The 144179-nt window shown below is 42.5% G+C and overlaps 1 long non-coding RNA gene across 1 annotated transcript; it reads left to right on the top strand.

The window, feature by feature from the left end:
* The first annotated feature begins 39619 nt into the window (after positions 1-39619).
* Positions 39620-137328, top strand: LOC115894361. Its single transcript, XR_004054484.1, has 3 exons — positions 39620-39712; positions 136261-136371; positions 137208-137328. It is a non-coding gene; the product is annotated as an uncharacterized LOC115894361 (long non-coding RNA).
* The last annotated feature ends 6851 nt before the right edge of the window (positions 137329-144179 follow it).

The following is a 144179-nucleotide window of genomic DNA, read 5'->3' as shown; positions in this document are numbered from 1 at the left end:
TTTTTTTTTCTTTTAAAGCGAACTAGAATCCTAGCAAATACAGATATTGGTGTTACTGGAAAGGAGTCCGGATCCAGACCCCGAGAGGGTTTCTGGATCTTGCTGAAGAAAGAATTTGGGGCGAGTCCACACAGTAAAGTGAAACAAGCTTATTAAGAAAGTAATGGAATAAAAGAATGGCTGCTCCATAGGCAGACCAGCACCAAGGGCTTCTGGTTGCCCATTTTTATGATTATTTCTTGATTATATAATAAACAAGGGGTGGATTGTTCATGAATTTTCTGCAAAAGGAGTAAGCAATTCCTGGCACTGAGGGTTCCTCCCATTTTTAGACCATCTAGGGTAACTTCCTGACATTGCATTGCATCTGTAAACTATCATGGCACTCATGGTAGTGTAGCAGTGAGGTCGACCAGAGGTTACTCTCATCGCCATCTTGGTTTTGGTGGGCTTTGGCCGGCTTCTTTACTGCGATCGGTTTTACCAGCAAGGTCTTTATGACCTGTAACTTGTGCCGACCTCCTATCTCATGTGTGACTTTGAATGTCTAACCTCCTGGGAATGCAGCCCAGCAGGTTTCAGCCTTATTTTACCCAGCCCCTATTCAAGATGGAGTTGCTCTGGTTCAAACACCTCTGACACTGGCACCAGAGAATAAGCTGCTGACTATGGACTTTCAGAGAGAAAAGGAGTGGCAATACTTGGAACTAGTAATTGGCCCAAGGTGAGAAAAATGATGGGAAGGTCTTAATTGTTCTCCAAGATGTGAAGCAGGCCCATGTTGGGGGTCAAGGCAACACAGCTAGTTAAATGTGCACCTGTGGCCCCAGGGGACTGGATGGCCACAGAGGGTAGAACCCAGGGGAGCCAGGGCTTCTGATTGCAGATGGATAGGGCTCAGGCCATCTGGGCAGCACTTGCTCTAACATCGTGGAGAGACTCAAATTCCAAATGTCTTTAAAGGAACAGGACAAAACTCAGAGCCCTTTTGTAGCCACTGGCTAGGGAGTGGAGTAGGATTAAAAACTAAGTAAAGGGATTGATTCTGAATATTAAAAGCTGTTGAGTTCACAGTTGTGTGCAGTCCCTTATGTAAACGTTGGTGATGACTAGGAAAGAGTTGAACTGTGAACTCCTACACCTCAGAGGAGGCTACACAGGTTCTCTTGCCTGAGGAGCATGTCTCCTGGACCAGAGGAACTGTAGCTGTTTATCCTGTCCATCTCCTCCTTACTGCATAGTTAAGACAAGGATCTGAGCTCAGCTTGCCCTGGGGAAGCAAGGAACAGGGGAGGGTGGAAGGATGAACAGATAAAATGCTAAAATAGTACACAGAAAAGAAGAGTTAAAGCTGGAAAGGAAATGGAGACCTTTTATTTGTCTGAAATCTGATTGAGTTAGCCCAGGTAAGTCCTGTCCTTGCTTGAATGGGAGAGTTCCAGGGCAAACAGCTTACCTGAGCCACAGTGGGAGGGAGAAGGGATGTTCCCCCAAGGAAGGGCTTCTCCTCAGAGAACCAGCACTAGGAAGTTTGCCACAGGCGGACATTGGGCACCTGACCCTGATATGGCCAATTCTCAGGCTTCTTGGGATCCACCATTAAGACTAAGGAATTATACCTAATCTTCATTGAGCACTTATTATGTGGCAAGCTTCCTGCTGGGAGCCCTACCTAAATTTTCACATTGGAACTTCATAAAAACTCGGGTGTAGGTACAGTTACAAATCCCAGTCTGCAGAGCAGGAACCACTGTGGGTGGAGTGAGGCCTGGGCAGTGGGACTCCACAGTGCCCCGACCTCACAAGAGCTACGTTAGCTAAGATGACCAGACTCATGCTCTCCAGCCTTCACTCGAGCAGATAGGAGAGACATGCAGTCATCGGTTAGAAGGGAGCAAATGGATATGCAGAGAGAAGCAAGGAGAGGCGGGGAGAGAGAGGGAGAGAGAAGTTATTGGTCTGTAGAACAACTTAAGGTCCTGAGGAAGAACTGAGTTCTAGTCCACTTATAGCCTTAAAATAAATTAGCCCTCTGAAAGAAAAACATCCGACGTCAACGACAACAACATCGACAGCAAATTACTTCTAACTGAAGGTGACTCCACAGAACTTTGTTCATTGTAACAGAAAAAGCAAACAAATGCGGTAATAACTCATTAGGCTATTGTCAACGTTCACAACCTCAGAAAGACTTGATCTGATTTCCGAACTGGTGAATTTGACAGAAGCGGGACGGCAAGGCCAGGGGAACTCCAGGTTCCCAGGGGCCAGCGCTAGCACTTTTGATGACAGGAAACAGCAGCTCAGAAGGCCACTCGGAGGTGCCGCTATCCTCCGGGTTGATGGTCGCAGGGGTCTAGTTTTTCAACACTATAAAAGCTCCCTGGGGATGTAGGAGCTACAGTTCAAAACACTGGAAGAGAATATATACTTTTAAAATTAAGAAACATTTTTGAGACCTAATGTTTGTTTGTTTGAGACAGAGTCTTGCTCTTTTGCCCAGACTGGAGTGCACTTGTGAGATCTTGGCTCACTGCAACCTCCACCTTCTGGGTTCAAGCGATTCTCTTGCCTCAGCCTCCTGAGTAGCTGGGATTACAGGCATGTGCCACCTCGCCTGGCTAATTTTCATATTTTTAGTAGAGATGCAGTTTCACCATGTTGGCCAGGCTGGTCTTGAATTCCTGACCCCAAGAGATCCACCTGTCTTGGCCTCCCAAAGTGCTGGGATTACAGGCGTGAGCCACCACGCCCGGCCAAGACCTAATGTTTTGCATATAATGTCCCAATGGTACCTTTTGGAAAAATCCATGGCGTCTTCCCTCTCTTCCCCTCCATGTGTGTTACTCATAGTCTCAGATGTTTCTCTAAGGACAGTCGTTTGGGGGCGTGTGTCAGACACTGCAACAAGAGCACGCTGAAGACCTAAATTTCCAGGCTGCGGACACTCATTTCCAGGCCGATGCTGCAGAGACCAAGGTTGTTTGCTGAGGTCCAGGGCTGCCATCATCTGAGAGAAAACATCAGTATTAAAAATATAGAATTAAGGCTGAATAGAAATAGTCTAGTATGCAAAGAAAGTCCTTGTGTAGGAAATTGAAGGTGTTTGCCCATGTGATGGATGAGGCTCCTACCAGCTTTTGCATACTTTAAAATTAAAACAGTAGGCAAGTTTATAAAATAGAGGAAAATCACCCATAATTCCATCACCGTAATACAATTTTAAAAATTCTTCTGCATTCCTTTGTTCCCATGCTTGGGTATACATTTTATGCAGTTGCATAAAGCCCTTCTACTTTTCTCTACTCAACAAGGGAGCTGGACATCTTTCCATGTTATTATTTGCTAGTTGTCATTATGTGAATCCCAGCTCTCACATTCTAAAGCTTGTAAGAGACTTTATTCACCAGATTCCAGGTAATGGTTTATGTATTAGTCCATTCTTGCACTGCTATAAATACCTGAGGCTGGGCAATTTATTTAAAAAAAAAAAAAAAAAAGAGCGTTAATTGGCTCACAGTCCTGCAGGCTGCACAGGAAGCATAGAGGCTTCCGCTCCATTCCTGGAGAGGCCTGAGGAAGTTTTCAGTAACAGTGGAAGGCATGCAGGGGAAGCAGGCCTGTCTTACATGGCCAGAGTAGCAAGAGAGAGAAGAGGCAGGTGCCACACACTTTTTTTTTTGAGACGGAGTTTCACTCTTGTTGCCCAGGCTGGAGTGCACACCACAACCTTGGCTCGCCACAACCTCTGCCGGGAGGTTGAGACAGAGTCTTGCTCTTTTGCTCGGGCTGGAGTACAGTGGCGTGATCTCGGCTCACTGCAACCTCCTCCTCCTGGATTCTACCAATTCTCCTGCCTCAGCTTCCCCAGTAGCTGAGATTACAGGCATGTGCCACCATGCCTGGTTAATTTTGTTAATTTCACTAGAGACAGAGTTTCTCCATGTTGGTCAGGCTGGTCTCGAACTCCCAACCTCAGGTGATCCACCCACCTCGGCCTCCCAAAGTGCTGGGATTACGGGCATGAGCCATCAATGCACCTGGCCACCACAAGCTTTTAAACAACCAGATCTCCTGAGAACTCAACCATGAGAACAGCACCAAAGGGGGAAATCCACCCCATAATTCAATCACCTCCCACCAGGCCCTGCCTTCAACAATGGGGATTACAATTTGACATGACATTTGGGCAGGGATACAGATAGAAAGCATTTCAGCTTAGATATAGTTTGATGGGAGGTTTTCTTAAAACCGGACTTTAGATTCTTACTGTGACATGACTTTGCTGTATCGAGTATATTCAACTTTGCTGTAGAGAACAAGGAACAGATGAAAAAGGTGAAACTGACAAGGATATTAAGCACAGAGAGTAGGTGAACCTCTGGCTCATGAGGTGCAGGTGCATCTCAAAGGGTGTGTTAGGGTAAGGCAGTGAGTGAGAAGCGGCTTGGGAAGTAAGGGCAGGTTCATCAATATGTTTAATGGCGAGTGAGTTACGGGTGTGATGCGTTGAAGACAGAAGGCTTACATGGAATATATGATGGTACAAATAGTGTTATTGATCATGCCCTCGCTGGACTGACAGCTCTGTTGCCCCTGCCTCAGCCCAGAGCATGCCAATCAAACTGGCTAGACAGCAGGCTAATTGGCGACCTGCAGCTATAACCAGTGCCATACGTCTCTGAGAAGAACAAGTTGCTGTGTTTCTCCAATAGGACACATCTGTGCTGTTGGCTTTAGGTGCCCTTTGTCTGTAGGCCTGACCCAACTCCAAATCTGGTCGTCGTCACCCCATCAGCAGGGAAAACCAATGTGGGAGAGGAAGACAGGGCATGTGAAAATGGTGCTAACCAGGCCTCATGCTCTGGGCTTCCCCCTAAATGCTGCCCTGCTGTTAACCTGCCCCCATCTCTCACCCCTCACTTCCGTATGTGTGTTTTAAACACGTTTAATAATCCATGGCCTCATCCCAACGTCATCAGATGATGTCATACCCTGGAGACAACTTTCATTTCCCTAAACTTGCACTTCTCTGGTTGTCCTAGTGAGGCTCTGCATTTTCAGAGTTTACGTTTCCTTGTAGGACCACAAGCTTGAACTTCCACTGAGGAGGCAGAAAATTATGGTTCAGTGCCACTGAGATGCAACATTTGAAAAACAGCTTATCTTACTTAATTTTAAGTACAGTATGCACAGAAATCCCCAAATGAGATTAATAGATGTGTGTGGCACACTTATACAGATTTCTCATTTGAAGCCCCATGTGCTAAAATCTCTCTTTACTTGGTTTAGAGCTTGGTTCTGGAGGTGCCCTTCAGCTCCTTAAATACCAGACTTTAGCTCCTTGTGGAATGCCCGAGGAAGCAACAAGTAATGAAAAGAAGAGCATGGCTGTTCTCACTGAAGTGGCGGTGGATTTCTAAGAGCCCTTGCAGAGGATTTCTGTTGTTGCCACCTCTAATTAGCACTGCTGGGATTAAACTTAATAAGTTCAGAAGATAAAGTTAGCACGGAGGTAAAACCAGCACATTGACGAAGCACATTCAGAATCAGCAGTGGGACAGCCATCATGCCTGCCTGTTGCTAAGCTAGCTTCAGGCACCTCGCTTTGGAAATGAGCAGGGTAATGAACGTAAAATAAATGAGAAGTCTCTGTGAAGCTCCTTTTCTGATGTGCACTGAGAGCTGGTGGATGCATGGCCCCAGAGGAGTCTCAGATGCTCAGTGATTGCAGAGGCCTGCAGACCTTCAGTGCTCAAAGTGTTCGCACGCATCTGGGTGTGCCCAGCCAGAGCTGCTGGTCTAGGGAAGCGTAAGTCATCACCTTGACCACCAAAGACCTTGCAAGCTTCCTCATGGTGGCACAAAATCATCCAGTACGACACAATCCCCAAATAACACTTGCCAGTGACTTGAAAAACGGGAAAATATGGTATAGGCAGGATGGTCAGCTCGGGCTGAGGAAGGTTCAGGCTGTGAAGTGGAATTTTGAGACGGAGCCTTCAGCCTATGTAAGCTACGTATACATGAAGAATATTCATCTTGTTGCTTTTTGCTTGAAACCGTACACAAATGGCTTGCTTTTCTCTTTACTTGTTCTTGACATGGATCAGAAGTAGCTTTCTTGGCTTGTTTCATAAGATCTTAGGACCTGAGCATCTACTATTAGCAGCGATTAAAATTCCCCCATGTTGTAATAAGGGTGATTGAGAATCTGTGTGGTGCTTGAGATCTCATAAAGTGCGTTTACCTTGGAAAATTCACCTTTGCACTATCTAGAACTGAGCAGTGTCCTGAGTAGGAATTCTGGTCTGTAACACCCTTCCCCACTTCCTACCCCCCAGATGTTCACTTGCATGTCACTATCTCTAGTAATAACTGGCTTCCGTGTGTCCAGGCACTCCTGGGTCTTGGCCACATATTTTCAAAGGTCTGGCTCTTGGCATCTGTGCTGAGCTTGGACCCCTGCCTCTTCATTTCATGCACTCCACCCACCCACCATTCCACACCGCCTCAAGGCTTCCCCTGGGGGCCTTCCTTGACCTTCCTCATCAGGCCAGGCGCTGCCATCTGAAACAACCTCATACGCAGTGTACCCCCTCCCAGAGCTTGTGCACTGTGTGACTCTATCTGTGTGACTGCATGTGTGCAATCAGTAGCTCATGAACTGGTGACACATGAGGATTTCAGAGCCGGGTTCTTGCAGCAGGTGTGTGCCGGCAGAACTTCCGGCTCTACCCAGTCACACCGCAAGTGAGCACGTGTTCACTTCTGCACCTTGGCCTCACTCATTTCAGGGCCAGGGCAGTGCCTGCCCCATGGAGTTGCTGTGTTGATGAGTGAGGCACATGAAGCACTTAGCAAGAGCGCCTCGTGATCCCACAGTACTTGGGGCCCGTGCACGGGTCTCACCTGTGTGCTGGGACCTCCTGTGTCTCTTCACCACTGTGTCTCCAGCAGGTATCACAATATCTGGCACAGGGCAAGCTCCTTATGAATTTGTGAAATAAATGGATGAATAAGTGAGTTCAAGGGGAAAACAATATATCAGTCCCAAAAGGCAAACATATTTATATTTCTAACATGTAGAGAACTACTTTATGGAACTGAAGAAAAGATGTTCCTTGTTTCCATGCCAGCACGTGGAAAGCTGATGGACTTTGGACACAATACCGTGTGTGCAGTGCGCTCATTTTTTACTCTGAAGACAAACAAGGGGTCTTAGTGTAGAATTAGGGGGCCACACGGAGCTGCAGCTTCCGGGCATCATTGCTCTTTGCTGCTTAATTCCAGCTTACAAGATGTTTCCCACAAACACCAAAAACATTTTTAAGATGGACCATATCATATTTATCATTGCATCTCCAGTGTTTGGCTCAATGCTTCAAACTTCAAAATACGTGTTTGCTTGAATTCCAATTTCTTGATGGATACACGGCTTGGAAACCAAGCCTCCTTTGGCTGATAAAATAAGAACAGAATCTGACACTTAAAAAATTATTTAAACTTTGCCAAGTGGAAAAAAAAAGTATTCTCCTACTGCTGAGCATTTTGGCTAACTTAATCACTGTTCCCGTCACTGAATCTCCCTTTTTTCTCATGGGACTTCCTAATTGTTAAATCTATTTCAAAGTAAGCATAAGTGATTTTTGGTTTATTGTTTTTCTTGTTTACAGTGAGAATTAATTTTGAGTGGAAATTATATACTTCATGTTATGTAGATGAAGTTAGGGTGGATGTTATATTCCAATAATTTTACGGTTTGAAAGAAATTCAATTTTGTTATGTGGAATGCATTCCTAAGAATGCAAGAGGAAAATGACAGCTTCAATGATCAAAGAAACAATCGTGTAGAGAATCGTTCATGTAGACTTCTAAAATTAAAAAAAAAAAATGCAAGTATTACTGTTTCTTAATTATGTAGTCTCAAGACGAGTGTTGGAATAATTATAATTCTGTTATTAGGAAACTCAGCCTTTGTGAGAAATTCATATTTTCATTATTTTATTTAAAAAGCTTTCAACATTGAAAAATGTTAATTAGCCCTAGGAGACCAGCCCACCAATGGTGCATTAATGTAAATCTCAAAACAGATACAAATAGGACCAACAGTGAAGTCAACTGGCAGTACCACTCACTCATTTAGCAAGTCTGCTTGTTGTTCTGGGTGAGCCAAGCAGGCAAGCCCCCTGCTTTCAGGACTTTCACAGTCTTGAGGGGGGGAAAAAATAAATCAAGCAAATAATCATCCAAATACTCTTTTTTTTTTTTTTTTTTTTTGAGATGGAGTCTTGTTCTGTTGCCCAGGCTAGAGTGCCGTGACACGATCTCGGCTCACTGCAACCTCTGCCTCCTGGGTTCAAGCGATTCTCCTGCCTCAGCTTCCTGAGTAGCTGGGATTACAGGTGCCTACCACCACGCCAGGCTAATTTGTCTATTTTTTTAGTAGAGATGGGGTTTCACCATCTTGGCCAGGCTGGTATTGAACTACTGACCTCGTGAACTACCTGCCTTGGCCTCCCAAAGTGCTGGGATTACAGGCGTGAGCCACCGTGCCCAGCCCCAAATACTCTTATAACTACCTTTTGCAGTAAGTATTCAAAGTGACAACTAGAGGGTGTCTTGAAGGCATATCAGGGGAGCTTCATTCGGTCGGGGGCGCGAAGGCAGCTTTTTGGGGGAAAATGACATTTAAGAGACTCAGTGGTCCACAGGAGCCCAGCAGGAGGAGAGGGAAGGAAGAGTGCTGCAGGGAGCTGGATGTGCAAGGGCCCTGTGGTGGGCAGGCTTGGTGGACTGGGGCAGAGGAAGGCAGGCAGGTGTGGCTTGAGGGTAGGCCACAGTGGCATGCTGGCTGTGTGACAAGGTCTGCAGCATGCCCGTTTGTATCTGTTTATCACCAGGACCTGCCAGTGACTCTAGATCCCTCTCTGTCATTCATGCTCAAAATCAGTCAGTTTCTTCTCTCTCGTGGGTGGTTACTTTCCCATGGAAGTAGGGTCACTCACTCCTGAATGTGAGGTCAATCGTCCTCTTTCCCCAAAACCAGATTATTTTCTTTTGGTTAGGGCAGTGGTGTTCAACCGAGGGGCAGTTTTGCACCCCAGGGCACATTAGACAATGTCGGGGCACATTATTGCCTGTCAGAACGTGGGACGGCAATGCTAGTGGCATCTAGTGGGTATGTTGCTAAACATTGTACAATGAACAGGACAGCTCCCACAACCAGCAATCACCTGGCCCAAAATGTCAAAGGTATGAGGTTGAGAAACCATTTTAGAATACATTTTTCAAACTGTAAGATGCGATCTGTTGGTGGATTATGAAATCTCTCTCTATTAATAAAATAGAGACCAGACAAGGTTGGAGTGCATTACATATTGTATGTATGTTTGCACTGTATGACTGTCCACCACAAATGCAAGTATATTTCTGTATATTGAGTGGCATTGTAAAAGGTATTCTTTATTGCAGGTTGCAATTTAAAAAGTTGGGAAGTCACTGGAATGGAGAACCTACCAACATATTTCATCCCTTCTATCCTTCCAATTCCACCACGAATCTGCCCTATCTTGGCAGAGCTGTGTCCAGAACCCAGGCACGGCTTCAACTACAGCCTCTGCCAGACATCCCATTGCAGTGGTGGGAGTGCAAGCTAGAGGTCAAGACTGTTCCCTCTCTGGTCTCACCACCCTGCCTCATGGCTCAGCCTTCACTCTACCTCCAGCCAACTTTTCCTCTTCCAACTCTCCATAAACTTTGTCTTGACTGTTCCCTGTCTGATATGCCACTCGCCACTTTAACTGGTCAATTCTTACTTAACCTTTGAAGACAAACCTTCAGCCTCCCCTCCTCTGTAGAGCCTCATGGACTTTGGCCCTCGTAGAGTTCATGGCCTCTGTCTCTGTTGTCTGCGCGGCATTTTGTGCATCCCTCTGATATAACAGTCATTATCTGGGGTTCACGGCTGGTCAGCTGTGAGCTCTCTGTGGGCAGTAACTAGATCTGACTTCTCTTGCCATCTTTGGAAACTGAAAGAGTGCCTTATACACATATGAGGTGCTCAAAAGGTATTTACATAATACAGTCATGAATAGAGATTGTTACTTAAAGTCCTTATATTACTAATTATTTTGTAAACTGAAATATATTTTTGTGAGGAAATACTCTCAAAATATATGCTGGATTTTCATTAATGTGCATTTTCTTCCACTTCCAAGTTAATTCTTTTTTTTCCTAATTATTTAACAAATACATGCCTATTAAAGACAACTTTGGGTAGACCAGAAGGATATAAAGAAATCCTTCCCCGTGAATAATATATATTATATATAGAATGTATAAAATAGGTTATATAATTAAATATATAGGTATATATTATATATGAAATATATAAATATAAAAGTACATACATTTTACATATGTATATGTACGTATGTGTGTATATGTGTATACACATGCGCACATCATCCAGCCCCGGCTTATCATACCTGAGCTGAGCAGCGCACCTAAAATTTCGGTACCTTGCTCAGGGTCAGGCTAGACTCTGCTGCCCCCGTGTGTTCCAGTGCAGAACTGCATAAAGAAAGAGGAGCGCCAGGTCGGGGAGGTCCGCTTTAATGTCCTTTGTTTTTGAGCCCAAGGAACAAGGATTTAGTCATGATTGCCACTCGCTATAGGCTCTGTTAACAGTGTAAAGAAAGTTGGAAGTTCTCTCCTGAGAAGAAGTAACTTCAATTGGGAAGGACCCGATCTTCTCATGTTTCTCTTTGTACCCTGACCGCCGGGAATTGCCTTACCTGCAGCTACAAAGAGTAAGTCCTGCAAGTGAGGCTTAGGGATTTTCAAATAAAATACGAGGCTGGCAGCGTGGCTCACGCTTGTAATCCCAGTACTTTGGGAGACTGAGGCCTCCTGGGAAGATCGTTTGAACCGAGGAGTTCGAGACCAGCCTGGGCAATATGATAAGGACCCCTCTTTACAAAAAAAATAAAAATAAAAATAAAAATAGCCGGACATGGTGGCACACACCTGTGGTCCCAGCTACTTGGGAGGCTGAGGCTTGGAGGATTGCTTGAACCGGGAACTTGAGGCTGCAGTGAGCCACGACTGCACCACTGCTCTCCAGCCTGGGTAACAGGGCGAGACTCTGTCTCAAAATAAATTAATTAATTAAACAAAATAAAGAATAAGAAGGTAAAAAGAAACAGAATATCCAAAGCCTGTCAATCCATGTTGTAAATATCAGGATCGTCTGAATTCCAATAGCCCTGAACCATGGAGAACCCAGTGAAATTACTCCTATTGACTGGAGCGAGGGCTGTCTTAGTTGGACAGCTTGTATTTCAAGCTTTCTATGAGTTTCACAGTTACCATGAACTTGGATGGATTTCTTTGGATTTGTTGTGCTTATACACTGAAAGTTTTGCGATGTACATTGCCCATCTTTTCCATCTCATTCGATTGTTCTTCTCTACTCAAGAAAGTCCTATTTTTCTTCAAGACCCAGATGTTGTGAAGTGTTCTCCCATTTCCCCATGAATGCCTAGGGCGGGGCTGGGACTGCTTGATCTGCTGTAGTCAGGATCATGTGGGTGGCCTGTGTACAGCCTTATCATCAATAATTGCATGACTTGGTGGAGTATGGTTGAACAGGTGCTCAGACTGCATCTGTGTCGGGCGATGCCATCCTGAAACTGCATGGGAGTTGTAAAAAAGTTACCAATAAGTTTTTAGTTATTCGAATAGGCTTTTGAGTAGATTTGGAATGTGAGAAGCAGTTGCAGAAATAAACGTCTTAATGATTAAATGTAGCTTGCTGTTTTTAGCCCAGTTTCACAGATCACAACTCTGACCATACTAGTGGGTAGTTTATGTGTCTTCTCATTACGGGAGAGCCGTTCAACTCACTCCTGAGGCTTAGGCCCAGGTTGGAAGGTGATGGACTCCCAGCTGGGCTGTTGGGGTCTGGCCTTCTCTCAGCTTCCTCTGGAGGACAGGTGCAGCCCTTCCAGGCTGCCTTTCCAGACACTGAGTCCAGTCGAATCCACTTTCTTACCCATGACCCCAAGCAAGCCACTTCAGCTTCTGACATCTCCACCACCTCATCTGTGAAATAAGGGACTAGGCTGGATGGTCTTCGAGGCCTCCTCCAATTCAGAGATTCTGGATCCTGCGTTGGAGAAGAGGGATCCTGGTGTGAACTGGGAGAAGGGGGAGGGTGGGAGTGGGCTGTTTCTGTCGGCTCTCTGAATGGCAGTAAATATCGGGGAGGGGACTTTCAGGAGTCATCTCACCTCCTGGAGGTTTTTTGGGTGTTGACCTGTTGAAGGCATTCTCCAGAGTGGACCTCCGTAGGTCTGGAGGCTTGACCTTTGGGGGATGCTTGTAGAAAGTTGGTCCCTCAGTAAACTTACAGTGCTTCCAAATACAGGTGCTGAGCCAGTGACCCCCGACACTCAGAGGAGGAACATGCCCGAGTGTCTGCAGGTGAGACGTCAAGAGCGCCTCACACCTGATGCCATCTTCACTCTGCATGACTGGTGTCGCCCCCTGTGGGAAACATAGGGGATGTGGGAAGCCATGCTGTCGTCAGAGGGTTCGCACAGTGAGCAATGATTGGACCACTGTACTCCAGCCTGGGTGACAGAGCAAGACCCTGTCTCAAAAAAAAAAAAAAAAAGAAAGAAAGAGAGAGAGAGAATTCTATATTATTGTCTATTTTTTCCTTAAAACACACTCTGCTTCTGCAACAATGTAGTTTTCTCCTGCTGTTCTGTCTCCTTGGATGAGTCCTCTTTCAGCAATCATCACATACATGGTCAACAAGCAATAGCTGTAGTAATAATTACTGTTATTTATGCCCTACTGCCACTACTCTAACTGAGGCCACTAACATGCTTTACCGTAATTATGGGCACAGCCTCCTAACAGATTTCCGGTCCTCCAGTCGGTCAGTCACCCATGCCAGTCCTGTCTTCACATGGCATTCCAAGCGATCATTTATAAAGGCAACTTCTGAACATGTCTCTTGTCTGCTTAAACGACTTTAATGCCTCCTGTTTCCCATCCTAATAATAAAGCCTAAACCCTTTTGGATGGCTCACACTGATTTTCACGGACTTTTTGAAAAGCTAAATAAGGGAGCTGAAAACGATGAATTACTTTATCTTTACAGTAAGAAAGACCCATGAATGGAATTCCAGGGGCAGCTGTTGGAGTGGGTGGCAGAGTCGAAAGAGTTGTGGCCATTTTTTGAATATCAGCTATGTTTCCGGTGCTTTCATATAGGGTATGTAATTTATTTTCTTCAAAAAATCCTGAGGCCTATCACATGCTATATTATTATCTTAATCTTACAGATGGGGAAACGTAAGCCCAGAAAGGATGAAGTGAACCCAGCAAAGTCACACAGGCAGTAGGTGGCACAGCTGGGATGTAAACCCAGACCGAGTGCCCACCCGGCGCCTGCCGCCTTCACCGTCAGCCTTAGGACTGTCAGTGGGCAGTGAGTAAGTTGGAATTTTAATAACTTTGGAGACAAATTTAGCTTCCTAAACAGAAGTGTTTTCTCAGATAAGGAAGGAAATGATGTTTTCTTACCACATTTAGTATAATTCATCTTAAACAGAGAAGTTATGACAACAGTGACAAAGCCAGAATGTGTATCTTTATTTTGCAGGTGATGTAAGATAAGCAGAAAGATTGCTGGCTTCCAGTTTCTAGATCGCAAAATGAGGACTGGAGCCCATCAACCCCAATAGCATTTTCAGCCTTGAAATTCTGAGACTCTCGGACTGTTAGCTACAAAACAAGTATCTTAAGTTTCTAAGGCAAACGCTTATAAAATTAGGAGAACTCACTTATAGTTTTCACTTACATGTTTTAAAATTTAAATACATATGTGTGTGGCTACATAAATATACCCACCTATTGTGGGAGAAGTTATTCAGAATACCAAACATTTTATTTTCTTTAAATATAACAATGCTATGTTTTGCTGTGGCTGGTGTTTTGGTCATCTGTTGCTGCATAAAAATCATTCCCAAACATAGTAACTTTTAACAGCAGTAATATATATTTTACTCATGAATCTGCAGTTTCAGGAGGGCTCATCAGGGAAGCGTCGTCTCGGCTCTACTTAGCTTCCCAGGCAGTCTGATGGCTCGAGCTGGAGACACGGAAAGCTCACTCACTTACGTCATGGATGCGGGCTGTCCGTTGGGACCTTTGCTGGGGCTGCTTGCTCTGACCTGTGGCCTCTTCATGTGGCCTGAGGTTCTCATGATATGGGGGATCGTCCCAGGACAATCGATCGTCCAGAGACAGAGAGAGAGAGGGAGGGAGACAGAGCACGCACCAGGTTGAAACCCTACCACTTTCTGTGACCCAATCTCTAAACTTCTGTGGTGTCACTTCTGCACCTCTTCGTTCAGGCAGCCAAAGACGGCCACCCAGGACACGGGAAGGGAAGTTGACTCCATCTTGTGATAATGAGTGGCAATCCTCTGGGACATCATTGAGATCAGAAATAATACTGGGACCACTTTTGAAAAATGCGATTTGCTACAGCATGACTCACGTCTTCCAGCACCATGGTCGACTAGCTCCCTGGAATGTCATTCCTTTGAGGAAAAAGATCTTGTCTGCCTTTTCTTTGATGCGCACAGTGCCTGGTGTGTAGTAGGTTCTACTATCTGTATTTGCGGAATGAATGAAGACTCTGAACATTCAAAGATAAGAAAACAACAAGCCAACAGAAAATAGGGAGATTTCAGCAGGCCCTTAACCAAAGAAGAAAAAGAGATGAGAGACAAGCACATGAAAAGATTCAAAACATCATTAGTCATTGGGAAAATGCAATTTTATTTTAGCTTTTATTTTAGGTTTGGGGGTACATGTGAAGGTTTGCCACGTAGTTAAACATGTGCCATGGGGGTTTGTTGTACATACTATTTCATCACCCAGGTATTAAGCCCAGCACCCAGTAGTTACCTTTTTTGCTCCTCTCCCTCGTCCCACCCTCCCCCTCAAGTAGACCCTAGTATCTGTTGTTTCCTTACTTGTGCTCTTAAGTTCTTATAATTTAGCTCCCACTTACAAGTGAGAGCATGTGGTGTTTGGTTTTCTGTTCCTGCATTAGTTTGCTAAGGATAATGACCTTCAGCTCCATCCATGTTCCTGCAAAAGACATGATCTCATTCTTTTTCAATGACTGGGTAGTATTCAACGGGGTATATGCACCACATTTTCTTTATCTAATCTGTTATTGATGGGCATTTAGGTTGACTCCACGTTTTTGCTATTGTGAATAGTGCTGCAGTGAACATTTGCATGCATATGTCTTTGTGATGGAATGATTTATATTCCTCTGGGTGTGTCCTCAGTAATGGAACTGCTGGGTTTAATGGCAGTTCTGCTTTCAGCTCTTTGAGAAGTTAATACCACCCCGTACCTATTAGAATGACTAAAGTTCAACAATGGTCACACCAAATGTTGCAAGGTTGGGGAGCAACTGGCATTCCCTCATTTGCTGGTGGGAATGTAACTGGTAAAGCCACTTTGGAAAAGTTTGGTTGTTTCTTAAAATTTTAAACATACACTTACATGATTCCACCTGAGGAATTTAACCAGAGACAAAAACATATGTCCATGACAAAACTTGTACATGAATGTTCATAGAAACTCTCCTCGTAATAGTCAGAATCAGGTAACACCCCAGATGTCCATCAGCACGTTCATGGCTAAATATTATGGTATATTCACACCATGGACTATTACCGAGCAATAAAAGAAATGGGCTCGGCTGGGCATGGTGGCTCACGCCTGTAATCCCAGCACTTTGGGAGGCCGAGGCAGGCGGATCACAAAGTCAGGAGATTGAGACCACCCTGGCTAACATGGTGAAACTCTGTCTCTACTAAAAATACAAAATATTAGCCAGGCATGGTGGCAGGTGCCTGTAGCCCCAGCTACTCGGGAGGCTGAGGCAGGAGAATGGTGTGAACCCAGGAGGTGGAGACTGCAGTGAGCCGAGATCGCGCCACTGCACTCCAGCCTGGGGGACAGAGCGAGATTCCATCTCAAAAAAAAAAAAAAAAAAAAAGGGTTCACATAGCAATAGGGATACATTTTATTTTGTTATTTTACTGTATTTAATTAATTTATCTACTTATTTATTTATTTTGAGATGGAGTCTTGCTCTGTTGCCCAGGCTGGAGTGTGCAATGGCGCCATCTCGGCTCACTGCAAGCTCCACCTCCTGGATTCACGCCATTCTCCTGCCTCAGCCTCCCGAGTACCTGGGGCTACAGGCACGCACCACCATGCCAGGCTAATTTTTGTATTTTTAGTAGAGACAGGGTTTCACCATGTTGGCCAGTCTGGCCTTGAACTCCTAACCTCAAGTGATCCGCCCACCTAGGGCTCCCCAAGTGCTGGGATTATAAGCATGAGCCACTGTGCCTGGCCAAGATACATTTTAAAATAATGATACCTAATGAAAGAAGCAAAGCAAAAAAGAGTATATACTATAGATTTCTAGTTATATAAAATTCAAGGAAATGCAAACAAATCTTTAGTGACAGAAAACAGGACAAGGAGAGGTGGGAGGGAGTGGGTAGGAAGGACCAGGAAAGTTTTTTGATTATAGTTTTAGTTTCCTATTACTACAGTAACCCATCATTGCAAACTCAGTAGCTTAAAACAGCACACATTTACTCCCTACCGTTCTGGAGTTCCAAAGTGAGTCTTATGGAGCTAAACTCAAGGTGCCGGCAGAGTTGGTTCCTTTGGAGGATCCAGGGAGATCCTGTTCCTGCCTCTTTCAGCTTCTAGAGGCTCCTGTTGTCACATCGCCTTCTCCCTCGTCTGAGAACCCTGTAAGACCCCGATAATCCAGGATAACCTCCCCCTCCCAAGGCCCTTAACTTCCTCGCATCTGCAAGTCCCTTCTACCATCTAAGGAACACATTCGGAGGTTCTGGGGATTCGGATGTGAACATCTTTGGGGACTGTTGTGTTAGCTTCCCACGGTGGCAGTCTTTCCACAGGTGTATACATGTGACAAAACTTACACTCTTTATGTGCAGGGCGATTTATTTTCTACCAAATATAAATCATATATAAATATAATTTAAAAAATTATATAATTAAATTATATAATACAAATATAATTACATCAAAATGAGGGAGAGAAAAATAGATTTCCTTTTGTTCTTTTTTTTTTTTTTTTTTTTTTTTTTTGAGGCAGAGTCTCGCTCTGTCCCCCCGGGCTGGAGTGCAGTGGCCGGATCTCAGCTCACTGCAAGCTCCGCCTCCCGGGTTTATGCCATTCTCTTGCCTCAGCCTCCCCAGTAGCTGGGACTACAGGCACCCGCCACCTCGCCCGGCTAGTTTTTGTATTTTTAGTAGAGACGAGGTTTCACCGTGTTAGCCAGGATGGTCTCGATCTCCTGACCTCGTGATCCGCCCGTCTCGGCCTCCCAAAGTGCTGGGATTACAGGCTTGAGCCACCGCGCCCGGCCCCTTTTGTTCTTTTTTGAGACGGAGTCTCGCTCTGTCACCCAGGCTGGAGTGCAGTGGTGCGATCTCAGCTCACTGCAACCTCTGCCTCCCAGATTCAAGTGATTCTCCTGTCTCAGCCTCCCGAGTAGCTGGGATTGCAGGCGCCTACCACCACACCTAGCTAATTTTTATATTTTCAGTAGAGTTGAGGTTTTACCATATTGATCAGGCTAGTCTCAAACTCCTGACCTCAGGTGATCCACCAGCCTCAGCCTCCCAAAGTGCTGGGATTACAGGCGTGAGCCACTGTGCCCAGCCTGAGAAAAATGTATTTTCTAACTGCCTGTCTCTGAGCTCTGAAAAAATGCACTAAATATAACATCTGAATTATCTCTCTGAGTAATTACATGAATTTGGATTTAAATCATGTTGATTTAGTTGAATGTGTCCCTATCATCAGTGACCCAGAGAAAGTCTTCATCCACCAGTCTGGTGGCTGGCCTCACTTTTGTTCCTGGAGTACACCATGAGATTTATGTGTGTCTATATATATACAATACATATATATAAAATCACAGCTGGGCGTGGTGGCTCACACCTGTAATTACAGCACTTTGGGAGGCCGAGACGAGTGGATCACAAGGTCAGGAGATCGAAACCATCCTGGCTAACACAGTGAAACCCCATCTCTACTAAAAATACAAAAAATTAGCGGGGCATGGTGGCGGGTGCCTGCAGTCCCAGCTACTCCAGAGGCTGAGGCCGGAGAATGAGTGAACCCAGGAGGCGGAGCTTGCAGTGAGCCGAGATCACACCACTGCACTCCAGCCTGGGCAACAGAGCAAGACTCTGTCTCACAAAAAAAAAAAAAAAAAAATCACAACTGCTGGCTGCTGTATCTTCTGGCAGCTTTCAAGCTTTCATCATTCACTCATATCTACATGTACTCTGTACATCAGAGATGAAAATAAAGTTTTTAGTTTTGTAGCTGCATTACTGCTTCTGCAATTTTTTATTTTATGGCGCTTTCACTTCACTCAGTTTCTAAGAGGAATGTAGCTTTTGCTCTTACAAAATTTAACTTTACAAACCCATTTGCTGAGTGGGATTTAAGGCATTTGTCCAGTGGTCTTGATGGATTTTCTGTGACACATGGTCCAACGCTTATTCAAAAAAATCTGATGTAAATGCATGCGTAAAACTCCACTTGGGGTTATGAAGGCAATTCAAATGTTTTGACAAAGTTTTCTTAGTCCTTGGGGTGATTTTAAAGTGGACTATTCATTCTGGCTGGTAGCTGCTCTCAGAGGCAACTGGTTAGATGCAGTTGATGATGACATTCTAACTCCCAGACCCACAGTACTACGGGGAGGGCGCGCCCTCATTGGGTTTCCGGGTCAGGCTAGAGGCATATGCTGAGCATGAGTGATGAAAGCGTGCAGCACCCATGCTACTCCCTTCTCCTATGTGTGGGGCCTGTGTGAGCAGGAAGGGGCTGCTGGCCCTCAAGGAGGCGTCTTTTTGAAATACTCAGCATTCCTGTAGGAACATGCCCTGGAGCCTAGTCCTTAAGAGTTGGGGCGGGGCGGGGCGGGGCGGGGAGGGGGGGTGGGTGGGCGGGAAGCCGGGCGCAGTGGCTCAAGCCTGTAATCCCAGCACTTTGGGAGGCCGAGACGGGCGGATCACGAAGTCAGGAGATGGAGACCATCCTGGCGAACACGGTGAAACCCCGTCTCTACTAAAAAAATACAAAAAACCAGCCGGGTGAGATGGCGGGCGCCTGTAGTCCCAGTTACTCGGGAGGCTGAGGCAGGAGAATGGCATAAACCCGGGAGGCGGAGCTTGCAGTGAGCTGAGATCCGGTCCCTGCACTCCAGCCTGGGCGACAAAGCGAGACTCCGTCTCAAAAAAAAAAAAAAAAAAAAGAGTCGGGGGGAAAGGAGACTTGGAAAGCCAGCCCTCAGGACACCCATAGGTACACAGGCTCAAGCAGCCACAGGTAAAGAAAAACATCTCTAACCCTTTGTTTCTTTGCTTAGGTTAAACTTTGACCTAGACCCCCCCATAGTTGAGGCTTCTCACATCCTCCCTGGTTTCACATTTCTCACTGCTCCTGTGACATCCAGTGCTCACTGTGTCCCTTCCCACCCCCACCAGCTTCTGTATCCTGCCCAGTGTCCTCAGAACTCGTCAATTTTCTGACCTGGTAGATTATACAAATTTACATTAATCCTAGGCCAAAAGAGGCTAGGACTGCTTGAGAAGTGATAGCCTTGGTGTCTGCGGGTAACTCCATCACCAAGAGGCCCTCGGGAAATGCCTCCATGTAAAGGAATGAAATTCCTTGCCTGGTAGGAGAGATTGTCCATTGGGTTGGTCATGTCCTGGGTCTGTAGTTAAAAGTCACTGGGGTGCCAAATGGGAGATCAGCCCCAAGGCAGCTTTGGCTGTTGTCTCCTGGGACATCAGTACAGGGCTCTGAGGGCTCTGAATTTTTTTTTTTTTTTTTTTTTTTTTTACAGTCTTGCTCTGTCACTCAGGCTGGAGTGCACTGGCAAGATTTCAGCTCACTGCAACCTCCACTTCCCAGATTCAAGTGATTCTCCTGCCTCAGCCTCCCAAGAAGTTGGGATTACAGGTGCCTGCCATCACACCCGGCTAATTTTTTTTTTTGTATTTTTAGTAGAGACAGGGTTTCATCATGTTGACCAGGCTGGTCTGGAACTCCTGACCTCAGGTGATCTATGCACTTCGGCCTTCCAAAGTGCTGGGATTACAGGCATGAGCCATCGTGCCTGGCCAGTTATTCTGAGTCTGCACTTTTTCACATACCCCACAATTGGGGTGCAGTGAACTCTGAACTCAGCTGTGTTACTTTCTCCAGCTCCAGCTCTATGCCCTTCAAATCCGATGGTGCACACATCTGAATGTTTTTACCTGGAGTTGCTTGTGATGATTATTTCTATCATTAATGATAACTACCCTCAAACATTTATAAATTAAGCTCATTAAGATATCGAATGGCCTTGCCCAAAGCTTCCTGGTAGCTTATGTTTTATGTAGAATTCAGCTTGTTGATGTAGGTATATGTTACAAATGCATACTCACCCTCTTCCCTTATCTGCATGTCTGTGACTGGCACTGTAATCTTTTGTGAATCTTGCTTTTCTTCATGTTTCCCTCTCTCCTCCAGAAACTTCTCCTGGAAAGACCCTTTCTGAGCCCTCACCTCGTCTTTCTTGATGGGCCTGTTTCACATCCTCTTCCCAGCTGTTGTCATGTCTTTTCCTCCTAGCATTTCATGCTCACGTTGCTCCTGTGACCTGGTGACTCCCTTTAACCCCAGGGTTAACAAAGAGCATCCTAAATTCATGGAATGTCTTTTATCTACAACTTGGGAAGCTGAACTGTCTTGAAGCATGACATCCTAACAGAATCTCAGGGTAGCATGAATGGCTGTGCTTCTTTATTTTTTCTTCTAAGGGGTTAAACATTTTCTAAGTCGGCTGCCATCAGCATGGGTGGATTTATGCTGTGACTATTTTCTAGGAAGATTAATGCCAGAGCCATTTATCTGTGACGATACCTCTGAAGAGAAACAAATGAAAAAGTGGAATTTCAGTCCAATCTAGTCTAATGAATTCAATCTGATGCAGAAATAACATAGGGAAGTGAGGAAATGAACACGTGCTGGGCAGACGCATCAATCATCTGAAATCGTGCCACTGAGCCAGACTATAACCATAGCAAGAACGAATCTAACTATAGTCTTATTAGGTAGAAGACTGGATTCTATTTATCTTTTTATGTACAGCCAACTCAAAAGCTTGCAATACTCAGCGCCTTTTCTGTTCTCAGTTGGGCTTTGGAAAACTGTTGCCATTATCAATTCAGTATACCCTTAAGGCAAATTTGTCCAACTCATGGCCGTGTGGCCCAGGATGGCTTTGAATGTGGCCCAACACAAATTCATAATTTTTCTGAAAGCATTACGAGAGTTTTTTGTGATATTTTCTAGCTCATCAGCTATCATTAGTGTTAGTGTATTTTATGTGTGGCCCAAGTCAACTCTTCTTCTTCCAATGTGGCCAAGGGAAGTCAAAAGATTGGATACCCCTGCTTCAAGGTAAGAATTTGGGTTTCCAATTGGTTCCATAATGGTTTCTGGAACATAGAAGATGCACAATGTATTAGCTCCATTCTTCCTTCCCCTGCTTTCTTGCCCTCTGGGACCAGGAATCCCAAGAGGTAGTGGCAGTCACACCTGGACCAGAGCTCTGAAGAGATGGGTTCTCACCTGGGCTCTGGCTCTCACTGGAGGCATGATCTTATGCAAGGCTTCTTTCCCCCATTCTTTTGTGCAGTTGGGATCTGCATAAGTCAGTGGTTCTCAAAGGGGGCAATTTTGTCCTTCTAGGGAAAATGCCCGGAGACATTTTCAGTGTTCACAACTGTGTGCAGGGAGGGTGTCCTACTGACATTTAGTGGGTAGAGACCAGGGAAGTTGCCGAACAGCCTACAGGGCACAGGACAGCCCTACAACGGAGGGCTTTCCAGCCCCCAGTGTCAATAGTGCTGAGGAACCCTGGTGTAACAGTAAACAATCACCCCTGGAATGACTTACAGTCATGCACTGACTAATGACGTGGATACGTTCTCAGAAATGTGATTTCATCATTCTGTGGATGTCACAGAGTGAACTTACACAGTCCTAGATGGTACAGTCTACTATACACCTCGGCTGTACAGGCTGTACTCTGTCCTAGTGCTCCCAGGCTACAAATCTGTCTGGCATGTGACTGTACTGAGTACTACAGGCGATTATAATACAATGGTAAGAATTTGTGTATTTAAACCTATCTAAACCTAGAGAAGGTACAGTAAAAATATGGCATTATAATCTTATGTGACCATGGTCCTATATGGAGCTCAGTTATGTGGCACATTACTGTAGTACAAAGGGAAGGTGTGGACTCCTATTATGTAGCAGGTGCTGTGCTAGATATTTAAATCCTACTTGATTTGATTTTCACAAAACTCTGCAAGTGTGGATATTAGTGTTCCCATTTTACAGATGAGGCACCTGAAGCTCAGAGAGACTAAGCAGTTGTCATATCACTAGCACGAGTTGCCGTCGAACTTGGAGCTGTTTTCATTAATTTGATGATAAAGACTTTGAAGCACACATGTGTTTGGTGATGCTATAGAATCGTAGACCTCCAGAACTAGAAGGTATCTTGAAAGTAGTTGGTTAGTCAGATGTCCTTGTTTTACAGATGGAGAAACTGAGGCAAAGAGGTTTACTCCATCACAGAGCAAGAGCCAGAGTCTGGCCTGGAGCCCATGGCTGAGCTAGGAGAGGGCCCAGGCCTTCTGACCAGTGCTTTCTAGAGTGTGTCTGGCCTGCAAGAAGACATGGAGTGGGAACACTTGGTTTTCCTAGCAGGCCTGAATTGCCTCTTTATTGCCAGCCAGGCAAATTCCCACCGTAACAGGCCATGGCTGGGTTTCTGGAGGTGGTGGACAGGTTTTCCCTTCGGAGCCCTCTGAACAGGTAGTCTTAGCTTTGCAGGTGTTCTTGGACAAGGCTCACACGTGCTACGGGAGAGTGCCTCTGCTGCTTCAGATGCTGTCTCTTAGGACACATCCTTTGTTCTTCCCTACCTCTATCCTTTCGCCTGCTTTCTCACTCCCCACCTTGCATCCCTCTCTATGCCTTCCGACTCCGACTTGCAAAATAGACCGAGGAGACAGGTTAGGAAGAACTTCTGGGAGCAACATAGAAAAAAGTACGTTTCTAGAATCTGGGTCACTATCGTAATCTGCTGCAGATAAAGAATAGTGAATGTGTGTTTGAAGAGATGGCACTTCTTCCCCTTAGGTCTGAAGGAACTCATTTGGAGGACAGGCATGCAGATGCCCTGAGATCTGGGTGCCACACGATGGACACACAGATGGAGATGTGGCTTCCTCACCCTGTGTTCCCACACCTCTCATATTTCAGACTCAGTGCTTTGCCCTTCATTCATTAACTTGCATTTTTTTTTCTCTTCTATCTCCTTCCATTTGGGACGATCAAAATTTTATTTCTGGATGAGTTCCTTTTTGCCCTCTCTGAGAGTTAAATACCTTTTCTGACACTGAATTTGGAAACACAGACTTAGGGAAATTTTTCAGAAAGATTGCTTTAAGAGTAATTTATTTTTCCAATGGACAATGCAGAAGTAGAATTTTATTTACTTGCCTTTGCTATTATTAGCCATTTATATCATATCATAATTTACGAATAAGCCATTAAGATGAGCATTGTAAATGAATGCTACCAATTGCATGAGAGAGAGAATTTATTCATTTTTGCTAGCTTGTATTGTTTTCTGTGTTTCTACCCTACAATTAGATGTACAATTGAAATACAATTCTGTTGCATTAAAAAGAGTAATACTTGTTTATATGTTACTATGTGATAGGCATATAATTGAAGCTCAAAAATATTTGTTGAATTAAATTGAATGTAATAAGGAATATTTGAAAAATACAGAAAAATAAGATTATTAAAAATATGAAGTTTTCCATCCCTATTAAATAACCAATATAAACGTTTTGGTGTAGATCCTTTAACTCTTGTGCCTATGTGTGTGTATCTCTATCCATATCTCTAACTCTGTAGCTCTATCTTCTCTACACACACACTTACAAGATTAACAAATGTGGGATCATAGTTTATAAAATGTGTAGTATTATAACATTTATAAATGTTGTAATATAATTTAGGAGTTCTACATGAGATAATGCATGGTTTATTTTGTATGATTCATGTTGCAACCTGAGAATCTCATCCTTAGCTCCAACGATGGGATTAGAAGTTAGACAAATCTGGATATAATATTGAATATGTTTTTGACTTCTTTGTATCTGTTTCCTTATTCCTATACAAATGGGAATAATAATATTCACCACAGTGAAGATTAAACGAGATAATGCATGAAAAGCCTTTACCACAGTGTGTGGAACTTAGAAGTTTTTCCATATTATTAAAAGCTCACTGTTGCACTTCCACATATATATATCTTCATCCTCATCTATTTATGTTTTATAAGCATTGATTCCTGGAAGTAGAATTATTGAATCAAAGGAGATAATATTTTCCCCAGAGAACTCATTCCCAATGTTGTAAAAGTAACATTTATTGAATTCTGTCTATGGGACAGACACTGTTCTAAGTATTTTACGTGTTTTAACTCATTAAACCCAACGGTAACTCCGTGAAGTTAGCGATACCATTTTCCACATTTTGCTGATGAGGGAATTGATGTCCCTGGAGCCTGAGGATTTCCCCGAGGTCCCACCATTAGGAAGTGTGGAGTCCAGATCTAGGTCCAGCAGCCTGACTCCAAGCCCCATGCTCTTACCCAGGGTACACCTCTAACTGAATTTCTGGTTGTTAAATCAATAGGAAGAGGGAGAAGAGGGAGCGTACTGGAAAAGTCCTAAACGCCAGGGAGGAGGGGGTGAGGTTGGCAGGATAGATGAGAAGCTGAGTTAAGTCCGAGGCCTTTAAAAAGATATTCAAAGAGATGGATTTTGGAATGGGGTGGGATGAAGGTGAAATCTATGATTTTTGATAAGATCTCTTAATTTTCTCTCTCTCTTTTTTTTTTTTTTTTTTTTTTTTTTTTTGTGATAGAGTCTTGCTCTGTGGCCTGGGCTGGAGTGGAGTGCAGTGGCACAATCTCGGCTCACTGCAAGCTCTGCCTCCCAGGTTCACACCATTCTCCTGCCTCAGCCTCCCGAGTACCTGGGACTACAGGCGCCTGCCACCATGCCCAGCTAATGTTTTTGTATTTTTAGTAGAGACGGGGTTTCACCATGTTAGCCAGGATGGTCTTGATCTCCTGACCTTGTGATCCGTCCCCCTTGGTTTCCCAGAGTACTGGGATTACAGGCGTGAGCCACTGCATCTGGCCAATTTTCTTTTTTCTAAAGTTAAATAAAGAAGTTGGTTTATTTTATGAGTCATGTTGCATCCTGAGAGTCCCATCCTTAGCTCAAACCATGTGCTTTTCACTTCCCAATGATGAACGCAATGAGAGACCATTGAGTATTCTCCCCTTTTCCAGGACCTTGTATGTAAAAACTTGGTGTTCTGAAAAGGTTAATTTGCCATTGAGAAGGGGTCCACCGACTATTCTTTAATTCAGCTTTTAAGAAGAGAGTGTCATTTACATGAAAACGAAAGCATCCCTGTTGCAGATGGAAGTCTTCCATCTTACGTTTATGCTGATGGCTGTCCCCACCCTCCTCACCTAGTTATTTCACCCTCAGATAAACTATTCAGGCCTTTGGGATGGGCTGCAAGGCAGGGCCCGCACCTTTTTATTTATTGCCATGGCTGGTCAGTTGGGAGCAGAGTGGATGCTTCACATTAAGAGCACTTGGTTCTACAGCAGGGGTCCCCAGCCCCTGGGCCACAGACTGGTGGTCTGTGCCCTGTTAGGAACCAGGCCACACAGCAGTAGTTGAATGTCAGGTGAGCAAGGAAAACGTCATCTGTATTTACAGCTGCTCCCATGGCTCACATTAGTACCTGAGCTCTGCCTCCTGTCAGATCAGCGGTGGCATCAGATTCTCATAGGGGTGTGAACCCTATTGTGAACTGCACACAGGAGGGATCTAGGTTGCATGCTCCTTATGAGAATCTAATGCGTGCTGATCTGTCAGCGTCTCCCATCACCCCCACATAATATCATCAGTTGCAGGAAAACAAGCTCAGGGCTCCCACTGATTCTACATTGTGAGGACTTGTATAATTATTTCGTTATATATCACAATGTACTAATAATAGAAATAAAGTACACAATAAAAGTAATGCACTTGAATCATCCTGAAACCATTCCCCAGCCCTGGTCCATGGAAAAATTGTCTTCCACAGAGAACTCCTTCCACCTCCATGCCCCCATTTGACAGGTGAGAAAGCAACGTGCAGTGTGATTTCCTGAAGGTGAGTCTATTCCTGGCAGAGTTGGAATGGTGACTCAGGTGACCTTCACAAAAACCACCTGGGTTTATCCCAGCTCCACACTTTTTTCCCTAAGTCCTTTGGGAAAAGGTACTTGGTCACCCTGTGCTTAGATTTTCTTTCTGTAACAACTTGCATAACTGTGGTATTATGGGATTTTGTGGGAAGGTCTAGATTAGTGCCTGGCACCTAGGGTGCACTCAGTGTTAATTAGGTTTATTATTACACCAGTGGTTTTCAATTTTTTGATTTATTGATTTAATTATTTATTTTTCATTTTTTATTTATTTCCATTGTTGCCCCAACTGTGGAACCAACCTACTTATCAACATTATTTTTGGAACAAAGGCCCAATGGGCTACACAGAGTAAAGCTGGATGTGACCTAAATCTCTGCTGCCAGAGCCTCTTCCTCCTCCTCCTCCTCCTCCTTCTCTTGCAGCTCTGATGAGGCCTGGCCATGTTGGAGACTGTGACTTGGGCCTGCTGGTTTGATTTTAAACTGCCGTTTGTGTGTAATGCTTACCTCTGGGACTTCATCTCTATCCAAGTCATCCCGTTTGTTAAAGATAGCATGGGGTGGAAAGTAACTGGCCCAAAGTTGTGTTTTGCAAATGTGGCTGCCCATTGGGATCTCCTGGGTGGTGTAGAATATGTCCAGGTCCCACCTCTGGAGGTTCTGATGTGACTGGTCTTAGGTGCACCCTGGGCACTTGGATTTTTGAAAGCTCCCAGGTGTTTGTAAAGCACAGCCAGTGTTCAGAGTTACTGGCTTTAATCAATAATTTTCTGCCTCAACTGTACATTGAGATTACTTGGGATCTTAAAAAATAAGTGCATAACTACCTGAATCCTGCCTTGGGAGATTCAGATTCAAAAGGCATAGAGTTGTTCAGGGGACCCAGGGCCTCCGTCCTCCCTTCCTCCCTTTGTTCATCTGTTCCTTCCTTCCTTTTGTTTTTTTCTTCCTTCCTTTCTTCCTTCCTTCCTTCCTTCCTTCCTTCCTTCCTTCCTTCCTTCCTCCCTCCCTCCCTCCCTTCCCTCCCTCCCACCTTTCTTCCCTCCCTCCCTCCCTCCCTCCCTCCCTCCCTTCCTTCCTTCCTTCCTTCCTTCCTTCCTTCCTTCCTTCCTTCCTTCCTTCCTTCTTTCCTTCCTTCCTTCCTTCTGAAGTAAAGTAGAGGTTCCTCTTCAAAGACTTTCCTCCCCATCTAATTAGGAATAAATAGTAACTTCTCTTAGAAGCAAAATTTATTCAAAGACCTGTGCTAACATTATTAAATATCCACTAACCATAATAAATAAATCAATGTACTTTATGTCCTTGGCTCCCACAACTTAGGCTAAATATTTACCCTGACATGCTTACACTGGTCCAAGCAAACATGAGGTCATAGCCTGTTCCTCTTCCTTATTTGAAGGTGTTTTTACCTTTCTCAGCATTCCACAAGTTACTTTCTCGTTCCTTTGTTTTCCTCTGCCTTTGGCTCTTTTAAAAAATTCTAAGTTGCTAGCCAATCGGGACAAATACAGAATGTGAGGTCCCGTTCCAGCCAGTGGAAACTGGATACAGCAGTAGGGCGGATGCATCAGGTTATAAATGACCCTGTCTCCTTTGTTCAGTGTACTCTCATGGCCAAACTGCTGATGTGTGTACCCTTTCTGCAGGAAGTAAAAATGGCCTTGCTGAGGAAATTAAACTTACGTTCAAGGGCTACTTCTTTATGGCACCAGGGAACAAGCATTTCTAACACTTCCCTCCCTCCCTCTCTCACTTCCTCCTTTTTTTCCCAGTTGATTATACTCTGGGGCATGCATTGGTGGGCTTGTCAAAACACAGATGCTGGGACCCCCTGTCAAGAGTCCTTGATTCAGTGCTGAACCCAGGAGGTGGAGGTTGCAGTGAGTGAGATCACACCACTGCACTCCAGCCTGGGGACAGAATGAGACTCCATCTCAAAAAAAAAAAAAAAAAAAAAAAAAAAAAAATTAAAATGAGAAAAAAGTCCTTGATTCAGGACTAGGCTTAAGAATTTTAATCTCTGTCAAGTTCCCAGGTGAGGCTGCAGGTGCTGACTGGGGCCCCCACTTTGAGAACCCTGGGATGGAAGATAAATGTGATTTGTGAGGGAGTGAGGGGGTGCAGCATAACCTTCCTTCGGACTTGCTCCAGGTTTCAAGGGTGCCAAGGAGGGATGCCATCCTCCTGTTCCTCCACCACATGCCTCCTTGGGTCACAGCACTCTTTAACCTGTATGGCTTGGGACCAGGTGTCATTTCCAGTGATCTCACAAACTCTGATGGAAAACCTAGTACAGATCCTTCAGCCTGATTCTCCTCCAGGAAAATGTTAGAATACAATTTGAGTTTATCCTTGGCATAGAACTAGCTCCAGCCAAAAATGCTTTCCCAACAATGGCAGCGTTTCCAGGTGTCAGCAGGGATATGTTTGCCTAGGGAAGTTTAGAGAAAGGTCGGAGTGGTCGGTGGTCAGAAAAGTAAGCCCAGATACTACAGGCTCACATGGGCAGGCAGGCTACCAGAGCAGGACCCAGCAGCAGACGGAAAGGAGGAACCACAGGTGGACAGTGCGAGAGGTCTAGATGTTCAGAGCAGACACCCAACCCGTGCCAGGGAGGACTTGGGTTACTTCGGGATCGTGAGCAGCTTAGCTTGGGGATAAGACAGGGACAAAGGAGCAAGGACATGAGGCAGGGGCTCTGTTATTGAAAATCTGGCCCACAGAGGGTGGGAGCAGGATCAGCATCCACATCTCAGAGCCTGGGACGGGGTGGAGGGCACAGAGAAGTTCAGGGTTTGGCCGGGCATCCTCTAAGCACCTGCCACTTATCGTGCACATTCATGAGCACCTTGTGTGCACTACGTGAGCACATGTGGTGTGTGCGTTCTGACAGCCTGCTGGCTGTGGTTCTGTGGAAACAGTCTGCCCTGCACTTCTGCAGTGAGCAGCTGTTGGCACACTCTGGCAGTCCGTCAATCCAGGCAGCCTGAGCAATGACACTGGTCCCTCCCATTCTTACCACCCCAGCTGCCAGCGCTGGCGAGATTTACGAGTGTCCAATGTTGGTACCATTTGCAGGTCCCACTGGCTTTTAAGAGGCCTTGTTAGTAACCGCCCCTCCCAAAGTGCCATTATAGATGCGCCCACTGGGCTAAGGTTGTCTTCAGAAGGGTCTTGTTATGATACCAGTTTCCCATGGTGTTTGTTCTGTGGCCGTGGGGAAGTCGGCACAGATAGAAATTTCGCATCATGGAAAAGGAAATCGTTGAAATGGTTCTTGCAGGATGAGAGGATTTCTGCTGACAATGAACATGCGCTATATTAGCACTGTTTGGTTCGTCAGTGTTTTGGCACCTTGAGCTTACCATTTGGACCAGATTGCATTTGTCTGTGTTTCTAAATCAGTGGATCGCAGCAGGGGACAATTTTCTCTCAGGGCTATTTGGCAATGTCTGGAGACACTTTATTATTGTCATAACTTGGCAGCGGAAGGGTACTACTGGCATCCAGTGGGTAGAGGCAAGGGATGCAGCTAAACATCTTGCCAGTGCTCAGGACAGCTCTTGTAGCGAAGAATGATCCAACCCAAATGTTAATAGAGGCTGAGAAGCTCTGCTATAAACAGAGAGAATCTTACATATGTGAGGTTAGTAACAGAGAATCCGACATTTGATTTCTGATGGGTTCTCAGTGCAGAGTTGTGTTGTGTTTTTAAACTGTTATCTGGTTTGAGTTTATAATGCGCCTTACCAAGTACAACTGTGTCCTACTCAGTAAGCTGAAGGAGTTGGCAAACTATGGCTGGTGGGCCAAATCCGGCCTGCCACCTGCTTTTGTAAACAAAGTTTTCTTGGAGCAGAAGCATACACATTGTTCTATGTCTTATTGATGGCTGTTTTTATGCTGCAATCCCAGAGTTAAATAGTTGCAACAGAAACCATATGGCTAGCAAAGTCCAAAGTATTTACTATCTAAACCTTTTTAGAAAAAATGTGCCGACGACCCCTGGGTAAAGGGATACGTTAAATCGCTTTGTTTTGGTCAAAATACAGCCATGAAGGAATAATCTTTGATTATAGCTCTAAGCACAAGTCTGCAATCTTTTGTAAGATTATTTTTTATGTTCTTCAAAATCACTTTCTAGTCTCTCTGACCTTCTTTTGACTTATTTGGAAAAGAAGGCTTGGATGTTCTTTCTTCCTTAGGTTGGGGGATTAATGTAACCCAAGACATCTCTCTTACTAGCTTTCCCCAGCTCAGCACTGCACCCAGCCGAACGGGAAGGAACAGGCACAGGAGAGCATTAATCACTGGGATGAACTGGGGAACTGGCTTCTCGGAACTTGTTAGCTGAAAATTGCTGTATTCGTCAGTCCCAAAAGGTGGCTGTGCACGTTAGAGTATGAGTTTCAGCCACACAGACCTCAGCTATGCCCGCTGGGCTTCCAGGCCTCCTAGGGCCTGTAATGAATTGGGTGCTATGTAGGATGTGGATCTGTTTTTGGGGTAAGCATCAATTTGGGAAACAGATGGGTCTATCTTTGTAGGGACAGCTTCAATTATACAATTTCATTGGGAGCAACATCTGGACCCAATTTTTCAAGGTCTTTTCAAGTTGAGCCAATCTAAGGAGCTCATTCATTCACTCATGAATTAATTTTAAAAGTACTTAGTGCGGAGACAAAGTAAAAAGGAGCTCACAGGCCAGTGTGGGAGGAGACAGGTAATATTCGCAGAGTGGTCATTCAGTTGGTGACCACAGTGGGGCATGGTGGGCAAAGGAAAGAGGTGTTGAGGCACTGAAGGGGTCTGGGAGGATGGGGAAGGCTGTACCAGATGCCAGGAAGGGCTGTAGAAGTCTGAAAGGAGACTTTAATGAGAAGGAGAGGGGTGCCCAGAAGCCTGTCTTCTTCTGCAGTCGCCTACCATATTGGATTTACACTGGTCCTTGGTCCAGCAGCCTCAGAAACTTGATCCCTTGACTCCCGGAGTTGACCAGTCCTAGGTGTGGCCTGAGCTCACGCTGACGAAGCTCACAGGAAACAGTTTTCCGAGGGCGCCATTCCTGCCCCTTCCACCACCTACCGCACCTACTACCAATGAATTGCCTTCAATTAGACGCAACAGATAGTGGAGGGATTAACCCTTGAAGCTGTTATAATTTCTGTTGTACAATTTAGTTTACTCAAATGATGTCCAAAAAGGCAGCATACTGACAACAGGAGGGCAAGGGCAGGAAGAGGGCACAGACAGCCCCGGAGAAGAGGAAGGAGAGGAAAGGTGGCACTGCAGGGGAGATGGATCCAAAAGTGAAGTCCCAGAAGGAGGCTTTGTCTGCTCATGTGTTCGTTTTATTCTGGGTTCAAGAATGTGGAACAGTACCGTGGCCTTGCCACTGAACAAACAGTCCTCTCTCTGTGTAAATTTCAGAGGATTTTTCTTTATGAGGTTGAATAAATCAAAGGGAAAGAAAATAAAATCATGTTTGGAAATTGTAATAATAAAAAATTCAAGCCAAGTTAAAGGCCTGGAATATCGGACATGGATATTCAGCTGGGAACATCCCACATTTTCCCTTTCTTAAGAATAACAAATGAAAAATCTAAAAAGACAAGTAACAGCATATAAATAGAGTTTACTTTGATTCTTCCATCTACTGAACTTCTCTCTGAAGTTCACAGAGGACTGTAATTAACACAGAAGAAGGAAGTACCTTTAAGGAGCTTTTAAGAGATAAATCTTTGAAATTCTTAGTGAAGAAAATCTAGAGTTCTGCTATTTCCAGTTAGCCTTGAAAAAAAAAAAAGCCCACTTATTAGTGTAATAAATAGTTTGTAAAAGGCCAACCATTCCCAGGGCAAAAGCATTCAATCAAAGCAACAGTATTCAACCAGCAGCAAGCGGGAAATTCTATAGAAAAGGGGAAAAGTCAGATAACAATTCAGACACAGGAGTGCAGGAAAATTCCAATGTGGGGATAAGCTTAGTGCCAACTCGCTCACTGCAAGTATAGAGAAAGTAACTCAGAGAGATGTCTGATAATTATGTTGAACAAAATTGTTGTTCGTGGACAACTGGGCCAAATTTTTTGTTTATTTACTTTAATCATGAAATATTACATAATGAAATAAATGTAAAGTTCTACAATGTTCCATCAACTGCATTCAGATATTTACCAATGAGCTACTCACATTGTTTAAGACTGGACTATTTGTGAAATGAGTTAATGCATGATATAATTCATTTTAATTTTGTTTTTTTTTTTGTTTTGTTTTTTTTGAGACACAGTCTCCTTCTGTGGCCCAGGCTGGAGTGCAGTGGCACCATCTCAGGTCACTGCAACCTCCGCCTCCTGGGTTCAAGCGATTCTCTTGCCTCAACCTCCCAAGTAGCTGGGATTACAGGCGCCTACCACCATGCCCTGCTAATTTTTCTCTTTTTTGTAGAGATAGGGTTTCACTATGTTGGCCAGGCTGGTCTGTAACTCCTGACCTCAGGTGATCCACCCGTCTCAGTCTCCCAAAGTGCTGAGATTACAGGTGTGAGCCACTGTGCCTGGCCTCATTTTGAATTAAAATGTTCTAAGATATCTCTTATCCATTAACATTAGAACAAAAGGCTTATAATTACCTCATTTCCAGAAACACTTAGATTATCCTATGAGCTCATTCCATCTTAATGTTAAGTAAGACTTTTCATTAATTAGTCAAACAACTGATTTATTCATGCATTAATCCAACCAGTATTTATTAAATGCCTCTGATAGGCGCAACTCCCTGTCAGGCGCCTGGGTGCTGCAGGGCACAGGATGCGTGGGAGTGAGCCTGTGGTCAGGAACATCACTTTGAAATGTGGGGAGCATCTTACACTTTCAGGATCAACAAAGCTAAAATCATATGTCGAAAGGTTCCATTTTTAAGTCAGAGTGTTGTGTCCACAAGGAAGCTATGTCAGAGCTGCCCGGCACTCAAGCCAGTAAGCTGCGCTGGTACCTAGAGAATGGCAGACCCGGAGTGGGTTTATATTTATCCAGGGGGGAGAAAAGAAAAGGACATTTGTTTAACAGCCAAATCTTGCTGAAGTTTGCCTTCCTGGTGATACTTCTGGTTATGTGCTTTCTTTTTTCTTTGAACAATGCAATGGAATCCGAGGGTTTTGATGTCCCTGTGGAAACTGACTTTGAAAGCCAGCCGACTCAGCCTCTTTCAAAGCAAGCATTCCACCTCCGTATCTCAGGTGAATAACCATACTCTTTACCTTATGAAACAGAATGTTTCTTCTCTTTTTCTGTTTCTGTTTTAAAAAACAGTTTCAGGCCGGGCGCGGTGGCTCAAGCCTGTAATCCCAGCACTTTGGGAGGCCGAGACGGGTGGATCGCGAGGTCAGGAGATCGAGACCATCCTGGCTAACACCGTGAAACCCCGTCTCTACTAAAAAATACAAAAACTAGCCGGGCGAGGTGGCGGGCGCCTGTAGTCCCAGCTACTCGGGAGGCTGAGGCAGGAGAATGGCGTAAACCCGGGAGGCGGAGCTTGCAGTGAGCTGAGATCCGGCCACTGCACTCCAGCCTGGGCGATAGGGGGAGACTCCCTCTCAAAAAAAAAAAAAAAAGTTCCAATTAAAAAAAAAAAAAACGGGTTTCCCTAGGCCGGGCGCGGTGGCTCATGCCTGTTATCCCAGCACTTTGGGAGGCCGAGGCGGGTGGATCACGAGGTGAGGAGATCGAGACCATCCTGGCTAACACGGTGAAACCCCATCTCTACTAAAAATACAAAAAATTAGCTGGGCGTGGTGACAGGTGCCTGTAGTCCCAGCTACTCGGGAGGCTGAGGCAGGAGAATGGCGTGAACCTGGGAGGCAGAGCTTGCAGTGAGCCGAGATCACGCCACTACACTCCAGCCTGGGCGACAGAGCGAGGACTCCGTCTCAAAAAAAAAAAAAAAAAAAAAAAAGAACTTCCCTAGATTAAATACAAATGTCTGCAACTTGGACTGAGTAACACTGCCTAGGAATGAATATCTCAAATCAAATAACCCTGCCATGTGAAAACCTTTCAGATGTATTGTATGGGACATGTTTTATTCATTTTTTTCCCAGGCCAGCATCTTATACTTTGGAGACTCTTGCCCTCTCCTTGGTAACACCACTGTGTTTATGCTTTGGGGGCTCTCCCTCTCCCAGCCGCTGTAGGCACAGGGATGAGGCAGCAAATGAGACAATGTCGTCACCCTGGCCACATGACTGGTCTAATAAAGAGAACATAACTCATGGGAGCATCTCAGTGTTACCATAAGTAGCTTTGCTGGAGCTATCTGGAAACATGTGTCCCATAATGAGGGGGAGGGCTGTGAGCTTGGAGCTGTGGTGGTCTTGTTTTCTGCCACATAGAACATGTCTGCCTGAAATGGAAGCAGAGTGAAAGCAGAGTGGAAGGTGAAGAGGGAAGAAGAGAAAGGGAAGGAAGTAGAGAGGGAGGAAAGGTGAATTTGAGAGAGCACTTAAGGGCTTGGATCTTTCTATTTCATGTTAATCCAGAGTTTGTGGGTCCTTGAGCTGGTAGATTTTTCCTTCTCTCATGTTAGATTCAGGACACTTGAATCTAAGAGTTATGCCTAACACTCAACGACTGCATCTCCTACGCTCTGCTACACCTTCTCTTTCCTTTTTTCCTTCCTTCCTTCCTTGCTTCCTTCCTTCCTTCCCTCTTTCCTTCCTCCCTCCTTTCCTTCCCTCCCTTCTCTTCCTTCCTCCCTCCCTCCTTCCCTCCCTCCCTTCCTTCCTTCCTCTTTTCCTTCCTTCCTCCCTTCTCCTTCCTTCCCTCCCTCCCTCCGTCCCTCCCTCCCTCCTTCCTTCCTTCCTTCCTTCCTTCCTTCCCTCCCTTCTCTCTCTCTCTTTGTCTTTCTCTCTTTCCCATCTCTCTCTCTCTTTCTTTTTCCCTCCCTCCGTCCCTCCTTCTTCCCTTCCCTTCCCTTCCTTTCTTTTTTCTTTTCTTTTCTTTTTTTTCTTTCTTTTGAGGCAGGGTCTGGTTCTGTTGTCCAGACTGGAGTGCAATGGCACGATCTTGGCTCATTGCAACCTCTGCCTCCTGGGGTCAAGCCATCCTCCCACCTCAGCCTCCCAAGTAGCTGGGACCACAGGCACACACTACCACACCTGGCTAATTTTTGTATTTTTGTAGAGATGGGGTTTCACCATGTTGGCCAGGCTGCTGTCAAACTCATGAGCTCAAGTAATCCACCCACCTTAGTCTCCCAAAGTGCTAGGACTACAGGCTTGAGCTGCTGCACCCGACCTTCAACCTGTGCTCATAGAAGAGGATTCTGACCTTTTACTTTCCTGATAGTTTCCCCTTGGATAGAGCTAACTTGTTAAATTTCTTCTAAAAATGTGCCCAGCATCAAGCACAGTAATCCAATCACGTTTCACCTCCTTTCTTGTTCCATGATTTTCCCACTTAGAGAGAAGTTGGAAGCAAAATAGCAGCTGAGCAGTTGTGCCTTCTTTTTTTTTCTTAGCCCCCATTGGTGGTCCTTTCTCCCATTGGTTTTCTTTGCTCATATTTGATTGAGGGCTTTTGAAGGCCCATTGCCTTTTCAACAAGTTTCCATTATTTTGAGGTCCCAGTTTTCCTGAAACAATTCATTTCAGTGCTCTTCATTTGCATTTGTGGTTGGTCAAATATTCTATGTTCATTTTTTAAATACATGTCTCTTTTATTCCTAAGTGTTTCAGAGGTCTTCTTGATTCAATGACATTTTCTGCTTTGGGTATCTTCACTCCTAATTTCCTCATTGGGATAATATTTATTTGTAGAATCAGAGTTTTTGGGGTTTTCTTTAAGACCCCTTAATGACTCGAGATGTTTTCTCTCTTGGACTTTCTAGGCATGGGCTTGTACTTTAATGTGTTTCAGAGCGTCTTGAAACCTGCTATAGTAGTTAGGTTAGCTTGGGCCGTGCCCCAACCTAACATACAAGCCCCAGGTCATACAACGGTACACAGAAGAGTATGTTTTCCCTTCACTGTGGGTTTGGTCTGCTCCTCAAGGTCATGTCCTCCATACAGAGACTCAGGGACCCAGCTCCTTCCGTCTTTTTTGCTCTGGCCAGAGACACCGCAGAGTAAGGCATGGCTTCTTCACCGCCTCCACCTGAAAATGACCCATGTCATTTCTGCCCACCCTTCCTTGGACAGACCTAGTCACATGGCCTCCCAAGGGGGCTGCCAGTACTGTCTTCTGAGTCCCAGAATAATGGGAGAGCTGGTGGTGGTGAGTACTCATCATGCCTACTCCGGCTCCTGTTTGACTACACCCAGAGTTCCCTCCTTTTACTATTATCCAACCTAAGATGACAGGCCCCCTTCTCTCTAAATGTTCATGTTGGCGCATTTGCTTAAACCTGGGTTCTCAGTAGCAAGACTTTTTGTTGCTTCCCAAACACTCCTGAGAGTAGACTCCTGGCATACCTTTCTGTTTAGTAAATTAGGGCCTCCAGAGATACGTGGTTTGTTGCACTGCTCCAGTACTGCCTCCCTTGTCCCTTTGCAGGATGTGTTATTTTTAGGGGACTCTGAGGTAGACTGCTCAACTCCTTCCAAAGGACTGTGGCCCTTACCTATCCCCAACCAGTAGCAGGGGCCCTGCCACCCAGGCAGACTGCCCAGTGCTGCAGCTCACCTGCCTTACCTGTCGAGCTCCAACAGCCCAGGATTCCTGTCAATGTGCCCCAAATTCTTCTCTCGCCTTCACTGTGTACCATTTTCCTGGCCCATGAACAGACCTCACTGAACTGATCTGACTATGAGTTTTACCTGCTTGCCTGTACCACTTCTGTCAATACTGGCTTTTGCATCATTTTCCCTAGATGCCGACCCTTCTTGGGGCGCTGGCTGTGTTCTCAGTTCTCCTGCATCATGCAAGTCCCGAGTGTTCCTGAAGCAGGACTCTCTGAAGCATTATCCCTTGAGAAAAAGACAGCATCTCCTTGGGATAGACTGAACGCTGCCTTCTCTATACCTGATGTGTATAATGTCACCTGGAAGAACAAAGCCATCAGCCTGCATTTCAACTAGATACTGGGGATAGGATCGGGGGCACCTTGTCAAATAATTTAATTGGATTCTTACAAAAAGGAATCAGAATTTCCCACGGAGTCTTTCTGTGGTTATGGACTGGCCCTTTAGAAGTTTCTGCTTGGCTACTCAAGTTCTTTTCTTATTTCTAGTACCCAGTGAGCAAATTGGAAAATATACCAAACACAAAAGAAAAGGAACCACTCCTGCTCTGCAAAATCCTGTGAAGTCTTGTGAAGTACTAACTGCACTGTGGGCAAGGTGGCCTCAAAGAGACAGGAGTGGTTAGGAAACTGTTCTTTCCTTAAGGGAACGAGAGAAATGGCTACTTGCCATTGGAAAGAGGGGGTGTGTGTGTGTGTGTGTGTGTGTGTGTGTGAGAGAGAGAGAGAGAGGGAGAGAGTACCTGTCTGTGTGCCTATGTGCTTGTATGTGTGCATGAGTGTGCGTGTGTGCATGTGTGTGCACATACGTGTGATGACATCAGTTACCCTCTGGACAGCTGGAAGAAAAAGGTAGCAAAGTCATGAGCTATAACTCATGTGCAGTTGGGGCCTCAGAGGGGACTGACTTGGCATGCCTGTGCCCACCCTGAAGGACTCCAGCTGTCAAGAGCCATCTTGCTCTATTTGCAGTTCAAGTGTACCGTGCCTGACAGGATAAATCAGACCTGGGGACACATACGCTGGATTTGAGAGTGGAGGGTTAAAGAAAGGAGGCCCTCTTGGAGAGCAACCAAGGCCCGAGAACAGGGTGAGAGCTGAGCGCGTGCATCACATTCCCAATACCAGCTGTTGGAAGCCGTGAGTTGCCAGGAGCCTTAGAACCATCTGACCTTCAGGATTGATCACTAACCTGCAGAAGGGAGGGTGATGTTGAATGTTTGAATTTTCCACCTTATTGAAATTAGACTTTTCTGCAACATTGCTGAACTAAGAATTTATTAATTCACATGAAACACCTCTCATGATGATGAACATAGGTGGTAGCCACTGCAGTTGAAGATTATCTGGGAGTTTACATATAAGAAGGATCCAAGCAAAAATTGTTCTAAAATATTTTTCAATGTGGTCATCCTTTTCCATAGCTCCTGCTTGTTGACTGTGTGGCCTACAGGCTGCCCGTGACCATCTGGGGGTCAGGGGGACCCCAATCTAATCAACCCGGACAGGATGGCCTGGGTCAAACTGGCTCTGTCTGAGGCAACTGAAGACTGCTGGACTTGCACGTTACATGGAGCGAAGTCCAAGTGCACACGAGGGCATACAGGGTGCTATGGACTGAATGTTTGGGTCCCCCCAAAATTCATATGCTGAAACACTGCCCGCCAATGGGATGGTATTGGGAGGCGGGCCTTTGGAGCTGATTGGGGTGAGATGAGGTCATGAAGAAGACACCCCATGGTGGGATGAGTGTCCTTATAAAAAGAGAAGGGACCTGGAGCTCTGTCTCAGCCCTGTGAGGGTGCAGCTAGAAAGCGGCCACCCACAGCCCAGGAAATGAGTTCTCCCCAGGCGCAGAATCTGCTGGCACCTTAATTCTGGACATTCACCTCTGGAACCGAAGAATACATGCCTGTTGTTTACGCCTCTAGTCTATGGTAATTTGTTATAGAGGCTGGAGCCTATTAAGACGTGGGAGGAGAGCCCTGAAGGAGTAGGACCTTAAGAAAGGGACGTGGTCAGCGTGGCTAGAGAGAGAGAGGCAGAAAGCAGGTGAGAGAGGCCAGGGAGGCCGGGGAAGGCTATGTGATTCTGCAAGACTGGCTCACCGGAAGATCTTCCACTTTAGCCCTAGAGAGAGATGAGCTCTGGGTGGTTTGAGCAGGGGAACATGAGTGACTGCATTTTTAGGAGCTCATGGTTGTTGCCTTCTTGAGGACAGCCTCCGGGGGAAGGTTGGGACAGGAAGAAGCAGGCGCAAGGCAGTTATGATAAACCAGGGCAAGGCCCTGAGGGAAAAGGCAGAGCTGGGGAGGTGGGGGGAAGGTGCTCCTTTGAGACAGAGCTGGGAGAATTTGCTGAGGATTGATGTGGAGAGGACCCCAGGCCCAAGGGTATTGCTGTCATCCACCAGGATGGAGAAGATGACAAGACACAGGTTTAAGTCCACGTAGAACTGGAAGGAACCTTCCTTCCTTTTTTCCTTCTTCGTTTCCTCTCTCCTTCTCTCCTTCCCTCCCTCTTTCCTTTCCTTCTCTATTTCCTTCCCTCCCTTCCTTCCTATCTTTCTTTTTTCCAGGATGAGAAAAGCGCGTGCTTGTTTGTGTCCTGATGGGGTGATCCAGGAGAGGGGAAATCCCATGATGCCCGAGAGGAAGAGGAGAGAATTGCTGGAGGCCTGTCTGCGAGATGGCAGGAAGGGATGGGTTTAGTGCCCCTGAGGATTTGGCCTTGGTTGGTTCATGAACAGTTGGCACAAACACTTCCTCTGCAGTAACAGGAGGGAAGGCCAGGTGTGGGTCTAGACATGGGGAGGCGGGTAGATGCAGTAACAGGAGGGAAGGCCAGGTGTGGGACTAGACACGGGGAGGTGAGTAGATGCAGTAACAGGAGGGAAGGCCAGGTGTGGGTCTAGATACGGGGAGGTGAGTAGATGCAGTAACAGGAGGGAAGGCCAGGTGTGGGTCTAGACACGGGGAGGTGGGTAGATGCAGTAACAGGAGGGAAGGCCAGGTGTGGGTCTAGACACGGGGAGGTGGGTAGATGCAGTAACAGGAGGGAAGGCCAGGTGTGGGTCTAGACATGGGGAGGTGGGTAGATGCAGACATCCTTTGTTGACTGGTTTTCTCAGTGAGAAAGAAAGTTAGGTCATCAGATGAGACTGAGGCTGGGAGAAAGGTTGACAGTTTGGGGAGAGGGGAGTAAGAGTGACGTAGTCCCCTATGATAAGGGGATACTAAAGTGACCAGGTGAACACAAGATTTCCAGGCAGCTCGGAGGGTCCTCCTGAGGTCAGCGGTCCTAAATTCAAGTGCGGGCAGTAGACCAGGTGGGAGTTTTTCTCCTGTATAATCAGGTGCAAGGGTGCAGTGAGGGGCTGGCAGAGTTGGGTTTAATTGGGTTTGGGGGGTTTTCCAGGCTAATATGACTGTGGGAGAATGGGCAAAAGTGCTGAATGCATATGGAGGGGAAGGATTAAAATGGTGGGCTCTGGAATCCAAGCTGGTGTGGAGGGAATCGAGGATGAAGAGGAAGGGAGGGACCATTGCAAATCTACCATCAGGGAGGTGTAAGTCCCAAGGGGATCAAATTATTGCTGGGGTGGAGGTGCATGGCCAGAAAATAAAAGGTGGGGTCAGGGAGTGGGATGCTTGACAGAGATTACGAAGGGTCACAGTTATGATCATGACACTGTTTACGATGTGATGAAAAGTGGCTCCTGGTATCCTGTGGGCAGCAGGAGCCTGGAGGAGACAAGGAAGCCACTGAAGGGCCAGATATTGGAGGTACCATCCATATGGATATGCACACCTATGAATTATAGCAGAAGCAACGCTGGGAGACAGACAGGGGCCAGGTGCTAAGATCTTCAGGGAATCAGGCTGGTGGCCTCAGAGGAGACCTCTAAGGGTTGGGGTTGGTGCCATAGCCTACAGCATGGGCCACACAGCTTTTTCTTTAGGAAGGGATTATGGGGGACATGAGGAGGGCAGGAGAAAAAGTATAAAGATTTAAAAATGATGGCAAGGAACAAACAGGGCTATCTCCTACTTCTAAGCCCAGGGATAGGATGGGTGTGAGCAAAAGACACTGACCCCTCAGCAGGCAGAAGCGCAAGTGGCCTCTCAGGGCAGCACCAGCTCCGTTCAGGCAAGGGACTGAAGGCATTGCTCACAGCACGTATTTGTGAACTGCACAAAATGACAAATACATAGTTTATTAATATTTTCAACTGGATTTCTATGACATTGATTTTAAATAACATGTTTCCTAAGACATATGAACTTTTAAGACTCATTTATTTGTTACCTGCCCATCATTGTTCTTTCAGAATTCAGGCATTTCAACTCTGGAACTGTTATTATCTGGCAAACTGCAATGCATTATAATTGTTATGCTCTTATGCAGACCAGGCAGCTTTGCTCAAACAATAGCTGGATACTGACATTCCATGTTTCTATTTAGTTTCTGTTTCAGCAGTTGTAAAACACAGGCAGCACTGCTACCCCCAGGTGGTGTGCAGGAAAACTGCATCTTCATCTTCTAAGAAATACCTTCCTGAGCACCTTGTCGGTATAGGCTGTCCGGCCTTAGCTTTTGAACTTGGTACAACTCACTGGAATTACTGTAAAGGCTACTAAATGTAGTGTTTTACTGTAGCTGATACAAACAGGTAATTATTTATTAATTGACAACTCTAAGAAAATGAATACTCCTCTTCATACCCAGTGCTCCAATACGCAACCATTGATGTGGGTATGAAGATAAACATGCATACCTTTCCAGTTCCTATGGTGCTTGAAGTAGAGGTTGATTAATGTGAATATTTAAGAATTTTCCATCTTCAAAACTTAAAATGAGCATGCAAATAACCATTAAGCATGTGAAATTAAATAAAAACTGAAAAAAATTCAAACTTAAAGCTGTTGGAACTTTAAATTATCCTGAGTCTCGAGAGGAATGTGACTATGCAGCCTGCGTCAAACGTCCTGCAGCTGCAACTTCTGCCTTTCATTTCACCATACATAATTAAGACCAAATGGTGCCAGAGATAAGCCCCCCTCAGATCACTACCACTTTTCATAGAGTAATAATTTTTTTTGAGACAGAGTCTCGCTCTGTCACCAGGCTGGAGTGCAGTGGTGTGATCTCAGCTCACTGCAAGCTCTGCCTCCTGGGTTCAAGTGATTCTCCTTCCTCAGCCTCCTGAGTAGCTGGGACTATAGGTGTGCGCCATCATGCCCAGCTAATTTTTGTATTTTTAGTAGAGACGGGGTTTCACCATTTTGGCCAGGATGGTCTATTATACTCTTACTTTCCCTTCAGATCACTTCGTGATCTGCCTGTCTCGACCTCTCAAAGTGCTGGCATTACAGGCGTGAGTCACCATGCCTGGCCGAGTAATATATTTTTTTAAGAATGTAACAATCTGTAATCAATCAAATCGCTGTAGTGTATGGAAAAGGTTGCAATCCTGCTAAAATTTCCATATAAGTGAACCCTTAACCTCTCCACTTTGGAACGCTGACTCCATTGGTTCAGTGTTTCGGTGTGGCCATCCTTGAGCTTTGTACTCGAATAAAGTCTATACTTAATCATATTTTCCGAATCTCATTACTTAAGGTTGACAAGCATTATTAACCAATACAGCAGACCTGTGGTTTTCAAAGTGTGTCCCTTGACTGACAGCATCAGCATCACCTAGGAGCTTGTCATAAATGCAAATTTCCAAGCCCCATCCTGACCTATTGGATCAGCTACTCTAGGGAGGGGCCAGAAATCTAAGCATTAATGAGAGACAGTCTGTTGTTCCTGGAAGACTGAATCTGAATCCATATGTGGTCTCTCAAGAGCTATTTAACTCTTGGCATTATTGTAGCTCATCTCACTTGCCACCAACTTCACGCAAATGCTGTGAGCCTCACATAAGGTGATCTTTGTGAAGCCAGTTTGGAGACTGCACAGTAGCAATGAAACAAAAGGAACTATAATAACTGCTATCATTTTTGCACTGATTTTTTTTTTTTTTTTTTTTTTTTGAGAGGGAGTCTTGTTCTGTCACCCAGGCTGAAGTGCAGTAGTGCGATCATGGCTCTCTGCAACCTCTGCCTCCTGGGTTCAAGTGATTCTCCTATCTCAGCCTCCTGAGTAGCTGGGATTACAGGTGTGCACCACTACTCCTGGCTAATTTTTGTATTTTTAGTAGAGATGAGGTTTTGCCATGTTAGCCAGGCTGGTCTCGAATTCCTGACCTCAGGTGATCCACCCACCTCGGCCTCCCAAAGTGCTGAGATTACAGGTGTGAGCCACCACGCTCGGTGGCACTGACTTTTTAATGGGTAATTTTGAAAACGTTTGCACCAATTCATTTTCTAAAACAGGGAGCCACCATCAGTAAAGGTTATCAGTTAGGGTCTCTTAAATTTTAATTCCTTGATTACTTGACCTCAGGTCTCTTTGGTCTATTATACTCTTACTTTCCCTTCAGGAAAAGAAAATCTGTTTGGAACTACAAATACACATGAACTTGACCCATCTTTTATTTCCTAGCAGTTGTTTAGTCCTAGCAGAAAAAAAAAAATAGGTACATACACAGTTTCCAGCAAGAAGTATTACTTTAATTCAATGCACCCAATTTGATCGTGTCTTTCCTACATGATGGGTGCCACAATAGGGTCTGGAGATAGAAAGCTGAATAAAATATGATAGCTTCCCTCAAAAAGTTTAACAACTGTTGGTGGTGGGGGGGCATAGGTATTTAAGTACAATGGTATCTTAGGTGGAAAGAAAGTTAGAAGAAAAACTTTAGACACATTAAATGTGAAAGAGTTTAGTTGAGTAAAGAATGATTTTCCAGTGGGACAGGCCCCTGAACCAGAATAGGTTCAGAGCGCCTCCAGGGCTGCCACATGGTGAGATAACAGTCATGCTTAGAAAAGAGAAGGTGAGGCACAGAAACAGCTGGATTGGTTATAGCTGGTGCTTGCATTATTTGAATATGGCTTGAACAGTTGGACATCTGTGCATGGCTGAGCCTCACCTGCTGAGAAGAGTCAGTGACAGTCTGTTTACAGATCCAGTTAGGGTATGGTTCACTGTGTATGGAGAACCTTTAGGCCAAGCTTAAAATATGTAAAGAGGCAGCTTTAGGCTGGGCTTAATTGGAAAAATGTTAGCCTTTTATGGCACTTGTCTTTTTTTTTTTTTTTTTTTTGAGATGGAGTCTGGCTCTGATACCCAGGCACCTGCCACCATGCCTGGCTAATTTTTGTACTTTTAGTAGAGTTGTGGTTTCACCATGTTGACCAGGCAGGTCTCGAACTCCTGACCTCAGTGACCTGCCCATCTTGGCCTCCCAAAATGCTGGGATAACAGGTGTGAGCCACCACGCCCGGCCAGCACTTAATTAATTCTCTTAGTGTCTCACACTGCTCTTTCCTCTCTCCTGTGCTCTCAACTAGAGAGGATTCTGGAAGGATGGCAGGGGCAGCCTGGTAGGGTTTGAATTTCCAGGATCTGCCCATAAAAACAAACAAGGCACTTAGGATAGCAGAACCAAAGACACTCAGACAACATCTCTCAGAGAGCCAAGTGGGCAGTAAGGAACCCCACATGCCCCAAATACAAGCACGCAGGATGGGACCACCTGCAGCCCCAGGACCAATGTGGCATGAGCGCTTGTGTGGAGGAAGCAGACGGGAAGGGAAGGGAAGGGAAGGAGGAGGTGGGGAAGGGAAGGGAGGGAAGCCAGCTGCCCTAGGACATGGCTCCCCATCCTCCAGCTGCCACTGTCGGAAGTGGGTCGGGCCAAGCAGGCACTGTGGAGGCATCTGCAACATACCTGTTCGAGAGGCCCTGATGTGATCAGCCTGAAGGTGTGGGAGAAACCTGGCCTATACACTCTCCTGACCAAGGAATCCAACTCCCTTCTAAAACAGATCCACAGGGAGGCAAACGCTGGAAGGAGAATCCAATTACAGCCAGACAGGAACGATAAGAACAGAGAGGAGAAGGTCCAGATAAAAGCAGAAGATCACAGCTGATAATAATGTGTATTTCAAAATTCTTAAAAGAATAGATTTTTAACGTCCTCATCACAACAAAATATGTTGATGAGGTGATAGGTATATTAATTGGCTTGACTGAATCTTTCTACAATGTAGACATTGTACCCCATCGCATGTACAAAACATCGCATTGTACGCCATCAACACACACAATTATTGTCAATTTAAGACGAAAGGAGAGGAGGCAGATTGGAGAGAGAACAGGCCATTTTTAACCACTTTGCAAAAACAACAGACGATAGATAAGCTATGCTGACTCCCAGCTCCTGCCAACATGTTCAGGGAAACTCTTGTTACTAAAATACTTATAATCATAAAAATAAACAGAAAAGAGTCATGGAAAGTTATCATAAGAAAACAGACCATAGGCGTGAAAGAAGTCCCTTGAGATGATGAAAATGTAACAGAGGCCCACAAAACGGAGGGAAGCTAAGGTTGTGTGTTTTTTGTTTTTTCACCCGGGCTGGAGTGCAGTGGCGCTATCTCGGCTCACTGCAACCTCTGCCTCCTGGGTTCAAATGATACTCCTGCCTCCACTTCCTGAATAGCTGGGATTACAGGTGCCCGCCACCATGCCCAGATAATTTTTTGTATTTTTAGTAGAGATAGGGTTTCACCATGTTGACCAAGCTGGTCTGGAACTCCTGACCTTGTGATTCATCTGCCTCAGCCTCCCAAAGTGCTGGGATTATAGGCATTAGCCACCGCGCCCGGCCTAAGGTTGTGGGTTTTTTTTTTTTTTTTTTTTTGAGACGGAGTCTTGCTCTGTCGCCCCGCAGTGACGCAATCTCGGCTCACTGCAAGCTCCGCCTCACGGGTTTACGCCATTCTCCTGCCTCAGCCTCCCGAGTAGCTGGGACTACAGGCGCCCGCCACTACGCCCGGCTAGTTTTTTGTATTTTTAGTAGAGACGGGGATTCACCGTGTTAGCCGGGATGGTCTCCATCTCCTGACCTCGTGATCCGCCCGCCTTGGTCTCCCAAAGTGCTGGGATTACAGGCCTGAGCCATCGCACCCGGCCTAAGGTTGTGTTTTTTAAAAGAGAGTCCTGTCTTCTGGAGCTGCACACGCCCGTTTAGAGATGAAAGTGTGTCCGGAGTTGGTTCCTGCCGGTGGGTTTGCGGTCTCGCTGACTTCAAGAATGAAGCTGCGGACCTTGGCGGTGAGTGTTATAGCTCTTAAAGATGGCACAGACCCAAAGAGTGAGTGGCACTAAGGTTTATTGTGAAGAGCGAAAAGACAGCTTCCACAGCACGGAAGGTGACCCTAGCAGGTTGCGACTGCTAGCTGGGGGTGGCCAGCTTTTATTCCCCTATTGTCCCCTCCCATGTTCCATTTCTGTTCTATCAGAGTGCCCTTTTTCCAATCCTCCCCACGATTGGCTGCTTTTAGAATCCTGCTGATTGGTGCATTTTACAGAGCACTGATTGGTGTGTTTTACAGAGTGTTGATTGGTGCATTTTACAGAGTACTGATTGGTGTGTTTTACAGTGTTGATTGGTGCATTTTACAGAGCACTGATTGGTGCGTTTTAGAATACTCTTCAGTAAAGTTTCCAAAGTCACCACTCGACCCAGGAAGTCCAGCTGGCCTCACCTCTCAAAAGCACTCATGTCTGGGAGTTATTTCCAATCTGGGGAAGAAAACGTGGGTTGAGGTGTAAGAGAAAAAGATTGGTTCATTCACGGATGATGGGTGAAACCTGATGACGGGCGTGTAGTGTTTGCAGCATGATTGGCGAGGTTTTAGTCCATGACCTCCTCCTCTTCCTAGGGAGGCCCTCACTCAGTTTCCTTTGTGGGCACCTGTGAATGATGGGCTCTGTCTTCAGCCCTCTCTCCTCTCCTCTTTCTACAGAGGGAGGTTCTACATTTTCCACGTAGACATTTCTCCTGAGCCTCAGCGTGTCATGGACTCGAAAGCCCACAGGGGGCGTGTGTAGCTTAAGGTGGCAAGGGCTGAGCACACTGACTTCTCCTTAACCGGCTCCTTCTCCTCTCTCCATTTCCATGAAGCACCTCACCACGCACCTCTTACCCAAGCCAGAAACCTGAGCCTTATCCTGGATTTGGCCCTTTCTGAATCTACAAATCCGATTGTCCCTCCAGCCTGCCTGATGTGCCTCATAGGTCCCATGTCTCTCTCTCACCTCCTTGCTACTTATCCTCTGGACATACAGTGGGCATACACCAAGCATCTTACTTCACTCCACACCGTAGTTACAGTGACTTTCTCAGGTCAGAAGCTGGCCACTCTCGCACATATTCTGTGGTCGCTCAGCACCAGGAGCATATCAACCAGGCTCATCCCAGGGCACACGGAATTGACTTTCCCAATCTCCTGCTCACCTGCTTGGCCTCATCTTTACTACTCCTGCCCTCCTCTTTACGCCTCAGCAGAATGGAAATCTGATTTGAAGATCGCGATTTCATTCCTGTGTTACTTTGTACATGCATTCCCCTTTCTGAAACAACTTCCCTGTTTGACAGCAAAAGCCAAGACTTTTTCTCTGTTTTCTCAGCATCGAGCAAAGTGTTTAATGCATATATGATACTTTGCTAACTATTTTGAAAAGATAAATAGGAACGCTTCAGAAAACATCATGTTTATTTAGACATATGTCTTTGTTGCCTTGTCTCGCCAATCAGTTAGCAACTACAGATGGTTACAGTGGTTCAATTTAGGATTTTTTGACTTATGATGGTGCAAAAGCAATATGCATTTAGTAAAACAGTACTTCCAATTTTTAATTTCCATCTTTTCTGGGGCTAGTGACATGTAGAACAATACTCAGAATGCTGGGCAGGGCAGTGAGCCGGAGCTCCCAGTCAGCCATCTGATCATGAGGGCAAACAACTGATACTGTACAGGGTGCTATGATTCCAGATGATGTTACCCCACTGTAGGCTACTGTACTTGTTCTGAGCATGTTTAAGGTGGGCTAGGCTAAGCTGTGATGTTCTGTAGGTTAGGAGTGTTAAATGCATTTTTGACCTGGACAGTTTCAACTTAACCATGGGTTTATTGGGACGTAACCCCATTGTGTAAGGCGGGGTGCATCTGTAGTTTGAAAGTAACATTCTTCATCACGCACATAAAAACTCACTCCACTTCCAGTCCCTTTACTTCCTTAGATGACTGTGTCATTTGGAAATGAGGACAAAGTAGTAGTCACCTATGAGACACACTGTTGGAAGCTTTCTAATTTTCTTATGAGAGTATCTGTCAGTTGAAAAACTGAAATAGTATAGCATTTTTTATGGGCAATGTGTGAGAAACTGCTATAATTGGCTCTAGATTTATATATAGCAAGTAAGACAATAAATATAGCAAACTGGATTGGTTTTTAAGGCAGCAACCATTGTGAAACAAAAAAATAAGATTGATATTTTTAATCTCAAAATGACTATGTTGTAAACTCTGTTTAGAGATTATCTATTATCAGACTGTAAAAACTCAGTCAGAGGAATTTCTCTTAGATTTTCAAAGGTGATTGGGAGATGGACTCAGTTGGCACCATGTGGCAAGAATTCATAAGATTACACACGCTTTTTGTAAATTGACCTTTAAATATTAGGTTTGACAGAGAGACAAGTGTATGGGCAGACTTGAATTCAGATAAAGAAAGAATGTGAACGTATCAGTGTAAACCGTAAACTAAGTTATCAATACAGCGTAGGTTTTTTATTCTGCACATAAACATGGTGTACACGATTTCAAGCTAGGTTGAATTTATGAAAACTCCCAGACAGCATGAGAAATAAGAAGAAAGCAAGACAGCAACACTGCCCCTTGCTGGCTGCCCTGTGGGTCATCTCTCGCTGACATCCAAGGTCAAAGCCCTCGGCCAAGGGGCACTGCTGGTAGCCTCTGGGCTGGCTGGCGGAAAAATACACTACCACTTTTCATCTTGGTGAGTGGTAAACTGGCGACCTAGGGTCAGAACTGCAGCTAAAGAGATCTGCTGACAAAAAGGCAGAGTGGAAATTATCTAGATGAATCCAACCAGCTGTTAGAAAAACAGAGCAACCCTGCTCTGAAGGTGACAGCAGAGGCCAGGCAGGCATCTGTCTTTTTTCCTGGGACTGGGGCCAGCTTTAAATGCAGCCAAACCAATCCATTGTACCACGGTGAACCAGCCAGTCTATGGTGTCTCTGGTTATCTCTAGGATCATCTGGTACGTTGGTAGCTGGGGAGATTGTGGCACCCCATAAAACCCAGGCAGCCTGCTCTCTTACACGGGTGCATAGAGGATGCTGCTGCTCAGAGGCTTTCGGGAGTGACCCTTCCAGAACCCTCTGAAGGTCTATACTCCAGGCACCTGAGGTTCCCCACCAAGGGCTTTGTTTGCTCTGTTTCATGCTTGTAACATGCCAGAAGTGCAGGGCAGTTGACACCACCAGGAGCAGCCACTAAAGCAGCTACCAAGAGCCAGCATGCCCAGCATCCTTGCCTTCAGGAGAGGCAGCCCTGGGGCATATCCACACTGTCCAGGAGGCCCAGCAGGTTGGGGCCCCAGCTGCCTACAGAGGAAACCACTCATTAGCATGCCTTATATTCTCTCCTCACCTCCCTTCCCCTCCTCTCCTCCCCTCCCCTCCCTTCTCCTCCCCTCCCCTCCTCCCCTCCCCTCCTCCCCTCCCCTCCCTTCTCCTCTCCTTCCCTCCCCTCCCCTCCGTTGTCCTCCCCTCCCTTCTCCTCTCCTTCCCTCCCCTTCCCTCCCCTCTCCTCCCCTCCCCCTTCCCTCCCCTGTCCTCCCCTCCCCCTTCCCTCCCCTCTCCTCCCCTCCCCCTTCCCTCCCCTCTCCTCCCCTCCCCCCTTCCCTCCCCTCTCCTCCCCTCCCCCTTCCCTCCCCTCTCCTCCTCTTCTCTTCTCCTTGTTTAAAGACTTTCACTCGGCCGGGCGCGGTGGCTCAAGCCTGTAATCCCAGCACTTTGGGAGGCCGAGATGGGCGGATCACGAGGTCAGGAGATCGAGACCACCCTGGCTAATACGGTGAAACCCCGTCTCTACTAAAGAATACAAAAAGACTTTCACTCATAAATCCACAAATCACAAAAATTCTTCGTTGGGCCATATGTCCATCTTTTTTCTTTAAAATACTGTATCTGCAATATTAAGCTTAATTACTCCTATCCAGGTTATACTTAAAGCTAAATTCTGGTAATCTTAGCGCCCAACGCCCGCCCCCCCCACCACCCCCCTCAGGCAACTGCAGTTTTGCTAGAAGGTCTTTCGCTCAGCTCCTCTGAGGGCTCTGCCGTCTGTCCTGCAGCTCCCACGTCCTGTGGTTCCCTGGATGGCACTGGCTTCCTCAGCCCCTGCGACGTTACCTTTTATGCTTGTGGATTCTAATGTCTACGGAGCAATCCTCACTTAGACTCAAGGAAGAAAACTGGGTGAAAACCCCAATCTCGCTGCAAGGCCCACAGCTCACAGTTGATGACGGGGGCCGGAAGGAAGCCACCCTGAGTGGAGGATGCTGCTGTGAGCCTGCCCACCGCGTCCTGGTTTGGTCGCTAGACTTACATTTCCATAATCCTGTCAGAAGTTCTCTCCAGGGAGGAGATGTTTTGGATGTTCACCTCATTTTGACGGTGAGCGGCTTGAAGCAGTTTGGAAGTTGCTGTCAGTACCGAAGCTCTTCAGATCTTCACACTGATTTATGTAGAAAGAACTGCTAGGGAAATTCCTAATCTGTTTCTCATCTTTATTGCAGCTTAAACTCAAATCCTTGAGCCTGTGAAACGTGTCCTTTTCCTCTGTAGACGCTTCATTTTCACAAGCCTGCATAAAAACTGCTTAGAAGCATTCCTTTCCGCCTGTCACCTTCCTTCACTTGTGGAGTTGCTTCATTCCTAGTAGGGTTTCTTCAATTACCTTCTGCAGAACAGCACCGGGTCCAGTCCCTGGGGATCGGCAACATATAAACCCACAGCCAGCACTGCAGTGGAGCCTTCTGTTCCTTCCCATCCCTGATGAGATGAGAAACTGGAGTAGCAGATTTGCTGGCAATCAATTGCAGGGTTGCTTTTTAGCCACCCCATCTATCAATCTGCCTTTTCCCTCAGCATGTGTGCAGTAATTTATCCAGCTCTCCTTCACTACAGTTTGTTTGGAGTGTGTGCGTGTGTGGGAGAGAGACAGAGAGGCAGAAAGATAGAGACAGAGAGAGCTACAGAGAGACACTGAGATACAGAGACAGGTCAGAGACAGAGATAGAGAGACAGGGAGATACAGAGACATAGAGAGATACAGAGACAGAGATCAGAGAGACAGAGACAGAGATACAGAGACAAATCAGAGACAGAGACTGAGAGAGACAGAGAGATAGACACCTCCCCACCTCCCCACACATACTTCTTTAGTTTCATTTGCATGCCATAAGTTTTATGCTTAGGGGAAATCTCATTTCTTCTGGATAACCCTGGGCTTTTCAAGTCTCTAGTCTAAATTGTGAGGATTCATTTATCTCTTTTTCCGTAACCAGAATTTTGACCTTCTTGTCCGTTTTCTCCTCCCAGTGCTCTTTTCCTCCTAACCTGGGAATGAAGTTTTAAAGCTGAGGGTCTAGGTGGACCTTAGGGGAGTCGGGCACGGCACCGCCTCCACCCCACGCGTGGCAGGGAGACCCCGCTCTCTCCGCGGGCCCTAGAGGTGCTGTGCTGCTCGTGGCGGGCAGGAGGAAGTGGGCTTCCCTGCTGTTGCCTGGGAGGTGTCCCGAGGTGCCTCCCTTTGGACATCTGTGGGTGTTTTTGCTGATGCGTGTTTCTGAAGCTCAGGTCAAGACAGTGCCTATCCGTGATTGAGCTTGGGAAGCACTCAGGGCATATCTGGCATTTTTCTGGCTCATAACCTCATAACCAAACAAATCACAGCTCCCCTCCACCAAAAAAAAAAAAAAAAAAAAAGAAAAAAAAAATGCTGTTACCTTGGCTTATAAATATGTAGTAAATGGACCAAAGTGGGGTCCGATATCTGCCTCTGTGAGTTCATTCAAGTGGGGAGAACCCTCCTAACCGCTCGTGGGGTTTGAACAGATGCCTGCGCCCGGCAGATTCTCCTACATGGAAAACGTTCAATTTCACTGGGATTCAGGCTGCTTCCGGCGCTAGTTTCCCAGCTGGGGGAAGTGAGCGGATGCTGCCATCTAGAGTCAGGATGAGGTAAAGCCACCAAACCCCTTGGGTTAGCGTTGAGTTTTCTGTTTCCTCTCGCTTTAGAATTCTCTCTCATTATTTGTTTTATACTCCTACATCACATTGACAATACCTGGAGGAAGGAATTCCAGGGAATGATTCTGTCCTTAGCTGTCTGATGGGATGCTACTTATTCACATATCTGTAGACGCCCCATGTGTGCCTTGCACAGTGCCAAAAACCTCTGAATTCACGTAGACAATACATATTCTTGTCAAATAATCTGTGCCCTAAGGTCACTTATTAGATCAGTTATTTAAAGGAATGAGTTTATCCGTGAAACAAATTTTAAAAAGGATAATAGCTGGATCATTGGTTGCTTGCATTTAAAATGCTTACGTATTTGACAAATTCCAAATTCCAAAGAGGTGGCGCCTGTTTACCTCCAGCAGTGTATAAGGGCACCTTTCCGTCCAGCACTGCAAACATTGTGTATGATCAAGCTGGTAAAACAATTTGTACTTGGATAGGAGAAAAGGATCTCTTCTAATAAATAGTTGGTGAATTTTAAAATGTGAGGTTGAAATTGGTAAGAACTTATTTAAAGTCACTTATTTATGTATTTATTTATTTAGGATTGTGTCCTATCATGTCATTTGCTTATTTTATTTCTATTAGGTTTTTGTTTTACTTTTTGCTATGGATCTGATAATTTTTTAATGTCATAAGGAAATCGGGTTTTCATTAGATTCCTTGTCAATACAGTTTCTCCAGTTTTCACTTGACTTTTACATTTGTTTATTTTTAGAAAATAATTTTGTCTTGAAGATATTTTGAAATTCTTTGGTTATGTCCACACATCTTCTCCCTTATGGCTTTTGGCCTTAGGAGTACTGTTGATCTAGATAAAGAGGTAAACAGAGTCCTGGTGCCTAGCTAGTGATAAATAATTTGCTGAATGATGAGTCCTTGCATGAAGCCTTTTTGTGATAGTGCTGATTTTGCATCCTTCACATGATCAGTGTGGATGCTTTCCCTGCCTGCATTGGAAGACCATTGGCCATGCCCATGGCAAGGAGTGGAGTGGAGGGAAGCCCTGGGAGCATCAGGCTCCGGCTCCACCTCTCTGCAATGCTCCTGGCAGGTCCTGCATGCCTCCTGTGAGTGCTGTACCTCAGGTTCCCTCCTTTCCTGGTGTCAAGACGGTGGCCTCAGGTATGCACTCCCATCAAACATGGCACAATCCACAGAGAAGAAAAGGCCATATATTTCTATCAGTGCATTTCAAGAACTAGGAGGCCTCTCTAAAACAGTACCTCGCCTGTCATGACCCATAGTGCATCAGGTGCCTGTGCCATGGACACACAGCAACTGCAGGAGGCCTTGAGGGGCTTAGGATGGAGCAAACCTCGGCTCTTCAAAGGCAGCGATGCCTTAGGCATTTAGGGCAGATCTGTTACCGAATAGTCAGTCCTCAAGTTAGCTGTCAGACACCTTTTAAGTAAGAAGGGCCCACTGATGTGGTGGCACCAGGTCCAGATTGGCAGGAAAGGACCCTGGGCTTACTCGACCCAGAGAGACAGGGAAACTGGGAGGGCGGCCTTAAGGAAGAGTGTGACCCAGAGGCTGGGCTAGGGGGTGGAACCATGAAAGACAAGAGTCACTCCTGGTTCCTTCCACCTCTGTTCAACACCACTCTGCTTGCTGTGATTTCAACAACATTTCCTATACCTGAAAACATTTTGAGAGAAGACTTGTGAGAATCGTTTCACAAACTTAGAGGCAAGAAGAGTTCAGAAAAGTGGTCCCAACATAGAAAGAAAGTATGTAAAAGTCTGTTGTTTTTCTGTATGCTGCAAAAATAATGTTGAATATGTAATGGAAAATATTTTGTTAACAACAAATATAAAAGAATAAGCCAACAGAAGCCATAAAATTCTAGATGAAAAAACTAGAATTTACCTGAGAGTCACGAAAGATTTCAGTAAAAGGAAAGACAGTCAGTAATTCTGCAGAGAAAAGCAGAGTATTGCAAGTATGTCAATGCTTTTGACAATGATTTTATATTTATGTTACTTGGAATGAGAGGTTGGTTGTGAGCAGGCATGTGCTTGGGGAAGGTAAGTTAGTAAGTGTGGAGTTAATGAGTGGAATGGGCATGGTGTAGATAGTGCATGGGTTTACACGGGGTGTAGGTGGGTAGTGGGGTTGGAGTAGATAGTTGAGTGAGTCAGGGCTGAGGGTAGCGAGTTGTATGGGCTAGGGGTGGATACTGAGTAGGAGGTGGCAGCATGTGGCTTAGAATTGTTGTTTGAAAAATATTCTACTTCGTTCAGAAGACTGTTCTGAATCTAGTTGTGTTGTAGTATAGCAGTAGTAGAAATTTGGTTTAATTGCCTTAAATATATTTTATTTCTGTATGTATTTAGGATCTTACTCTGTGGCTTAAGCTCAGTGCAGTGGTGCCATCAAGGCTCACTGCAGACTCAAAATCCTGGGTTCAAGCAATTTTCCCCCCTCAGCCTCCCGAGTAGCCAGGACTACAGCATCGTCACGCTCAGCTAATTTTGTATTTTTGTAGTGACAGGGTATTGTTGCTTGTAAATGTCGCCAGGCTGGTTTGGAACTCCTGACCTCAAGCAATTCTCCTGCCTCGGCCTCCCGTAATAACTGCTTGGGTTTAGATAGTGTGTGTTGTTGGTTTTTCTAGGTGACATTTGAGAGTTTAATTATTTTGCCTCATTTTTCTTTGGCCATACAGATCTAGCCAAGCCTAGAATACTCGGTTTGGCCAAGGACAATTGGTCCCCTCCCCCTCCCTCCCTCCCTCCCTCCCTCCTTCCTCCCTCCCTCCCTCCCTCTTTCTCTCTCTCTTTTTCTTTCTCTTTCTCTTTCTCTCTCTCTCTCTCTTTCTTTCTCCTTCCTTCCTTCCTTCCTTCCTTCCTTCCTTCCTTCCTTCCTTCCTTCCTTCCTTCCTTCCTTCCTTCCTTCCTCTTTCTTTTTCTTTCTCTTTCTTTCTTTCTTAGATTTTAAAAAAATGTATAGTTGACACATTATCATTGTACATGTTCATGGGGTACAGTGTGTTGTTTCAATGCACACATACACTGTATGATGATCAAATTGGAATAATTACCACATCCGTTACTTTAGACATTTATTATTTCTTTGTGGTGACAACATTCAGTATCTTCTAATTATCTTGAAATATACACTACATTATTTGCTGTGGTCACCCTACTGTATAATAGAAACCGTTCCTCCTATGTAACTGTGACTTTGCCTGCTTGACCAACCTCTCCGGTTCCCTGCCTCCTCCCTGCTCTCCCCCTTGTCTGGTCACTATTTTACTCTATATCGCCACGAAATCAACTTTTTAAGATTCCAGATATGAGTGAGATCCTGCAGTGTTTGTCCTTCTGTGTCTGTCTTATTTCTCTTGACCAGAGTCCTCTGGGTTCACACACGGCCCCTCTTAGGGGTGAGCTTGCAGTGCTGTGGGTCAGCCGCGGGGGATCAACCGCCCGGCCCTGTGGCTCAGCCTCCGGACGTTGTGATCCAGTTATTCTTGCGCTCCGCGGCCCCCTGCTGCCGAGCCAGGGTATGCGCAGCTAGTGAGGAAATCCTGTGCAGCCCGTGAACCTTCCTGTTATGTCTTGTTCCTTGGCCAAAAAATGAGACTTACGTTTTCATTGCTTCTGCTCACTTCAGAAGAATGGACAGAAAGCACTCACTACCCTTTAACCTAAATCAAAGATAAGCCAACATTTCTAACAAGAGCACGGATTCTTACTTTGGAGTCCACGGACTCTTAAAAGGTATGCAGGTGGTGGCTGGGCACAGTGGCTCACGCCTGTAATCCCAGCACTTTTGGGAGTTCCAGGCGGGTGAATCACGAAGTCAGGAGATCGAGACCATTCTAGCCAAAAACCTGTCTCTACTAAAAATCCAAAAAAATTAACTGGGCCTGGTGGCAGGCTCCTTGTAGTCCCAGCTACTCGAGAGGCTGAGGCAGGAGAATCTCTTGAACCCGGGAGGCAGAGGTTGCAGTGAGCCGAGATCGCGCCACTGCACTCCAGCCTAGGTGACAGAGTGAGACTTCGTCTCAAATAAATAAATAAATAAATAAATAAATAAATAAATAAAAGTGTGCAGGTGGGCCTCCTGGAGGTGACTAAGCCGTCGTGACAGTTAGTGTGAACGCGTATTTATCTAAGGTTACACCTTTGGCTTTCACCAGATTCTGTATAGGGTTCATATTCACAGAAGTTTAATATACATTACCCTGGAGCAGTGCTATTGAAACTTTTTGGACTGTGCATCCCTAATACATGTTTATTTATTTACTCATAACTTGTATATGAGTACTAAATGATGAGCTGAAGGTGAAATAAGGATGTTGAAAGACATGAAAGACATTGAAAGACATGTAATAAGGGTGTTGAAAAGGATGTTGAAAGACATCTTTATTTCATGTCTTTCAATGTCTTTTAATGTCTTTCTAATGCTGATGGGTTTATAATAGCATTAACCGATATCGCAGGCAGAGGTTTGCCACCAATGGTGGAAATATGACCATATTCCTTCTTGACAGTTTCTGTTTAACTTCTTTTCTTCCCTGATAAATATTCTCATTGCTTCTATCTTGAAATGTGGTTGATGAAGAACTAGTATTAGAGGTAGTATTAGGACCCTTCTACTCCTAATACTAGTTATTTTTTTGAGGTTCACCTGGGCTGGCATTATCAGGACCATATTGAATCTATATTGAATACACAAGAATCTTTTTAAAGTCACTTTTCCATCTCGTGAAGTTATTTTGTTTAAAATGAATCAGCACAATCAGCAATCCAATCAACAATTGGCTCTGATACAAGCCCTTTCTCTGTTGTGGTTGAATAATATTTTAAAAATATTGTTTGAAAGTCTGATTTCTTTTTCTACCTCCCTATTAGTCTTGAATATTACTACCATTTACAAAACAGCTAGGTCTGTCTGGGACTCGTTGCTTCTAGGAAGGAATGTTTTGATATTATTGTGTGAATATATTCCAAAAAACCTGAGAATTAACTCAGCATTATGACTAATAATAAAGTTCACTAAGCTGGCTGAATACCAACATGTATGTACATGTACAGGTATATATGTATACAGTAACGTTCCTCTGTATCGGCAAAACCAGCTAGAGAATAGAGTTCACTCAACATGTATGTATTGAGTGTGGATTTTCCTCTAGGTCCCTTTATCCTTGGGAATATGGCTGTGAACAAAGCAGATAAACCCCTGTTTTCACTGGCATTTATATTCTGGTAAAGACCGACAGAGAATTAACAAATAAGTAAAATATGCCACGTGTGAGATGTGTTATGGCCCCTGGGAGATGAAGATGTGAGGAAGGAGGAAGATTGTGGGTGTGGGGCTGTGACTTTAAATAAGGGGTCATGGAAGGCCTCATAGAGAAGGTGTAAATTGGTAAAAACCTGGAGGTGGTGCAGGAGACAGCCATACAGGTTTCTGGGCAGACAGCATGCCAGGCAGAAGGAAAAGCAAGTGCAAAGGCCTTGAGATGGAAAACTTGCCATTCTGGAAGCAGCAGGTCAGTGGGGCTGGTCAGAGTGAGTGCGTGGGAGATGTGTTGTAGGAAATGGGCTAGAGAAATAGGTGGAAGCCAGGATACACAGGATTTCAGAGACTGTTGGTGAGAGACACGGAAGCTTCAAGGAAGAGTGGCATCATCTGGCATTTTTTTTTTTTTTTTTCATGATCATAGCACACTGCAGCCTCTAACTCCTGGGCTCAAGCCATCCTCCTGAGCCTCCTGAGTAGGTGAGACTACAGTGTACCACCGATGCCCAGCTGATCTGGCTAAATTTTTAACAGGACATATCTGCCTGCAGAGCAGAGACGAGGCAAAAGGTGGGAAGAGCCGAAGTGACTTTGGAAGAGTTGGGATATTTTTTAATAATAAGATAATGTCATTCTTGGGCACCATGTCCCTCAGAATCCTGAGGCTTATGGGCAGTCAGGGGAACTAGCATATCCTCACCTCTGTGCCTCACTTGTCAAATCTTTGCTTGCTCCTGTGATCTCACAAAATCTGGCCTCCTCTGAGCCTTGTTAGTGCCCATTCCTCTGTTGTCTTTATGTCTTCTTCCCTAGGACTTGTCCTTAAAGCAACTTGCCTATGTATCTACCTCCAACTTGGAGATCCTTTTGCCCTGATGCTTGTGGAACCACGTTCCATTTGAGAAGAGGGCTTTTCTTTGTATTTGCCTAACCATGAAGTCTATTTGGCTGTGTATGGACACAGCTGTCTTTCTCCTCAATGTGAGTTTAGGTTCAGAGGACTAAGACCTCTCACCAGACCTTTCTGATGTCTCGTCAAAAACTGGGTTATGTGGTGGTATACATAGTTAGAGATCAGAAGGTATCTTTGAATACAGGATTTTATGCCCCTAAATTTCTTTACCCTAAAACGAGGCAGGGCCCTTGTGAATGGATTAATGCCATTATTCCTGGAGTGGGTTCCTGATAAAGGGATGAGGTTTGGTCCTCTTCTTTCCCTCTCTCACCCTCACACCTCTGCCATGGGATGATGCAGCACTAAGGTTCTTGTCAGATGCCAGCACATGCTCTTGGACTTCCCAGACTCCAGAAACATGAGTTTCTGTTCATTCTAAATTACCCAGTCTGTAGTTTTATTCTATAGTAGTGTAAAACAAACTAGGACACTACTACATATAGAAATGCTTTTTATGTCAGGACTGATGTCATTTGAATAAACACACAGGCTATACACTGCACAGCTCTGGAGGCCACCATTTATACAGGCTGGAATGCGGGTTGATATCCCTGGGATTAAACCCCAGGTGGCCTAGAAAATCTAAAATTTGAAGCAAAATCTTCATAAATAATAGTTACCTTTACTCTCTATGGTGCATTGACATTATCCTATGTTATCCTGCCCCATCCTGTCCTATCTTAACTCTGTCAGTCCATTTTACATTGCTATAAAGGAATATATGAGACTGGTTAATTTATAAAGAAAAGAGGTTTATTTGGTTTACAGTTCTGCAGACTGTACAAGAAGCATGGTGCCAGCATCTACTTGGCTTTTGGGGAGGCCTCAGGAAGCTTTTCCTCATGGCAGAAGGTTAAACAGGAACAGTCATGTCATATGGTGAGAGAGGAAGCAAGAGAAAGAGGAGGAGGTACCAGGCTCCTACAAAAACCAGCTCCCATGTGAACTAATAGAGTGAGAACTCACTCATTACCATGGGGAGGGCACCAAGCCATTCATGAGGGAGACATCCCCATGACACAAACACCTTCCACCAGGCTTCACTTCCAACATCAGGGATCAGATCACATTTCAACATGAGATTTGGAGGGGACAAATATCCAAACCATATCACTAATGTATGCCATCCTATCCCATCTTCTTCCATTTAAAAATGATGGTCAATCTGGGCGCAGTGGCTCACACCTGTAATCCCAGAACTTTGGGAGACTGAGACGGGCAGATCACTTGAGGTCAGGAGTTTGAGATCAGCCTGGTCAACATGGCGAAAACCCATCCTACTGAAAATACAAAAACTAGCCTGGTATGGGGGTGTGTGCCTGCAGTCCCAGCTACTCAGGAGGCTGAGGCACGAGAATTGCTTGAACCTGGGAGACGGAGGTTGTAGTGAGCTGAGATTGTACCACTGCACTCCAGCCTGGGTGACAGAGAGTGAGACTTTGTCTAAAAAAAAAAGAGGGAAAGAAAAAAATGATGGTCAAGACCCACTGCATGGGGTCCAATCAGGGAAGCAGAGCCACCATGAGTATTATAGAATATGAGATTGCTTGTAGGGCTTGTTACTTTTACACGGTTGCACAATTCCTATTGTGGTGCCAGGGAAGCTTTGCTTAACTGGAGAAGTAGAGATCTGAAAGAGGACAGTGATTCGGAACTACACAGGGGAGAGTGGACAAGTCTGAGGAAAACTGTTGCCTCTGCAGCTATTGAGGTCCTGAAGTGGTTGTTGTGGGCCTGCAGAGCAGGCAGCTGGGAACACACACTGGACATAAGGTGGAGAAGGACAGAGACAGACTGGAACTCATGGAAATAAGCAAGAGGACACCCTGGAGCCTGGTCTGTCTCTCATGAAATCTAACTTTGAAGATGTGTTTGAACAGCAGAAGAAGCTGGTTCCTCATCTTGGAACTATATACATGTTCCACCTGGGGGCACTGAAAGAGATGATCTGGCAGGTGCTGGAGCTGCAGGCCAGGCTGCTACCCCATGCAATCCCACGCCAACAGGCTGAGCCAACACATCAGTGACAATGCGCACGATCCACTGCTGGGTTGGGGCCGTATGTTGAGCTTCTGAGAGTCATGGCAGTGGCTTCATGTCAATTTCCACATCCTGCCCAGATTTCTCGTACAGCCAGCCCCAATCTGGTGCCATACATGGAAGGGAAATTTGAAAAAGAGGGTTCTAGTTTAGATAAGATTAAGTACAAAATCAGCCCCTCCAATAATGGGGTGGTTTCAGTGACGTGCTAGAGTCAGCTTGAACCAGCTCCTGGGCGCCAGTTGTTAAATTTTCAGGAATTTTGCAAGCCGGTAGTTAAACAACCATTATTAAGGTTCAATCATCTGAACTTACAATTAAAATAAATTATGCTAAAAACAAAGATAATACAATACTCCAAACTCACTAATATTTTCAGTTTTGTCTATTGTATTTTCATGATGGCCAGTAAAGCCTTGGCTCAGTTCTTCCAGGTTCCAGCTGCTACCCTTTCTGTTGGCTTACTGGGGTCTCACCCATACATTTGAAGTTTAGTAGTCGCCAGAGATTTGGAGGATAATTACATGTAGATTCTGGGGTATGCTTTCTCCCAGGATTTTCCTTATACTTTTCTAGCTGTTCTGCCAGACTCTAACTCTGTCTTCTAGTACCTCTTGCCAGAACAGCTACAATTTTCTGACCCTCAAAGCTGTGCCCATGTATCGGGTGGTACCCATAGGCAAAAAGCCACAGATTCATACATGTTCCCTTCTAGGTTCCATCTTTCAAGGCTGGACATCCCTCCAGTTTCTGCTTGCATTAGCCTGGGCTCCAGGTGCCTTCCATAGCCATTTTGTTTGGTTTTAACTGTATTTTATTTCTGAAGGAGACTTAGTCTGATCAAGCTACTCTGCTATGACCAGAAGCTGGATTATTTCTAGTTATTCTGGGAATTCTAGTTATTTTTAAACTGAGATCAGGCATTATGCCTGAAAACACCTGGCCACTAGAATTGCTGAGAGGAAGTCTCCTATTAATTAACTGTTTTTAAATGGTAGGGCAGGTGTCTTTTTCTTCTGGTAGGCTTTTAGATTTTCCTCTCATCACAAATGTTTTGCAGTTTCACCACTGTGTGTCCAAATAATGATTTAATTTTAATTTTATTTCTAAGAATTAATATATGGAATTGACTTAATTTTTCTAAATTAATTATGGACGTGCAGTTTTAAGAAATAACACGTAGCCGGGCGCGGTGGCTCAAGCCTGTAATCCCAGCACTTTGGGAGGCTGAGACGGGCGGATCACGAGGTCAGGAGATTGAGACCATCCTGGCTAACACGGTGAAACCCCGTCTCTACTAAAAATACAAAAAACTAGCCGGGCGAGGTGGCGGGCGCCTGTAGTCCCAGCTACTCCGGAGGCTGAGGCAGGAGAATGGCGTAAACCCGGGAGGCGGAGCTTGCAGTGAGCTGAGATCCGGCCACTGCACTCCAGCCTGGGCGACAGAGCAAGACTCCGTCTCAAAAAAAAAAAAAAAAAAAAAAAAAAAAAAAAAAAAAAAAAAGAAATAACACGTAGACGTCCTACATACCCCTCACCCAGTTTCACCCCCATGGTAACATCTTGTGTAACTATAGTATGATTTCACAACCAGGAGGCTGACATTGATAGGATCCATTGACCTTATTCAGATTTCACCAGTTTTACATGCACTCATTTATGTCTGTGTGTATTTTTTGTTCTATGCAATTTTGTCACCTGTAGATTCCTGTGATGCCACCACAGTCAGGATGCAGAACAGTTTCATCCTAAGAATTTCTTTTGCTACTTTTTTATAGCACCAGTTTCTAGTGACTGACTACCACTAATCGGTTGCCTTTTTTTTTTGTACAATTTTAAAAATTGATGCATAATAGATGTACATAGTTTTGGGGGTACATGTGATAATTTAATGCTTTCATATAATTTGTAAAGATCAAATCAGTGCACTTGGGATATTCATCACCTTACACATTGGTCATTTCTTTATGCTAGAAACATTGAATTATTCTCTTCTAGTTACTTTGAAATGTACAATAGATTATTATAAACTATAGTCACCCCACTGATCTATAGAACACTGTGTGTGTTTTTTCTTTTCTATCTTTACACATTTATTTCAAAAACATTAAAGAACATTAAAAAGTTATGCACTATGTAGCCTTTGCAAAATATTTAACATAAAATATTTAAAAATAAAAATAAAAAATTTAAAATGTTTAAATAAGTCTCAGTGGTTGATCTGAAGCAACCTGATTTGCCATGTCTGGGACTTGTCTTCAGATTTTGATTTAGTTTTCTGTGATCTAATATTAGAAAGATGGCTTTTAATAATCTTCCTTTGCATTTCTCTCCTCTCAGCGTCTAAAAGAGACAACAAGCTTGAGCCCACTCAAACATTTTTTGTGTTTGAATTGATTTAAAAAATGTGAGCCTTTTTTAGTAGTGTTTTCTTCTGGAGGGAAGCATCCTTGGAGAAAAAAAGTATAAAACATTCAAATAATCTTCTTCTTGTAGATACTACATATCATCTTCAATTACCATGCTGGGCTCTCAATGAACCTAGCAAATTTCTGATGGTATCAGAGGATTGGCTGTTGCTCACTCAGGCTGTTGATTCTTGATTTAAAAATTCCTCTGCTCATTGAGAATCTAAAGTGTATTCCTTTTTCAGTTTGGTTGTCTGAACTTGCAAACCTTCTATATATTTTATCATGATGCTGCTTTCGCTTTACTCGTTGTTCTCTAAAGTAAGTAGCTATATCTGCAGAGTGGGGCTTTCACAACAGCTTCTGAGGTTGGGCCTCTGGCTTACTATAGACTTCCTCTTGCCTGATGTTTTCTCACCATTTTTTCATATACATGTTAGAGGGATGAAGCTGTCTCTGGGAGCAAGTGGCTAACCTGCTGGGATTGCTTGCCTTTGGCATCCTGTGAGGTCAACCATGAAGTCAGGACTTTCCAAGATTATAATGGAGCAATTGCTCATTTCGTCCATGTTCCCTCATCCTTTGTTACCAGGAAGCCCACAGACTGCCCAGGGAGCAGGCTCATGGCTGGAAGTGGCAGCTTAAGGTTGGTCAGACCACACCCTCACTATGATCTCCATAAATACTGCTTCTGGGATGTCTGTTACACAGATATTCGAGCCTCTCACTCTGCCCTCCATAAATCCTCCCTGCTCTTCCGTACATTCTTTTCTCTTTGTCTGTATATGACGCATTCTGGGTGAATCCCTTGGTACCTCTATTAGTCCATTTCACACTGTTGATAAAGACATAGCCAAGACTGGGTAATTTACAAAAGAAAGAGGTTTAATGGACTCACAGTTCCACATGGCTGGGGAGGCCTCACAATCATGGCGGAAAGTGAAAGGCCTGTCTCGTATGACAGCAGACAAGAGAAGAAAGCTTGTGTAGGGAAACTCTCCTTTTTAAAACCATCAGATCTTGTGAGACTTATTCACTATCACAAGAATAGCATGGGAAAGATCTGCTCCCATGATTCAATTGTCTCACACACATGGGGTCCCTCCCACAACACGTGGGAATTCTGAGAATTACAATTCAAGATGAGATTTGGGTGGGGACACAGCCAAACCATATCAGTGCCATATTCCAATTAAATAACTTTTCCCTACTGTGTCCAGTTTACAGTTTATCCCATTAACTGCGTTTACTTATTTCATTGATAATATTTTTGGTTTCCAAATTTATAATTGTTTTTTCACACTTATCTATCTTATGTTTTATGAATTTATTTTATACTTTCTTTTGTTAATGGAAGCTGTGCTTTTATCATCTTTGATATCATAATTATACTTATTGAACACAATGCTCAATCATTAATTTCCACTGGTGTGAACTCACAGCCCTATTTTTAAAATTTTATTGACTTTTTCTTAGAGAATAGCTCCTTTGAGTTGAAGATTTTCTTGCTTTTGTTCAGTTCTATTATTTATTTGCTTTTCCCTCAGTCTCTTTTCTTATCTGGTAATTTTCTGGTTTTGCTGTTGCTCTCAGTCAGCCCCTCAAGCCTCCTGGCTTTAAGTAAAAATCATGATGGATTTCAAGGACTTCTGTTCCATTACGATATTGGGAATATTATTTAAAATAACTAGAGGTAGCTCGGTTTAGTTTCTCATCATCTCGAGTTCACATTTTTGCCAACCCCAGAGAGAAGGTGGCCCAGAAGTGGTCAGCTTAATTCTTAGTCACCATCCATGAGCTGGCTTCAAGATACCTTCTTGCTAAAGAACTTCTAGTGCTTGTTGCCCTGCAGTAGCCAGGTTACTATTCACCTATCTCTTGTGACCCTGAAGGCCAGGAGGCCTTCCTCTTATGACCTGGCAGTTATCTTTTGATTTGGTTCACATAACTGTTTTCTTGGTTTTCAGTCCAGCTATAGTCTTTGGGTTGACTCTTTCTGTATTTTACCATATTGCTGTGGGTTTGGCACAGAGAGTATGGCCTTAGCAAGGATACCTAATCTCTCTAGATAATCTGAAAAATTGGGATGATAGTAATGTTCTTTACTTTGTAGGGTTGTGTTAAGAATCAAATCAGTTAGTGCATATAAAACGCTTAGCACATAGCTATTTTTACCATAATATAAATAATACCTAGCACAAAGTACATGCTTGATAAATATTTGTAGGGTAGAGTAGTTTAGTTTAATACAAACAAATGCATGAGGCGCTCCTGGTTATATCTGATAATGATTGTATTAGCCAAGGTAAGCTGGGTTATGCTGCAGCCACTAACAACTTCTGACTCTTAGTAGTTTACAACAATACAGGTCTGTTTCCCGCTCTCACTGCCTGTCCATCACAGGAAATTTGGGCTTTGCTCTGCTCTGTTTTTATCCATATTCTGGGTCCCAGGTCATTGGAGGAGTTGCTTGCTTAGACACCATGGTAGTAGGGAAAGAGAATGGCCCTTAGCACTTCCTCCTCAAAGTGGCAAATGCTGATACTGCTCACATTCTTACCAAAACAAGTAATGTGACCATTTGTTCGATGGGGCCAGAGATGCAATTCTACCATGTGCCCACAAGGAGAGAACTGAATATTTGTAAACATCCTGATGATTTCTGCAATGATCACCATGAATAAACATTCACTGGATGCTTGCTTGAAGTAAGGTTTGTACTAGTTAGCCTGCAAGGAGGTAGAAGTAACTTTTAACAACAGGACTCTTTTGATAATAGCAGCTTTATCTTTACTCAAGAATAAAATTATTTTTAGTAGTTGGAGACAAGTATAAATTCCTGGCTATTACAAAAGAGACCTGATTGTGGTCTTGGCAAAAATATCATTCCAGTGCAATAATGCATTTGTTATAAAGTCTTGGAACTAAATGATCTGTTGAAATATTTATGGTTGAATTTGTTAACGCTTTGAAATAAAAACACATCTCATATAGTGACAGATACAACGTATGGCCATAAACTAAAGAATCTTAAATAAAATAATGCCTCTTATGGTAAATGATTACATGCATTTAGTAATTGCCGTAAGCATACATACTCCAAATTTTCCCATGTACTACCTGCAAACCTTGCTACAAGATAAAATCATTACCAGCTCAGTAAAACAATGATTAATATTTTTTTGAAGTGGGTTTCTCATATCCTTGGCTTTTCTGCTATGTTGCTATAGCCTCACTTTGAGCTGAGAAAAGATAACTGTTGGTGTATTGGGCTAAATGCTTCTATTTTAAAATCTAATTTTCCTTTCAAAGATACCTCCTAGACACATCATGTGCACGCTTTAAGGCTGCAGGTACCCATGAAGTTGCCTCATTTTTATAACTAAAGGTTTTTAAGTCTAGTAAATTACACTTCAAGAACTAAAATGAGAACTCAGTTAATAAGCTGACAGTCTGCCCATTGAAATTGCTGGAGGCTTTTTAGGTTCTAATGTACTAATTTCATTTCCTTACTTGTGTTTGCAATTTGGCTGGGCTTAGAAGCAGATTTGATTTAAATTGAAGGTGAGAAAGGAAAGAGATGATGTTCTAACATAAAATAAGAGCATTTACTTGCCATTTCGCCCTTACAGATTTATTGTTTTGGATTTTTAATTTACCTTTTGGTCTTTGAATTCCAAGTAAATATCCTGGAGAATATGATTTAATAATAATATATGATCCACTGCCTTTAAGGGAGTTATTGGCAGTCAAGAGAGGAGGACACTGTGGGAATAAGACAAAAACCAGGCTTCTGGATGTATATATAGTGTGCGTATGTATGTATGCATATAACACGAATGTGTATGCATGCACTTATGTGTATAATTAAGTTTGCATGTATGCAATGGATGTGCAAGTATGCATGTAAGTTTGTATGTATGTAATGCATGTGTGTATGTATGAACATATGCGTGTGTGTAATGTGTGTATGCAATGTAAATGTGTTCATGTATACAATGTAAGTGCATACATATAATGTATATATACATGTGATGTGTATATGTATGTATGCATATAGTTTTGTATGTATATATACACAGAAATATATCTATCATTGGATTCTATTGAAGCTCTGCTTCTGCAGGGTGTGACATTTTAGTTTTCAGGATCAGATGTCTCTAATTTAATTTTCATTTTAAGGTTGCTTTTGATGCTCTAATTCTTTTGTATTTCTACATACATTTTATAAGCAATTTGTCCATTTCTATGTAATAGCTTGTTGGGATGGAGTGGAGTTGCACTACAGCTATAGGTTTAACGAAGCCATTCAACGAACCAAAAGTTGACTTTGTTGGAAAGTTTTTAACCATAAATTCAGTTTCTTTTTTTTTTTTTTAATTATTATTATTTTTTGAGACAGAGTCTCGCACTGTCTCCCAGGATGCAGTGGCGCAATCTTGGCTCACTGCAAGCTCCACCACCTGGGTTCACGCCATTCTCCTGCCTCAGCCTCCTGAGTAGCTGGGACTACAGGGGCCCACCACCATGCCTGGCTAATATTTTGTATTTTTAGTTGAGACAGGGTTTCACCATGTTAGCCATGGTGGTCTCGATCTCCTGACTTCGTGATTCACCTGCCTCGGCTTCCCAAAGTGCTGGGATTACAGGTGTGAGCCACCACGCCAGCCAGTTTCTTTAAAAGATACAGAAGTATTCAAGTTATTTCTGAGCTAAATTTGATAGTTTTTATCTTTCAAGGAATTTGTCAAATTTATTGACACAGGATTTCATAATATTCTTTTTATTCTTTTTTAACAGCTTGAGATAGAATTCGTATACCATACAATTCAAGTAAAGCATACAGTTCAATGGTTTTTAGTATATTCACGGACACATACAACCATCACCTCAGTCAATTTTAGAACATTTTCATCACCTCAAAGGGAAACCCCATGACTTTTAGGTATCACCACCCTATACTCCCCATCTCAGCCCTGAGCAATACCAACTCCTTTTTGTCTCTGTAGATCTCCTTACGGGGGACTTCTACGTGAATGGAATCATATAGTATGTCATGTTTTACAACCAGCTTCTCTCACTTAGCATACCATTTTCAAGGTTCATCCATATTGTAGCCTAAATCAGTAGTTACTTCTTTTTTTTTGACCAAATCATATTTCATTGTATGGATATAGCACATTTTGTTTATCTGTTCGTCTGTTGTTGGGCACAGCTTGTTTTCAGCTTTTGGCTGTTTCAGTAATATTGTTATAAACATTCATGTACAAACTTTTGTGTGGACATATGCTATCAATTCTTTCTTTGGATATATGACTGGGAGTGAAATTGCTGGGTCGTATGGTGACTTTTTACTTAATCTTTTGATAAACTACCAGATTGTTTTCCAAAGCAACTTTGCGATTTTACATTCTCACTAGCAGTGCTGAGAGCTCCAATTTTCCCATAATCTTACTAACATTTGTAATTATCTGACTTTTTTATTGTAGCCATCCCAGTGCTAGTGAAGTGATATCTTACTGTGGTTTTGATTTGCGTTTCCGTGATGACTAATGATGCTGAACATCTTTTTATATGCTTATTGGCTATTTGTGTATCTTCCTTGAAGAAATGTATATTCAGGTCCTTTGCCCATTTTAAATCTGTTTTTATTTTCTTTTTATTATAGATTTTAAAAAATATTTATATGACTGTATCTTACATTATTTAATAATATTTTTATTGTTGAGTTGTTCTTTTGGATTCTATATATACTCCGGATACAATTCCCTGATCAGATATATGGTTTGCAAATATTTTCTCTCATTTTGTGAATTGTCTTTTTATTTTTTTTATGGTATCCTTTCAGGTAATAAGTTTTCCATTGATGAAATCCAACTTATCTATTTTATATTTTGTTGCCTGTGCTTGTAGCATCATGTCCAAAAAATTATTGCCAAATTCAGTGTCATGAAGATTTTCCCGTATTTTTTTTAAGAGTTTTATAGGTTTGGCTCTTACATTTAGGTCTTTGAGCCATTTTATGTTAAGTTTTGCATGTTGTGTAAAGTAAATCTCCAAATTTGTTCTGCAGGTGGCTATACAAATGACTCAGTGCATTTGTTGAAAAGACTATTTCTTCCCAATTGAATGGCCTTGACAACCTCAAAAATCAGTTAACCATAGGTGTGTGGGTTTATTCTAGACTCTCAATTCTATTTCACTGATCTACATGTCTATTATCATGCCAGTACTACACAGTCTTGATTACTGTTGCTTTATTCTAAGTTTTGGAATTGGGAAGTATACATTGTTCTATTTTGTTCTTCTTTTGCAAGAGTGTTTTTTTCATTCTGGGACTCATGAAATTCCACATGAATTTTAACACTGGCTTGTTAATTTCTATCAAGAAGCTCCCTAGGACTCTAATAGATATTGCCTTGAGTCTAGAGATCACATTGAGAAGTATTGCCACCTGTTAGTCTGTTTTTACATTACTATAAAGGAACACCTGAGACTAGGTAATTTATAAAGACAGAAGTTTTAATTTGCTCACGGTTCTGCAGGATGTACAAGCATGGCAGCATCTTGGCTTCTGGTGAGGACCTAAGGAAGCTTACCATAATGGTGAAAGGTGAAGCGGGGCCAGGTAGGTCACATAGTGAAAGTGGGAACGAGAGAGAAACAGAAAAAGAGAGAGGGAGAGAGAGGTGAGGTACCACACTCTTTTAAACAACCAGTGCTCCCATGAACTCAGAGCAATAATTCCTCGTGATCACAAGGACAACACCAAACATTCATGAGGGATCCACTTCTGTGACCCAAGCATCTCCCACCAGGCCCCACCTCCAACACTGGAGATTACGTTTCAATATTACATTTGGAGGGGACAAACATCCAAAGTATATCATTCCACCCCTGCCCCTGCCAAATCTCATGTCCTTCTCACGTTGCAATATACAATCATCCCTTATCAATCATTCCCCAAAGTCTTAATTCATTTCAGTTTTAATTCAAAAGTCCCAATTCCCAAGTCTCATCTGGAGATGAGTTTTTTTCCCCGCTATGAGCCTATAAAACCAAAATAAGTTATTTTCTTCCAAGATACAATGTAGGTACCAGGATTGGGTAAAGATTCCTGTTCCAAAAGGGAAAAATTCACCTAAAGAAAGGGGCTACAAGTCCCATGCAAGTTTGAAACCCAGCAGGGCAGTCATCAAATCTTAAAGCTACAAAATAATCTCCTTTGACTTCACATCCCACATCCAGAGCACAGTAGTGTTACAAGTGGGCTCCTAAGGCCTTGGGCAGCCCTGTCCCTGAGGCTTTGCAGGGCTCAGCCCCTGTGGTTGCTCTCACAGGCTGGTGTTGAGTGCCTTAGCTTTTCCAGGTGCAAGCTGTTGGTGGATCTACTATTCTGGGGTTTGGAAGACAGTGGCCCTCTTCTCACAGCTACATTAGGCAGTGCCCCAGTAGGGACTCTGTGTGAGGGCTCCAACCCCACATTTCCCCTCATCACTGCCTTACTAGAGGCTCTCTGTGGGGGTTTCACTTCTGGCTGGCTTTCGCCTGGGCACCCAAGATTTCTCATACATCCTCCAAAATCTAGGGGGAAGCTACCAAGCTTCCTTCATGCTTGTATTCTGTGGACTTGTAGGCTTAACACCATGTGGAAGCCGCCAAGGCTTATGACTTGTGCCCTCCAGAGCAGAGCCTCAAACTGTACTTGAGGCCCTTTGAACCTCAGCTGTAGTTGGAGCAGCTGGGATTCAGGGAACAGTGTCCTGAGACTGAGCAGGCCAACAGGGTCCCCAACCTGGCCCCTGAAACCATTCTTTCTGCCTAGGCCTCTGGGTCTGTGATTTAAGGTGCTGTCTCTAAGATCTTTGAAATGCTTCCACAGCCTTTCCCCATTGTTTTGGATATTAGCACTTAGTTCTCTTTTAGTCAAGCAAATCTCTTTAGCAAATGGTTGCTGCACAGCCTGCTTACATTCCTCTTCTGAAAATGCTTTTTCTTTCTGTGCCACATGGCTAGGCTGAACTTTTATGCTCTGCTTCCAACTGTAAGTCATTTCTTTGCTTCTGTGTTTGATCATAGGTTGTTAGAAGCAGTCCAGCCAGATCTTGAATGCTCTGCTGTTTAGAAATTTCTTCCATTAAATACCCTAGGCCATCACGTTTAAGTTCAAACTTCCACAGATCTCTGGAACGTGGACATAATGCAGCCAGGCTCTTTGCTAGGATGTAACGGGGTGACCTTTACTCTAATTTCTAATAACTTCTGCATTTCCATCTGAGAATTCATCAGCATAGCCTTCGCTGTTCATATCTCTGTCAGCATTTTGGTTACAACCATTTAACCAATCTCTAAGAAGTTCCAAATATTCCCTCATCTTCCCACCTTCTTCTGACTCCTCTAAACTCTTCCAACCTCTGCCTGTTACCCAGTTCCAAAGCTGCTTTCACATTTTCAGGTATCTTGAGAGCAACGCCCCACTCCTCAGTAGTAATTTTCTGTGTTAGTTCATTTTTTCATGACTGTCAAGGAATACCCGAGACTGGGTAATTTATAAAGAAAAGAGATTTAACTGGATCACAGTTGTGCATGCTATACAAGCATGGCACCAGCATCTGATTGGCTTCTGATGAGGGCCTTAGGAAGCTTACAATCATGGTAGGGCAGGTACATCACATGGTGAGAGTGGGAGCAAGGGAGAGAGAGGGGTGAGGCGCCACACATTTAATCCACCAGATCTTGCAAGAACTCAGAGCAAAAACTCATTATCACAAGGGCAGCACCAAGCCATTCATGAGAGATCCACTCCATGACCCAAACACCTTCCACCGGGCTCCACCTCCAACACTGGAGATTACATTTCAGCATGAGATTTGGAGGGGACAAACATCCAAACTGTATCACCATACTCATGCCAAATCTCCTGATTCATTGATGTGTGGTATTTCCCATTTATTTTGATTTTCTGTAATTTTTTAAACAATGTTTTGTAGGTTTTTAGAGCATAACTTTGGATTTCTTGGCCACACTCACCAGAATTTAGTCTCTGCAGGTTGAGTTGGAGGATGTGAGAAATGGTGGCAGTCTGCCCATCCTGGGAAGACACCATAGCAGTTGTCTGGGAAATCAGGACTAAAGGGCCCTCTTCTTTGTCACACTCACGTGGAACGGAGCTCCTGTCAAGCTGTGCAGCAGGAGAAAGAGAGAGCAATTAGTGGCTCAAGAGCTACAGACTTTCACTATTTTGCTTGAGTTTAGTAGATCTGAAGAAATTATTCTTGGATAATAATTCTTTAGCTAAATTATTCCTTAGGACAATTTCTAAAGGTTTTAGATGCTTTTTTAAAAATAGTTTCTTCTAGTTATGCTTTTATTACTGGGCATGAGATCATGGAGCTCTGCATGCTGCCAGCCTCCAAGTGGAACCTTCTTAATCATCACTTTTAAAAGCTCCAGAGGATGCACACATAAGAGCCTAAGACTCCCTGGGGATTGCAGGCCTGAGAATCTACCTGACACCAGTAATTCGGTCCTGAACAATTGTAAGGTTGGCATTACTACTCACCAAATGGGAAAGTCTGCAGCACAAGCTGGTTTGGGTGCCATATGAGGAGTTTGATTTTGGAAATGCTAAATTCGAGATGCCTATGAGACATCCACATGAAATATAAGTGGAAAGATAGGTGTACAATCCTAAAACTTAGACACGAGGCCTTTGGCAGGGGTTTAAGTTTGGGAAAGAGCCATTTAGAAATAAGACTACTTAAAGTGACTCATAAAAATCATGTGCCCAGGTAAGATCTGACTTACTTCTGTTTTCCTGGTGTAACTATTAATGGCACCCTCTTTCTCACTCATAAATGTCCTTATTTAGAGAACAACTTATATGGTTATCCTCTTCATGAAGTGAATAACATATTCAATCAAAGATGCCCATAATTATTTATGACATCACACATTTTGGTTAAATAATTCAATAATGTCTATTTTGTATAATGATGTATTTGAATTTAAATTATTTTGAGAAAGTTTTTGAGAGAAAATTATAGATACATACCTCTTGCATATTCCTTGATGATAAAACAATGAAACTGAACTTTTGTAAAGGAGACTTTTTAATTGTTATATCACAAATCTGTAAAACATGAAATATTGTAACTAAATCCAAATAAGAACAGACAATAAATTCAGAAGTCTTAAAGAAAGTGGGCTCACTGGTGAAAAAATAATTTAACAGGCCTAAAGTTAATGCAGTTTGGTGAATGAGAATCTTTCAAGAGTCATGGTATATCAGCATTTGATGTTGATGCTTTAAAAATACTGAGTAGCATTTCACTCAAGTATTTCTCCCATGTGTGCTTCAGTTTTAGTGGCTTAAATAGTGTCTAGCACATTGTATTAGTTCATTCTCACACTGCTATGAATAATTACCTGAGACAAGGTCGTTTATAAAGAAAGGAGGTTTAATTGACTCACAGTTCTGCAGGCTGTACAGGAGGTATGGCTGCGGAGGGCTCAGGAAACTTACAGTCATGGTAGAAAGCAAAGGGGAAGCAAGCACATCTTCACATGGCAGCAGGAGAGAGAGAGAAAAGGGAGAAGTGCTACACACTTTCAAACAATCAGATCTCATGAGAACTCCATCACTATCACAAGAACAGCAAGGGAGAAGTCTGCCCCCATGATCCAATGACCTCCCATCAGTTTCCTCCCCCAACACCTGGGGATTACAATTTGACATGAGATTTGGGTGGGGACACAGAGCCAAACCATATCACACATAGTCCATACTCAATGCGTACATGTTGAATGAATGAAGAGATAATTTGATGTGATACGACACTGCATGAGCTGTAAAATATGGAATGTGTATGCTTTAATGAGATCAATTTTTCGAAAGACTACTGTATTAAAGAAATGATAAGTAAGAGTTAGTTAAGGTGAATAGATCTTCATAAACTCAAGTTTATGAAGTTTAGCCTCAACTGGGGCCCTAGAGTCATGACCAACTGGCACTAAGTTCCCTTTAGGGGAGTCCAATTCAGGTCCATTGTATTATTGCTTGCTTCCAGTCGTAGAGGATAGTCTTCAAACAGGATGCCTGGAATAAGGTAAGTAATCACACTTGCAAAATGTATTAGAATGGGCAATTATTTTGATTGTACATGACTCTACTCAGATAAATCAAGCATTAGGAATTTTTTAAAAAGTCAGGGTAATGAGGAGTTTCATCTTACTACTCTTTCTAATTTTGCTTTCTGTTTGAAAATTTTTATAATAAAAAATTTAAATGTAGACTACCACCAATTTGAACCAGCTGAGTTTATTAAATTCCTTGCACCCATGCTAATAGTAAAATAGAAATTAATATAAAGTATGTTGTACAGTACAGGGTTGTATGCACATATGAGTGTTTCATAAAGTTTAGAAAATGGCATTGATATATCTAAATTAGTAATATTCTCCACTCATGGCATGGCTATTACTCAGGTTATCACTTGTTAATTTGAAGATATTTGGCTCAAGGGTCTCAAGGAATAAGCAGGTACTTTTAAGGAGGTGAGGTCTCAATTTTTGTTTATGACTATTTTCAACTACTGTGAGAGAAAGAAAAGAAAATATTACCACTCTATGTATGGAAGACTATTGTGTCCGTTATTGTTTCTAATATTACCACCAGTTTTTCAGAGTTCATTCACAAACATTTCATTTACAAAACAATTAATTGCTTTACATAAGATTATCTTATTTTAATTTGCATTATACAATGGCATACACTCAGAAACTAATTAAAATGGTTTCCTAGGACCTGCTTTTCATTAGGTCATATTGCAAGGAATGGCGAAGATCTAAACAAATGGGTTCATTAAAAAAACTCAAATATTGATGGCTTCACTTCTGTGGCTATGATGATACAAAAATTCCTCTATTGTTTATTGGCCTCTATCTCCCCCAAAAGTCAGTACAATATTGTACCACAGGGAGCAACAGGGTTATGTGGAGGTATCAGAGAGAAAGTGGAGGGAAATCAGAAGAAACTAAAGTGAGGAATAGTTACATAAAATGAGATCCATTGTAATATACAGTCATCCCTCGGTATTCATGGGGGATTGGTTCCAGGACCTCCATCAAATACCAAAATTCAAAGATGCTCAAGTCCCTGGTATAAAATGGCACAGCATTTGAGCATCACCTATGCACACCCTCCCATACACTTTAAGCTGTCTCTAGATTACCTGTAATACTTAATGCAGTATAAATGCCGTGTAAATAATTCTTACACTGTATTTTTTATTTGTATCTTGTTTTACTGTTGTTTATTTATTGTGTTGTTTTTCTTCTGAACATTGCTGAATCCCACAATGCAGATAGGAGGATCTGCTGTAATTGTCGGTGAGGACACGTATGGGAGAGCGTAGAACCTAAGAAGCAAACTATTTATGGATGAGCAGCAGTTGCTAACCATTTTATGGTTTGAATTTAATGTAGCCTGACATCCATCAGGAAAGTGTTCTGTGCTTAAATGCATTCCTTGCTGATCTCAGTCATTCTGAAACAGCAAGGGGAATACACATTTTTCTCAAACTGTCCCTTAGAAGCATCTATATCTAAGTAAGTGTACTGGACAAAAAGCTGAATTACGTATATCTTTTTTCAATTCGGAAGAAAAATTATAAATGGAATAAAATGGCTTTGTCCAGATTACATAATTATGTATATATTAATAACTTTTTGGCACAAAAAAGAAAAAAGAAATCCTTTTAAATAATATATGATATATAAGAGGATTCAAATTTCATAAAACCCAAAAATGTAATGATGATTAACAGTGGCATGCCAAGGGTGGGACAGTAGGAATGCCCATCCTAGATTTAGTTAGTAATGGGGAGGGGTGGTGAGGGTGGGGTTTGGGAGGTGGGTGTATATTGTCCATGGAGAATAATATTAATAAAAAAAAAATCTAACCTGAACCTGTCTGCTTCTGTTATTACTATGTTTTGCCTTTTGTTGGTTTAAGTTCTAGATCAGGGCTGCAAACTTTTTCTATAAATGGCCAGCTGGAAAAGATTGTAGGCTTTGCAAGCCCTACATCTCTGTTGCTGCAACTCTCCCTTGTATCTGGAAAGCAGCCATTGACAATAAGCAAACGACGGGTGTGGCTTTATTGGCTTCTGCTTTCCCCATAAAAAGATTAGGTGTCCCGCCCAGAACTGTGTGCCTTCCTGAGTGCCTGCTGTGGAGAGTGGCTTCCCTTCCATTGGCACTGGCCTTAGCCATGAGTCTTGTGAGATAGCAGGACCCACAATACATCCATGTGGGCGCTTTAGGAGTACCGTTGGGCTGCCTTTGACCTCACCCCTATGCAGTGAGATGAAGTACAGATGGACCAGCTCCTTCTACGTGCAGGCTGGGATGAAGAAGACACTGGGGAGAGGAGCAGAGCTGCCTCTCTTTTGCAGCCGACTGTGAAGCTTTATTGTATGACCCTGCAGGTTTGGGACTGCGTGCTTCCACAGTAAAACTTAGTGAAAGACGATGGATATATTTTCATCTTAACCAATATCAGTCTTAGACTGTAGGAAGAGGGGAAGCCTGAAGGCAATTTCAGAAACTGTTTTTTGCTCATGAGAAACATGATTTCACACTATTTCCAACTTTTAAATGAGCTACTAGGGAGCAGAATTTTAAATAAATGAAACTTCTGTGAGACATTCAGTTCTTCCTTCCACGTATTAATCCTCATCTACTGAAATAGCAAACCCAATAAAGATTTGAAATCATCCACTTATAACTTAGGTTAGACTAAAGCCTTACATGTCTTCTTCCAATAATCTCTATATAAATCTATTTGGTGCTGTGATAGAGACCATTTTGCACCTACTGAACAGACTCATGCAGACTTCTGAGTAGTATTTATTAAACTTAATTCTTTTGTTGACTTCTGTAGGGGACACAGATGGTTGGAATTATTTTAATATTATAAGCCTTACACAAGTAGGCTATAGTTCCAATATATTTTATTAGGAGGGAGAATTTACCCAATAGTAATTATTGATAGAAAGATGCTTGGAAAATAATGTAATTTCAAGCCACTTGAAATCTAATTATATAGTTTCCATTTTGTTCCAATCAATGCAATATAAAGACAGGGATTTTGTTTCCATTGTAAATGGCTCAGAGTAGATCATTGTCTTAGTCAGTTCGGAATGCTATAACAAAGTACCACAGACTGGGTGGCTTATAGACAACAGAAATTCATTTCTCACAGTTCTGGAGGCTGGAAGTCTGAGATCCGGGTGCCAGCATGGCCAGGTTCTGGTGAGGGCCCTCTCCAGGGTTGTAGACTGCCAATTCCTCATCGTACCCTCATGGTGGGAAGAAGTCAAGAGAGCTCTCTGAGGCCTGCCTTGTTTTTAAAACATTGTACTTATTTATTTAGAGACAATGTCTTGCTCTGACACTTAGGCTGGAGTGCAGTGGTGACATCATAGCGATCACTCAAGTGATCTCATGCCTCAGCCTCCCCGCCCCCAATGAGTAGGTGGGACTGCAGGTGTGCACCACCATGCCTGGCTAAGTTTTTATTTTTATTTTTTGTATAGAGGGGGTCTTACTTTGTTTTGCAGGCTGGTGTGAAACTCCTAGCCTAAAACAACCCTTGCACCTCAGCCTCCCAAAGTACTGGGATTATAGGCATGAGCCATTGTGCCTAGCCCAAGGTCCTGTGCTTTTCATAAGGCACTAATCCCATTCATGAGACTCTACTCTCATGACCTGATCACCTCTCAAAGCCCCCACCTCATAATACCATCACCTTGGGCATTAGAATCTCAACATATCAATTTTGAGGGTACACAAGAATTCAGTCCATTGCCATTCTCAATAAATTGAATCCATCTAACAAATTATTGTTGAGCAGTGTGCTAGACATGATGAGCAGAACAGGCAAAAATTTTGCCATCATTGAACTCTGGAATACACACACACACACACATACACACACACACACACATACACACACACACACACATACACACACACACCAGAGAGAGACATGAATCAATCACACAAATACAACTAACACTGCAATTCTCTTTAAGGGTATGAGGAAGAAAAACATAATGTATGGAGAATGCATTGTAGGGGAATTTGCCTAGCTTGAGGATCAAGGAAAGTTACCCTGAAGACTAGACATTTGATCTACTCTGGGAAGAGTAACAGTCACAAGGTAAAGAGATACAAAGAAGCATCCCAGGCAGAAGGGACGGTGTATACAGAGATCCGGTGGTAGAGAAAGCGTGCTGGATACTTAGGCCTGAGACAAGGCCAGTGTGTACCACCTGGTGATAAACATAGTGTAAGATAAGACTAGAAGAGGGGCCCAGACACCACAGGCCTTGTAGGCCAAATGAAGGAATTTTATGTTAATTAGAGTGAGTTAATATTCCCCATGAGGGAGAGAGGCTGGATGCAACCAAATTGTGTTTGGAAAACATCACTCTGGTAAGAATGAAAGGTAACATAGACGACTCCATCTTGCTTCCAACCTCACTAGCAAACTGCTTTTACTCGTTCCTGAAAGGAGGCCAAGCTAACGGTGAGAGGCATTTAGTTTATAGTTTAACTATAAGGATGATTACAGTCCCTTCCCAGTACCACTCCTGAAAAGGTAAGGAGGGTGTGTACAAAAGGAACCATGTTTAAAGACTTAGAGAAGCACTGTGACCTGACCAAGTGCAAAGACATTTTGCAAACTCCTCAAACCTCTGCCGACGCCCAGATGTCTGTGGTCACCTGTTGCCTCCTGACTTCAGTGCTCTCCTTATTCCACTTCCCCTAATATAAAAAGAAGCTTGAGATTCATGCCTTTTAAGATGGTTCTATAGGACATTAGTCCACCATCTTCTTGGTTTGCTAGCTTTCTGAAATAAAGTCACCTTGCCCCAATACCTGTCTCTTGACTTGTTGGCTATCAGGTGGTGAATGGCACAAGCTTTGGACTCAGCTACACTCTGGCTGCAGGAGGTGAACAAATGGGATGCAGAGCAAGAGTGGGTGTAGGTGTACCATGGAGTAAGTTGCTGCAAGTGTACAGTGAGAAGGTCATTGGGGTGATCCAAATGAAAGTCTACTGGGTCATAGGCTAGGGATGGTGGCTATGGAAAAGAGAGGAGACATTAAGTTTGAGGTTAGCTTTTGAGACACACAAGAAGAGATGTGAAATAAAGAGTCGAATATAGAGATCTGGAGCTCAGAGAGGTCTGAACTGAGACACAAACAGGCAAGTCATTAATATCTTACACACATATTTCAGGTTACTTAGAGTACACAGTGAGAAGCAGAGAGAATTTAGGCTTGAACCCTGAGGGAGGCTAACTTTTAATATATTTTGCAGGTTTTCAGCCATGATTTTTCTGAATATGTGTCATGCTCCTTTCTCTCTCTCCTGTCATTCTGTGACATCCATTATGCATATGTTGCTGTGCTTTACAGCGTCTCAAACTTCTTTGGGCACTAGTTTTGGCAGGGTTCTTTTTGCCTGTTGCTTGTCCTGACCACACCCAGCTGGTGTACTCTATTAATTGCTGGCTGATTGCCCTGTTGTTTTTGGCAATGCCCTGAGGCATCAATTGTTCCACAGATCAAACCAATCATATTATACTTCTTTAAATGAATAATTTCTGTGATCAGTGTATGATATTTGTTCTGATACCAGGCGAGCTCCTCCTGGCTATCTCTTTTCTGGGTTCTCTTGGGCAAATTAGCTGATCTTCAGTTTCTTGTGTAATTTCAATTAATCTGATCTTTCAGTCAATCTATCTCCTCTTAGTTGGCTTTCATGATGACTTCCACTATTTTTGAGAGTGCCCTTAGGCTTGAACTTCTCTGTTGCAAATGGAATCAATTTCTTTGGGAAGGGATTAGTAGCTACAGGTTTATGGTCTATTTCTTTCCTTAGGCAAAACTTCTGAGCCAGGGATCTGTAGCTGAGGATGAGGACAACAGTGCAGTTCTTTCTGAGTGACATTTTCACTACAGGAGCTGAGTGCTTGGTGGAGGTAGCAGGCAGTAGATTCATGTCTTCTTGGCTTGCCTCTCCTGGCAAGGAACCAGTGCCTTATGAGCTAGCACAAAGGCAATCCAGGCCCTGGTATTCTCAAGGTAGAGCCTGTGTCTTATGGGTGAGGGCTGGGCAGAAGAAGGAGGGGAGTCTGTACCTTTTGGCCATACTCACCTGGAACTTGGAGCCTCAGTAACAGTTAGCTGGAGGCAGAATGAGAAATGCTGACATCCTGCCCCTCCTGGGAAGAAAGCCCTCTTACTAGCTGCTGGGAGGAGAGGAGCTGTGTTTTCTGGGCTGCACCAGTCTGGAGTAGAATTTCTATCACACTGATTTGGGACGGGGGAAGAAGGGAGTGAGTTTCAATTTAAATACCACAGACTCACTATTCTTACCAAATTTTTAAAGATTTTCTTCAATTATTTCCTCATTTGCCGTATGCTCTTGGGACCATTTCCAGAGACTTGAAATGGTTGTTTAAAAAAAATGTTTACCATTTTTGCTGGTGGTGGGAGTTGGGGGGCTGGAGTCTCCATGGCTCCTCATAGTGTGATGCTAGAAGTTTCTCTCTGAAAACTAACTTTGAGCAGCAAGGATAGAAGAGGATCCCTGCTCTCCTTTAGCAAGCTGCTGAAGGAAAGAAGGATAGACCAGTGAGGCAGAGAAAAATGAGAAGCTGTGTCATCAAAGCCAGGAGACCATTTCTGGTAGGTCAAGCAAGACTGAAAATGTGTTTTTGGATGTACACAGGAAGTCAGAGGCATTGTTAGTTTTGGTGGAATGATGCTTCTGGAAGCCAGTTAGAAGGGCAGTGGCATGGGACCTAGGCAAAAAAGTGGATATAAAAACTATTGATAACTTCTGTATTTTTAAAATATAAAATATATAATTAGAAAATAATGTCTAATCACCTATGCACCTGCCACCTGGCTTTATCAATTCTTAATGTTTCATCATATTTGCTAAAAAATATACAGAGCGATTTGACTTTCCCTGTATATTCCTTCTCAATCCCACCTCCTACCTTCCAGAGAAAACTATTATTGTTAGTTTGGTGTCTTTCACTTCTGTGTATTATATTTAATCCTAGCAATACATTTGTATGTTTGTATAAATAACATACTATTGCTTTGCAGTCTGCAACCTGAATAGAAATGTTATTATATATCGTATTTCTTCCTGCAATTTGCTTTTTTAAGCTCAGTATTATATTTTAGAAATTTATTGACATATCCACTGGAGATACAGCTCAGGTTTAATTATAGTATAAATATGCCTTAATTTAGCAACTTCCATTGATGGATGTTTAAACTGTATCCAAGTTTTAAAAATTACAAACAGAGTTGCATTGAACATTCCTGTATGTGCCCCCTTGCATGCCTGAGTCCAGCTATTCCTGGGAATGAGAATGCTGTGATGGGAGGCCACACACCTGGAGTTTTCCCAGAGAGTGCTGGTGGCTCTCACAGTACCACCCACAGCATATGACTTTCTGTTACCTTCACATTCTCATCCTCTCCACTTGGTGTTGTCAGACTTTCTAACTTGACCTTTCAGGGGGATGGGAAAAGGTATTTCACTGTGACTTTAATTTGTTTTTCCTTACTTTTTTTTTCTTTTGAGATGAGTTTTCACTGTGTGACCCAGTCTGGAGTGCAGTGGGGCAATCTCGGCTCACTGCAACCTCTGCCTCCCAGGCTGAAGCGATCTTTCTGCCTCAGCCTCCTGAATAGCTGGGACCACAGGTGTGTACCACCACAACCAGCTTTTTTTTTTTTTTTTTTTTTTTTTTTTGCATTTTTGGTAGAGACAGGGTTTTGCCATGTTGCCCAGACTGGTCTCAAATCCTGAGCTCAGGTGATCTACCTGCTTCAGCCTCCTAAAGTGTTAAGATTACAGGTGTGAGCCACCGCACCTGGCCTGTGGCTTTAATTTCTTTTCCCCATTACTCACGAAGTTGAGCATCTTTATGCTACTTTCTGGCAGCTTGCTTTCCTCTCCTGAATTGCTTTATTATCTTTTTGCCTGTTCTTCTCTGGAGATTTTTGTTATTTTCCTTATTGACCTGTGGGAATTCTTTATGTATGCTGGACTCTAATCTTTTGTCAGGAATGTGCATTACAAGTATATTTTTCCAATCTGTGCCTTATTCCTCAGTTTGTTTTGTTGTCTTTCTTTGAATAGATGTGTTAAATTTTAATGTGTTCAGGCATATAAATGTCTATTTTTATGGTTTGTTCTTATTGTTTTCGTTATTGAAATAGGCTATTTTGTTTTGGTTTTCTCTTTTTATATTTTATTTATCACTGATGTTAGAAGAGGGGGTGGATCAAAACATGAATTTATTACTCCATCTGGATATTCTAAATAACTCTTAAAGACATTTATGAAAGGCCAAAGGGAGATACGATACTGTGTAAGGTACAGTGAGGGTCACATTAGAGTGCCCTTAAAAAAAGTGTCAGGAACTTATAAAAAAACATTGGGAAGGGTCCTATCAAAGTAGGAAATGGCTAATTCAGGCCAGCAGAAGGAATGCATCTACTTGGGATGAAGAGGTTGAATGTACAGAGATAAGATTAGATTACTATGCATAATCACACATAATCATCATAAAGTGTACTGGGATCCTGAAAAACTAGGAAGCCATGGAACGAATGGCCAGGGGAGTTCTGGCCCCAGGTAGGAGGAAGGGCAGCATTCCTACTATTAACAAAAGCGGGGAAACCGGGGTGTGTGAGATGCAGCTCAGTTAGGAAGGCGAGGCTGTCTCACCTGATAACTTCTTTTTCTCTGCAAATAGAAATAATTCATCAACTGCTGAGAAAGAGGCTGGGATGGAAGAAGATTGATGACTTTCATCTTTTGAAAAAAGCAGAGCAACTATGAAACACTGTGAAGTGTTGGGAGAATAAATTGAGTAGAGGAATCTAGTAGGTTTTCCCGTGTCATGAAAGGCCAACATGAAGTATTTAAAAATTCACAATAAAATCAGTTACCATTGTGGTGTGATCTTCTTCAGCAGCAGTTGGTTCTCAGGGGCAAGCACAGAAGCAGAAAGTCACGAGGAATTAAGGCAACTGTGCCACTGGACAATGATTGTGGAATACAGGCTGGATAAAGTAGGTAAAGGAAGAAAATGATCATGGATAGAGGAGGGAAAGTGGAGAGGAGATAAAACTTCACTACTCAGGGAGGAGTTGCCAAGCAGGCTGGGAAGACAGGGATTGTAGGCGAGCAGTGTCTGAGTTAATGATTTTTGGAGTTGGCACCGTTACAAGAAATGCCAAGGTCCAGAGTGCAGTTATGTGATGGACACCTGATAGCAGTGGAGGAAAATGGGTTTTGAGATTAGCACTTTGTGAAAATCAAAATGTCAATTCAACTATTGGCAGAGCTTGGGAGTAGGAAAAACTGCAAGCCAGGTGCCAGAGTGGTCAGTCAGTGGGGAGGGTGAACCAGAGTTCAGCAAGGAGGAGCAGCATGTGTAGTTTTAAAAGAGCAAAGTTTATTTTTATTTTTATGTATTCTTTTGATTGTTTTACAAGTGAATGGAAGGGCGAGGGAAGTAAGAAGCATCTGAACTCTACTCTCTGACCCAGAGGTATCTGAGGTGGTAGGAATGCCTGATCTCTATGTGCAATAGGATACCTACAGGGAGGGTCACTGGCAAAGGCTTGGGAGTGCTGTTCTGTGGTCCTATGAAGCTGGGTCCCATAGGTCACAGCCGAAGGTTTGGGGAGGTAGGAGGGCTGGGGCAGGGCAAGGACGCATGCAACACTGAGGGCATGAAGGTGCACTCAGGGATTGCAGAGTGCGGCAGGAGTGGCAGCTCACTTCATTCACTGGCTGAAGAAAACTGGTATAAATACATCAGTGGATTCAGACTGAGGAGAAGGGACACTGGGTCTCACCAACAGAGGACCCATCGCATGTGTTTGGGTGAGGGCAGCCTGGGAAGAGATGGATCCCATATCTTGCCTGGGCAGCTAACAGACCAATACTTTGCAATGGCTGACTTCTGAGTCCCTGTCTGACGAGGGACCAGAATTGAACAATTCCACACAGCTCCTGGGGCTAATGGTGGAGAGAAGGAGTTGCTTGGAGATGCAGCTCACTTAGGACTCATATGGAAGAGTGACAGGAATGGATTTGGGGAGAAATTGGGCCTCCCTAAGGCGATAGCTGCCTGGTGATCATGTGGAACCATGACACCATCTTCTCAGGCCACTGGAACAAATACATTATTATTTATGTATGATTAGCAATTCGATTGCTATTCAGATTTGAGTTGATTACCTTATCATTTGTTTAAATATCAGTAAACTATGTTTTTGTACAATTTTACATTTATAGGAAGTTGAGCAGAAAGTACAGAGATTTTCCATATACTCCCTCTCCAACCCTACAGTTTTCTCCATTACTAACATGTTGCATTAGCGTGGTACATTTTTTACAACTGATAAACCAACATTAAAGTATTATTGTTAATTAAAGTCCATAGATTACATTAGGGTTCATTGTTTGTGGTATATATTCTATAGGTTTTGGGAAATGTATAATGTCATGTATCCACCAATACAGTATGATACGGAATAGCTTCACTGTCCTAAAAATCCTCTGTGGTCCACCTGTTCATTCCATCCCACCTCTCACCCACTTTTCAACCCATGACAAACACGAATCTTTCTCTGTTTCTGTAGTTTCTCCTTTTTCAGAATCCCCTGCAACTGAAATCATAAGTATGTAGCCTTTTCATATTGTCTTCTTTCACTTCGCAAAATGTGTTTAAGGCTTCTCTATGTCTTTTTGTGGCTTATTAGCCCATTTCAAGTTTATTGCTGAATAATATGCCATTGTATGGATCTACCATACATTGTTTATCCATTCACGTATTAAAGGACATCTTGGTTTTTTTCAAGTGTTGGTAATGATGAATACAGCTACTCTAAACATACATATAAAGGTTTTGGTGTAGACGTAAGTTTTCATTTCATTTGGGAAAGTACTAAGGAGTGCCATTGCTGGATCATACAGTTAAGATTATGTTTAGTTTTGTAGAAACTGTCAAACTGTCTTCCAAGGAGTTGTACCATTTTGCATTCCTACCAGCAGGGAATTTCTGTTGCTCCATGTCTTTGGCAGCACTTGGTGTTGCCAGTGGTTTGAATTTTGGCCATTCTAAAAGGTGGGCAGTGGTATCTAATTATTGTTTTAATTTATAATTTCCTAAGATGCTGTTGAGCATCTTTTTGTATGCTGATTGTTAACTGTATATCTTCTTTCATCGCTTCAGATATTTTTGTTCGCGTGTTTAATTGGGTTGTTTTCTTCTTGTTGAATTTTAAGAGTTCTTTTTATATTTTGGATAACAGTCTTTTATCAGATACATGTTTTGCATGTATTTTATCCCAGACTGTGGGTTGTCTTTTCATTCTCTTAACAGTGTCTTCCACAGAGAAGTTTTAGTTATGTCCACTTTATCAATATTTTATTTCATGGATTGTACTTTTGATGTTGTATCTAAAAGTCATGCCAAACACAATGTTACCTAAGTTATCTCCCAAATATAACCTTCTAGAGATTTTATAGTTTTGTATTTTACATTTAGGTATATGATTAATTTTGAGTGAATTTTTGTGAGAAGTGTAAATCAGTGTCTAGATGTATTTATTTATTTTTTGCATGAGGATGTACAGTTGTTCCAACACCATCTTTTGAAAAGACTATATTGTCTCCATTTTATTACCTTTGCTCCTTTGCCAAAGATCAGCCGGCTACATTTATGTGAGTCTGTTTATGTGCTCTCTATTCTGGTTTATTGATTAATTTGTCTATTCTTTTATAATACCTCAGTGTCTTGAAGTGACATAATGCCAGTCCTCTGACTGGCACTTCTTTTCTCAATATTGTTTTGGCTATTCTGGGACTTTTCCCTCTCCATGTAAACTTTGGGATCAGTTTGTTCATATCCACAAGTAACTTGTTGGGATTTTGACTGGGTTTGTATTGAATCTATATATTAAATTGGGAAGAACTAATATCTTGATGATATTGAGTCTTCCTATCCATGGACATGTAATATTTCTCAATTTTTTAGAACCGATTTTTTTCATCAGAGTTTTGTAGTTTTCCTTATATAGATCTTTGTTTTAAAATGTAGGTTTTTTTTTTTTTTTTTTTTAATATGACCCAATAATTCTATTTCTGGGCATATGTCCAAGTGAGGTAAAACTCGTATGTCAAAGACACATCTTCACTTCCTTGTTTATTGAGGCATTATTCACAGTAGACAAGATATGGAATCAAATGAAGTGTCCATTGATGGATGAATGGATGAAGAAAATGTGACACACACCACACACACACAAACACACACAATGGAATACTATTCACCCTTAAAAGATAAGGAAATTCTATTATTTGTGACAACATGGATGAAACTAGGGGACGTCATGCTGAGTGAAATAAGCCAGGGACATAAGGAGAAATACTGCATGATCTCCCTTTTGTGTAGAAGCTAAAATAGTTGAGAAGTAGAAGCAGGCAGTAGAATGGTGGTCACCAGAGCCTGATGGTAGGGGTGAGGTGAATAAACATGGAGAGGTTGGCCAAAGAGTACAAAGTTTCAGTTAAATATGATAAACAAGTTTTGGTGATCTATTTACAGCATGATTATAGTTAACAATAATGTATTAAATATTTGAATATTGCTAAGACAGTAGTTCTTAAATGTTCAATGCTCTCACCACAGGAAAGATAAGTATGTGAGGTGATGGCTATGTTAATCGCTTGATTTAGTCATTTCCCAGTGTGTGTGTGTATGTGTGTGTAACATTGTACACTGAAAATATGCAGTATATAAATTTTATCAATTACATTTTAATAAAGCTGAGGGAAAAGAAATAGAAATGGAGGTTTTACTATTATTCGCATATGGTGAGAATAGCACATGAGGAGATGACTGCCATTGTCATTCATCATTCCCAAGAGGAGAAGGCACACCACATCATGAAGGCACCACACAGGGAAGTGCTAAGATTGGTCAGGAAGCAGAAAGAGGAAGGAAAATATAACAAGAGGCTTTATTGTGGTTTCTGTGGGAAAACGGCTAAGGCAGGCTACGCAGGTTTAGGATTGGCTCATTTGAATAATCCAGCAGGCTGTCAGGTGTAGGGTACCCAGACCTGGGATAATTAGGGCATGGAAATAATCGCCCTGAGTGTGAGAGTTCCATAGAGAAAACTGGGGGTCGGGGGCAGGGGATATGGACTTTGGATTGCTTAGTTTGCATATGAAATGCATGCTTTTGGGCGAGTTGTTTACTATCTCTAGAAATTAGCTAACACTGAGAGGGGCAGATCTTCCCTGGTCAGGGAGGCGTTAGATAACAGAGCATCCAAAATACAGAAAATAATACTATATAATTAATAGAATCTTGTGCATACTTTGTTAGATTTTTATCTAAGTATTCCAATTTTTGGTATTAACGTAAATGGTGTGATCTTAAGTTTCAAATTCCAGTTGTTCATTTTGGGTATATAGCAAAGCAATTGACTTTTGTATATTAACCTTGTATCCTGCTATTAGGTCCCGTAGATTTTCGGTGATTCTTGGAAATCTTTTACATAGGCAATCATGCCATCTGTGAATGAAGTTTTATTTCTTCCCACTCAATCTGTATACCTTTTTTTTGGTTTTCTTATTTATTGCATTAGCTTGGATTTCCAGTACAATGTTGAACAGTTGTAGTGAAAGAGGACATTTTTGCCGTGTTCCTGATCATAGTGGGAAAGCATCTAGTTTCTCATCATTGAAATGTTAGCTGTAGGTTTTCTGTAGATGTTCTTTACCAAATTGGAGAGTTTTCTCCTATTCCTAGTTTGGCGAGAATTTTTAATCATGAATAAATGGGTGTTACATTTTGGCAAATGCTTTTCATGCCTCTGTGATACGATCATATGATTTTTCTTGTCTATCCTGTTGACATGGTGAATTAGATTAATCGATTTTTAAATGTTTAACCATCCTTACTTACCTGGAATAACTCTCACTTTCTGTGGTGTATACTCCTTTTTACACATTATTATATTCAATGTGCTAATATTTTGTTGAGGATTTAGTGTATATATTCATGAGAAATATTGGTCTATTGTTTTGCTTTCTTACAATGTCTTTGTTTTGGTAATAGTGTAATGCCAGCCTCATAGAATGAATTGGAAAGTGGTCCCTCTGTTTCTACTTTCTGAAAAGATGGTAGAGAATTGGTTTAATTTCTTCCTTAAATGTTTGGTAGAATTTACCAGTGAACACATCTAGGCCTGATGCTTTCTGTTTTGGAAAGCTACTAATTATTGCTTCAATTTTTAAAATAGATATATTTTAAAATGCTAAATTAAAATGTTAGCTGTAGGTTCTCTGTAGATGTTCTTTATCAGACTAGAGCGTTTCCTCCTATTCCTAGTTTGCTGAGAATTTTTCATCATAATGAATGGATGTTAAATTTTGTCAAATGCTTTTTATGCATCTATTGATATGATCATATGATTTTTCTTGTCTAGCCTGTTGATATGGTGGATTAGATTAATCGAGTTTTAAATGTTTAACCATCTTTGCTTACCTGGAATAAATCTCACTTTTAAAATAGGTATATTTAAAAAATTGAACCTGTTTAGGCTATCCATTTTTCCTATGTGAGTTAGGTAGCTTGTATCTTTTAAGAAATAGGTCCATTTCATGTAAGTGATAAAATCTGTGGGTAAAGAGTTGTTAGTAATAGCTTTTATTAACCTTTTAATGTCTGTGAGATCAGTAGTGATGGCCTCTCCATTTTTAATATTAATGACTTATGTCTTCTACTTTCTTGGTTACCCTGTTAGAAGTCTACCAATGTTATTGGTCTTTTCAAAGAACCAGCTTTTGTTTTTATTTATTTTCTCTATTGTTTTTCTGTTTTTAATAATATTTGATTTTTATTATTTCTTTTTTCCCCACTTACTTTGCATTTACTTTTTAAAAAATTTTATGGTTTCCTAAGGTGAAAGCTTAGATTACTAATTTTAGAGTTTTCTTCTTTTTAAATACGTGCATTCAATGTTATAAATTTCCCTTTGAGCACTGCTTTTACTACATTCCACACGTTTTGATAGGTTGTATTTTTAGTTTCATTTGTTCAAAATGTTTTTAAGTTCCTGTTGAGACTTCTCTGACCATGTGTTATTTAGAAGTATGTTGTTTAATCTCCAAACATTTTGGGCTTTTCTAGTTATCTTTCTGTTATTAACTCTAGTACAGCTTCATTGTAGTCTGAAAACATACTTTGCCTGATGCCTATTCTTTTAACTTTGTAAGTTGTGTTTTATGGCCCAGAATGTAGTCTGTCTCAGTAAATGTCCCACGTGAGCTTGAGAAGAATGTATATTCTGCTCTTGTTGCATGGTGTATTCAATAAATCTCAGTTAGAGCAAATTGATTGATGGTGTTGTTCAATTCAACTCTCCCCTCAATGATTTTCTGCCTGCAGGATGGGTCAATTACTGATAGAGAAGTAGTGAAGTCTCCAACTTATGGTAGTAAATTTGCCTATTTCTCCTCACAGTTTGATCAGTTTTTGCCTCATGTATTTTGATGCTCTGTTGTTAGGCACGCACATTAAGGACTGCTATCTCATGGTGGAGAGCCAGGCCCTTTATCATAACGTAATACACCTTTTTATCCCTGATAAGTTTTTTTTTTTTTGCTCTGCATTTGCTCTGTCTGAAATTGAGTCATCTACTCCCCTTTCTTTTGATTAGTATTATGGCATGTTTGTCTTCATCTCTTTACTTTTATTCTATCTGTCTTTATATTTAAGTGGGCTTCTTATAGACAACGTATATTTAGATATTGTGGGGAAAGGTTATCCACTCTTATAGTCTCCATCTTTTGATTGGTGTATGTAGAACATTCACATCTAAGATGAATATTGATATTGTTGGATTAATATCTACTACTTTTATAACGTCTTTCTTTCTTTCTTTCTTTCTTTCTTTCTTTCTTTCTTTCTTTCTTTCTTTCTTTCTTTCTTTCTTTCTTTTTCTTTCATCTTGCAAACATTTTCTGCTTTCTTTGATTTTAAATGATCGTTTTATATAATTCTGTTTTCTGTCCTCTCATATCAATTATAATTCTTTCAAAAATATTTGGTGGTTTCCCTAGAGTGTAAATAAATTTCAGCCAGGCGCGGTGGCTCATACCTGTAATTCCAGCACATTGGGAGGCTAAGGTGGGTGGATCACGAGGTCAAGAGATCGAGACCTTCCTGGCCAATATGGTGAAACCCTGTCTTTACTAAAAATACAAAAATTAGCTGAGTGTGGTGGCACGTGCCTGTAGTCCCAGCTACTTGAGAGGCTGAGGCAGTAGAATCGCTTGAACCTGGGAGGCAGAGGTTGCAGTGAACCGAGATCATGCCACTGCACTCCAGCCTAGTGACAGAGCGAGACTCCGTCTCAAAAAAAAAAAAATAATAATAATAAATAAATAAATAAATAAATAAATTCCATGAAATAACGACAGCATTATGTGTTTTAGGAAATGAGTGCTTTGTAAAATATAAATTTAATTTACTAATATTGGGATTTAAAGACATTTAATAAGGAATATATACAAAATGATATTTCAGTAGATCAGTCAGTGGAAAAGTAGAGAACAAAACACTGTTTGCCCAAATTTTCTTCTTTAAACAATTTGTGTAAATTTAGGGGGTATAAGAGAAAATTTGTTAAATGTATATAATGTGTAGTGATCAAATCAGAGTATTCAGGGTTTTTCATCACCTGAGTACAATATACTTTTTAAAGTATAATTATCCTACTCTGCTGTTCAAACTTGGAATTGAGTGTTTTTAAATTGTTGATTAAAATTATTCATGGCTTTGCATCTATCTTGAGATTTATTCTATATATCTTCAAAGTAAGAGCAATATCACATTTTGTTGCTTCCATTTCTATGCTATTATAATTGTTTTTTCCATATTAGTGCAAAACTTTTTATAAACACAATTTGAATGGAGGTATAGCATCCATTTAAGATGCCAACATTTATTCACTGATTTCCCTATGACTGAACAATTATTTCTAATATTCCACCATTATAGTAAACACTGTGATAAGCCCCAATATGGGAATCTTTCCCCATGTTTAGGATTATGTATCTAGAATATTTCCTGAATAGAAGTTACGTGGCTTCAGTGTACACACAGTTTTAAGGGTCCTAAGATATACTGCCAAACTGTCGTCCTGAAAAGGTACACCAATTTACAGTTCTGCTAGCAAGATGTGAGCCTGCTGATTTCATTTGACTCCTTATCACTGAGTTATATAAACAACATTTACCAATTTCATGAGCAGTTTTCTGTATTTTCTGATTTCAAGTTTTAACATTTCATAGCATCCTATTCCAACTGTAAAGGAGTATGAACTTGCTAATCACACTAGGGAGAAGGGATATGTTATATTCTACCTTCGTTTAGTAATTATTAAAATAAAAATTTCAAACACACCTTGTGTTCCTTTCCCTGTGATGTATATACTTATTTGTGTACACATTTTCAAATAGAAATCATTAGCTGATTATCTCAAGAATAAACTAGCAATCAGGCACCATTAGTATTCATACTGGAAGCAACCAACATCTTCATTGTGAATGTCCAAAATTGCCCAGCCTGCAGAGAAGAGATGAAGCAGAGACAATTGCTATAGAAACTAAGAGCACAATGCCTTTCAGATTGCAGGAAGAGCATGCATTTCTGCTTCCTGCACACCTGTTTTCATTTGTGCTTTCAAATAGAAAGTTTACGGTGTGTCCCAGCAACAGCTTGAACTGTATGTGAAAGACAATCATCGCGTTAGCCATTGGCTTCATTATAAGAAGTGTAGTTGAGAAATATCATTTTACAATCTGCAATAAGAAGGAATAAAGAGTGACTTTTCTCTCTTATGTGTGTTGGAGCACCTCCCCTGCACCTGCATTGGCACTGACATCTACACAAGCACATATTGAATATATAATTTGGGAAAGCAGGCTCTAGTAAGAAGCATCATATGCTAATGATTTACCTAAAATATCTTTGTTGTTGTTGTTGTTAATTCTCTCCTTTAATCCCGATCACAACTCTCTGGGGAAAGGAGGAGCCTTGCAGGAGACAGGTTTGAGCTCAGGACAGTCTCCTGGTATGAGATTATTGATTTGCTTTCTAGGAAACTGATTTGCTTTCTAGGAAACTGATTTGCTTTCTAGGAAACCGATTTGCTTTCTAGGCTCACCAGGGCGAGTATTAAAGGACCAGCGAGTAGGCAGGGCTAGGAGCAAACTGCAAGTTTATTTTTTGGTCAGCCAGCTTTGTGGGGGAGGGGTGAGGTCCATCGGTCTCCCGCAGGGGAGGCCGGGGGAGTCACCCGGTGGAGCTCTCTCGGGCGGAGTTCCTGCAGTCCCGACAGGAGTGGGGGCTGAGGAAGTGCCCGCAGTGCGCCCGCCGGGAGCGTCTTTTATGTCCTGGGCCTGGGAGTGGGAGGGCAGTGGGCGGGACATAGGCGGGTTGGGGGCCGGGCAGTAGGCGTGGCTAGGCGGGTTCCGGTTTTTCTCCGTTGGAGGTCGGGTTGTGCCTGCGCAGTCAACCCGTGTCTTTCCCGGGCGCGGGAAAGTTGACGGTGAAGAACCCGGAACTGCACCATCTTGCCTCCGTTCGTCCAAACAGTCCAACCTTTTATTGATAGTAGTGATAAGGGGCGCCGTGGTCTGTCTGGCTACTTCCTGCTGTTAAGGGACGTCGTTAAGGTTGGTGTCTATGGTTGGTATTTGGATGTACGGATGAAGAAGCATCTGGTTGAAGGTGACGCGCGTGATCTCTTGAACTTTGGCTTGGAGAAATTTGATTAAAACAGGAGCGAGACATAAGACAAAACAGAAGATTAGTATGGGAATTAGGAATGGGAGCATCTGCTGTATTACGGGCAGCAGCCATATCGGTGGTCCGGGGGTGAAGGGGGTATTGTAGGTTTTTAATTCTGCTTTAATCCTGTATAGGGTTTGAATGTTAGTGTCTACTAGGCCTGACTCATTTATGTAATAGCAGCATTCTTCTCCTAAGAAGAGACATGTTCCTCCTTTTTCAGCAGTAAGTAAATCTAATACTCGCCTATTTTGTGCTGCTACTTGGGCCACTGAGGTAATTTGATGCTGTAGAGAGGCCAGGCTTTCAGCTGAAGCCTCTATGGCCTCTCGAATTTGAGCTGTTAGAGATCGGGTAGACTGTACCAAATAGGCAAGTGCCCCAGTTCCAAGCCCTGACACCACTAGGGAGGAGGCCAGGGAGACTCTGATGACTAGGGGAAGGAAGACAGCACGTTTTTGGAGGTCATTAGGAGGAGGGTTAAATTGTATGACAAGTTCAGCTATTTCTGCTTTGCTATATAAGGTTAAACTAGGTACTAGGGACACTGGGACACAGAGGGATTGACCAATGGATGTGTGATTAAGGACCTTGAAGAGGACTTTGTTGCACCAGAAATAACCTCCGATGGGAGCCGTCTGGGTCTTAGCAGGTGGCTGGGTATAATTACACCAGGAGGTGTTTGGAGTAGAGTAGCAGAAAGGAAGGATTGGACTTTCTGGGTTTTGGTATAGTGGGACTTGGAGTAAGAACGGTTTTGGGGAGGCGCTTGTAGAGTTAGTTGTAGCCTTGAAAGCAGTAGGTAAAGGGACTGCCACTAAGGGGGCTCTTTCAAGGGCCGCACAGAGAAAACAGTGGGAGAGATTTGTTATGTTGGCTGCCTGTGTTAGGTTTAACCCTTGACGGACTAGTTTTAACCATGAGAAGGGGTCTTTATTGGAGGAGTGTAATCGATCTTGTAAGGCCTGTTCTTGTGATTGTATGGCTAAGGTTAAATTCTGTAGGACTTGTATGTTTTGAGGAAGGGATCTTTGCTGGACAAGTGTTCTTTTTATCAGGAGAGTAGCCATGGGAAATGAACTAAGAATTATGTAGCCTGTGTAGAGTCCACCTTTGACTCCGTCTGCCCATTGGGGGTCCCATGGGTCTTTGATATTTAATTGGTATTGAAGGGGGGTTCGTTGATTTGCAGCGGTGAAGAGAGCAGTGGGTTTCTCCTCTCTCAAGGTTGCATAATGGATCTTACAATAAATATAAGGGCATCCTAGGTTCTTTTGTTTCCAGTAAGTCTCACAATTGCAATGTGTCTGATCGTGCAGGAAGCAGAGAGCCTTAGCTCCGGCCGCACTGCAACACGATAGGGTGAAATTTATAGTAAGATGGGGTTGGCAGCCTGAAGAGGGGCAGTCAGCGGTGCCTTGTAGCTGTGAATGCTATTTATTTTTGTGTGACCAGGTCTCAACTATAGAGAATCTCCATATGAAAGTTGGGTTAGTAATAGAGATTGAAATGCAAGAAAAAGATAGTAATATAAGTATGAAATAGGACTTCATCTTCAGTGTAATCACCGAGTACACCTTGCCACTGAAGATGTTCTATAAAGGTAAGCTGGAAAACCACTGTGATGGGCTATTATCTGGAGGCAAGTAGGGATCTGGAGTAATATATTGGAATTCTGTTATGTTTATATAGAGTATGGCAAGAAATCGGGATAAGCGTAAGAGGTCAGGGAACATGTGGTGGTTGGGAGAGTTTGGTGAATTTGAGACAGGTAGGGGTAAGTCTAGTAGATGTCCACTGATTGTCTTCTGTGGGGGCCTTTTTTAATTGTGATATATGGACCCAGTGCGTATGTCCTAGAAGTTTGGCTGCTGTGTATGTGGATAGGAGGACAGTATAGGGACCTTTCCACCTGGGTTGAAGATCTTTGGCTTGGATATCTTTTAAGTATACTTGGTCTCCTGGGCTGAGAGAGAGATGTGGGCTATAGGTGTCTGTTGGAGGGGGGTGTGCTAGTTCTGCATGTTGTCTCAGGAGTTGTCTCAAGAGGGTGAGGTATGGAAGATAAGTTGCCAGTGGGGAAGAAAGGGTGGGTAACTGCTGGAGGGTGAGGGGCCGGCCGTAAACTAATTCAAACGGACTGAGGCCTGTTGGACTCCGTGGGGCTGCTCGCAGCCGGGTTAGGGCTAAAGGAAGGAGAGTTACCCACGATTGTCGAGTCTCGAGGGAGAGTTTGGTGAGCTGTTGTTTGATGAGTCCATTATAAGTCCTCAGAAGACTGAGGTCTATAAGGGATGTGGTCTTCTAATAGTCCTCAGAAGACTGAGGTCTATAAGGGATGTGGAGTTTCCAGGTGATGTGTAGGAGGGCTGCCACCTGTTGGACTACCTTGGAGATGAATGCTGGACCGTTGTCGGACTGAAGGGTGACCGGGAGGCCAAACCTAGGGAAAATATGTTCAGTGAGTATTGAAGCAACAATGTTAGCGGTTTCTCCTGTGGTGGGATAGGCCTCTATCCACCCTGAAAAGGTGTCCACAAGGGTTAAGGGGTATTTGAATTTTTTATGTTTTGGCATATGTATGAAATCAGTTTGCCAGTCTTTGCCTGGCTGGTGTCCTCTGAGTTGGTGGCTGGGATGGGGATTACGCAATGTGCCTTGAGGATTTGTCTTTAGGCAGATAGAGCACTGCTGGTTGATTATAAGTAAGTGTTTTTGTAGTGTTGGACAGTGGAGGAGGGGATTTAGAAAATTGTATAAGGCTTTGGGTCCTATATGTAAAGAATTATGTATGTCTGTTAGAATGGTATGGAGTTGTGTTTCAGGAATGACTAATTTGTTATCAATATATATCCAGTCGTCTGTAGTTAGTTTGGCTGTTGGATTCTGTAATAGTTTGGCCTTTTCCTCTTGGGTGTAAATAGGGGTATATTGAGGAGAGAGAAAAACAAATAGAGGGAAGCGTGGGGGTGGAGAATCCGGCAGCCGATTTGGCAGTGGTGTCGGCAAAACTATTGCCAGCTGTTACCGGGTTAGATGGAGTTTGGTGGCCTTTACAATGTATAATGGCTACCTTGGAAGGTGCCGACAGTGCATCCAGTAGTTTGAGTATTTGGTTTTTGTTGATAATAGGGGTACCGCAGGTGGTTAAAAACCCTCTGTCTTTCCAGATGACTGGCTTTAAACCTTGTAGATGTGTTGGAGAGAGAGAGAATTGGGGGCGGTTTGGGAAACGAGTGGGGTCTTTGAGCTTGACAAGAACTGGTGGGTGGTGGGCCGCTATGACTGGGATGGAAGTGTCCCACACTTGAGGGTGTACAAAAATTGGGAAGATGGGGGGTGGGGGTGGCATAGGAGGAACGTGTGTGCATGCACAAAGCATGAACAACAGGTCGTGAGGGGATTGAAGGGGAGTAGATGAGTTGGTGGGAATGGATATGGAAGCCTTTAAGGTGCTCAAGATGTCTCGGCCTAATAAGGGGGTAGGGCATGAGGGTATAATGAGGAACGAGTGCGCAAAGTAGTTGTTGGCCAGGCAGCAATTAAGGGGAGGAGTTTTTCGCGGAGTGGACGGCCTTCTGTTTACTCCTACTACGGAGATATTGGATGGAAGTCTAGGTCCAGAGAAGGATGGCAAAACAGAATAGGTAGCCCCACTGTCAATCAAAAAATTAATTGTCTTACCCACTACCAGGAGAGTTACCTGAGGCTCGGCGAGGGTGATGGGGGTCCCCGAGTCTCGGCACCTTCGGTTATCGTCGTCCAGATGTAGGAGCTGGAAGGAGCTCCCAGGATCCTGAGAGGATCGTTGAGACGTGGCACCTGTTCTCAGGGTGGGGCAGACTTCCAGTGTCCTTCCTGTTGGCAAGCAGGGCAAGGGGTTGCTGGTGGACGAGGGTTAGGACATTCGCTGGCCCAGTGTCCTGACGCCTTGCACTTATAGCAAGGCTGCGTTGGGGCTCGGGGGCCTTGTGGACACCTGTTGGCATAGTGTCCTGCCTCGCCGCATTTATAGCAGGCTCCTTTTGTAGCCTTGGAGTCTGCGGGGTGTGTGCTCTCTGGTTTGGGGTTATGACTGGGCTGTAAAGCCGCCGCTAGGAGCTGTACCTTCTGTTTGAGGCGAGCCTGTCGCTGTGCCTCAGCTGTTTCCTCTCTGGAGTTATAGACCTTAAAGGCTAGTTTAACTAGGTCTTGTATTGGTGTCTCGGGACCATTTTCCACCTTTTGGAGTTTTTTGCGAATATCAGGAGCTGATTGGGAAATGAACTGAGATGCCAAAATGGTGGCCCCTGTGGGGGAGGCCGGATCTAGCTGGGTATATTGGGTTAGAGTCTCAGTTAGCCTATTTAGGAATGTGGCTGGATTTTCTTCCGGATTTTGAGAAATTTCTTTTAATTTGTTAAAATTTACGGCTTTGTTTGAAGCCATTTGCATACCAGCCAACAGGCACTGGACCATGATGTCTCTCCTACGGCGCCCAGGCTGGCCTACTTGGTAGTCCCAGTCTGGGTCTCCCGAGGGGACTGCTTGCTCCCCTAGTGGAATGGTGGCGTCAGTTAAATGTTGTTGGTTGGCGTGCTGCCTGGCGGCCGCTAGGATGCGCTCTTGCTCCTCAGGGTTTAGGGTAGAGGTTAGGCTAACCTGGAGGTCATGCCAAGTTAAATCATAGGTCTGACAAAGGTATCTAAATTCCTCCCCTAAACGCTTCTCAATTTTGGAAAGGCCAGCCAGTGAAAAAGGGACATGTACTCTGACTAACCCCTCCGCCCCAGCTACCTCTCGCAAAGGCGCTAACACTGTAGGAGGGTGTGGGGCAGGAGTGGGGGTGTCAGCAGGGCACTTAGAGTGGGTGTGGGCAGAGATAGGGGACCCAAGGCAGCCAGTTGGGGGCCCCGAAGGAGACACGGGACCGAGTGGATTACTAGTAGATAAGGAGGAGGAAGGAGGAGTCTGGACAGGAGGAGGAGGAGTCTGGGCAGGAAGGGAGGGGTTGGAGAGAGCGGGGAGAGAAGGAGGAGTATAGGGTAGGTCGGGACGAGAGCGTAAGGCCCAAAAGCCTTGTATGTAATTAATTTCAGACCACTTGCCTAGCGGCTGGCAGAAATTGCTGAGGTTGATCAAAACATTGCGGTCTAGGGTGCCCTCTGGTGGCCACTGAGACTGATTGTCTAGTTTGTATTGGGGCCACGTCACAGTGGAGAGGAAAATTAACTGCTTTCTTTTGAGGTCTTGTTCGAGTTGTAAGGTTTTTAGATTGGCTAGGAGGCACCCTAAGGGGGTGCTCTTTGGAAATTTGGACTGGGGGTTTCCCATTTGTTTCCTCTTTACTTACACAATGGACACAATGGAAATGGAAGTGGATCTCTGCCTGGCTTCAAAGCGTCCTTTGAAACCATCAGAGACAGACTGGAGGCTCTTGGAGCCAAGGTGGAGATTACCTTCAGGCGGATGTCTCCGTCCTGAATGGGTCTCCCGAGCCACTTGGTGGCTCAAAAGTGGGCCTCGGGCCTGCGCAGGATTTTTGGCCAAGGGAGGTAAAGAGGAAACAAGGGCACTTACCCCAGAGAGGCCGTGAGAGTGAGGGAAGTGGGTCTCAGGTCTTGGTTAATCCGCGGCGTGGAAGCAGGAGGAGGTTCCTCAATCCTTAGAGGCCTGAGGAGGGGTCTCCTCCCGGGTTTCGGCACCAACTGATTTGCTTTCTAGGAAATCGATTTGCTTTCTAGGCTCACCAGGGCGAGTATTAAAGGACCAGCGAGTAGGCAGGGCTAGGAGCAAAACTGCAAGTTTATTTTTTGGTCAGCCAGCTTTGTGGGGGAGGGGTGAGGTCCATCAGTCTCCGGCAGGGGAGGCCGGGGGAGTCACCTGGTGGAGCTCTCGGGCGGAGTTCCTGCAGTCCCGACAGGAGTGGGGGCTGAGGAAGTGCGCGCAGCGTGCCCGCCGCGAGCGGCTTTTATGTCCTGGGCCTGGGAGGGCAGTGGGCGGGACATAGGCGGGTCGGGGCCGGGCAGTAGGCGTGGCTAGGCGGGTTCCGGTTTTTCTCCCTCGGAGGTCAGGTTGCGCCTGCACAGTCGACCCGTGTCTTTCCTGGGCGCGGGAAAGTTGACGGTGAAGAACCTGGAACTGCGCCATCTTGCCTCCGTTCGTCCGAACAATTATGAGTTTAACTCTTAAAATCCAGAGCTCTTGTTCTTCTGATGCCAGAATGTCTGCCCCTCATCTCTCAAACAAGATCCACAGACAGAATTCTACTTTTCATTTTCTTTTCCTGATAGCTGGAGGTACTGATGTGACTTGGAAGGGTCATGCTAAATTTCATGGGCTTTATGGCTTCCATCCAAGTGATCCCTTTAGCTCACCTAAAGGGAAAGTCCAAGTGGGTGGAGGGATGATGTGGGCACAGGGCTTTTCATTTCTTCGGAACCCCCTACATTTGACTGATAAGGCTGATGTGGTTTGGCAATTCACCTTTGTGAGAGTAACATTAGTCATCATCAACTGGAAAGTCCTTCCTCATCTCCACTGCCAAGGTTCCACGCTGATTTCCTTTAACTCTGCTCCTGGCTGTGTAGCATCTACAAGCATGGCCAGGCATTCACCTTGCCCTGACACAATGTAGCTATTGGGCACAGATGGAGGGCAGGACAGTTGGAGACGGCTTCTACTGCAAAGGAAGTGGTATCTTGGGCACCTACATCATGTCATATGACAGATGGATATGGCTTCTTTGGGAAAGAAAACAACAGGAGTTTGTATTAGAAGAATTCAAGACTGTATCAAAATAGATGCTGGTCCTGGCTCTATACTAAGTTGCTTTTTGTTCTGAAACACTCGAAGTTTTCTCAAGGTCTTGTTCTTTTTGCCTGCACAATAGAGATAAGATCTTTTATACACTGCAACGTTTGGCTGCATCAAATTCGATAATCGAGAAAATACTTTGTAAAATTAAAGCTATCTGCAAGCTGGGCGTGTGGATATCTATTTTCTTAAAATGTACATTTATCTTTCTTCTGCCCTATGATTCCTCATCTCTACCTGCCACCCTCTGCCCCCACCATGTGCATAATGGAATTCTGTCAGAATTGTTAGACTAAGGTGATTTCCATCCAGAGAGCAGCTCAAAGTCACCTCCCTATGGTAAACACTGTGGGTATGAAATGCTGTCAGTCCTATGGAGTGAATGTCTGATTCATGACAGCTCATACTTCTTAGCTGCCTCCATCTCTGACTTTCTGGCTAAGAATTACCTCTCCACTGGCCAGAGCCTATATGAAGGAAATTGGTCTTGTGTAGTTGTTCAGAATTAGGTAGCAGAAAAGAAAATATCACCACTCTGCTAGGTAAGCCGTAAAATGGGATTTAGCCTTTCAACGTCTTGTAAAATTAGAAGACCAATAAAACAGAGAGCACAGAATGCATTTCACAGAAGTAAAAGATAATGGAACATATGGTAAATTGAACAAATAGTGGATGGCAACAGTGTGATAGCTGAAGAGGAAATTGCAAGAACATAGGCATTTCAGCGTTCTCATAATTCAAGACCTTGCCTGTGTATGGGAAACTTAATTTCATTAGGTCTACGTGGTTCAAAGACAAGTTTTCAAGATAAATTTTATGATGAGCAAGGGAAGAGCAACCCTTGAAAGGACACAAGGTAATTTATTCAGGCTATCCACTCAACAGTGCTTGAACTTGGTTTTTTAAAAATGTTTTATTTTGAACTAATTTTAGTCTTTCAGAAAAGTCTAAATAATATTGAATGTTTACAGATACTCCTCACTCAGCTTCTTCTAATGTCAACATTTTAAATAAGTATAGCACAACAATTAAAACAGGAAATCAACGTTAGTACAATATTGTTAGCAAAGTAAAGACCTTATTGTAATTTCATCATTTTTTTTCACTAACGTTCCAGCATCTGAACCAGAACCTCACGTTGAATTTGGTTTTTATTTCTCCTTATTCTCCTGAAATCTGTAAATCCTCAATCTTTCCTGTCTTTCATGATCTTGACATTTTTAAAGAATTTTAGTTAGTTATTTCGCTGAATATCCCTACATTTGGATTTGTCTGATGTTTTCTCCAGATTGGCCTGAGGCTATTCACTTTTGCTGAGAATACCAAAGAAGAAAATTGCGTTCTCAGCGCATCATATCACAGGTTCCAGAGATCCATGTGTCTAATGACTGGTTGTGTTGACCTTTATCACTTGGTGAAGGTGATTTCTGCCGGGACTTCTTCATTGTAAGACTTCTGTCATTCCCTTTGAAGTTAGTAAATATCCTGGGATATTTACTATTTGCTGTTTCTTCTGAAACTTTGCCCATTAATTTTAACATTCACCAGCAGATCTTTCCTACAATAACAATTACTGTAGTGTTTGCCTAATGCTGATTTTCGATTCCCCTCTTTCCTTCTACATTAATTCACTAAAATTCTACCAAAAGGAAGAGGTCTCTCTTCTCCTCCATTTATTTATTTATTACATCAGGTTTTAAAATGTATATCAGTAGGGATTCATGGATATTTATGTTATGTTATGTGCTATAATCTAATTCTATCACAATCTATTTTGTTCCTCAAATTATTCCAGCTTTTGCATTAGGATCTTCTTCAGACAGGCTCTTGTGGTCTATATATAAAATGTATAGGATATCCTATGTAATATATAGGATATCATATATGTGTGTATATTATATATATTATATATATATAATTTTCTTTCTTTCTGGAACCACAAGATGCTTCAGGTTCACCTTGTATGTATTTTCCCTGCTATAGATCTGGAACCAACCACTACTCAAAGAGCTCTGGTTCCTTTTATTGGTGAAGGGCATTTAAAAATAAGATCTGCGCACTGAGAGTGTTTATCACTGCTGGAAGTCATTGCTTGCAGCCCTGTCAGCAGACAGAGTTGGAGCAATAAGAGCATACAAACACTTGCATATGCACACATCTGTACTTCTGTATGTCTCTCTCTCTATATATATATCTATCATCTATCTATCTATCCATGTATCTATTATATCTATCTATCTATCTATCTATCTATCTATCTATCTATCTATCTATCTATCTATCATTTTTATCTATTATATCTATCTTCTATCTATTGTATCTATCTATCTATCATATCTATTCTATCTATCTATCTATCTATCTATCTATCTATCTATCTATCTATCTATCTCTGTGTATGTGAAAACCACGCATTTATAGGTTTATACTGAAAGTTAAAGTTCCAGTCCAACACCAAGGGCTCCATTTAGCTTTCTCCATTTCCTTTTTGGCAACTTTCCCTCTAACAGTGAGCAACCTAGTTCTCCTTATTTACAAAATGTTCCTTGTTTTCCCAATTTTAGCATTTCCATGAATTATTTTAGGAATGTCTAACTCACATTCCTGTGAGAAACATGTTTGCTGATTAGCTTACAATTTTAATATGTGGTTCTTTTGGTTTTTATCCCCACAGTATGTAGACTGTTTTAAGCTGTCACTTAGGCAAGTTCTTCCCTTTTGTGTTGCCTTCAGCATGGTTATGGTGTTCATTGTAAATATAATTTTTTTGTTTTTTTGGTTTTTGAGATGGAGTCTCGCTCTGTCACCAGGCTGGAGCTCAGTGGCGCAATCTCGGTTAACTGCAACCTCCACCTCCTGGGTTCAAGCAATTCTTCTGCCTAAGTCTCCTGAATAGCTGGGACTACAGAGGCATACCACCACACCTGGCTAATTTTTGTATTTTTAGTAGAGATGGGGTTTCACCATATTGGGGAGGCTGGTCTCGAACTCCTGACCTCATGATCTGCCCACCTTGGCTTCTAAAAGTGCTACAATTGCAGGCATGGTAATATAGTTTTTAAGAGAAAACAGGTACTCAGGTTCACAGCCAAGGTGAGCAAACTCATGACTGGTTCTGTCTGACTGGCTTTTGCTTACAAAGCAGATCTGCCACCTCTGCCTTTCCATGCACAGTCAAGCTCTGTTCTCTAGCTTGAATTTTTTATTATAAGAACTGCCTCCAGTGTTTTCCTTGTTTGAAGAAGTGGGCATACCTTGGTTCATAGACTTCTCCAGGATTAGGTCCCATGCTTCTAGAGGAGAACACTGGAATCCCAGTTGGAGTTGGCTTTGGCCTGTGCAGGCATGAGGGGGCCTTCCTGTGGATGAGCTGGGGCAAGCTGTGCCACATGCCAGGCAAGGGGACAGCATGGAGGAGTCCTTTTGGGTTGTTGGAGACCAAAAAGAGAAGGGACCCTGTTGATGTGTTTAATTAGTGCCAAGTGGGCATCCTGTGACTCCTCTTACCTGCGTGTAGATCAGATCTGCAGGAGCATGTCTTCAGATGCGTGCTCTGGGCAGAATTCTTCTGTCTTCAGCGCCTTCTTGCCTCTTGCCCCCAGTTGGCCTACCACAGCTGAGCTCTTGAAACTGACCCATTTTTCCTGCGCAGCTGATGTTTATGGTTTCTTTGAATAAACATAGAAACTTATCCTCTCAGTCTTAAAACTTGAGAAAGTTACATTTGTCTTATCTGAGTTCCTTTCTTAGGAAAAGAACTATCAGGCCACCCAGATTGTATAAAGGAGTTGAAACTTACCAGATCCCTGTGTTTGGACAATGAGAAGCCAGCCCCTCACCGATTATGACTGCCTAAGTGACCACCTGCTGCCTGTTGTTTTCCAACAGGTGGTTACATTTCTTCCCTGCTATATAAACTCCTAATTTTAGTTGGTCAGGGAGGTGAATTTGAGACTGAGCTCCCATCTGCTGGGCTGCAGCACCCGATTAACGCCTTCTTCCCTGACAATACTCATCTCGGTGATTGGCTTTCTGTGCAGCAAGCAGCAGGACCTAGACCGAACCCCTGGTGTTTTGGTAACATTCTGAGGAGGCATGGGCCTAAGTGTGCCTCCTGTCAGCCTCAAACAGGCAGGGAGGAGAGCAGGAAGGTGTCAAGGCAGTAGCACTGCCCCACAGAGCTCAGCCCCTCTTCTATTTGGGCCACTCTGAGTTCTCACAGGACAGGATTTTGGAGTAGATCCAGTTTGGAAGCCTCTCACCCCTCTTCTAGCCTTTTCCCAATGGTGTGTCTGTATTATTCTGCTAGAGCTGCCATAACCAAGTCCAAGTACAGTTGTCCCTCAGTATCCTGGAGGATTAACTCCAAGATCCCCCCAGCAAATATCAGATCTGCGGAGGGCTTAGGTCCCTGATAAAAAAAATGGTGTAGTATTTGCATATAACCTGCACATACCATTTTTTATACTGTAAGTCATCTCTAGATTACTTAAAATAGTTAATACAGTGTAATCTAAACATTACATAATGATTTTTACACTATTCTTTAGGGAATAGTGACAAGAAAAAGTCTGTACATATTCAGTGCATCTACAAGTATCCATTGTTTTTCCAACTATTTTTTGACCTGTGGTTGGTTGAATCGACAGATGCAGAATCCACACACTTGGACGGCCTGCAAGATTGCAGTGCCCTCCACCCCTGGAGTTAAGGGTGGTGGTAGAAAGTGAGAGGCAGGATAGGCACAGAGATAAGGATAGAAGGAGAGGTGAGTCTTTTCTGGGTAACAACTTTCAATTTTCACTCTGCAGCTTACTTGAAAACTCTCAGGGGTCATTCTACCTCTGGCAAATGTATAAATTCACAGACTCTCAAGGTGCTCATTACTGTAAAACCTTCTAAATCACAACTTTGAAGCTAAAGGGCATATGGAATTTTCCAGAGTGAAGCTCTGTTGGAGCAGAGCATGTTCCAAAACATCTCTAGGAATGCTTTAAAGGAAGAAAAAAGACAAATGTTCTTTTTTAGTCCTGACGAGCCATCTGGGGTCTGAAGTGATTTACATCTGACTTTTTTCCAAGTTTGTAAATTATTGCACTGGCTTGACAGTCTCTTGTTCTTATCACCCCTGGATTCCCTTAACATAGGCTGACTGACGTGCTGAAAGGAAAGTGCTCCTTCTTCATGCTGTTTCTGCTGATGGATTTAGGTAGCTCACAAGCGAATTCTTTAATGGAGCAGTTCAGGCAGCCTATCTCATGTGTTGTTATAATACAGCCCACATCTCAGCACGGGAAACAGCAGAGTGGGGATTCAAATGCACGGCTGGGAAGCCCAGGTTCCTTCTCTTTCAGTTGGGGAATATTAATGAGATGGGTTTTTAGGGAACAGGTGAAGTCTGCTCCCATGTAAGCTGATTTATAATCACTATTTCTTATTTATTGGTTATAAATACTGGATTAGGTACCTGTATGATTAAGAGAAAGAACGATATTTCTTACTGGTTTTTGATCTGGCACATTTAAAAATTGATGAAAGGGTCAAAATTAAAAAACAAAGGAAGCTTCTGAGTTACCAATAGATGAATTATCAAAATGAAAGCTGAGACATCCTAAGATCCTGGAAAGTGCACAAAGGTTTGAGCTTAGCTTGTGACCTGGAAGGCTGAGGACCCTGGAGCTGGTACAGTGCTGTGACCCTCTGCCATCCCCTCCCATAAAGGTGGTGGCTGCAATGTCTGCCTCACAGGGAGGTTGTAAAATAGCATCAGTTTAGTTTAAAGTATTTTGAAGACTATGCAACCCTTGTAATTGGTGCTTAGTGGCATGCTTTGCACATGAGAACCCCTTCACTGCACCTCCTCATCCAAGCCCTCCCAGTCCTGCAGTGCAGCTCCATGGCCTCAACTGACCCATGGGCAGACAGGGCTCCACATGTGCTGGAAAAGGATGGGGCAAACCATGGCTATGGGAGGCTGCCATGGAGTTGCAGATGATCAAGAAGGGACAGTTGATAGACTGGCAGTGAAGAAAACCTTGACATTTTATAAGTAGAAGCTAAGTTAATTAAAAATCCAAGCACAGAAAACTCGGGTCACTTAATGTATGGAAACAAACACTTCTGTATTTCTAAATCACTCTGGGAGTATCCATGTGAGCATGTATAGTGCAGTGGTGCGAGATCGTAAAGCTTCATTGTGATGATGTGCAGGCATTCAGAGATGGTTAAATTAGGCTTAATATTATTTTTTAAGAGGGCAGTGAAAAATGCTATTGTTATATCTGTAAATACTGGCAAAATATTTAAGTGTAGATGTTTAAACTCATTCTGTCCTGAGTTGAATTCATTTTCTCCTTCCCTACATCTACCAGATCTTGTTTCGTGCCGGGTGAACCTGCTTCTGGGCTTCCACACTAGTAACAATAGTTGCTTGCAAAACCATCCCAAAACTTAGTGGCTTAAAATGAACAGCTCATATTAAGCTCATGATTTGGGCAGGACTGGAGACTTTGACCTGTGCTCAGCTAGGCAGTTCTTCTGGTCTCACCTGGGCTAAATCCTATGTCTGTGGTCAGCCTCCAGGCTTTCCTGCAGGGGCTTCAGCTGGAATCACACACCCCTCCAAGAGACTAACCTGGACCTTCTCACATGGCAATAGGCAGGGCTCCAAGAAAATGAGGGAATGTGTCAAAGGCCTTCCAAAGCCTGGGCTCAGAACCAGCCGCTTCTGCCACATTCTGTCAGCCACAGTAAGTTATGAGGCCCACCCTGATGCAAGGGGAGCTCCTCTTGTTTGGGGAGCTGCAACATCATATTGAAAAGGACTTATAGGTGGGAAGCCATGTGGACGTAGGCCACTTTCTAACCTACCACAGCTCTGTGCTTGGCTCTGTCAGGGGAACTGTCTAACTCTGCGGTAATTTTTGGTAGGCTTTTTTCCATCTCCTTTTAGACTGGAAGTTGCTAAAAACAAGGGCATTTTCTTTATTTCCTGTATCCTCAGAAAACATGCCAATGGAGTGAAGATTCCGCAAAGAAATAAAATAAAAGGGTGAGCTTTAAGAGATTAGTATGTTAAAGAATGGATTGCTGGAGTGCGGGTATGCAGGAAGCTCCACTGACGGGGGGAGCCTGACCTAGTCACAGAGCGTGGGGAGCGGTGAGACAGAGAGCTGCGAATGGGGAAAGCACTCAGGTAAGGAGAATGGGGTGACTCGGTTATAAAGGCAACACTGAAACTGGCCTACTTTCCCCGTAGAACTGATGGTTATGGTATTTTTAAATAAACATAGAAATTGACGGTCCCAGTCTTAAAGCTTGAAACTTACATTTGTCATATCCAAGTTCCTTTCTTAGGAAACCAACCATCAGGTCTCACAGATTGTATCAAGGAGTTGAAACTCACCGGACCACAGCAACTGGACAATGACATGCCAGACCCTTCACCTATCATGATGAAAGGTAGAGGCTTTGTTCTTGTCACTGGAGAGATTTAGGTTCAACTCAAAGACATACATCCGGTTTCTGTGGCTTCTCTTCCGACAGACCACCTGCTTTCTGTAGGCAAACTCCTCTTCCTTACTCCTCCCTAATTTCTGTTTTCCTGCACATAGTTACATTCCTTCCCTGCTGTATAAACCCCCAATTTTAGTTGGTTAGGTAGACGGATTTGAGATTTCTTTCCTATTCCCTGACATCACCCAAATGAAGCACTTCTTCCCTGGCAATACTTATTGTCTCAGTGACTGATTTTTCTATGTGGCAAGCAATGGGAGTTAGACTGGACCTCTGGCATTTCAGTAACAACAATACTGAGGGGACTGAGGCTGAACTAAGTGCAGGGAATTAGGAGGAGACTATACTGATAAGGTTGGTTAGGACCAAATGGTGGAGAGGTCAGAAGTTGTAACAGAATTGGACTTTGTAGTCAAATAAAAGATGTATTTGGTTTCATACAAGCCTGTATGTGAAGGACCCTTTATTATTATAGGTGTGTTCATATACTTGTGTTAATTAAAACAACTTGAGGCTCAGATCTCTCTCTCTCTACCTCTTTCTATTATCTATCTATCTATCTATCTATCACCTACCTACCTACCTATGTATCTATGGTAGTGGTTAAGTCTGTAAATTTAAAAAGTTATGAAGTTTGGGATCAGTTTGTCAGAATTTAAATGCTATTCTTCAACTCTCGCCGTCTGTGTGACCTTTGGCCAGTCACTTCATCTCTCAAGTCCTAGTTCTTTAATCTGTAAAGTGGAGTGTTGATGACAATACCTGGCTTATGGGTTACTGTGAGATGGAATGCCCTATGTACCATGCGGCAAGGTGGCTGGCCCTGGGAAGCACAAATGTGTATTGGTGTCTTCATCATCAGTAATGATATTAATGCTGCATGGAGAGGCTGCTACCTGCCCTGTGTCCAAGCCCAAACAGCTGGCATTTCTGAGAAGAGGAGGAGCACATAGAAGTGGTGCTTTGGGCAGGTTGATCCCATAGATCCCATTGAAGACATGATCCTTGCCTTCAGAGCCTCAAAAGCTGGTTGTGGATATAAGTCATTCACACAGGAAAACACAGCAACACAAGATGGTAAGTAAGTTCCAGGTGAATGACACGGAGAGGGAAGCCCCTAAAAAGATTGAGAGTGATGAGATAAAGAATATGGGTGAGAGAGGAGGCATGGAAGAAGTGAGTTCCGGGATTGGTTTGATTATGGCCTTGACTGTGGCTTTAGGCAAACAGAATATTATTTGTTTGCATTTAAGATTAATTTCTAGGGGAAGCCCATGCAAAATAGAGTATAAATATCATATAATGCTGCCTTTTCCTATGTAATATAATACTATGCTTTTTGGAAAAAAATATGATTTGTTTTTATATCTAATTCCTCTAACTAGGCCAGGGATGGCCAGCCCTCTTGAAGACATTAAAAGTCAGTAAAACCTAGTTAAAAGGTGTGCATCACACTGATTCTTGAAGGTAAGATTTGAGTGAACTGACTGAATGTCCGGAGCCATGAGGCCCGGAATTAGCCGACCTCTGTTGCTTGATCTCCGCAAAGTGGAGACAAGATGGCACGTTTCCGGGTTCTTAATTACAAACCTTTCCCACGCGCGTGCGCGCGCTAGCTTTTCCCGCACGCGCCTAAACTGTTCCTGCGCGCGCAAGCCTTTCCCGCGCACACGCAAACTTTTTCCCGCCCAGGAAGATATGCAGCCTAAGGCGCCCGGGAAAATTACAAACCCACAGCGCATGCGCAATTGTAATTTGAGTAAACCCAGCCTCCTGTCACCGCCCTGGCCCAACCTCTTCCTCTGCCAGCCTATATAAGGCGTTGCACCGCCACCATTAAACGTGACTTGATCAGGCTATTTGTCTTGTCTCCATTTCTCGTGTTTTCTTGTCTCCTCCATTCCCACTCCCCCTTCCAGGGTCTGTTTGACTGTCCTGCAGGTCGGGACAACTGAACTGACTGAATAGCAGTCACTGTATTCAGGTGTTGGGGTGGAGGGAAGGTGAGGGTGTATTTTATTTCTTGCACCTAAGAAGATGTGGTTAAAAAATCTCCAGAAAGGTATGTGTGGGTTTTCATGAAAAAAATGTGGTATTTAGTAGAATACTATAGTTACAATATTATTTTCTTGGTGAAAGAATAAAAACAATACAAGTAAAAAGTATGTAAATATGTCCCAGAAGAATAGAGTGGAGCTGTGGATGCCCGGTGGATCTTGACCACATATTTCATTGGCCTTCACTCGTAGGAACTTCTTTACACTGCCCAAGGTGCTCTATGAAGCTATTTGTTCATCAGTTATTACACAACTATGAGTTGCCCCTGTGTGTGAATATATACATACCTGTTACCCAACCAGAATTTTGCTGGAGTGCATTTCAGATCTTCACTTCAGCCTCTCCTACTCCTGAAGGGAAATATGTCTTTTCTGCCCAATTATAATTTTAATCCAAATTTTTTCTCCCCTTCCTCCTCTTTTTCTGTCTTCCCCCCTTCTTTAAATTTCTCCCCTTCTTCCTCCCTCCTCATCTTCCTTTTCTTTGTCTTGGGTTCTCATGTGGAATCATAATATCTCACTCAGATGAGTTACTTCTTGTATCAGGGACTGTGTCCTCATTCCAAAGGACTCTCCTACCCATCATCACGTGTCTCCCTTCTCTCTTGCAGTCTGTTCTTTAGCATGTCAATCTCACTACGTTATGGGTTGAGTTGTGTCCCTCCAATATTCATATGTTGAAGTCCTAATCCCTTATATGTCAGGATGGAAATTTATTTGGAAATAGAGTCATTGCAGATGTAATCATTTAAGATAAAGACAAACTGGATAGGGTGGGCCCTAATCCAATATCACCAGCGTTCTTATAGAAACAGGAAGTTTGAACACAGGCACACACACAGGGAGGAAGACAGAGATAGAAGTGATGCATCTGCAAGCTCAGAAATGCCAAAGATTGCCAGCAAACCACCAAGAGCCAGTAAAGAGATAATGGAGCAGTGTCTTCCTCACAGCCCTCAGAAGGAACCAAACCAGCTGACACCTTGATCTCAGACATCTTGCCTTCAGAACTAAGCTAATAAATCCAGTTTTTGGTACTTCGTTATGGAAGTCCTAGCAAACTAGTACACATTTTTATAAGTGTTTTTAACGTAGGAACACATTTAATCCCCTTTATTATTTCAGAAGTGACTTGAGATGTTGGTACCGAAGAGATAGTAAATCTTAAAAAGAATAACATTGGATTTATAGAATGCAGTTGAAGGAAGACAAGGCAAGAATTCTGACAATAAATTCATCTTTCCTCTCAGCATTTATTATGAATCAAATTAATTTGGAAGTAGGAAAAGGTGTATTGATGTTTAAACCTGTGAAAAGGCTCATACCTTCAAAGAGTTATTGGCCAAAGTTCTGAGCTTAAGGTTAAACTGGGAGCTCCATGAGGGCAGTGACTCCGTTTTGTTTAATGTAGTATTCCCAATACATAGTGCAATATCTGGCACATAGTAGGTACATAATACATTTTTATTGATTGACTGCTTGTCTAGGGAAATAAAATTAGTCATGTGGCAAAACAGAAATCATGTGGGCAAAACAGAAGGCAGATGCCATTGCTCAAGTGAGAAAAACACTAAACTGACTTTGTTAGGTCTGAAGAGATGTATTATCAGTTTCTACCTGTCCAATTGGGGGATCATTTACTAAACATTCCTCAGATGTGTAGCTCAATGTAGACTCTACAGAGAGTGCAAAGAAATAATATTTCATACTCTTTGGCTTCAAGGGGTTTATGATCCAGTTGAGGAAATTAGACATTGAGTGGAGATGAGCAGGAATAATACAATAAAATGCTCAGACCTATCCCAGTGATGATAATGCTGTGGGAGGTCCCAGGAAGAGGCATGGGTGTGGCCATAGAGATTCACAGAGAATGCAGAATAAAGTCTCTCTGAGGCAGTGTCTTTCACCTGTGCATCCTCAGGGTACCAGAAAGCTTGGTCTGCAAAAAGAGTTTGTTGAATAAACAAATGGGAAAAATGTGAGGCTGGCCTAGAGAGTTAGGTTTAGGGTGGGGGTGGAGAAGTATTCCATGTGGTCAGGATTGGTTTCATGGGCATGTCGCCCCTAGAGTTACATGGGGTCCCATGCTCAGAAGGGCCTGAGACTTGACTGATGTGCTGCTGCTATATGTTGAAATTCTTAATGACTTTTGGACAAGGGGACTCACATCCTTGTTTTGCACTGGGCCCTACCAATTATGTAGCTGCACCTGCATGTGCTTCAATAGCACTAGAGCGTTTGCTTCATGGATGCAATTTGCTACAGTGGCACAATGTTTTTCATAAATATAATTTTGAATTCTGCCTGGAAAGGACTTAAGCCAACCTGGTCATTGACAATTCTTAAGCCCTTCATTCTGGACTGTATAGTAGTCATGAAGAAGTTTGGGGTGGGTAAAGAGAGTTAGTGTCTCCCTTAAATCTTCATACTCACTTTACTACCAAGCGTCAACAAGAGCAAGCCTCAGAAAAAATCAGCCTCACGTACCTGCATTAACTGAACAACCATTCTTTAACAAGCAGGCACAAGACCATTGACATAGCTTGTCTTATAGGCTCAATGAAGCCTGTGGGTTCCGTCTTTGGAGCTCAGGCCTCCACTTGCCAGAAGGATTTGTCCACAACACTAGGTTAGCACAACAACATTACAGAGCAGGATTCTCCAGCCTTATAGCTGGCATCAGGCAACTGATGGCTGAACCAAGGGTTCCTTAGGGATAAAGGGGATGTTATCCTAAGGGTAGCTGATACAGGTCTCTCTGGATATACTCCATGGATGCAAAGACAGGCAGCACCTAGTTTATTTCAGCCAATCCACATATCTTGAGTACATTTATCTTTCCCAATGTTCCATCATGCTATGACAGGTCACTATCCTCTCCAGTGAAAACCTCTCCCTGATACTCAGTAGGATCATTAGAAAAGATTCAAGTGGGCCGGGTGCGGTGGCTCATAACTGTAATCACAGCACTTTGGGAGGCCGAGGCGGGCGGATCATGAGATCAGGAGTTTGAGACCAGCTTGGCCAACATGGTGAAACCCTGTCTCTACTTAAAAAAAAAAAATTAGCCGGGCCTGGTAGCATGTGCCTGTAGTCCCAGCTACTCAGGAGGCTGAGGCAGGAGAATAGCTTGAACCCAGGAGGCGAAGGTTGCAGTGAGCCAAGATCACGCCACTGCACTCCAGCCTGGGCGACAAAGCAAGACTCTGTCTCAAAAAAAAAAAAAAAAAAAAAAAAGATGCAAGTGTCAGCTGTGATGTGAATAACAGGAGTTCTTGTAGAATCCACTGTGCTACCAATCAGGAAACCAGTGGGTTGCCCTGGACCTGCACATTTTTATCTTCAGCACCTAGTTAGCTTGAGTGTACACACCTAAGATTATACTAACTGTTCTGAAGTAGTTAAAAGTAAATGGCAAACACTGTGACAAATGCTTTAGGTAGGTCACGTCAGTTAGAGTGCCTGTCACTTCCTAATGTCTTGTACCCATGGATTCTGCCACATGTGCCCCTGTTTGTCTCCTGCAGTTTTTTGAATCTATGAAGTATGAAGGTTGAGGATATGGGTGTTGGAAGCCAGGTGATGGAATTTATAGTTGACTCCACAAGACATTGGTAAGCCATAATAAAAATGGGATGTAGGGGAGCACATGAAAGTTCATTAAATGGACACTCTTGAGACAGGCTTTGGGTCCCAATTCTACCATTCCCTGGAGGTGTGGATTCGGCTGCTACTTCATCTCTGGGGCTTGGCGGCCTCCTCTATAAAAAGCATAAACTGGATGAGATGCTCTTTAAAGATTCTTGTAATTCTCAATTGCATAATTTTACATTCTACCTGGTGGTCATAGGCAGGATGGAGTATTCGTTGAGGGAATATAAGTAGAAATTCAAGTAGGGAGAGAATAAGTACATTTTAAAATTTGCAGACATGTCTGTAAACATTCAATACACAGTATGGAATGACTTAAATTTATTGGTTTATTAAATCCTACCTACACCTTTATGCTATAGGCACTGTGGGATGAACTTGCTGTGTGGTGAAATTTTTCCTGTTTATGCACAGATGTATTCATTGTACTCTGGTTAGGGTAGGATTAAAGGTAAAATTAATTCTACTGCCATCTTTCTAGTAATGATTTCATAATTTCTATGCAGAGCACTAGGTGGCAATGTTGCATCTTTTTAAAACCAGTTTTCCTTTTAGAGGAGATAAATGATGGGTGAGATACTACTTAAAAATAATTATTACATTTTAGATTGTAGCTCATTTTGGAATCATATTTCCTAGGATTTGTTCATTGTTGCAAATGTGATAGGAAACCTTAATCCCTAAGTTCAGAGGAATTGGATTATTGTTGTTGTTGTTCGAGGTAAATATCCCAGTATCGACTTAAAATAAAATCTCTCCTATGGTAATAAGGGAATTTGAATTTCTCCTTTAAAGGGAATTTAGACTGTACCCTGAAAATATTTAGAGAATGGACAGATTTTTTTTTTATCTTCCACAGAAAGAGAGTGCAGAAGCCAGCATTAATCTTTTTAAGGTATATCTGTTTTTGGAGAAAAAAAAAGAAAAGAAAAGCCTATTCTAAAAAGCAAAGGTCATTTTGGGTCATTATAATCATATACTTTTGGGGGAATAAAGAAGTTAATCTTGCAGAAAGATGACTATTTGCAAAAAGGCAAATTGCCCAAGGCATGGTTTTCTCAAGTGAAGGTGAACTCTTGAAGAAAGGGAAGTAAGTACACAAGACCAAGGATTTAGAGAGAGTGTGTTTTCTCCTGGATGACAGTGAAAGTATAGATTCATCTCTTTCACAGCTACTGGCTCTAGAAACTATCAATTTAGAGGAAAGGTTGTTTGTATGTTCCATTATCCGAGATTGGTTTTCTCCAAATACTGTTATATTGACAATGGACAAATGGCGGCAGGAGGAAGAGTGAATAATATGGTGCTAGTCTTACTCACTCTGCCTGTCATTAACGTCACAAATCCTCACTTACTGATAAACACGCACTAAGCCAGTGTCTCAGAGAGCCTTGGAAGGTGGTTTAATATCACAGCTGGGCCGGGAACTCTGGAGCTGAACTATTTGGCTTATGTTATCTCCATAGCTAGGGAGTCAATGTTGCAGGGTCTTGACTTTCTCATCTGTAAAATGGGCAATTTGAAAATTGTGCCTTCTGTCTCTTAGAATTGTGAAGACTCAATACTTGACAGCCTTAAAAAAAAAAAAAGAACAGAACAAACAGACAAACAAAAACAAGCACAGTGCTTGAAACATAGTAGCTTTTCTCATAGTCTTTCTTTTGTACTGTAGATTGAGCAAAACAACCCTACCATCATCCGACCTGAATTATTGGCCAAACTAAGATTGATAACTACTTATTTTAATTTTATGTATGTATATATCTTCCTCTACTTATAGCCATTTTCATAGCACATTCATAAGTTGTTTCACATTCAAAATAAATTACTGTCCTTTCAAAACACCCATGGACTGCTCCCCCACAAATAAAAAGCAAAAACAAACAAATAAAAACCCTCATCTATGAAACAATGGCCTCCACAAGTGACTTAATCAGCAGTTCTAAAACTGCCCTAACTTAAAGGTTTAGAAATTCTTGAGAGAAATACATATGGATATGAAAGTTTGGTTTTGATTTGATTTCCCAAACTTATTTAATTTTTAGACTTTAAAAATTTTGCATAAATAATTTTCATTTACTTTGTCTAATTCAAAAGGCAATAATAGAAGTGCTGCTAGAATGCACTATGATAAACATTCTTCTATAAGTTGCTGAAATAATGAAACTTTATTGTCATATATACTAGAATACGTGTTACATAACATATATCATGTTACATATATTATACCTATATTATAGTATATATAGTCCACTAAATTGATGGTTCTTTGAACTAGTATCTGTGGAAGAGATGAATCTATACTCTTTACTGCTAAACAGGAGAAGACATCCACTCTCTCTAAATCATTGGTCTTATCCCTTCTCTTCCTTTCAACTACTCACCTTCACTTGAGAAAACAATGCCCTAGGTAATTTTCCTTGTATGCAAAAATGTCTCTCAGATAGAATAACGTCTTTCTTCTCCCCAAAGTATATGATTTGAAATAATGAAACCCTGAGTTGGGAAGGTACTTTCTTGTGAGTGTGACAAGAAGCAGCACAATCTTCCCAAGCAGGTGAATGGGAAGATGAGATCCCTTGTTATGGAAGGATCTCTGGGGACAGTGTCACCAACGTGAATGATGATGATGATGGTGAAAACTGAAAGCCAGCTGCTCTCCTAGAAGTCCTTCCAAGTAAAGGCCTTGTTGACCACCCAGCGTGTGCTAGCCATGGGATCCCACCAGTCTTCCTGGGTCAGAGCAGTGGTTCTCAGCTTTGCCCCCTGCCCCACTCAGGGAACATCTGACAACATCCGGAAACATTTTTTGATTGTCACAACTGGGAGAAGGGCTACCACTGACATCTAGTGGAGAGAGTCCAGGGGTGCCACTAAACATCCTACAACACAGGAAAGTCCCTACCACAAATAACTGTTTAGTCCAAAATGTCAACAGGGATGTGATTGAGAAAACCTGGCTTAGAAAGAGCTTCCTTGTTATGGGATCCAGAGCCCTCTTGTATAGGTTAAAATTGTAAGGTGATAATGGGATGTCTGGGCTGCGGGTTAGCCCTGAGAATGCCCTGCAATGAAAAGATACAGAATTTTAGCCTTCTTTTTTTTTTTTTTTTTTTTTTTTTTTTTTTTTTTTTTTTTATCATTATGTCCAGAGAAAAGAAAGCTATGTGTGGGCTATTTTAGAGGACTTCAATCATCTTTCTAAGAAAACTACACAAACTAAACATTGCATACTACTAATATTACCTAATTACTTGAACATAATATGAGTTGTCATTCTGGATGAGCCTGTTAGAAATAATCAGTGTTTTGTTGGCATGTAAAACAAGACGGAAGTGAATTTGAGGATCAATATTCAATTGAGGCTATGCTACATATTAGATACTAGGGATATGCTAGTGGGCAAAAAGTTGCACTCTTCGTGGAGCCAACAGACCTAGGGCAAAGACAGCTGCAAATCAAATGATAACCCAAATCAATGTAAAATTAGTTTGGGAGAAATAGGTTAGGGGAGATAATTGTATTGTTCTTATTATATAAGTGATATCAATGTCCCTCCCCAAATAGGGTTTGTTCAGATGAACACGAGGCCTTCTTTGTAATATCCTGGAGTACAAGGTGGGCTGCTTCACCATGTTGATGTATGGAATCAGGGTGAGAATTCTAAAGGAGGGTGCTGAAGGTACATACAGCAAGGTCTCAGTTGAGGCAAGTGGTTCAAAACCAAAAATCCATGTGTCGAGATAACAGGCATAAGCTAAGATGGACACTAAGGTTCTGAGAAGTTCAGTGATGGAGAAACACACAAAGGGGAAGGAAGGAGAGCCTGGAAGGATCCGCAGACCACGGCTGGCTCACTGCCTGTGACTCTTCCTTTGGACAAAGTAGAGCAGGCACCCTTCCCCGAGAAAGCCTTTCCCTTAAGAAGGGTCGGGGGAAGAATCTCCTAGGGTTTGATGATCAAGTGCTCTTAGTGAAGTCCTGGAAATTTTTCCTGTGGCGTATGAATCTCTCAAACCACTGTTCCAGTTTGCACCGTCTGCGATGTGCCAGTGCTGGGCCTGGCCTTGCTATCATCAGGATCCCAGTACTTTTTAAAAAAGATTCTCTAATTTCTTGCTAGGTTGCTGGAGTGCATGGTGGAATATGGGGTCTTAGAAGGTTAGCTGAAGTGGGTAGTTGAAAAAAACAAGTTGCATGTCCATGGAAGGGAGAGTGGAATAGAGGCCAGAGGGCTGATGACCTCTGTCACCTCAGAGTTGTTGTTGAAAGTTTATGCCAGAAGACATGGAATTACACACTGCTTTAAGTCAGCCTCTCCCTCATTGCAATATTTACGGCCTTCTTTTTCTACACCTGTCTGCCTCTTTGCTAATCCAGGCCCTAGACTGTTTTTTGTTTTTGTTTTAATGAGGGGTACTTTTTGTTCTTGCCTATCACGAAGGGGCTATCCTCATGAACAGGGGCACCGTGTTGCACACTTACAGGAGACACCATGCCCGACACAGTGTGTGTGAATGATGCCCCTGGGCTGGCTCAGTGGACAGCCTTTGCAGGAAGCTTATGTGTGTGTTGCTGGATGATCCACAGGGGAAGTGCAGGCAGCTGTTGTTAGCAAGCCTTCCTCCTGCAGGGATGAGAAGAATGCCTGAGTCTGCCTTTGATTGATGAGCTTCCCCAAATAGGGGGCGGTCAGCATGCCTCAGCTTGATTTCCTTTTCCTCCCTGGAACTGGAGGTCATGTCATCTCTCAGCGCTGGTTCCTTCCCCTCTCCCTCCTTCCCCCAGGATCTGTCTGCTTGTTTCAGCCCCTAACATCTGCCCACATTGTTCCCACAACCTTCTCTCTCACCACCTACCCTATACAGCGCTCCTCTTGTTTCCCTGGGAGAGGGAAGCTCTTGCCTCTTTCTCCACTCTGTTTACATTATTTTTTATGGCTCACAGTATCTCCTCATTTTTTTTTTAAATCATTTTTTATCATTTGGATCCTCCCACCCTTTACCCTATGATCAAGATCCATATTTGGAAGTTTAAAATCAGGATATTAACCGTTTCTTATCCTTTGCATTCCTGCTATAATGCAATGCCCCTGACTCATGAAGCAAGTAGAAACTATTGGAAAGAAAGAAATATACAGAAATGAATGTACCAAGAATTGACCTTTTTGAATTCATGGGTAAATGACCTGGTCCTCCTACTCTTAATGTGAGTTCCAGGATGTGGGAGCCATGTGTCTTGTTCTGTGTTTACAGAGCTTCTGGCATAGTGTCTGACACAAAGCAGACACTGAACAAATATTTGTGGGCTAAATAAATGAACCTTATCATTTCTGTGGACATTGTTTTATATCAGTTTAGGGTTGTTTTCAGTTGCACATAAACGAATCATTGTTACAGATGCTTAGCCAAATGGGGAGCTATTTTTTCCCTTATATATCTAGAGCCTGGAACCCCAGGATGGAGTAGCTATATGCAATTGCCACCAAGGAAACAGTTTTTTGTTTTGCTTTGTTTTGTCTTTTTGAGACGGAGTTAGCCACTAGGCCTGGCTAATTCTTTTGTATTTTTTTGTACTTTTTGTATTTTTAGTAGAGATAGAGTTTCACCATGTTAGCCAAGATAGTCTTGATCTCCTGACCTGGTGATCCGCCCACCTCGGTCTTCCAAAGTGCTGGGATTACAGGTGTGAGCCACCGTGCCCAGCCCAGAAACAGTGTTATTTTTCTGCTCTGTTCTTTGCATAAGGCTTTTTGAACTTTGAGTTCAAAAAGTTCAAAAAGCCTTATGCAAAGGTGGCTTTATGCAAAATCCTTATCCAAAGGTGGTACCACCTCCAAGCACACAGAGAAACTTTATGATGAACCAGATGATTTGGTATGTTTTCATTGGGAAAATTATCCCCTTCCCAGAAGCTTCACTGACATCTCATTAAGCAAGCTGTATTGCCCCTCGCAGCAAGAGACCTGGAAGTTACATTTATTTTCGTCTAAGCATATCATCACCTGGATTGTCTTGGTGTCTACTACTGTTGTAAGAGTTTTAGTAGTGATCATGTTGTATTTACATTTTGTATTTTATATTTTTGATTAGTATAAAAATGTGTTATTAACCAACAAAATAATTTTATAAACATGATTCCTAGCCCTACATTTTTGAGAAACTTTTTGTATAAGACCTAAAGTTCCTTAAAGGAGGAGACCTAGAAATATTTTTGACAATGTCTTTTAAAAAAACCAAAACCTTGTAATCATGCTCATGAGCATAAATCCAAACTGATTGCATCTGATCAGTAATTTAAAATTTAGATTAAGCAAGAGTGGGAATAAAAGATAAATTATCTCTTTAAGGAAACATTCAGTTAGTATACTCCTATTCATCTGCACTAAAGGCATATATTTTTTTCATATATTCAAAACATGGATTTATTCATCGGTTAGCTCTGAACAATCGCTGCACACCTCCTAGGTTAGGAGTAGGGTTACAGGTGCTTTGCAGGCTCACGAATGCATCTGCTGAACAACACGTATGAAATGCCAGCACCTGCTGGAGCTAGGACGCCCCATACAGTCGACAGGATGGAGCCCTCACAGAGGTTGCATTCTAGTGGCAGAAGGCAACAATATAAACAAATATACAAACCAAAAAATAACACCATTTATGCAGAATGCAGTGCTTGAAGAAAATAAAATAAGGCAATAGAGTAGAAGGTAATGGGTAGAACAGGGAGCCCCTTCAGACTGGAGGTCGGGGAAGCCTCCCTGAGACCCAGTAAAGAGAAAGGAGCCATCCATGGCAGAGTGGGGACAAGGGCTCCAGGCAGAGGGCACAGACAGTCCAAAGCCCTGAAGCAGGAATAACTTAGGGTTCTTGACCAAGGGAAATGGCTGATGTGGCTGAGTGTGGCGGTGGGGGAGACAGTAGGACCAGAGCACATAGGCCCCCAGGACACCTGAAGGAGGTGAGAGTTTATCCTAAGTGAAATTAGAGGCCACTGGAGCATTGTGCCTGATTTATGATTGAAAGCCTCTCTCTGATTAGCTGTAGAGGTCAGGGCTGGGAACAGGGAGATGGGCTGGCAGGCATTGCTGTGGAGTAGGAGATAGGGGTCGGTGGCTTGGATTAAGGTGATCGCTGTGGGGTTTTGACGAGAGATATGGTTTAGGATCTACCTAGGAGGTGGAGCTGATAAAATTCGCTGTGACCTGCTGTGGGGTGGAGCGGGGAAGAGAATCAAGGATCACTCCTAGGTTGCAGCTCAGGCTGCAATAATAAAATCCCACCGGCTGCGAGGCGTAAACAATGGAAACTCTTTCTCACAGTTCTGGAGGCTGAAAGTCTGACATTAAGGAGTCAGCAGGTTTAGTGGTTCCTGTGGCCTCTCTCGGCTTGCCAATGGCCACCACTTTCTTGCTGTGTCGTCATGTGGTCTTTCATCTGTCAGTGCATCCCTGTTGTCTCTCTGTGTGCCCACATTTCCTCTTCTTATAAGGACATCAGTCAGATTAGATTAGGGCCTACTCTAACTGCCTCATATTTAACTAAATCACCTTTCAAAAATCCTATTTCCAAATACAGTCCCACTCTGAGGTGCTAGGAGTGAGGGCTTCAGTATAAGAACTTTGAGGGGACACAATTTGGCCTGCAACAGTCCTCAAGGCGCAGATGCACAGATGAAGCCCAGCAAAGGAGCTGAATAGGAGAACACAGAGAATTGCTGGAAAAGTCAGAAACGCCATGAAGATGAAGACTGCATTAAAAACCAGAGCTGGGAGTCTAAGATATTTCTGTTGGTCGGAATAGTACTCCCAGGGTTCACAATGCCAGGAAGGAAATTAAAAGGAAGGTGAGAGTGGAAGTGAGGGTGAGGAGGGAGGGGGAAAGGGAGGGGAAGAGAAACCTTTTGAAATGACCCTGATTATTACGCTGAGTGAGAAACACTATCATGTGCAATTATATTTACTCAGGTTGATTCTGAACTTTTGCTTTAAAATAAAACGAATTTCATGATTGTAGGTGAACTTTGATACTGATAAGATTGGTGATTTCTTTGGGGAGTGAGACAGACAGAAGTAATTCATGTTGTGAGACTGTGGGGGTAGTTGGTAAAAAAGAGTAACGCAGCTCCAGGTTACATTTGGCAGCTGCCTCCTTAGTGCTGTGAAATCATGGCAATGCAGGGAAAGACTTTCTCACAATGAAAACACTTGTTTTTTCCTAATTATACAAATAATATGTGGTTATTCATATATCACTTGTGCACTATAAAATATTCAGTGTTGAAAATGTATTTGAAAGTAAGTGAAATCATCTGATATTCCACCCCTAAGATAACTGTCATTAGCAATTATTAGTTATTATTTCTCCATGCTTTGCTTTATGCATATACATGCACATCTATAATTCACACCGTGCAAGCAATTTTATTTCGAGTGGTATAAATGTGTGAATGTGAGTGTGCATGTACACATGTGTGCATGCGTGTGCATGTTTGTGCACTATGCCAGAGTGTGTGCATGCGTGTGTGTGTGTGCATGCATCCCTTCCCTCTCCTCCACCATTCCCTGGGAACCCGTGTTAGCTGTCTGGTTTGCATCCTTCTCTCTTTTCTCCAAGGACTTGTGTCTATTTACCAATACACACTGATATGTGCATTCAAGTGCAGGTGCAATTTTAAAATTAACATCTGTTTTTGCAAAAATGTGATCTCGAATGTATCTGTATATGCAAACACATATTTTCCTCATCTTACTTTCTTATTCCCCTCTATTCTTATGAGCGTTCTGCCTCGTGAGTGCTAATAGTGCATCTGCTCTATTCATGGAACTCAATTTCTATGTCTATTGAGGTGCTGCCGTATTTCATGAACATCCCTTCTGTTCTCATGGCATCCTTTTATCAGCCTGGCCTCAGCTCTCCTGGCTTCTCTTTCTTCCCACCTCTTTGTGCGGGAGCTAATGGGGCGCTTGTTGATGGACAGATGATGTGATTAGATGCTCCATTAGCATACACCTCAATAAACTTTTCTCAGAGCACGCTGCCTCTCTGCATGTTCATTTCTTGTAAATGTCAGTGAGTTAGAGGGTATTGATAAACATCACTACTATTAGTTATTCAGCTATCTGGATCACAGTTTGAATTGCTCCTGACCTTGGTTTGGAAATCCACAAAGCACTTCTCTGACCTTTTTGTCTTTGTTGCAGCTTTCATAAAGGTAGAGGCTTTGTTCTTTTCTCCTCACTGGAGAGATTTAGGTTCGTCTCAGAAGCGTATATATATCCAGTCTCTGTGGCTTCTCTTCCTACAGAGTCCACCCAGGCAACTTCCCCACCACCTGCTGGCCTCTTTCACACCATTTTACTAGCCTTGATGCAGAGGATGTACATTACTTACCTGAACCTGCCTGAGAAGCAAAGTTATTTCTATTGAAGTTATATTCCAATCCTTAAGTGAAACTTTATTCTATTTGAGTATGCTTGGGTGGCAGGAAGGAAAATTGGCCTATTTTCCTGATTAGTGTACTTTCCACTGTAGAAACTGTTCTTAGCCTAGATCTTGACCCCACGGAAGCAAAATGATTGATCTCTGGTTTTAATGTTATGAAACTTGGGCAAACCAGATATTATTGGTTCTACATTCCTAATAACACACACTAAATGAGTTAGTGAGTTGCAGCTGTGAATATCAATCAAATGAGATTTAATGGAAATATATCTTGCTATTATTCAAGTTTAATGCAAACTTGCTAAGATTTTATTTAAAATATTTCATGAAAAGTGACATAATAATGAAACTGTACAAAGGAAGAAGTTACGGATTGATCAAGAAGTAGATTAACTTGTGATGAGCCTCTGATAGTGGTTCTTTCTCTGGCTGTCATCCAGCAGGAACTGACTTATGCCTGTTTCTGTATTCTGCAGAGGCCAATTCTCTGTAAAGATCAGTTTGGTTATAGACTTTGTCTTACCCAGTTCTGACCCTGCACCCTAGGCTGGAACGAGGCAGTCTGGAGTAGCTAGTGCACCAAGTTCCTATCTTCTTGTGCAGGGACTGTAAGCCACAGGCCAAAGGGGCAGGTGTGGGATTGGAAAGGAGCCTGTGGTGGCTGCCTATGTCCAGCTACATGTGCAGAGTGGTGAGCAGGTCTGTGTGCTGCTTCTGCTGGGAGGACTCTGTCACCAGAATTTGAGCTGTCCAGGGGACTGGCACATAGATTGATGGTCCCCATGTGATATGGTTAGGCTTTGTGTCCCCACCCAAGTCACATCTTGAATTGTAATCCTCAGGTGTTGAGGGAGAGACCTGGTGAGAAGTAAGTGGATTATGGGAGTGGTTTCCCCCATGCTGTTCTTGTGATAGTGAGTGAATTCTCAAGAGATCTGATGGTTTTATAAATGATAAACGGTAGTTTTTTCTGCACTCTCACATGCTCTCTCTTACCTGCCACCACGTAAGATGTGCCTGCTTCCCATTCTGCCATGACTGTAAGTTTCCTGAGGCCTCCCTCCCCAGCCATGCAGAACTGTGAGTCAATTAAACCTCTTTCCTTTATAAATTACCCAGTCTCGGGTAGTATATTTATAGCAATATGAGACTGGACTAATACATCATGCTCGGCCCTCTTGTCACTATATCCAGGAATGTGCAGGGAAAAAAATCTTTTGTTGCTCAAAAGTGAGGCTTCTGCTGCTAGAACATTTCCACAATCACAAAACTTCAGCAGCTAAATATTGGCCTGCTGTGTGTGACTGTGTGTGTGTTCACGTGTGCAAATGGTTCTGACTTTCTTTTAGCAATTTAAAAGCAAGATAAATCCCTGCTGACAGAACTTGGTTTTCCTGCTGTGTCGGTGCCTGGGATATTTAATTGAATCTAACAAATGTTTCACTTTGTGGAAGAGACAGATGGGTTTTCTTTTGGGAATGGCTAATACTAGGGGGTTCAGGATTGAGAGACAGTCTGTGAGAGTAAAATGATCTCCACGCTGGGAACTGTGAGACTCTCACCCTAACTCTCTTCTTACCTCTCCTGGTACGACTCAGCAGGTCATTTAAACCCTCTGAAATTTTCTACGTCAAAATTTTATCGCTGGTGAAAGGACTAAATTGACCAGCTTACAGAAAAAGCTCCTTTCAGATCAAAAACTGTCTTTCAAAGATAAAGTGATAAAAGGGTCATTACCTTCATCATCAGACACATATATACAAAATGCATTAACTATGAAAGCATTTGAAAAATCTTGCCATAAGCAAACGAATACCATAACTCCCAGCATTTAATTTATAACTAGGATATAAATCAGATGCTCTAAAAATTCCCTTTAGTAATTATTGCATTATACAAATCATCGTCCTGATCATTCATTGATTCATAACGTATTTTGGGTTCACACTCTGTGGGAGGCAGCTTCAAGGTGCTAGAGACAAAAAGGGAACGAGGCACACAGTCCTCACCCTCAAAGAACTCATGGGAGGTAGGTCTTAGAGAAAGGACGAGAAATAAAAGGCAAAGAAACTAATTACCTTATAGTATAATGAGGGCTACAGCATGCCATATCCCCTAAATTAAAACTTGCTACATAGAAAATGCCAACTTCATTGCATATTTCTATTCACATCATAAAAATATAGGATGAAAGTGATTGTAAAATGTTAATACAGACATACCACACTGATATTGCAGGCTTGGCTCCAGGGGACTGCAATAAGTGAATACTGCAATAGAGTGAGTCACAAATTTTTTGGTTTCCCACTGCATATAAAAGTTATGTTTAACAGACTATACTATACTGTAGTCTAGTAAGTATGCAATAGCAATATGTGTAAAACAATGTACACAATCTAATTAAAAAGACTTTATTTCTAAAAGTCCTAATGATTATCTTTTTGCTGTTGGAGAGTCTTGTCTCCAAGTGGATGGCTGTTGACTCATCAGGGTGTTGGTTGCTGAAGGTTGGGGTGGCTGTGACAACTTCTAAAAATAAGACAATAATGAAGTTTGCCACATTGATTGACTCTTCCTTTCACAAGAGATTTTTCTGTAGCGTGTGATACTGCTTTATAGCATTCTTTCCACAGTAGAATTTATTGAAAATTAGAGTCAGTCCTCTCAAACCCTGCTACTGCTTTATCAACTAAGTTTATGTAATATTCTAAATCCTTTGTTGTCATTCAAACAATGTTCACAGCATCTTTACTAGGAGTAGATTTCATCAAGAAATCACTTTATTTGCTCATCCACAAGAAGTAACTCCTCATCTGTTCAAGTTTGATCATGAGACTGCAGCAATTCAGTCCCATCTTCGGGCTCTACTTCTAATTCTACTCCTCTTGCTTATTTGCACTGTATCTGCAGTGGTTTCCTCCAGTGAAGTTTTAAACCCCTTAAAGTCCTCCATGAAGTTTGCAATCAACTTCTTCCAAACTCCTGTTAATCTTGATATTTTGATCTCCTCCCATGAATCAGGAATGTTCTTAACAAGATCTAGAATGGAGAATCCTTTCCATAAGGTTTTCAATTTACATTGCCCACTTCCATCAGAGGAATCACAATCTATGGCAGCTGTAACCTGACACTTATTCCTGAAATAAGAAGACTTAAAAGTCAAAATTACTTCTTGATCCGTGGGCTGCAGAATGGATGTTGTGTTAGCAGGCATGAAAACAACATTACTTTCCTGTATACATTTATTAGAGCTCTTGGATGACCAGGTACATTGTCAATGAGCAGTAATATATTGAAAGAATCTTTCATCTAGCAATGGGTCTCAACAGTGGGCTTAAAATATTCAGTAAATCATGTCACACACAGATGTGTTGTTATCCAGGCTTGTGGTTCCATTTATATAGCATAGGCAGAGTATATTTAGCATAATTCTAAAGGGCCTTAGGAATGGCAAATGATCATTGCCTTCAATTTAAAGTCACCAGCAGCACTAGCTCCTAACAAGAGAGCCAGAATGTCCTTTGAAGCTTTGAAGCCAGACATTGACTTCTCCTCTCCAGCTATGAAAGTCCTACATGGTATCTTCTTCCAAGAGAAGGCTATTTTGTGTACATTGAAAATCTGTTGTTGAGTGTAGGCTTCTTCTTCAATGATCTTTGCTGGATTTTCTGGATAACTTACTGCAGCTTCTACATCAGCACTCTCTGCTTCCCCTTGCACTTTTATGTTATGGAGATGGCTTCTTTCCTTAAACCTTGTAAGCCAACCTTTGCTATCTTTCAACTTATCTTCTGCGGCTTCCTCACCTTTGCCAGGCTTCATAGAATTGAAGAGAGTGAGGGCCTTGCATGGGATAGGCTTTGGCTTAAGGGAATGTCGTAGATGGTTTGATCTTCTATCTGGCTGACTAGAACTTTTCCCCCATCAGCAATGAGGCTGTTTTGATTTCTTACATTCGTGTGTTCACTGAAGTAGCACTTTTAATTTTCTTCAATAACTTTTTCTTTGCATTCACAACTTGGCTGTTTGGCACAGAAGCCTTGCTTTTGGCCTATCTGGACATTCAGCATGTCTTCCTTACTAAGCTTAATTGTTTCTAGCTTTTTGATTTAAAGTGAGAGATGTGCGATTTTTCCTTCCTGAACACTTAGATGCCATTGTAGGGTTATTAATTGAGCTAATTTCAATATTGTGTGCTTCAGGGAATAGAGAAGTTCACGTTGAGAGAGAGGTGGGGGAACAGCAAGTTGGTGGAGAAATCAGAACACACACATTTATCAATTAAGTTTGTCATCTTATATGGCTGTGGCTCATGGTGCCGCCCAAACGGTTACAATAGTCACATTAAAGATCACTGATTACAGATCACCACAACAGACAGAATAATAATAAAACTTGAAATATTGCAAGAATTACCAAAATGTGACACAGAGCCACAAAGTGAACACATGGTGTAGGGAAAATGGTTCCTGTAGACTTGCTTGATGAAGGATTGCCACAAACTTTCAATTTGGAAAGAATGCAGTGTCTGCAAAGCACAATAAAGCCACGTGCAACAAAACAATGTATGCTGGTACGTACTTCTAACTCACTGATACTTCAGAAGCTAAAGCCAATCACAATAAACAGGAAAATGTGTGTGTGAGTATCATATATTAATAGATACGGTCTGGGGGAAATGGTGCAGCAAACTATAGTTAAAGGAATGTTTTCTCTGGAACAAGGTAGCTATGAATTTAGATTCTGACCCCTTCTAAATCTGTGATCTTAGTTCAGTCACTTAGCTTTAAGTTTTTATTCCCTCATTTGTAAAAACAAAGGCTAACAGTGCCTTTCTCACACAGTTACTATGACAATGAAGTAGAATAATGTGGAAGTATCTAATTTTCTGAAACCTTCCCATAGAGTTGTTATTGTTTCAGCTTTTGTTGGTCACGGTTTCCTCTAAGAATCGGGAAACTCTTTATTTTACCAAAAACTTCCATCACACAAGTGACACAGGCCTCCCTTCGTCTCTGGTACCATTGAGGCACTTTGACATCCAGAATTCAATTTGCCTTGTTAAGAAGTTCCCTTTCACACAACAGTGGGATTCATGTAGTCAGGATGTCTCCAGGGGCTCTCAAGTCAACATGTGGCTGTCTCTACTGTCACTTGGTTCCACTTCACTTGCTCTCAACCTCCCAGGGGTCATTTTCACTGTTTCTCTCTGTCTCTGTCACAAGTTGCATCCCTGGTGCCCCCACTCAGCCTAATGCCGTTGGTCTCTTTTCAGTTGGCCAGCAGCAAACAAGTGAGGGCCTAATGCATGCCAGATGCCAGTCACACAGCGACTTAGTAGGTGTTGTTGCCTGTGACATGGAACTTGCCAATCTAGATACTCCATTCTCTCTACTGCCTGGATAATCTCTGCTATTACCTTGCCTTTGCTTATGGGGAAATAGAATCTACTCCTCAGATGTCTACCCTCACAGAGGGGCTTTGTTTTACAGTTGCTTGACCCAAGGGATTTATGTTCCTTTTAATTTATACGTCATTTTGCTTCTCAGTGCTATATTTGCCACAAAGTTGCTGGTCCAGTCTGGGTCCCTAAAATCCACACCACAGTTTAGTTTTTGACATACCTATTGCTGCACTTCAGCTTTCTATCTAAGGACCTAAATGGTGCTATTGAACACTTTTGAACTCTTTCCCCAGGAGGCTCCTTGACCCCATACGAGTAGATGGGAACAGACAGCCATCTGAGCACAAAGGGTTGCTTAATTCCACACACAGATATGTCTGTATTCCAGGATCAACGAAGTTCAGACATGCAGAGATGTTTCAAGATTTAAAACAAAATGGAATATTCGTTTTAAAGTAGCTCTTGACTTCTAGTCAAATTGGTGGATTGAATGTAACAAATTACCTTCTTATATTGCAATCACCTTCTTATATTCTGAATGAAATATGTAAAATGCTTTCAAAGGTGCAAGCATCTAGATGGAAGCAGAGGATAAATTGAGCTGGCCCCAGGGCAATGGCCGGCTTTTGACACTGTATGGGATTGGGAAGCAAGTTTGTAGGAGTCATGCAGAGCAAGGAGTAGAAATTGAGCTCCTACATGAACCCAGAAGCTGGGAAATTGCTGCTTGTTCTTGACAAGAGACTACACTATCTGTCCTTCAACCTCAGTCGTAGCAAAGAGCAAACTGACTACTCCTATTCAGAGCTGTAACCAGAGTCATCTATGACCTCAGACCTGTGAAACATCAGGTTGCTGGACTCGGCTTTACATTCCCCCAGAGACTGAGTGGCAGGGTCCACAGTAGGGTTTGAGCAAAGGCAATCAATAGACCAGTATCCAGAGAGGTCTCGATGACCCAGAGAAAGAAACTCAAAGAGAACCTATGATGGAAACAAGGTCATAGAGAAGGATGACCCAATAGTTGAGATAGTTCCAAGAAAATCAGCCTACATTCCCCTCCCCACTGATGAATGCATAACTAAGAAGCAAGAGCTAAGAGAAGAAATGAATCCTACTAAGTATGTTTAAAAGCAGCCCAAAAAGATAAAAGAGGAAATAGTGAACATGAGCTTATACAATGGAACAAGCTAATGTAAAAAATAGCCTAAAATATAGTAATTTGAAATTTTTTGGGGGATTGATTAAATAGAAAAGGCAAAACTGAAAGGAGAATCAGTGAAATGGAAGATAGATTGAGTGAGTAAACCTTTCAGGAATCAGCACTAAGACATAATGAGATGAAATATAGAAAAGAAAAAATATATAAAGAATAGAAAATGAGATGGTCTAATTACCTTTAGCTGGAGTTCCAGAAGTTTATGGAGGGAATACTGGAGTTAATGTTTAAAACTATAATACTGACAATTTTCCAGAAATGAAGAAACTCTCAAATTGAAATGGTTGAATAATGTAAATAGGTTCCATAAATGTGTGGAGAAATGTTGTCATGAAACTGTAAAACCTCAAAAGAAAATCCTGAAACACAACAGGGAAAATTCAGAGTACTGATAAAGAGCAAACAATCTGATAGGCTTCCACGGTAAATGAAAGAAGAAATAAGACAATGGAATCAAGTTTTAAAACTCCAAGGATATATTTTCATTTAAAATTCTTGCTGATAAATGAATATTTAAGAATGTGGACAAAATGAAAACATTTGCAGTGTACAAATACTTGTTATTATTTAAATGAGAGGTATAGTGGCTCATGCCTGTAATTCCAGAGCTTTGGAAGGCTGAGGTGGGAGGACTGCTTAAGGCCAGTATTCGAGACCAGCCTGGCAACATAGCGCGATTCTGTCTTTTCCATTAAAAAAAAAAAAAAAAAAATAGCTGGGTATGGTGACATGTGCCTGTAGTCCCAGCTACTCAGCAGGCTGAGGTGACAGGATCCCTTGGACCCAGGAGTTCAAGGCTGCAGTGAGCGATGATTGCCGTACTGCACTCCGGCCTGGGTGACAGAGTGAGACCCTGTCCCTACAAATTAGTAAGTAAATATATAAAAATAAAGATTATTACAGCAAGATAGATGAAATATACAAAATAATATACTTAAGCAATAAATGTGAATCCATAAAGAAGGAGTGGGGTGCCAGAAGTAATTGTGAGCATAGAAACACTGTAGAACATGGTGGTATATTTAAATGCATGTCCACTTATAAAATAAGATTATAGTAATAAGGTCAAAAGTGAAAAATATTTTGTTTGTATATGAGTTTATAGGCTGTACAGAAATAAATAATATTAATCATGTGAATTGAGGTTTGAGAGTGTAGAAAGTTTGGAGGGAAGTTATTACTAATTTTTTTGAATTGTCTAAGAAGAGAATAGAGATGTTGTTGATTAATGTTATACTCGTTTGTACAATAACAATGTAAGTATGTACGTAAAAAAACCTTAAGGGCAAATACACAAATAATAAAAATATAGTAGATAATTTATAAACAAATAGTGGAAAAGACAGAAAATATATGGAGTTTAATCAACCTAGTGGAAGCTAGCAAAAAATGAAATAGAAGTGGTTAGAATATATATAAAAAACAGAACAAGGTGTCAGAAATAAGTTCAAGTGTATTAAAAATTATAAAATATATGAAAGGTTAAAACAGGAAGTAAATGACAGATATACTCAGATTTTATCTAGTCTGTATTTTCAAGAAACAAATGTAAAACATAAGGATGCAAAAATGTTGAAAGACAAAGGACTAAAACATATACGCCAGGTAAATATGAAAATAAAGTGATAAAGATTAATAACCAAAAATAATATTAGATTAAAATGGAAAAAGAAAAAAGAATATATTTAAAAACAAATTTTAAAAATCCCAAGAAGTTATATCAGTAATAATCCTATGCATAATAAATTCAATTTCCAAACTTTTGACCCAAGTACTGAAAGAATAACAGATGAAATTGACAAAGCCACAATAACAGTAGGAAGTTTAACATATTTCCTTCAGAAAACGATGGCTCAAACATCTAAAAAAAAAAATAGACATTTATAAAAACACAGTTGAAAATTTTGATCTGATAGTTTTATATAGAATTTTGCATCTGACAAAGAATACACTTTTTTTCAAGTGTATATAAAACTTAAAAAAGTACCATATATTCATTAAAATGTTTCAACAAATCCCAAAGAATTGATATCATATATGCGTACTCTGACTACAGTGCAATAAAATTAGAAAATAATTAGAAATACATAAAAAACTCTCAAATATTTGTAAAAACACTTAGAAAAATTACATTTCAAACAATGCATAAGTTATAAGAGAGGTGATGAAGAAAATTAAGAAAAAGATTATATTAAAAAGTTTGTACTACAGTTAAACCAGTTATCAGAATGAAATTTATAGCTTTCAGTGAATTTATTAGAAAATAAAACATTTTGAATACCAGCTAGCTAAGCAGCCAGTTCAAGAAGTGAGAAAAAGATCAACACAGCTGTCACAATTCTTTTTCAATTCTGAAAGAATTCAGACATTATCTCTTTAAACATTGCCTCTGTCCCATTCTTTCCTCTTTTTGGCATGCAGATTAAAATAATGCTAGACTTTCTTGTTCTATTTTCTGTGCCTTTTTTTTCTGCATTTCTTTCTCATATTTTTGTCTCTGTGTACTGTATTTTCAATAGTTTCTCTGACCTACTTTCCAACTCATTAATGCTTTCATTAGCTATGTCTAATCTGCTGGCAAACCATACTTCGTGAACTTTTAAAAAATTCTAATATTTTAATCATAGATGTTCTGGTTTTGTTTTGTTTTGTTTTCAGATTACTTATATCATTTTTTTTTTTAGAGTTTCCTGCTCCCTGCTGATAATTTCAAGTGTTAATTTTGTTTTTTTCTAAAGTGGTAATTATAGTTGCAGTTCTTAATCATATGTAATAACTTCAGTATCAGGTCTTTGTAGGTTTGTTTCTCTTGTCTGTTCTCTCTTCATTTCAGTGTCTTTTGTGTGTGTGTGTGTGTACTAGGTTATCTTTGACTGTGTGCTTGTCACTGTATTTTAAACTTTTTTTGTAGGAATTATGTGAGGTCTAAGATGAGGGTATATTCTTCCAAAGAAGATTCACATTTCTCTCTACCAGGCATTTAGTGACACTACCAGTTTGTGGATGATTTTAATGCCAGATTAAAGTTTGTTTGTGGATGATTTTAATGCAAGATTAAAGTTTGGTGTTATCTGGATCATGCAGATGATAAGAGCTCTGATTTCAATAACTTCCTGGTTTATTTTCATATTTTGAGAGTTGGTTTTGGTAGTCCCCAGTTAATATGTGACTGAATGTTCATTGGAATCTCCACTTTGGGCAGGTCTGGAATTTGACCTGTATTCTCTTGCCCCATGAGATGGCCAGTACTACAGCTCGAACTGACAGTTTTTTGGTGGCGGTAGTTGGGGCAAGGCGTTGCTAGCAAATAATCTTAGAGAGCTGTGTTTACCTTTCTAGATTCTTACATTTTCCTAGAAATCTATAGCACTGAGTTTTAGGAAACTCTATATTCTTCTTAATCTATATTCCTAATTCTGCAGTTGTTTTATGTTTTGGATATTCATGTTGCTAATTCCCCTACTCCTTTGTTTTCTCTCTAGATAGCAAGTGCCTATTTGACATCCCTTGGATGGTTTGTTGATATCTTAGACCTAACCTGATCAAAAGAAGACCTTTTATTCACACACACACTAACACACACACACACACACACTCTCTCTCTCCTCTCTCTCTCTTCCTCTCTCTCTCTCTCTCTCTCTCATATGCCCACACACTGACAACCCTCTGGTATTTTCATTCCCTTACCCTGGTGCATCATTTAACTGCAGAATCAAAAACCTAGGACTCAGGCCAGGCGTGATGGCTCATGCCTATAATCTCAGCACTTTGGGAGGCCGAGGCAGGTGGATCACTTGAGGTCAGAAGTTTGAGACCAACCTGGCCAACATGGTGAAACCATCTCTACTAAAAATACAATAATTAGCTGGGTGTGGTGGCATGTGCTTGCAGTCATAACTACTCAGGAGGCTAAAGTGGGAGGATCACTTGAACCCGGGAGGTGGAGGTTGCACTGAGCTGAGATCGTGCCAGTGCACTCCACCCTTCTTGCTATCTGCTCCCAATTAATTCACTTTATTGGCAAGTTCTCTCAACATAACCTCAGAATCCACCCATTTTCCTCTAGTCTCCAAATCCACTATCACCACTCTAGTTCTGGACTGCCATCACCCCTTCCTACATGAATCCAGGCACCAAGTAAATTAGATTAAAGCTTCGCTTCTCTTGCTGAACACATCACTTCCATCTTTAAACCCCAGATAGAATGATCTTCAGAAATGTAAATTGTATCCTGTCCTGTCCTTCCCTGTATAAATGGCATTCTTCGTTGTTGTTGTTGTTGACATGGAGTCTCGCTCTGTCACCCAGGCTATAGTGCAGTGACACCATCTCAGCTCACTGCAACCCCTGCCTCCCGGGTCCAAGCGATTCTCCTGTCTCACTCAGCCTCTCCGAGTAGCTGGGACTACAGGCGCATGCCACCATACCTGGATAATTGTTTTTCTTTTTTTGTATTTTTAGTAGAGACGGGGTTTCATTATGTTGGCCAGGCTGGTCTCGAACTCCTGACCTTGTGATCCGCCTGCCTTGGGCTCCCAAAGTGCTGGGATTACAGGTGTGAGCCACTGTGTCTGGCCTTAAATGGCATTCTTTCAGTTTAGATTAAGGCCCACTGACAACAAAAATCTATGGGTCAGATGTCCATCTGCCCTCTCTCCTCCTCTTGTGACCATGCTCCATGCCCTTGTGTTTATTTCTGTTTACCCGACAGGTGGAGTTTATACTGCACTGGCGACTTCTTGTTCTGCTAAGGAACATGCTTCCCTAGGTCTTTGCTGGTTTTGCTTCTTCTGGCCGTTCAACTCTCAGCTTGTGTGGTGTCTTCTGTGAGGGCTCCCCTGACCATCTAATATAAATCACCAACCCTGCTCTTGTGCCACTGTTCTGTCCACCAAGTCATGTGTCACTAATTCCTATCTGAAATGGTTCTGCTTCTTTCTTTTCTTGTTTATGGCCTGTCGTTTATATTGGAATGTGGCTCCTAGAATACTATATGACACAGAAAAATGTTCAATAGGTATTTTTTTAAATGTGGTTGTTGAAATAGGGGCCTTTCCTATGTATTCACTGAGTTGCTTTATTTTCAGAAACACAGGTTGCATATGAATATATGAAATCTGTTTCTACTTTAGAAAAAAAAGGGCAGAGATATGGGGTATGGTCTGTGCTTAAGAAGACATCCAGGGGGAGCTTCCTTCCCTCTGCTGGAAGGGGCATGTTAATATCCATTGCAGATCTTTCCCCAAACCTACTCATGTGAAATATGAGCGTAGGCGGGTCCCATCTGTCACTGTCCTGGCACCTAGGACCCACCCAGCATGGGTCCTCTTCCCATCACTCTGTCTTTCTCCTCTCGCCTTCCCTACCCCCACCTCTGTTTGTCTTGCCTGTTTTCTGGTTGACTGTTTACTATTCCTTTTAATCCAATGACTCTTAGTAGTTGTATGCTTTCTTTTTTTTTTTTTTTTGAGACGGAGTCTCGCACCATCACCCAGGCTGGAATGCAGTGGCACAATCTTGGCTCACTGCAATGTCCGCCTCCCAGGTGAAAGCGATTCTCCTGCCTCAGCCTCCTGAGTAGCTGGGATTACAGGCGCCCACCACCACGGCTGGCTATTTTTTTGTATTTTTAGTAGAGGCGGGATTTCACTGTGTTAGCCAGCACGGTCTCAATCCCCTGACCTCGTGATCTGCCCACTCAGCCTCCCAAAGTGCTGGGATTATAGGCGTGAGCCACCGCGCCCGGCCCAGTAGTCGTATTCTTTTAAGAAATACTGTCTCGAATTTGTAAGAGTTTGATTCTTTCAAATAGTTGCGTGTTTAATTTGGTTCTTAAAATTACTATGGACTTAAGGATAAGAGTTTGAGACAAACATTAAATGCTTAAAAGATGTTTAATACATGAAGGAATACATAAATGAAGAAAGGAAAATATTTAGGTGTGTAGATTTTAGATCTTCAATTGGTAGTTGGTTAATATTACTGTCATAATTATCTTTAAGAGTTTCATGTTTATTTTATATTAGGTTCATTTTTTTCCTACTCTCACCAGAAAAACCAAACCAAATAAAACAAAAAGGAAATGAATTCCTGGTGTTTGGGCTTGAATAAAGAAACTCTTAGTTCTACTGTTATAGAGGGTTCGTAGCAAATACAGGGAGAGGAGAGAGACAGGGGAGCTGGGACGCCAATCTGGCTCCTCTCAGGCCAAACTTCTAATTATCCCTGGATCACCTAACTCACATTTTGAGGAAAAGACACATTGTATTGCAAGTGAACATTAAAGAAATAAAAGAGTGTGGCATTTCTGAAGCTGTAGTGGCGGATGCAAGGTGAGCTGTGGCCCCAGGTTGCATGTTATTGTTGCTTTCTCTTTATGTATTCTGTCTAGCAGGTTAATCTTTCAGCTTTATTCATGCCGCTGTTCACAGGGAATTGATATGCTCTACCACTCTCTAAATCAGATCATGAGCTAATGTTTTGCCCCCACTCCCTGTGTGCGTTGTTGCTTATACGTTCATTTACTGTGCACCTTTACAGTATTTCTAATTTCTTGAGGGTTCATTCTACCAATTCTGAGGAATATATCTTTACTGTGTGCGTAAAGAATTTAGAGCTACAGTAAAAATGAAATACAAGCAGTCCCTGACTTACACACCGATGGGGACATTCCAAATATGGTTTATATTAATACATTTCTTGTTTAAAAATCAGAATGTATTTTGCCATAGCCACAATATGATAATAAGTTTCTAGGTTCCCAGTCTAACCCAAGAAAGCTAATTAAATTGTTAAGCTTTTAGAACTAGAGTAAGGACTCGTTAAACCACAGACTAGGATGGACTATAGAATTGGGAATACTCACGAGTCTAATTGCCCTTTTCAACCCTCTTTTGAAGTCCTAAGGGTACCAGAAATTTATCTCTGCTGATACATTCTCTCTTATTTGGTTTCAGGTGGAATTCATGGTGGATTCTTTTGATGGGGATTTTCCTGCTTTGAAAGGAAATTATAGGACGTTTTCAATGTGGAACAGGGCTGAGGCTCTGACTGCTGCCCTAAGAAAAGTAAGTAGCTGTTTAGATCCATATGATAATTTCTGCTTAGGAGAGTGACCAAGTGGGAGAGAGCTGTTCTGAGAATCACAACACAAGAAACACCAAAGGAACTGGAAAGCAGTGAAGTGGTTTAAACTGTGAAGTAGGAGGAATGTAAAGTACTGAATGGACTTCTGGAAGGAATGATTCATTTATGTACAAGGTGGTAAAAATTGCCAATACAAACGCTGCAGTAATGTTCACAGAATAAGGTATTTAACCCAGAGCCTACTAGTCCCTTGTCTGTTCAGTAGAACATCTGAGCCACATTACCATTTCTATTTTAGAATGCACAACTGGTAGAGTCATTAAATCTTATTAAATCAGTCTAAAACTATTGGGAGTTGTAATTGTCAGTTTTTATGCACTGTGTAAAGTCTTATCAAACTATAGGCTTCCATAATTGTATTTGAGGCACTTCCTCCCAGAGCCCACACAAATAATTCCCAATACCAAGGTGCTTGGAGATTCCACTTCTTTTATGTTTGGTCTTATAGGACTAAACATATGGTTGATTTGACCCTCCAGCAAAGTAATGAAATGAATTAATTTCTGGGATGATTAGCTACATTTTATAGTGACTATATTGGCTTAGTAATGAAGAAAAGCCATATGTACATGTGCTTCTGTGTGGATACAGATTAAGAAAATGAGAGAAGGCAAATGCTTTGTTATGATACCAGAATGTTGAATTTATTATCTTCATTCTACTCCAAACAAGAGGCTGTTGTTTGAATAACTCTGTTAATCAGCTCAGGTAATAAGTGTTGTGACTACTTATCTTACATCTCATTCTTCCAAAACAGAAGTGAACGACAACACAGTACAGTGTGATAATTACCCATAAGAGCCCAGGAAGCTGATCAAAATGAAAATAAATGGAACAAATACCGACGTAATTTTCTGTTTTGGGCTGACATTTGGGGAAGGCTGTAAGGTAAATTTTCTCTCAACTTTTTAAGAATTTTTATAAAAATGTTATTGTTACAGGCCTTCCATACTTCTGATATGTTGAAAATTTCATTATTTATTGCCATGTTTTACCTTTTTTTTTAAATCTCAGAAATAAAGGGCAGTTAAAATTTAGTAGTCCTAAGCTCTTGAAATAAAATGGTGTCTCTCCACCATGGCACATGTTTACCTATGTAATAAACCTGCACATCCTGCACATGTACCCTGCAGTTTAAAAGTTGAAGAAAAAAATTGCCACGGCACTTTTTTTTTTTGCAACATGTTAAATGTTTGATGCATTTTTGAGTTAAAACCATTAAATTGTAGTACTGAGTCAGAATCTCAGAGGTCTATGTACTTTTTGAGGGGAAGATAGAGTCATGTGTTTCTACCACTCACTATACTCCCCTCTACCCTCTAGAGGTAACCACCAATTTTATGACAACTTTTTCTTACTTTTATTTATATGTGTACCAGCAATATATAACTCTAAACAAAATAGTTTGCCTGTTTTAGAATTTTATATAGTGGGTTCATCTAGAATGTATTATTATTATTTTTATTTTGTTTGTTTGTTTGTTTTTTTGAGACAGAGTTTCGCTCTGTCGCCCAGGCTGGAGTGCAGTGGTACGATCCGGGTCCCTGCCAGCTCCACCTCCCCAGTTCATGCCATTCTCCTGCCTTAGCCTCCCGAGTAGCTGTGACTACAGGTGCCCGCCACCATGCCCAGCTAATTTTTTGTGTTTTTAGTAGAGATGGGGTTTCACCGTGTTAGCCAGGATGGTCTCGATCTCTTGATCTCCTGATCTGCCCGCCTCGGCCTCCCGAAGTGCTGGGATTATAGGCGTGAGCCACCGTGCCTGGCCAGAATGTATTATTTTTATTTTGTTCTTTTAATCAATGTTTTATTTTCAGTTTTTCATATGTATTGCATGTAGGTTTGCTAAATTTTATTACTATAAGTGTTTCATTGTATGTTTCATTGTATCACTGCAACTTATTGATTCTTTTGAAGCTGAACATTGGTGTAGTTTTTGGTAATTGTGAACTCTACTGCTGTGAATATTCTTATCCATATCTCCAAGAGCACATGTGCAAAAATTTCTTTAGGGTATATATGTAGAAGTAAAATTGATGAGTCATAACCCGTGTGTATCTAAAACCTTGACAGATAATGCCATTTTCCCCCTCATGTGGTTTGGCTTTGTGTCTTCACTTAAATCTCATCTTGAGTTGTAATACCTCAGTGTTGAGGGAGGAACTTGGGTTGAGGTGATTGGATCATGAGGGCCATTTCCCCCATGCTATTTTTGTGATAGTGAGTGAGTTTTCACGAGACCTGATGGTTTTAGTAGTTCCTAGAGACTTGTTGAATGGTTTTGACCAAAACCATTGATAGTGATGTAGACAGTGAAGTCCAGGCTGAGGTGGTCTGAGATGGAGATGAGGAGCTTATTGGGAACTGGAGTAAAGATCACTCTTGCTATGCTTCAGCAAAGAAACTGGTGTCATTTTGCCCCTGCCCTAGAGATCTGTGGAACTTTGAACTTGAGAGAGATGATCTGAAATGGGAACTTATGTTTAAAAGGGAAGTGGAGCATAAATGTTTGGAAAATTTGCAGCTTGATGATGTGATAAAAAGAAAAACCCATTTTCAGGGGAGAAGTCCAAGCCAGCTGCAGAAATCTGCATGAGTAATGAGGAGCCGAAGACAATGGGGAAAATGTCTCCAGGACATGTTAGAGGTCTTGGCAGCAATCCCTCTCATCATAGGCCTGGAGACCTAGGAGGGAAAAATAGTTTTGTCGGTCAGGCCCAGGGCCACCCTGCTCTGTGCAGCCTCTGGACTTGGTGCCCTGTGTCCCAGCTGCTCCAGCTTCAGCTGTGGCTAAAAGGGGATAAGGTACATCTTGGGCCATTGCTTCAGAGGGTGCAAGCCCCAAACCTTGGTGGCTTACATGTGGTATTAGGCCTGGAGGTGCTCAGAAGTCAAGAATTGAGTTTTGGGAATCTCCGCCTAGATTTCAGAGGATGTATGGAAATGTCTGGATGTCCAGGCGTAAGTCTGGTGCAAGGGCAGAACCCTCATGGAGGACCTCTGCTAGGACAGTGCAAAAGGGAAATGTGGAGTTGGAGCCCCCACACAGAGTCCCCACTTGGGTACTGCCTAGTGGAGTTGTGAGGATAGGGCCACCAACCTCTAGACCCCAGGATGGTATATCCACCAACAACTTGCACTGTGTGCCTGGAAAAGTTGCTGACACTCAATGGCAGTCATGAAGGCAGCTAGTGTGGAGGGTTGTACAATACAAAGTCACAGGGGTACAGCTGCCCAAGGCCATGGGAGCCTCTCCTTTGCATCAGCATGCCTTGAATGTGAGACATGGAGTCAAAGGATATCATTTTGGAGCTTTAAGATTTGACTGCCTGCTGGATTTTGGACTTGCGTGGGGCCTGTAGCCCCTTTGTTTTGGCAAATTTCTCCCATTTAGAATGGGAGCATTTATCCAATGCCTGTACTCCCATTGTATCTTGGAAGTAACTAAGTTGATTTTGATTTTACAGGCTCCTAGGTGGAAGTGACTTGCCTGGTCTCAGATGAGACATTGGACTTGAACTTTTGAGTTAATGCTAAAATGAGTTAAGACTTTGGGGCACTTGTTGGGAAGGCATGATTTGTTTTGAAATGTGAAAGAGACATGAGATTTGGAAGGGGCCATGGGCAGAATGATATGGTTAGGTTTTGTGTCCCCAGCTAAATATCATATTGAATTATAATCCCCTAGTGTTAAGGGAGGAACCTGATGGGAAGTGATGAGATCATGGGGGCAGTTCCCCTGATGATGTTCTTATGATACTGAGTTCTCACAAGATCTAATGGTTTTACAAGTGTTTGGCAAGTTCCTTCTTTGCACACTGTCTCATCTGCTGCTTTGTAAGATGTGCCTACTTCCTCTTTCACGGGGATTGTAAGATTCCTGAGGCCTCCCCAGCCATGCAGAACTGTAAGTCAATTAAACCTCTTCCCTTTATAAATTATCCAGTCTTGGGTAGTGTCTTTATAGCAATGTGAAAACGGACTAACACACCCTTTGAGGTTTAAACCTTTGATGATTAATTTGTTTTGGATGTTGCTGGATAAATAGTTCATACTTTGATATTTTTGCATGGATGTTTGTCAGTTGACATTTTTGTTTAACTTCCTCTATTTATCTGGACTTGGTATGAAAGTTTTGCTGGCATCATGGAGTGAATTGGATAACTTTTATCGCTTTTATCTTTTATTGAATGATTTGTATAAGATAGAGAATGTATGTGCTACAGCATTTGGTAGAATCACTCGTAAAACTACCTGGTCATTTTGCAGTAAAGGCAGATGGGGAGATTTTGATGCCCACATACATTTCATTATTTGTTATTATTTTTGGAAATGTTTCCATTGCATTGTGCCAGGGTTTTTGTTTTTTGCTTGAAACTTTAAGAAACAGATTTATTGAGATATAATTCGTGTAGTATAAAACTCACCCTTTTAAGTGTGAAGTGTACAATTCGTTGTTTTTAACTATATTCAGAATTGTGCATCCACCACCTCATCTAACTTTAGAATACTTCCATTTCCCCTAACAGAAAACCTAATACCTATTAGTAGTCACTCCCCATTCTCCCAACATCTCAGTCGTAAGGAACCACCAATGTGCTTTCTATTTCTATATATTTGCCTATTCTGGGTATTTTTTATAAATGTAATCATAAAATGGTCTTTTGTGACTGCCTTCTTCACTTAGCACATTGTTTCCAAGTTTCATCTATATTGTAACATGTATCAGTACTTCATTCCTTTTATTCTTGGATATCCAACATTGGCTATTATAAATAATTCTGCTATGAATATTCATGTACAAGATTTTCATGCACACATGTTTTAATTTCTCTTGAACATATACCTAGGAGTGGAATTTCTGGGTAATATGGTAAATCTGTTTAACATTTGAGGAGTGGCCAGCCTGTTTATAAAATGGCTGCACCATTTTACCTTTCCACCAGCAATGTATAAGGGTTTCAGTTTCTCCACATCCTTGCTAGCACTTATTATTATCCATTATTATTATTGTTGTTGTTGTCATTCTATTTGATGTAAAGTGATGTTTCACTGTGGTCTTGATTTACATTAGTTAATAGCTGGTGATTTTGACATCTTTTCATGTGCTTAATGGCCATTTGTATATTTTCCTTGGAGAAATGTCTACCCAAATCCTTTGCTCATATTTAAATTGTTTATTTGTATTTTTATTGTTGAGTTATAGGAGTTATACTTTGGACGTCTTATCAGATGATAAGTTATAGTTTGAAATTTTTTTTTTGTCATTCTGTGTGTTGCCTTTCCTCCCTCCCTCCCTCCCTCCCTCAATTCCTCCCTCCCCCCTCTCTTTCTTTCTTTCTTTCTTTCTTTCTTTCTTTCTTTCTTTCTTTCTTTCTTTCTTTCTTTCTTTCTTTCTTTCTTTCTTTCTTTCTTTCTTTCTTTCTTTCTTTCTTTCTTTCTTTCTTTCTTTCTTTCTTTCTTTCTTTCTCTTTCTTCTCTCTTTCTCACTTTCTTTTGTTGTTGTTGTTGAGACAGAGTCTCGCTCTGTTGCCCACACTGGAGTGCAGTGGCATGATCTCAGCTCACTGCAACCTCCACCTCCTCAATTGAAGCAAATCACCTGCCTCAACCTCTCGAGTAGCTGGGATTACAGGTGAGTGCCACCTCACTTGGCTATTTTTTGTGTTTTTAATAGAGATGGGGTTTCACCATGCTGGTCAGGCTGGTCTTGAACTCCTGACCTCAGGTGATGTGCCCACCTCAGCATCCCAAACTGCTGGGATTACAGGTATGAGCCACTGTGCCTAGCTGCCTTTTCACTTTCTTGATGGTATCTTTTGAAGCAAAAGTATTTTCAGCTTTAATGATGTACAATATCTATTTTTTCTTTTCTCCCTTGAACTTCTGGTATTAAATTTAAGAAATCACTGCCTAAATCAGGGTCATAAAGATTGACTCTTACGATTAGTTCTACAAGTGTTATAATTTTCACTCATAAATTTAGGTCCGTGGCGTATTTTGAGTTACTTTTTCATATGGTGTGAAGTAGGAGTCTAAATGTATTCTTTTGGCATGTAGATACCCACTTGTCCCACCACCATTTGTTGAAGACCATTTCTCCCTTGGATTTTTGTGTCAACCTTGTCCAAAATCCATTGACCATAAATGTAAAGGTTTATTTCTGAATTTTCCCACTCTATTCCATTGATCTTTTTGTGTTTATCCTTATGCCAGTGCCCCACTGTCTTGATTACTGTAGCTTTGTAGTAAGGTTTGAAGTTGGCAAGTTTGAGTCTAAATTTGTTCTTCATTTTCAAGATTGTTTGGCTATACTCAGTGGATCTTTATGATTCCAGGACTTTTTGTTTTCCTTTTTAAGATAGGGTCTCACTCTATCATCTAGGCTGGAGTATAGTGGTACAATCATGGCTCACTGCAACCTTCGACTCCTGAGCTCAATTGATCCTTCTACCATAGCCTCTCTAGTAGCTGGGACTACAGGCGTGCATCACCATGACTGGCTAATTTTTTGTATTTTTTTTTTTTTTGTAGAGATGGGGGTTTTGTTATGTTGCTTGGGTTGATCTTGAACTCCTGAGCTCAAGTGATATGCCCTCCTCGGTCTCCCAAAGTGTTGAGATTATAGGCATGAGATACCACGCCTAGACCCCAAGCTTTTTTGTGGGAGAAGGAAATGTACTGTTAGAATGTCAGCAAACATTTATACCACCTTAATATATGGTAACCCTTCATGTAGCACTGGGAACTGATAGTTCAAGCAAACCTGGTCCCAGCCTGGCCCTGGACAGCTGGGTCCAAATCTAGCTCTGGATATTCATGGGTAGTGTAATTTTAACCTCTCCAAATGCCTGTTTCTGTATCTGTGAAGTGGAAGTAAAATAAATCCTACTCACAGTTATGTCAGCTACCTATCATGGCAATAATGCTGGATAATAAATAACCACAAAACTTCACCAACAAACAATAAGTGCTTATTGCTCACATGCCTGTGGTCATCTGGAAGCAAACCAATGACTCTGTTGATATCAGCTGGGATATCTCTCAGGTCTGAGTATGGGTCAGGGTGGCCTGGTGATTTGGCTCTGCTCCATGTGCTCTTTTTAAAAAAAAAAAAAAAAAAGAAAAAAAGAAAAAAAAATATTTTTTTGAGATGGGGTCCTGCTATGCTGCCCAGGCTGGAGTGCAATGATTATTCACAGGTGTGATCATAGCACATTATAGCCTTGAACTCATAGGTTCAAGTGCCTCAGCCTCCAAAATAGCTGAGATTATAGGTGAACATCACTTTGCTGGCTTCCATGTACTTTTTGTACTCCATAGTCTTATGGCAATGGCACAATTGCAAGAATGAGAAGCCCAGTCATACACGTGTGTTTCATGTGTTATGACTTCTAACATCCCATTGACTCAAGGAACCTGGGCGAAGAAGGGTCCCTGAAGAACCTACCCAAGTTACTCCATAAAAATAAAGTCATCTGCCATACCCATATGGCACTCCTGCTATGTTACAACTATCCGAGTCCATTGGGGTCATTTCTGTCCCTCTTCTCATGCTCTTCAAACTTAAAGAAGTAAGGGACAGCGCAATGAGTCTAGGAGGAGAAATGGAAGAGGAGTGGGAGAGAATAGTGATAAAGGTCTCCTGCCCCATTGCAGGCTTCCCCACCTGAGCCAGAACTGAGCTAGAACAAGGGATAAACTTTGAAGTCGATGCAAGATAAAAGTT

Source organism: Rhinopithecus roxellana, chromosome 17 (assembly GCF_007565055.1).
Source record: "Rhinopithecus roxellana isolate Shanxi Qingling chromosome 17, ASM756505v1, whole genome shotgun sequence".
NCBI classification, from domain to species: Eukaryota; Metazoa; Chordata; class Mammalia; order Primates; family Cercopithecidae; genus Rhinopithecus; species Rhinopithecus roxellana.
This window is presented reverse-complemented; position numbering and strand designations above follow the sequence as displayed.